This window comes from Eschrichtius robustus, chromosome X (assembly GCF_028021215.1).
Source record: "Eschrichtius robustus isolate mEscRob2 chromosome X, mEscRob2.pri, whole genome shotgun sequence".
NCBI classification, from domain to species: Eukaryota; Metazoa; Chordata; class Mammalia; order Artiodactyla; family Eschrichtiidae; genus Eschrichtius; species Eschrichtius robustus.
This window is the reverse complement of record NC_090845.1, coordinates 97,157,049-97,301,227: the sequence shown is the minus strand read 5'-3', so window position 1 is coordinate 97,301,227 and position 144,179 is coordinate 97,157,049. Positions and strand designations below refer to the sequence as shown.

The 144,179-nt window shown below is 41.1% G+C and overlaps 2 protein-coding genes across 4 annotated transcripts; one reads left to right on the top strand and one right to left on the bottom strand.

The window, feature by feature from the left end:
* Positions 1-10,118: 10,118 nt before the first annotated feature.
* NXT2 (nuclear transport factor 2 like export factor 2) lies at positions 10,119-16,500 on the bottom strand. 3 transcript variants are annotated; one of them, XM_068533869.1, is made up of 5 exons: positions 16,270-16,500; positions 16,063-16,147; positions 14,999-15,085; positions 13,246-13,390; positions 10,119-12,351 (listed from the first exon to the last, which is right to left on the bottom strand). In XM_068533869.1, the coding sequence occupies exons 2-5, from the start codon at positions 16,075-16,077 to the stop codon at positions 12,170-12,172; spliced, it is 429 nt and encodes a 142-aa protein (XP_068389970.1). In that variant the 5' UTR covers positions 16,078-16,147; positions 16,270-16,500; the 3' UTR covers positions 10,119-12,169. The 3 variants fall into 3 exon arrangements, with proteins under 3 accessions (XP_068389970.1, XP_068389971.1, XP_068389972.1); XM_068533870.1 differs by lacking the exons at positions 16,063-16,147; positions 16,270-16,500 and adding an exon at positions 15,814-15,891; XM_068533871.1 differs by lacking the exons at positions 16,063-16,147; positions 16,270-16,500 and adding an exon at positions 15,333-15,806.
* Positions 16,501-45,867: 29,367 nt separating this feature from the next.
* Positions 45,868-124,615, top strand: GUCY2F (guanylate cyclase 2F, retinal). The gene is made up of 19 exons (XM_068532670.1): positions 45,868-45,933; positions 46,115-46,865; positions 56,417-56,718; positions 68,459-68,813; positions 70,196-70,280; positions 74,105-74,201; positions 78,209-78,340; positions 83,607-83,696; positions 94,552-94,728; positions 97,051-97,207; positions 102,156-102,305; positions 105,759-105,892; positions 107,906-108,102; positions 108,911-109,103; positions 112,336-112,510; positions 115,876-115,974; positions 119,073-119,167; positions 124,350-124,438; positions 124,528-124,615. The coding sequence occupies exons 1-19, from the start codon at positions 45,868-45,870 to the stop codon at positions 124,613-124,615; spliced, it is 3,432 nt and encodes a 1,143-aa protein (XP_068388771.1).
* The last annotated feature ends 19,564 nt before the right edge of the window (positions 124,616-144,179 follow it).

The following is a 144,179-nucleotide window of genomic DNA, read 5'->3' as shown; positions in this document are numbered from 1 at the left end:
TGAAACGGGTCAGGCAAGAGATGGTGGCATGGTGGCTTGGTCTAGGGTGAAGGCTGTGGAAACTGAGTAAAGTACAGTTGATTCCCATTATTCATAATAGTTATGTTCTATAAAGTTGCTAGGAACACTGCATTAATAAAGATTGAACTCTTGCTCCTAAAGGAAATGCAGGGTTAGGTTCCGGCAAGCCTTTGGTCATAACATTTTTGTCAACTGATGAATACATAACTTTGTGTGTGTTTTGTTTAAAGAGACCTCGTTTAACATATATTATATTATTGGTTCATTCACATTGAACTCGTGGCCAACAGCACATGAGTTATAGCTCATGGCAGAACAAAGCTTACGTAACACTGTATTTTCTCTGAAAGGCACATCACAGCCTTCTTGCACTTAGCAACGCTAGAAAGCACTTCAGCACTACACTTGGGGGCCAGTTCAAACAGAAATTATCAGCAAAAAGCACAAAAGTGTGAAAATGTGGCACTAAAATTGACCATGAAAAGGACATTTGTCTACAGAATGAGAACTTAAAAAAGGAAGGCAGAGCATTGCCTTGTTTGACCTCAGCTGGGAATGTGCACATTGATTGAACTACAATTTCACCATTCTATGCTAGTATTTTTAAAAATATTTTATTTATTTTAGTTATTTATTTTTTTGGCTGCGTCGGATCTCAGTTGAGGCATGCAGGATCTTTCCTTGTGGCACACGCTCTTCGTTGTGGTGCGCGGGCTTCTCTCTAGTTGTGGCATGCAGGTTTTCTCTCTCTAGTTGTGGTGAATGGCTTCTGTAGTTTGTGGCACATGGGCTCTCTCGTTGAGGCACACGAGCTCAGTAGTTGTGGCGAGCGGGTTTAGTTGCCCTGCGGCATGTGAGGTCTTAGCTCCCTGACCAGGGATCGAACTCGTGTCCCCTGCATTGGAAGGCAGATTCTTTACTACTGGACCACCAGGGAAGTCCCCGTTCTATGCTAGTATTAAGTTGAGGGTTACAAATGCATTTTAGCAAGTAGGCAAATCCACAAATATGAAATCTGTGAATAGTGAGGATCAGCTACATATGTTTTTGAGATACATTCTATACAGCAGCGGTCCCCAACCTTTTTGGTTCCAGGGACCGGTTTTGTGGAAGACAATTTTTCCACAGACCGGAGGCGGGGGATGGTTTTGGAATTATTCAAGCACATTACATCTATTGTGCACTTTATTTCTATTATTATTACATTGTAATATATAATGAAATAATCATACTACTCACCATAATGCAGAATCAGTGGGAGCCCTGAGCTTGTTTTCCTGCAACTAGATGGTCCCATCTGGAGGTGATACGAGACAGTGAGACCTGAAGTGTGTTGCTTATGTCCACTCTGCTCTGTAAGATGCAGCTTAATTGTCACTTGCCACTCACTGATAGGGTTTTTGATATGAATCTGCAAACAACTGATTTATTATGGTCTCTGTGCAAACCTCTCTGCTAATGATAATCTGTATTTGCAGCCACTCCCCAGCGCTAGCATCACCGCCTCAGCTCCACCTCAGATCATCAGGCATTAGATTCTCATAAGGAGCACGGAACCTAGATCCCTCACATGTGCAGTTCACAGTAGGGTTCGCGCTCCTATGAGAATCTAATGCCGCCACTGATCTGACAGGAGGTGGAGCTCAGGTGGTAATGCGAGCGATGGGGAGCGGCTGTAAATACAGATGAAGCTTCGCTCACTCGCCCACCGCTCACCTCCTGCTGTGTGGCCCAGTTCCTAACAGGCCACGGACCGGTATCGGTCTGTGGCCCGGGGGTTGGGGATGCCTGTTATAGAGGGAAACTGATGGGACTTCATGGTGGATTGAATGTAGGAAGTGAGAGTGGTGTCAAGGTGGACTCCTAGGTTTCTGAATGAGCAACAAAGTCAACAGTGGTACCATGCACAGGGGAGGGGCAGGTTTGTAAGGAGATGGTGAGTTTAATTTTGAACATGATAAGTTAGATATGGTGATTATCCACCCAAGAAGGGATGCCAACCAGACAATTCAATATATGAGACTGGAGCTCAGAGGACAGGTGTAAGGGAAAGACAGGTACTTGGGAGTGGATAGCATATATTATGCTAATGAAACATCTGCCCTTCCTCTGTCCAGAGTTGTATTCCAAAGCTTTTCAGCGTCGTCGGAGAATGAAGGAAAACTGGTGCCTTTGCTTCCTAATCATTTGGTTTCTAACCTAACTTCAGAAAAAAGTGGTGGTGGGTGAAGATAGCTCACTTCTCCCCAGGGCAGAGATTGGCAGGAAGGTCCATTATGGGAATCATGAACTCAGTGTTTGCTGCCCAGTTATGTCTTTGATCCTTACATGCATTCTCCCAAAATAGGAATACAAAAATAGATCTCTACCTTACAGCATATACCTAGTGAAAACAGTTTTACAAAATCAGATGAATCTAAACTTTATAAAAGCCCAAGGAAAACAGATATCCCCAAACCTATATAAGCACTTGAAGAAAATATGGGAGGCTACATTTATAATTTGGGGGTAGGGAATATTGTCTTAAGTATGAACATCAGAAGTTAAAAAAGAAAAGAGGGGCTTCCCTGGTGGCGCAGTGGTTGAGAATCTGCCTGCCAATGCAGGGGACACGGGTTCGAGCCCTGGTCTGGGAAGATCCCACATGCCGCGGAGCAACTAGGCCCGTGCGCCACAACTGCTGAGCCTGCGCGTCTGGAGCCTGTGCTCCGCAACAGGAGAGGCCGCGATAGTGAGAGGCCCATGCACCGTGATGAAGAGTGGCCCCCACTTGCCGCAACTGGAGAAAGCCCTCGCACAGAAAAGGAGACCCAACACAGCCAAAAATAAGTAAATAAATAAATAAATAAATAAATAAATAAATAAATAAAAAGAAAAGAGTACCATGTTTGACCAGATAAAGAACATAAAACGTCCGCATGGCCAAAGGTATAAACAAAGTAAAAAGGTAAGTGACAGAAAGGAGAAAACATTTGTCACGCATGTAACAAAGGGTTAATATCCACTTTCTCTAAAGGACTCCTATAAAAATCAACAAGAAAAAGAAAAAAAAAAACTTCAGTGGAAAAACAGGCAAAGGACATGAAGTGGCAGTTCACAGATCAAGCACTATAAATCGTCATGCTCACTAATGCTTAACCTTGACTGTTCATTTATTGAACAACTGTTTAGTGAGAAGCTACTACATGCAAAGCACTGTAATAGCTTCTGGAGATTCAGCAGTGAACAAAATATACAAAGTCTCTGCCTTCTTGGAACTTACGTTCCAATGAGTGGAGTCAAAGAGTAAAAACTGAGATATGTAATGTATCAGTGGTGAAAAATGCCCTGAAACAAAATTAAGTGGTGAAGGGTGATAGAGAGTGATGTGGGAAGTGCTTTTTTAGAAAAGATGGTGTGATGGTTAATTTTATATGTCAACTTTACTAGGCCATGTGGTGCCCTTATATTTGGTCAAACATTATTCTGGGTGTGTATGTGAAGGTCTTTTGGATGAGATTAACATTTGAACTGGTAGACTAGTAGACCAGATTGCCCTCCCTAATGTAGGTGGGCATCAGCCAATCAGTTGAAGGCCTGAATAAGACAAAAACGTTGAGTAAGAGGGAACTCCTCCTGCCTGACTCTTTGAGCTGGACATTGGTCTTTTCCTGCATTTGAACTCAAACTGAAATGTTGGCTCTTCTAGGGTCTTGAGCCTGCTGGCCTTTGGACTGGAACTTATACCATGAGCTCTCCTGGTTCTCAGACTTTCTGATTTGGACTGGAACGATACCATTGGCTCTCCTGGGGCTCCAGCTTGCCTACTGCAGACCTTGGGACTTCTCAGCCTCCATAATTGTGTAAGCCAATTCCTTATGTTCTCTCGATAGATAAATAGATAAATGGATAGGTAGATAAATAGATGGATAGATAGATACTAACAATGCTATCTGGGCCATACACTCCCAATCCCCAGCCTTCTCCTCCCCACCCTCCATCTCCCTGCCTCTGCATTCTAGGCCTGGGCAGCCTAAGTATCTCCCCATCTCCTCTTCAACTCCAACCCTCACAAGGCCAAATGTGATTGGCCAGGACCCCAAGCCTTCTGCCCAAGTGGCTATGGAGCCTCTCCCACCACAGGCTGGGTGTGGGGCTTTACAATGAGTCCTCGTCTCCTTCTTTTTCCCCCTTGCCTGTGGAAGTTTCCATGGCAACGGCCAAGCAGGCTACTAGGATATTTGCCTGAGAAGCCACCAGACACGCACTCTCAAGATTGATCAGTGCTTCAGTTCGGCAAAGGAGAGGCAACAAAACTCCCTGGGTCAGATTGGGTTCTCTAAGAAGCAGATGCTGAGAGGGTGTTAGGAATAAAAGAGGTTTATTGGGGGGTTAACACTTGTGAAAGATAAAGAGGGAGGAAACAGCGTTGGGCAGGGAAGTCTCCAGACATTGATATGTATCTGACCCTCGTGAGAGGAAAGAAGGAAAAAAGCAGAGTTGGGCAGGCCTGTGATGTGGATCTGAAAGTCTCGGCCAATCTAGGGGAGAGCTGCAGAGGAAAGATAGTCCATTAGAGAAGTTCTGCAAAGGGTTGAAATGGCCAGGCTTTAGCAACCTTGCTGTGTTCGGTCATTGGCTAGAGGCTGCCCCAGAAGAGCATGGCCTCAGCTCAAATACTGCAGCAGATCCTGCAGGCACTGTAGCTGGGGCTCTGTCAGGTAACTGTCTTCCTCACAGCTGAAAGGCAAATTCTTTCTTTTTTTTAAAAATAAATTTATTTATTATTATTATTATTTTACTTTTGGCCGCGTTGGGTCTTCGTTGCTGCGCGTGGGCTTTCTCTAGTAGCAGCAAGCGGGGGCTACTCTTCGTTGCTGTGCGTGGGCTTCTCATTGCAGTGGCTTCTCTTGTTGCAGAGCACTGGCTCTAGGTGCGCGGGCTTCAGTAGTTGTGGCTCACGGGCTCTAGAGCGCAGGCTCAATAGTTGTGGCGCACAGGCTTAGTTGCTCCACAGCATGTGGGATCTTCCCGGACCAGGGCTCGAACCCACGTCCCCTGAATTGGCAGGCGGATTCTAAACCACTGCGCCACCAGGGAAATCCCGGGAAATTCTTTCTTGAAGGGTGAATTGAGACACGTCCCTAGCTGCCACAACCTCTAACCTTTTCTAACCACCAAGAAAACAGCCAGCATGGTCCTATCTAGGCAGATCAGCCTAGATAATTTGAGGTAACACCTTGTGACACTTCCAAGACAGGGCTTGCAACCTGGACTGGTTTCCTCTACCTTACAAGGAGTGGGGGTGAAAGGGGGGTCCCCTCTTGTACTGCTGTATTTTCCTCTCCAGGTATTAGCCCAAGCTTCACCCTCAATTGAGATATATATAGTGAATATGCTTCTCCATGTTTACCTTTGGCTCTAGGAGCCTTCCATCCAGGAGGTAAGGAATAAGATGTTGACAAGACGTATGATGAGTGGGCCATATATACACCGAGTGTATGGGCAGCTAAGTCTCCCTCAGGCTTGGCTCTAAGAATGTACAACACAGCAATTATAGCAATCGCTACCGTTGGTGAAGTGCCTGTAATTCTGATATCATGATGGTTAAGAATCATAAAGGCCTGGTTTTGAGTCTGTCTTTGCCACTGAGTGGCCTTGGACAAGTGACTCTCTCTCCAAGCTTCAATTTCCTCATTTGCGAAATGGTCATGACAATAATACTTATAAGGCTAATTTGAGGTCAAATGAGATAATAATGCATGTGAGGTGCTCAGCATAGCTGGACACATTTAAGTGCTTAATGATGGTCGGCTATATTATTACTGTGTACCAGGCACAATACAGCTGTATCTAATTCGGGTCTCACAATAATCTTGCAATGTAAGTATTATTATCTCCCTTTTATAGATGAGGAAGCGGAGGCTCTGGTGGAGGATTAGAAACTTGCTGAAGGATCACACAACTAGCAATTGGCAAGTCTGCAATTCACCTCCGGGTCTCTTTGACTCTAGAGTCCAGACCCATCAGCTCACACCAAACTACCTTCTAGAGTTTTCTTTGGCTACTGCCAAAGGGCCTCTGCAGTCTCATAAGCAGCATGGGGCAGAAATGGGGTTTGGGAGTGTTCTCAGCCCACTGACAACTAGGTGAGAGAGCAGTAGTGGAATGAAAACCATTTATCACAGTGAACAGGAGTCAAAAAAACATATAATCAGTAAGCTATTTGGGTGGCTGTACGCGGGGTTAATTTATATTCCATGATAAATGATATATATGAGTTCGGCTTCTGCAAAGTATAGTTTGAGGGGCACCAGAAGTCCCTCTGATCTTCAAATCAAACTTCTCCCATCCCTCACACACAAAATATATGTCTGAAGAGTCAAGATTAGTAAGCCATTCCTTTGAGTGATGGTATTGTTCCAGCTGCTTCCAGACAAAATACAACCCCCAGAGACAAAAGCCAAACATCTCCATGGTGAGTTTATGAGTTAACAAACTTAACTTGAAAGCGGAGGGTGGGGACTGCGAGAATGGTTCTTAGGGCAAGTAGTTTGGATGGGATGGGAAGGGGGATTTGAGGGGATGGCAGGATTGGGCCAGAGTTTGAAACTGCGGGGATCTTGGGAAGCATAACAACGTAGGGCCCCAGAAGATTGGGAGAAAGGGGCACATGGAAGAAGGAGGCCCCCCATTACTAGTTTTGCCACTGGTCTCCCAGGGATTTGTAAGTATATATGTGTGTGTGTGTGTGTGTGTGTGTGTGTGTGCGTGTGTGTGTGTGTGTGTGTGTATACACACACATATACATATGTATATATGTATATTTTAGCTGCAGTTCTCATTCTAAGATGTAAGGGCTTCCTTAACTGCCGTGCAGTGATTATAAATTTCCTATCCAAGGGAGGCTAAATTTTCTGGTTTCTCTCTCCCACTTCCTCCCCTTTTACTGTCAGTTGTTGTGGAAGGCAAAATTTATCCAACTGCCCCTCCGCCTCCCCCCAGCTAATTTCTCTTCTGGTCCCTTCTCCCGGGCTTGCCTTTTGCACAAGCCACATCCAGAGCCAATGAATGAGGTTGGACCTGGACCACTGGGAGTCTTGGGTGCCACTGATGGACAGATGAGCTTATTAGAGAAATCCTTCCCAAAGGCACTTTCAGAATTGACACAAAATGGTGGGGAAAAGAGCAGGCTGGCCACGTCAGGCAGCTCGGGGCTCCAAGGCGGACTGCAGCACCTGCACTTGGTAAATGTTGCAGATTCCTCTTGCTGATATCCTGCCCTTGAGTAAGAGAACTGGAATCAATAATGTTCAGGCCCATTTTTTTCCCTTTACAGAAAGACCTCTCAAAAATACATCTGTGAATTGCTATCCTTTTTTTTTTTTAATACCCTGAATCTCCTTTTACAGTTTTGTTTTTTTTATTAAAGCCATCTATATCTGTATCGATCTAATCTTAGGCTTTTGGTGGAGCCGGTTAAGTCCTGCAAAGGCAGTGGTGAGATTTAAAATGAGTGTCTGGTTGTGGACAGCAGTCTGGATCAATTGATTTTAACCTAAAAGAAACAGAATTTGGGGAGAGGGAGAAGCCAATCGCCCAGCAAAAAAAAAAAAAAAAAATAGAACCATTGTATTTGTGTAGCACTTAGCACTTTTCAAAATATTCTCCCATTTGTTGTCTTATTTGATCCTCACAACCTCCTGGTGGGCCAGATGGGGCAAATCTCCATTCAACAGCAGAAGACAGAGGCCCAGAGTGCGTGACTCACCTAGTAGGGTCACAAAGCAACATCAGGGACACAACAGCCTTAGAATACAGGTCTCCTTTGGGACCAGGACCAGGATTTACACCTTAGAGCCCACCGTAGCCTTTTTTTTTTTTTTTTTTTTTTTGGCCACGCTGTGCGGCTTGCTGAAGCTTGGTTCCCCGACCAGGGATTGAACCCATGCCCTCGGCAGTGAAAGCTCGGAGTCCTAACCACTGGACCGCCAGGGGATTCTCTACCGGGAGGGTTGAATACAGATGTTTGGGGTGTCCAAGGAGGGAGGGAAAGAGAAAAAAACATATGAAATTCACTTAAAATAGGCTAAAATACAGTGCACGTGGTATGAAACCATGTTCAAAAATGGTTCTGCTGGAATGCCTTCTCAGTTCTCTGCTTGCACATCTGAAAGAGGGCAGCCTCCTTCCTGTTTCAACTTCATTGCCACACATCCTATTCCCAGATTCTGCCTAAAGACTAGCCTAAACAGTTGCTTTCTTAGCTTTGAACTTCGGGTACAAGATAAGGAATGGGAGGAAAACAGGGCTGCCCTTCATGGTCCTCCACAAATACGACATGCCTGAGAGGAATTTTTTGATCTTTTCTAAGCCAAGGTGACATCACTGACACGACACTACTTTTTAGAAGCTGACCCTACCCGCCCCACCCACTAGAATGTGATGGTGAAAATATTATGCTTCCTCTATTTTCATGCTTTCCAAACTGCTGGTACAATCTATTAGGAAGTTGTAAAAATCAATTCAGCAGGCTATGAACAGCATTTTTAAAAATTAATAAAATGAAGTAGAAAATGGTAGAAACACATTGCAAGTAGTAAGCATGAGTTTTATTTTTGATATATGATTTTTATTAGTTTGTTATATGTACATGTATTTGTATACTGGGCTGCGACATTTTATGCTTCTTACTGTGGGTTAGAGCAAAACTTTGAAAACCACTGATCTAGAGGGTATGTATACTTCAACCCCAGATGTAGTCTGTATCCTAAGACCCTCCATCTGACACATTATTCCAACAATATTCTACAGTTTTTTAGTGCTTCTCTAGGAAGCAAGACTGATGTATAGAGCCCACTGATAGTCACCGAGCAATTTTTTGTACAGAAAGATGCATGTGACAAAGAAGGGCAAATATTTAACAGAATACAGCAGAGTTTGGTAGCAAGTGTTTTGATGAAATATTTTTATTGTAGAGACAACTGTTAAGTAAAAAAGCTAAACATGCCCTACCATCTCCCCCTAAATATGTAAGGTTATGTTAAAGCACATCCATGCTTATCTTTTCTATCCTATATTAAATCATATTATAACAAAAATCAGCAAATGAAGTCCTCTGCTAACAAATTTCCTACATTAGTAATTTCGGGCATGTCAATCCAGCAACATTCCAGAAAAAAGAACTCACGGTACCTTCTTGGCTTTTATTTGACTTCTTGCTCCTTTCCCAAACACTGCATTTACCCTTTAACCTCATTGGGAGTATCTTTTTAGACACACTACATACATTACTAGGGAATTTCCAAAAACTAGGAAAATGCTGATTCCAATTCACCAAAGCACTTACATGCTTAAATAAGGTCTGCAGCTCTTCCAGCCTTATGAGCTAGACATGAAATGCAAATAACTTGGGGACAGAGTTTGTCATGAGTCATTAGCCTCTTAAGCTTACAGTCTTTTACTTCCACTAATGCCTACACATTTACACGTAAGTAGATTCCTAACCATTTTTATCTAGGCAAAATTCATTACTGTATTTCATCAATCTAAGATGCCATCAATTGTTAAGACTCATCAGTATTTTACGTACCACTGAGAAAAGAAAAAAGGCCAATTAAAGTATGCTTTAGCATCAGTTTAAAATACACCAATTTCAGGGATATTAAATTGTGAAAAATACATGCCTCATTGAAGAGATGAAATACAGGAGCTGATTTTAAAGGCTGTTGCCTCTTCTCACTCCTCAAGTGTCTGTTGACATATTTTTAATGTAGAATTAAAGTTAATGGGACCATTTTTTTTTCTGAAAACGAACTTTTGGTTTCACTGCCTTCTGGATATAGTATTTTGGCTAGTTTTTCAAGGTTAAAATTTCCAACATTTTACCAAAAACGTCGCTGTTACTTCAAACAAGCAGGTGATCTCAGAAATGTGAATATTTGGTAGGAAAAGAGGAAGAACGAGGTAGACTAGAGAAGAGACAAAGTCCAAGTTGTCAACCATTGTTTTCAACATTCTAACTTAAAATTTTTCTTAAAACGTTATATTGTAAAAAGGAACAACCAACTGTTCTGGAGCCTTAAAACAATCAAGAGACCTTAAACCAGGCTTGAGAAAACTCTTACAGGGCAAACTTTATTTTAATTTTTTCAAGTTACAAAAATATGTCCATGTCAAAAATACAGTCTAGTCCATGTAACAGTAGTTCCAGCCATTTAAAAGTTATATAGAGTTTGGAAAAAGCAATTAATTTACAAGTCTTAAAACAGTGAATTCATTAACAGTATACAACCACTCAATTCAGTTATTGCTTGTTATACGCAGCTTTTACTTGAAACTGTTCCTCTTAAGGGAAAGGACAACATTTGGGCAATCTGACTGTTGCTGCTAAAGCTGTGGTCTTAAAAAGCCAATACAAAATTAGAATAAACTTACTCTGAGTAGAATATAATGTGTAAGTTTTAGTCAGTACTAAAAGAGGGTAGGAAGGTGTGGTCTAAATTTTAGTTTCATCCCCTTCTCCTACTTAATTCTATTTTGCTAATATATCAGAAATGTAATGTGTAGTTTGAGACAAGAGTAAATGAATCACCAATTTTCAAATTAAATGACAAGGAACATTAACTTTGAGTTGCAATGTAGAAACAAAGCTGGCACACCTAGTGTAAAAACACGAAAACGATAAATTCAAGAAGGGAGAAACATTTAAAGCTTAACCAAAAACCAAAGCTAGATTTCTTTCTCTTTAGATGTTGAGACATAAAATAAATCAACTGGTTCTTTTGAAGTTTATGGGCTTATGAAGATCTGCTGTTCTCTGTTTTCTCTAAAAAGACAAAGTGTTAAGACACATAACAGGAACGTGTTTTATAACAGATCTATCTGCTCAATGCCATATGAAAGAACAAATCATGAGATTAAATAATTTTAAGTAGTAAAAAGACCATGCAGTTGACAGTGTAAACACAGAGAACAAATCACTCACTTTGGGGGTGGGTAGTACATAGGAGACTTTTGGCCTGAAGTTCACATGGAAGACTTAGAAGTTAAGGGTCCCAAAGAGGGAGTGATGGCTTTGTTTCCAACTTTCCTGTCAGACCCTGTTGCAGGGTCAGGCTTATTGCTGACATTTTACCCCCATAAGTTCTTGAATAAACTGAGACATATACTAGTGATGAGTATGAGGTGAACTGGAAAAACCTTTAAAAATAATTCTTAGAACAAAAGTGGCCTTCATGACCATTTGGTTAGGATACTTATTACTTTAATGACTCAAATCCTAAAATTAGGCTACATTTTTAGGAGGTAGAAAACAAGTACCAAAAGTGTACCATTTGGCCACCCCGCCTTGCTTTTGGCCAACCTCGGATCTCTACACTTCTCACTACTCATTCTCCCATTAAAGCTCTTAGTACTACTACGATTCACTATCTAAAGTTACAGACCTGGAGCTGCCAAGAAAAAGCTTTCTTAAGAAGTTTTGCTTTTAAGCCACTGAGTGTTATCTAACACTCAGGTATCAATCGAGAACATTTTACGCCTCTCTAGTAGATTAATTCACTTAAGAAAACATGGCAACATAAAAAAAAAAAAAACACCTACATTACTTAACATAAAAAGACTACTGAACATCTCTACATGCCATTCTAGTATGTCAGAGTAGTTATGTAAACCTAAATTAGTAATGTGTTCACTGAACTGATTTGAAAAAGCCTCACATTTAAACTGCATTACCAGTGTTTACCAAAAATAGGTACATGCTGTACTACAAAATTAACCTAATAACAAAAAAAAAACACTCCACTTCCTCCCAGAGAGTTACATTGTGCTGATATCCCATAGACAGTACTATAAAAGGCGTTCATTTTTGCAATACACTGGGCTCACAGTGAGTATATTAGTACAGAGACCATGGGTTTAATGTTACTGTAAGAATGTCATTAGTGAAACGTATATAAGGCATGTAGAAAACTAACATTAAAGCTCTTAAGGGCAATGATCTAAACTGGCAGCTGCTAGAAAAGGTGCTGCTAGGAATAAAAAATATTAAAGAAATTTAGTTTCAGCACATACTAGTTTTTAGTGCTTCTACAATGCAATTAACTATTTCTTATAAGTTTCTACTGCTGGAACTAATGGACCAGAAGAGAATGGACTTTTGCCCCCTTTAACTACTAGCCCAATCTTGAAAACGGAAGCAGTCGCTTGCAATCTTCCACACGGTATTGTTAGGAGTAGACTGAGCGGTCAGCAGGAAGCTCTGGTTGAAGTAGTGTTGTCTGTTTCCATCAAACTTCACAGTTCCACTGGTCACCACGAGAACTGTAGTCTGGGCCTGAGTAGCTTGCTCTTCACCCACACAAAAAAAGAGAAGAGGTTGGATGCTCTCTCTAAGTAAGCAGATTTTCAGGTTTAAACTACACTGCCTAAAATTTAACACTAAAAAAAGTTTCATAAACTTTCTTTACTTTGCACATTATCTTGAGCATGTGCACCCAAAGCCAGAAAACTCAATAATCATTTCAAAGATACTAACATTATTTTCAGTCCAGAAAGATTTTGGGTGCTCTAAAGTTTAAAAATAAAAAGCTTATATCTAGAATAGGACCATCTGGTTGCTGTATTTATTAATATTTCATTGGGTTTCTAAAAGAGTTTTGTCGTATTTTGCTTCTTAAGCTTTCTTTTCAAGAACCATAAAGGAAAAAAATAGTCACACTCAACTACTACTTAAGATGCTTAGGACCCCACCTAGAGGTTAATCTTAGAAACTGCATCAATCTACTACCTTGAATCAAATTCTGTCTTGCCAAAAGTCATCCTTTCACATAACAGAGTGAATTTCTGTGAAATTTTAATAGGTTGTAAGATAATAAAACACATTAATCAGAGATAAGGTATAATTTTTCTCTGGAGACATTTCAAGGTACAGAAGGCAACAATTTACTTAGGGAAAATAGTCGTTCCTCTCCATTAACAAAAATCATATTAAGGCTCAATTTGTCACATGACTTTTACTAAGCCATAATCACCCAATCCACCAAAACCTACTAGTGGTCCTCTGGAGAGAGATACATCTAAAGGAAGACCAAAAGTTTGATTTGACAGCTAAATTCTTCATATTTAATTTGCTCAAAAAAGTAATTATTTCTACCACTGAAAGTCGCTAGCTGCTTTTGGTGTTAAAGTTCACTGCTCACTAAAGGAAAACAAAGGAAGTATCTTAAAAGACCATGATCTTACCATGAACTGGCTGGCAATCTAGCATGTTGACCTGAAACTCACTAGAAGGCAACGTGTCAAAAAAATTAGCTAGGGCTTCCAGCCCTGTTACAACATTTCCATTCCATATTAAAGTGGCCTTGTCCAGATACAGCCTGGTTAGTGCCTAAAAAGAAAGAAAAAAGAAAAAAAAAGGGAAAGTTTTTTGTTTCTGGGTAAGTATTTTATAGAAATGGCTTGAAAGGTTACAGGTAGTATCTAAACATTTTTATTGTTCTTCCTCCATCTCTCCTTCCCTTGCCCCCTCTCATGGGAAGACAGTGTCAACAAGGTATGTGCCTTATAACGTTGGCCTTAAATAGACATTATCCTCTTAATAAACTAGGCAGCTAGCTAAATACTTTTTTTTTCATATTTCACTTTAGCCACACTGAGAAAACTGTATCAAACTGGAAGAGAGTTTTTTTTTTTAAGTTTTGCTCTCTGTATTAAAATAAATTAAATGATCACAGGTTTCAAGCCCATGCAGCCCCGAACTAGCTTTAATCTCCCTCCCTTTTCTAATTCTGTGAATTAACAAACTTGTCAATCAGGCCCTACCTGTACACTTCAATCTTAGTGTTTATATACATGTGAGTTATTTAATGTTTGAACCATTTAATGTTGTATGTGTTAGGAAGCATTCGTTCCTTTTACCACTATGGAAACAGCATATTTAGTTCAAAAGAATCAGGAGTACTTGCTAAAGCAGAGTCTTGGATAAGTCAAGTAAGTTAAAGCTCAAATAAGGCAGAATTCAAGAGTTAATGTTTTAGTCCCAGGAGTCAGTCACAGGAATTTAGTGTGTCACAGGACACATTTGCTTAGCTCTAAAATTTAACTTGGATTAAAGGGCCAACACACATCTGGACTCTGGAAATGAACTATGTTTCCTTTTTTTTTGGGGGGGGGGGCTACTTTGTCTTTGAAGGCACCAAGGCACAATAAACGTCCATTGTTACATCGCTTGCCCCTGTCCCTTGTCATCAAACGTCAGTATCAAGAACTTTTTAATCTTCTACCTTAACAAAATAGTTTTTAGAGATACTAACTTCTGTACCTACAGCGTAGACAAAGTTCTCTAAAACATAGTCTTATTCCGATAAGAGACCTAGGCAAGACTCTCGAGCACATACTGAAATAGTTACTTAGAAGATATGGCTCAGGGATAAATCACAATGAAAAAAGCTGATGAAGTCAGAACTTGCTCTGCTGAAGACTAAAAGTATCCAAGCCATGCAGATTCTGTTTGTGAGCGCCAGCTACAGCTGTGTGCTTTAATTGAAAATTATCAATTAATATATGAATTTAAAGGGGCAAATCAGGGAACAGTCCCTGTAATGCAGACCCCCTTCACTAGCATTAATACTATTTTAACCATATTGGTTATACACTGGAAGGAAGAAAATGTAACATATTTCAGTAAATATACGTTGGGTCCCATGATAAGTGCAGTAGTTAAATTAATTCCCATTTACCACCCTAAAAATAAAATGAGGTTAAGAGAGGTTAGCAACTTGCCCAAGGTCACAGAGCTTGGCAAACACAAAGCTGGGGTATGATTCCAGAGTCCACATTTCCATAATGCCATACCAACCCTTCCTTAAGCAATGTGCTTTTAAAGAACACAGCAATCACTTATGCAAGTCAGATGAATGGCTGGCTCAGGAAAAAAAAAAAAAAGAAGAAAGAAAGAACTGGTATTTAATAAAGAGTAGTAGTCTATAACACTCACCCGTCTTCTTTTGTCCATTGTCTCATAGTAAATATTGACAAATTCCTCAGCAGCTTTGCATGCCTGATCTACATAAGTTTTAAAATCCTACAAGAAAAATTTCATTAAAGTGTACATTACCACCCCTCCAACCCCTCACAAACACAAAATCACCAACAAAAGCTGATGATTTATTTCAATCACTTTGTAGCTCCATACACAGTCCACATTCTTCCACATAAATTTGGACATTTTTAAGGTTAGGGCTCAAGTTTCCAATTTTCATTATTTTTAAGGGCGTTATCTTTAGAACATATTCATCCTTGATTAGTCAATTTCACTTTTTTTTTCTTACCTTAAATATAAATTTATAATCTTTGCTTGGCAACTGGTACTTTAGGCTTCCAGTATTTTACAAAACATTCACCTTAATAAAAATTATGCGGTCTTAACCTTAAAAAAAAAAAAAAAAAAAAGACGGGGCGGGGGGCGGGCGCGGATTGCCATTGAATAAATTAGGAAACAAGCGAGAAGTTATTCGAAAGTAGTTGAATGGGAAAAAAAGTTGGGTAAGTTCAATGAACTTGCTTGAAAAGCTAGGTACTTAGGAAACGTCCTCACATTACGTAAAAATTCACCGGCGTTTGTAAAGGATTTTAAAACCGAAGCAAAGAAATGCTGTTGCGGTTTTCTCCTTCAGGAAGATTAAGTACTTTCTTCCCCAGCCATTTACCAGCCCAGCCTATTACTTGAATTAAGAACTAGTTTCGTTTTCTGTCTCAGGCAACTGCAAGTTATTTAGATCGAGAAAAGATTACAAGCCATAAGCAACAGACCCCAACATTCCGGACTCTCGCTAGTTCCCATCTCAGGGTCCTCTCCAGGCTCGGAAAAGCGACGGCACGGCCCTGGAGGTGGGGGGTCGGGGGGATAGTAGGGGCTGCAGAGAGCGGGCCCCGCCCCCGGCGCCTGGCGGGCCGGACCCTGATTCGCCGCTTGCCCACGTGACCAGCAGCCAGCCCGCCCCAGAACCCCTCCCCTCAGCCGCCCGCGGCCGGGCACCCTGCCGCGGCCGGGGCACTCACCATGGGCATGGCCATCGGGCTGCAGAAAAAAGGCTTCTCCGGCACTGACGGCTTCTCTACGCTCTGTCGCGCCCTGCTCCCTCGGCTGCGGGATGATCAAATAGTTAGGAAGACAGAGAAACCCGCCAAACCCGCAGAATTCTCTGCCCGCCCATTCTCTCCCGGAAGCAACTCCGTCCGCTGTTAAAAGCACCCCGATGTACCAACCTTAAGTCCAATTCTCTTCAGTTCCGACCGTACCCTCCCATCCGCCTTACGTATTCACTCATTTGATATTCATTAACTTAGTTTGGAAGAAAAAAACACTCCGCTTTTGTAGCTGGACAATTTTAACAAAAGCATCCATTTCTCCAACGTGCCCAAGGACTGCAAAAAAAGACCTATTTAAGGCGTCCAATGGGGAGACTTCTTTGCTCCAGGAGGTGGGGCCAGCGAGGAACGCTAGGAGACCTGCCTGACCTGTAGCTAACCGGAAAAAAGGGTGGAGCTTGGGGAAAAGCGTGCAACCGTACTGCGCATGACTGGCAGACAAACGGCTTACAGTTCTGGAACCTTCTGGGAAAATCTTCACCGAATTAAACCCCAGCATCTCGGTAGTAGTCCTAAAATCATTCACTATTTTGATTTGGCACTATTCTGTGGAAAAGGTTCGTTTAGTTCTATCCTGAAAGGTCTTGCAGACCTCAAATGAAGATTAGTCTCTAGGGCCATTCACCACCTTCCACGACGCACCCTCGAAAAATATTTAAAATTTTACCGAGTGGTGACCGCAAGCAAGGTACTTTTCTAAGCATTTGAACCCCGTCCCGTATTCACTTCTTACAATAACGCTATGAGGTAATCACCTCTGTTATACAGTTAAGACGCGGAGTGATTAAGTAACCTGCTGAGGGTCACAAACTAACTGGGATTCAAGCTCAAGCAATTTAACTACCACTACAACCGGACGCCACTCCCCAGCGTCCTTCAAAACCGCTCATCTCAAAGTCCCCAACAAATCCGATATCTCGATGGCCTTACCACTCGTGGCTGGTGTGTGGCTCCTCAGAAACATGATCACTCCTTTCTTGGAGTCCTCCTCTGTCTTCTTGAGGCTGGTCCCTCCTGAATTTTCTCATACTTGAACCTGAATTTTCCCCGGCCTCTCCTCCGCTTCGTCCGGTTCTAACGGCCGCAACTTCCCAGCATGCCCTACGTGCCGCTCTGCGCCCCTTCTACTTGCGTCACTTCCGGTGGTGTCTCCCGCTTAAAACCTCACTCCTCTGAGGCGGTCTCAGTCGCTACTTGTTTGCTACTGAGTTTCAATACATCGCCGGCACCGCCCTCCACCTCTTCTCTGGGCTCCAATTCAAAGTACTGAATTTCCCTAAGCATGAACACCGGAACGCACTACAGGCTTCTGAAACTCGGGGAGTCCAAAATTTAAACGCATTATTTCCCCTGCACTTCCAATCTTCTGTATTCTTTCAGTCATCTATGCTTGAATTCTTGGAATATTTTTTTTTTGGTGTCTTCCCCCCACATCATCATAATTCATTCCTTCATTCAACAAATATTTATTGAAAGCATACTATGGGCCAGGCATTGTGCAAGGTTCTGGATATACAGTGGTGAGCAAAATAGACAGGATCTATACCCTCATGAAGCTCACAATGTAATTGGGAGTCAGAGACAATAAACAAAACAGTGAATTACAGAGGAGTTCCAAGTAACTTGCCCAATTCTGCCCATTCTTTAAAGAAATTCTCTCTCTCACTCTCCTCTTTCTCTCTCTCCTCTATACACAAACTTTGACTTTGATTGCTCTATTCTCATTTTTCCAAAATTCTCCTAATCTTCTAAATACCTATCTTGGTCTGGTCTCAGTTTACCCTTCCAGACTTCTCTCCCATTATTCACCAACACTGGCAAAGTTAATTGCTGTTAAACTACTGTTTACCAAAAGTGACTCATGTTTACTGCTTTATAGGTGATTGCCTTTCTTGATTGAGAGCTTAGAATGTGTCTGGATTTATTATGATTTCATTCAATCCTCACAGCCCCTGGAGAGGGAAATATTATCTACATTTTTAAGAATTTAAACTGAAGTTCACAGAGGTTAAGTAAGTTGGCCAAGATGACGCAGCTAGTGGAGCTGGGATTTTAACTCACAACTGTCTGATCCCAGAATCTTTGTTCTTAGACACTTTGCTATTCATGCATTTGCTTATACTATGCTTATTTTGGAATGTTTATTCCTTCCATTTACAACTGCCTTTCAGGGACCAGGGCAGGTACAGCCTCCTCCATGAAGCCTTCCCTCATTTCATGTCCCCAGAACCCCAGAAGATGTGACCTGTCCTTTGGCTATGAGGAGTGGCTATTGGTGTGGGGCAATAGTGCTGGGGACTAGAGGAGCGTTGGTAGTACTGAAAAGGGACAACTGAGCTAGAGGTAAAGGGAAGGCTTAGAGTTTTGCACTGAATGTTTGCACAGAATTTTGTGCACTTTTATCGATGTGCTACAAGGATGGGAGGTTGGGTAAACTGATAACGTGAAACCAAGCAGGACCCTGAGGGGCTTTCCTGGGGACAGAACATCCTATGTCTCCTGCCTCTTGTTTGTAGAAAAGCTTTAGCATCCTAGGCCTTCCCTGAGTTATTTTTAAAAAATATTTATTTATTTATTTATTTGGCTGCATCAGGTCTTAGTTGCGGCACGTGGGCTTCTCTCTAGTTGTGGCATGTAGGTTTTCTCACTCTAGTTGTGGTGTGCGGGCTCCAGGGCACGTGGGCTCTGTAGTTGTGGTACATGGGCTCCAGAGCGCATGGGCTCTGTAGTCTGCGGCAGGCAGGCTCTCTCGTTGAGGTGTGCGAGCTCACTCTTTGTGGCGCGTGGGCTTAGTTGCCCTGCAGCATGTGGGATCTTAGTTCCCCGACCAGGGATCGAATCTGCGTCCCCTGCATTGGAAGGCGGATTCTTTACCACTGGACCACCAGGGAAGTCCCCCTTCCCTGTGTTCTAAAGAGCAAATTTAATCAGAGAAGTAAAGAAACAAAGGAAAACAGTCAAGTAAGACAAAATAATAAGAATGTAGCCATAAAACAAAGTCAAAGACCTTTAGTTCCCCCTTAGGGGCTATAGATAATATCCTGAGTTGTTTTGCAGATACTAAAACCCCCATCAGGTAGAAGAAGTTAACTGCTGACCACCAACATGTAGACCCCAGCCCAGTTGGAACCAGAAGTTTGATGATGTTGGTGTTGACTTCCAAAATACCACCGAGTTACCTCACCACCAACCAATCAGAAGAACGTCCATGAGATGATCAGGCACCCTGAGACCCTCTCCCTGACCTTGCCTTTAAAAACCCTTCCCTGAAAGCTATCGGGCAGTTCAGGTCTTTTGAGCATGAGCTACCCATTCCTGCTTGACCCTGCAGTAAACACTGTACTTTCCTTCACCACAACCTGGTGTCAGTAGATTGACTTTGCTGCATGTCAGGCAAATGGACCCATGTTTGGTTTGGTAACAAACACAAAACGCACTGTTGGGCTCTGGTTGGTCAGAGCAATGAATTTAAACCATATGAAAACTATGTTTGGGGGGACAAATGGGAACCAGGTGAATAAGACACAGAATTGGTCTTCACTAAATAACTGCACATGTGCAAAAAGTGGGGAGAGTGATTAGGAAAGGTGTGAAAGGGCTTTTCTTGGAACATAGAATGGCATCTTGGTTAAGTAAATTGTTGTTGGCACCAGTTGGGTTTAGATCCTGGCCATGCCACTGAGCAGCTCTGTGACCTTGGCCAAATTACTTAACCTCAGTCTCCCAATCTATAAAATGGAAATAATAATATTAATACATATTTCATAACATTGTTGTGAGAATTAGATGAGTCAGTGCCTGGTGTACAGTCCCTGCTTGAGGAATATTATTTTCCTACCCACGGCAGAGATTATGCAGCCAGCCCCCTATTTGAGAGTACGGAGTTGGGACAGATTAGATACATTTTGGTGTGTTGAGAGGCATCAGTACAGTTCAGGAGATGGTTGGGGGGTCTGGAATAGCAGACCGTAGGAGCAATAAATTGGGTTGATTAGGATTGCTGTGGCTATTCTGTGCAGCCATTTCTCCTGGTCAAGCGTAGACCTAATGGAAATAAACCTCTTTGGAGTTACCAATATCCCTATCTCAACCTTCGCCTTGCTCTTGACTTGAGAAGGACTAGTCTAGACCAATCAGGGAAGTGATCTGAGCAGTCAGTCTCTTCTTGTCAGGTCTCTAACTGGCAACCAGACTGTTCACATTAAGTCTCCTGCTCTACCGACTAAGTTAGCCAGGTACCTTTGGCCTGTTCACATTAAATAGTGCTTTTAAAAACAACTTTATCGAGATACAATGCATATCGACCATTTAAGGTGTAGAATTTGGTGGTTTTTAGTATATTCACAGAATTGTACAAGCATTGCCATGAAATTTTAGAACATTTTCAATGCCCTGAAAAGAAATCACTTTCCCATTAGCAGTCATTTCCCATTCCTCTTTCACCCTAGCTCCTGGCACCACCAATGTACTTTTTACTTCAATAGATTTGCCTGTTCTGGACATTTCGTATAAATGGAATCATACAATATGTGGTTCTTTGTGTCTCAGCATAATGTTTTCAAAGTTCATCCATGTTGTAGCATGTATCAGTACTCTATTCCTTTTTTTTTTTTTTAAACATCTTTATTGGAGTATAATTGCTTTACAATGGTGTGTTAGTTTCTGCTTTATAACAAAGTGAATCAGTTATACATATACATATGTTCCCATATCTCTTCCCTCTTGCATCTCCCTCCCTCCCACCCTCCCTATCCCACCCCTCTAGGTGGTCACAAAGCACAAAGCTGATCTCCCTGTGCTATGCGGTTGCTTCTCACTAGCTATCTATTTTACGTTTGGTAGTGTATATCTGTCCACGCCATTCCTTTTAATTGCAGAATAATATTCCACTGTTTGGCTATAACACATTTTATTTATTCATTAATCCGTTAGTGGGCGTTTGGGTGGTTTCCATTTTTTGGATATTATGAATAATTCTTCCATAAACATTTTGTGTGGACATGTTTTCAATTCTCTTGGGTATATACCTAGGAGTGGACTTTCTGGATCATATTGTAATTTATATGTTAGAAAACTAAATTCAACTGAGTAAAATTTTGAAGATCTTGCTGTCTTTATTCAATTCATGAATTGTGCAGCATCCAATCTAGCAGATAGAAACAAATTCCGAAGAGCTATATGAAATGAAAGACTTTTATAGTCGGAAGGGAGCAGGAATAAGGAAGTTATACTAGGCCGAAAAACGAGTTGGTTATTGCAAGGTTACTTTCCTTTAGGGGATGGTAGAGGTCTATCAGGCAGATTACCTAACTAGTGATGATCAAGTGATTCTTGATTGATTGGTATAATATTCCATTTTGGGGAGAGCCCAAACTGTAATTAAGGCCTGGTCTGGTGACATGAGGCTTAACATAAGCAACTCCATTTTGGTCCTGTTGTCTCATTTTTAAACATATGTTTAACGTTTTAAGGAACTGCCAGATTGTTTTCCACAGTGGCTGAATCATTTTACAATCCCGCCAGCAACTCATGAGGGTTCCAATTTCTCCACATCCTCACCAACACTTGTTATTGTCTATCTTTTTAATTATAGACATCCTAGTGAGTTCGAAGTGGTATCTCACTGTGGTTTTGATTTGCATCTCCCTGACGCCTAATGATGTTGAGCATCTTTTCATGAGCTTATTGGTCATCAGTATATCTTCTTTGGAATCTGCACATTCAGATCCTTTGTCTATTTTAAAAATTAGGTTATTTGTCTTTTTATTATTGACTTTTAAATATCTTTATATATTCTAGATACAAGTCCCTGATCATATATACGATTTGCAAGTATTTTTTTCTCATTCTGTGGATTGTCTTTTCACTACTGTGGAGCTGTAGAGAGGGGTATGGGAATAGGTGAGTAGGTCAAGTTATAACACTACAAACCCTGCTGTCTTTATGGATGTTCAGCAGGTTTTCTTGAATAAGTATTCCTCAGATATTGCAAGTGTTTGCTTAATTTCTAGAGTTCTGAAAAATTAATTTTGACAATTTTTGCTAGTGTTTTTATTGCTTTTATGGAGGGGTGGACTTAGAGAGGTCTTCACTCTGCCATACCAGAAACCCTGCCTAGATAGCCCTTATGCGCATCTTTTTGAAGACATTAATAATAAATAATAAATAAATAAATAATAAAAAGTCTGCCTTTATTTATATATTTATATTCTTTACAAGATGTTAAGTTCCTGTGGCTAACCTTATGTGTTTTTCATACATTAAACACTCACTCAGGGCTTCCCTGGTGGCACAGTGGTTGAGAGTCTGCCTGCTAATGCAGAGGACGTGGGTTCGAGCCCTGGTCTGGGAAGATCCCACATGCCACGGAGCAACTAGGCCCGTGAGCCACAACTGCTGAGCCTGCGTGTCTGGAGCCTGTTCTCTGCAACAAGAGAGGCCGCGACAGTGAGAGGCCCACGCACCGCAATGAAGAGTGGCCCCCGCTTGCCACAACTAGAGAAAGCCCTCGCACAGAAACGAAGACCCAACACAGCCAAAATAAATAAATAAACAAATAAATAAATAAACCTTATTAAAAAAAAAAAAAACACTCACTCATACCACTGGTATTGAGTAAAAACCTTCCATGGAGTAGGTGGTAAAAAGTGAATGACCAAATGAAATTTCATCCTTTTTTATCCCCATTCTGAATCCATTCTGAAGGAAGTGAAGATGTGACCTAATTTCTTATAAAGGGAACTTTTTCTTCCTGTCATGATAGAAGTGAGAGAATAATCCATTTTCACCTCATTACTTTTCAGTTGCCTCCTTTATGGGATAGTCACAAGTCTTATCTTCAGGAGAGAACAAGTCTTTCAACTCTGCTGAAAACTTCTTTTTCTTCAAGTCATTATTTTCAGAAGCAAAACGTACAATAAGGCTTTTGTATTGGTTGAGCTCTCAGATTTTGGGAAGTCCCACTATCATTCTGGCTCAATCAGTCTGAAAATTTCTTAGAAAAATGTGAATTATCATTGTCAAGACATCATAATGTAAGCTTCAGACAGGGGCATACGTTTAATTAACAAGATGAGAAACTAAGATCTGCAAGTTTTCTTATCTTACTTGGCTCTATCTGAGAAGTCTCCTTCATACTAAACACCTATGTTTTTTTTCTTACCTTCTCCCTCCCATCTAGTTCCAACCTTTTTTCTGCTCCCATGTATTCAGTAAAAATAAACAAAACAAAAAGTTCTCCCCCTGCCGCAGAAAAAAGGAAAGGAAAGAAAATGTTGCTAGGGGCTTAATGTAGTCACTCAATTTTTCTCTATTCTTTTTACCTTTAAGTATATGCTTTCCTGATATCAACATAGATCTACAAAAATTTTTGTTAGTATTTGCTTGACAAAACTTTTTCTCATCATTTTCTTTTCAGCCTTTTGAGTCCTTATGTTGAGGTGTGTCTTTTGTAAATTGCATATAGCTGGATTTTTTTCTTTTGGCTTGATAATCTGTCTTTTAAAATGATGTATAGTTTACCTACAGTAATGTTCATGAAGTTTAAGTGTACCGCTTAATGGATTTTACAAAAGTATCCGCACATATAACTAACCACTAACTACATAAAAACAGAATATTTCCAGTGTCCCAGAAGGCTCCTTTCTGTCCCCTCTCAGTCAATATTCCCCAAAGGTAACCACTGTAATGACTTTCATGATTATAGATCATTTTTTCAGTTATTTAACTTCATATAAATTGATTTATATAGCATGTACTCTTTAACATCTGGCTTCTTTCACTCAACATTAATGTGAGAGCATCCAAGTTCTTGCATTTTAGCAGTAGTTCATTCGTTATTTATAACAACTTCAAAATGGAAACAACACAAATGTCAATCAAGGGGAGAATGGACAAGTAAACTGATCTGAGGGGAAAAGAGTTCAATATTTCATCATTAAATAATAGGTTAGCTTTTAAAAAATGCCCCTGATTTAGATAAGTCCCTTTCTATTCCTAGTTTGGTGTGTATGGTTTTTTTTCTTAAAATAATGATCAGGTGTTGAGTTTTATCAAATACCTGTCCTGCAAGTATTGGTAGCTTTCTCCTTTATTCAGTCAATATAATAAATTGCATTGGTTGACTTTCAAATACTTAAGCAAGATTCATTATTGAGATACACCTCACTTAGTCATGATTCATTTCATACATTGCTGGATGCCTTTTGTTAATATTTTGTTTAGGATTTTTGCATCTATCTTCATGACAGATATTGGCCTGCATTTTTCCTTTCTTGTTGTATCCTTGTTAGGTTTTGGTATCAGTGTTCTGCTGGCCTCATTAAATACAACTGCTTTGGCTTTCTCTTTTGGTGTTTGCATTGTATATATTCCCACCCTTTTTACTTTTAACTTTTCTTTATCTGTTATTTAATCTGAGTCTCTTTTAAGCAGCATGTAGTTGCATTTTTTCTATAAAAGAAAAAGCAGTCTGATAATCTTTGTATTTTAATTGAAGTGTTTAGTCTATTTACATTTAAAGTAATTATTGAAGATAGTTGGGCTTATAGCTACCATCATACTATTTGTTTTTTATTTGTCCTATCTATTCTTTTTTTTTTTAAATTTAATTTTATTTATTTATTTATTTTTGGCTGTGTTGGGTCTTCGTTGCTGTGCGAGGGCTTTCTCTAGTTGTGGCAAGTGGGGGCCGTTCCTCATCGTGGTGCACGGGCCTCTCACTGTCGCGGCCTCTCTTGTTGCGGAGCACAGGCTCCAGACGAGCAGGCTCAGCAGTTGTGGCTCACGGGCCCAGTTGCTCCGCGGCATGTGGGATCTTCCCAGACCAGGGCTCGAACCCATGTCCCCTGCACTGGCAGGCAGATTCTCAACCACTGTGCCACCAGGGAAGCCCCTGTTCTGTCTATTCTTTATTTAGTTTTTCTTTCTTGCCTTTTTATTATTAAAATATTTTTATTACCCTATTTTATCCTTTATTACTTTTTAGTTGTATATTCTTTTATAATTCCTTTCGTGGTTACCCTGCAGGTTATAATATGCATCCTTGACTTATTCCAGTCCATCTTAAATTAGTATTTTTACCGTCTGCTGAACATGTAAGAACCATATAACAGTTTCACTCCATTTATTGACCTCTCATCCTTTGTGCTATCTTTGTTATATATTTCATTTCTATGTATGTAAAAACCCTATGTGAGTTAATTTTTACGTTATGTATATTTTATCACAATACAAAACTCCCTACAGGACATTATTATCATTGTTTTAAACAGTTTGCGCTCTTTGCACCTTCCTGAAGTTTCATGCTTCCATCTGTGATCGTTTTCGTTCCACCTGAAGTGTCTCCTTTCATATTTCTTGTAGTGTGCATCTGCTGGCAAAAAATCAACTTTTATTTGAAAATCTCTCTTTTTTATTGAGGTGAAATTCTTTTAACATAAAATTAACCATTTAAAAGTGAGCAGTACGGTCACTAGTGTTAACAATACTGTATTATATTCTTAAAAGTTGCTATGAGAGGAGAGCTTTAATGTTTTCGCCACCAGCACCACCACAACAAAATACTAATTACATGAAGTAAAGGATGTGTTAGCTAACCTTATTGTGGTAAACATTTCACAATACACACCTGTATCGAGTCATCACATTGTACACTGTAAACTTATGCAATGTAATATGTCAATATATCTCAATAAAGCTGAGGGGAAAAGTGAACAATTCAGTGGCATTTAGTATATTCACGATGTTGTGCAACCACCACTTCTATCAGATTTCAAAACATTTTCATCACTCCCAAAAGAAACCTTGTACCCATTAAGTAGTTACTCCTAATTTCCCCCTGTTCCCAGCCCCAAGTAACCACCAATCTGCTTTCTGTCTCTATGGATTTACCTATTCTGGATATTTCATATAAATAAAATCATATAATATTATACAAGGCTTTTTGTGTCTGACTTCTTTCACTCAGTATAATGTTTCTGAGGTTCATCCATGTTGTAGCTCTGCTTTTGCTGCATCCCATAAGTTTTGGTATGTTTTGTTTCAACCATATGCGCATCCCGTATTTAAGGAGTGTAGCATATAAGGTCCTGCTTGTATTGTTTGCTTGTCAACATCTCCAAGCACTTTTAAAAATATGTATTTTGTGTAATTTTTATAATTATTTCCAGTGGGAAGGTTAGTCTGCTAAAAGCTACTCCCTTACTGCTGTAATTGGAAGTCATTTTTCCCACCCAGCTTTTGACTTCAACTGAAGAGGTTAGTCTATTATGTTCATTATGGCTACTGATATATTTGGATTTAATTATACATTCTAACCTCTTACCTTGATATTTCTCATTGTCCTGCTACTCTTGTTTCTCTTCCACTACCTTACTTCTTGCTTCCATTTGGATTGATATTTTAAAATGTGTCTGTTTATCTCAACTACTTTTTCTTTTTCTATTTGGAAGTTTTGTGCTATGTTTTTATTCTTTTAGTGGTTACCTAGAAATGTTAACAAGCATATTTAATAAAGTTTAAAGTAAATCAATGTATTTTCCATTCTCCCAAACAATGCAAGGACCACGGAACACTTTAACTCAGATTGCCCTGTTCTGACTTATAGGTATTTATTGACCAGAGTTTTTGTTCTATATTTTGACCCTATAAATTAGACATTATTATTGTTTCATGCATTCAATGTTTATTTTGGCTTACTCATATATTTACCACTTTCTAAATTTATTAGATCAAAGGGAAGGAAATGTAAGTTTGGTCAAGGCAAATACATTGACAGAGGTGTACTCTCCCAGGATTCAGGATTGAATGTGATGGGACTCAAGTACTTGAGACTGACACACAATGGGAGAAAGGAGGACTATTTTTGGAACCCAGATGATTCACTGAGTTTTTATTACACTCCTTTGCCCAATTATATTGGACAAATGGAAACTGAAGCAACCCAATAATATAGATAATACCATAACGAACTCATATCCTATAGACAAAAAGAACTTGGTTTTCCCATGAATTTAAGAACCTGGCCTAGCCTGGATGCTGGCAGAGGGAAAGGGGAATATAGAATGGGTGGTGGAAGAAGGCAGCTTTGATTATTACCTTAAGCAAACTACAAAAAACAGAGATTGCAGCTGCTATGTTTTATGTCACTTTTTTTAACCCTATTTTGATCCCCACTACCTTATGTGAAGAGCAGTAGTGGTGACCATTGTTTTAGGTTTCAGGTGGAAATTTGACTGGATTCACATCACCCTGTGGTCATACAGTAGCTGGTGGGACTTTGTCTGATCCTGTGCTTGTGAAACAAAATCTTCACCTAGATGAAGGATGATGAGTGGATACTGGGGGACATGAGGAGTGGACTATGTTGGATAGCTTCCACTTGCTCCTCCAGATCCACTCCTCTACTTTTCTTCACTCTGCTCTAATCCCTGGGAGGCTGACCTTTATGGATTTCATCAACAGGATCCCTGTCCTTTAGTTAATTTCTAGTTAGATATGTCCATTGGAAGTCCATGGCAGGATACCATAAAGCGATGGAGGAGTGAGGTTAGGCTATTTATTACTCCCAGCTCCTTCCTGTAGGATCACCTAGAGCTAGTTCTTTCAATCTACCAAAGGTCACAACTCTTTTCAGAGTGGTCCTTCTACATGAATCTTTTTGAATTCTGGTAATCACTTCCCTCATTCCTTCCAACCTAGGGGTTTTAACAGCTCCAACATATAATGTTATCTCTTGTGGTTTTGCTACACCCTTGCCTATATCTTTGTAAACAATCCCTTTATTAAACCCTCCTTGAATTTTCCTATTTTGAATGTGTCATCCATTTCGTATTGGGACCCTAATATGTCCCTTCTCCTTGTTTCCTCCCTCTCTCTGTCTTGTCCTTTCCTTCTCCAATTCCCTTAGTTGTAGGTATTTACTAGAATTTCAGCTATTTCCTGTAAGCAGATGACACCCAAATCTACAGCTCAGTGTCATCCAGGCCTCAATCTCAAAGTCATATCTGACTCACAACTCTGTCCCACTCCTACCTCCACTGCTACCAAATCAGTTGCTGTTACATCTATTTTACCTCTTAAATGTTTCTTCCATCCACTCTCCCCTCTCTAGTCTCCTGGCTATTATAGTGTGCAGCATGGTGACGAAGAGCATGGACATTGGCCTCAGTCAGACCTGGGTTTGAATTCTATATCTGCCACTTTCTTGGATGAGTTCATTCCCTCATTCAGTAAATATTTACTGAGCATCGACTTTGTGCCAGGTACTGTTCTAGACCCTAGGGATTCAGCAATGAACAAGACTAACTCCTGCTTTCCTGAAGCTTACATTCCATTGGGGGAGGCAGATTATAAATACGTGAACAAAACAATAAAAAAAAATAATTTCAGATTGTACCCTGATGAAAGCAAAACAGGGTAATGGAAAATAAGTGTCATAGGAGGAAGAAATCTTAGAGTCATAAGGGAAGTGTGGCTAGAAAAGAGAAGAGGCTCTTGGACTAAGCTCTGGGGCATGCCAAGATTTGGAGGTTTGCAAAAAGAAGAGCAAATGTGTTTATGGTCTTTACTAAATGCCAGGCATTGTCCTAAGTGCATTATGTACAGTAATCCATTCAATCCTTGCCAGAACCCTAGAGGGTATCATTTTGATCTCACCATCAATTTACTAAAAAGCAAACTGAGGCACAGAGAAGTTAAGTAACTTGCCCAAGGTCATATAGAAAGCAAATGGTAAAACTGATATTTGGACTTACTTACAGCAGGGGTAGGCTAATGTTTTATGTAAAAGGCCAGACAGTAAGTATTCTTAGGCTTTGTGGGCTATGCGTTCTCCATTGCCACTGCTTACCCCTGCCATCGTATAGTGAAAGCATTCATAGAAAGTACATAATACAATGTGCGTGGATGTGTTCCAATAAAACTTTACTTACAAAGCCAAGCCTGGGGAGGGCTCGATTTGGCCCACAGGCCAGAGTTTGTCAACCCTTGGCCTACAGAATTAATTTGGCATTCAGGTCCCTACCTGCCTCTTTCAACCTTGCCTCCCACTTGCTCTCAATTGTTGGTTCCCAGACTGACCCCTGTACACAGAGGGCAAAAAGACATCAAAAAAGCGGCAGAGCACTCCAGATTGGTAGGTGACAGATTTAATGAGCAAGGGAACTTACATACTAGGCTTATCTTTGTGTGTGTGTGTGGGGGGGGGGGTGGTCCGCAAGATGAGTAGATCTCTGCATCCATCCTCCAGAATCTTAAAAGTTTATATACAGGCCTTAACTGGGTTTAGTCACGTATACGCTCCAGATGGTCTCAACACATTACTATCTCAAGGCTGTGTCCTTGGGATAGCTTGTAGCGTGGGGAAAGCAAGCAGAATGCACATTCCAAGGATAGGGGCGGGGGTGAGGAGCCTCCAGTTGCCCGAGTCCAGCTTGCAGGTCAACTGGTGGTCACATCCTCTCCATGACCTCCTCCAACACCAATCACCCATTTAACACTCCAGCCAAACCAGATGATGCTCTGTTCTCTTTGTTTACACTAGTTCCTCTATCATCTTACTTGCCCCCCTCTTCAAGCTCTGTCTGTTAAAGCCCTATGTATCTGTATTGATTAGGGTCCTTTGCAAGCATTAGAACTAACTTTGGCTGTGGTATAGACTGCAGGTGCTCATCAATATCAGTGTTCTTTTCTTTCTGGATGCCCATCTAGATTACATTTCCCAGCCCACCTTGCAGTGAAGTGTGGCCATGTAACTGAGTTCTGGCCAACGGAATATGAACAGAATTGACATGTGCTATTTTCCATAAAAACCTCCCACATTTGATCCTGCCAGCTGAATGCAGAGGATGCCTATTTTAGTCAACTCAAGCTGCTATAACAAAATACCATAAACTGAGTGATGTAAACAACAGAAATTTATTTCGCACAGTTCTGGAGCTGGGAAGTCCAAGATCAAGGTGCTGGCTGATTTAGTTCTTGGTGAGGTCCCTCTTCCTGGTCTGCAGATGGCCACCTTCTTGCTGTATTCTCACATGGTGGAGAGAGATCATCTCTTTTGTGTCTCTTCTTATAAGGGCACTAACCCCATTCATGAGGGTTCTGCCTTCATGACCTAATTACCTCCCAAAGGCCCCAACTCCAAATACCATCACATTGAGGATTAGGGCTTCAACACATGATTTTTGGGGGAGACACAACAATTCAGTCATAGCAACTCCTAAGACCTAGAGGAGAGCAGAACCAAAGAGTGGAAGGAGCCTAGGTCCCTGAGTAGCATGGAGAATAGTCCTCCTGCTAACCCACTTTGGATTGGACATGAATAAGAAATAGACATTTTTTTAAGCCACAGAGATTTAGGAGTTTGTTTATTACTTACCCAAATGAATATACTGGCTAATCAAGGAATATACCTGGAAGGCAATGATTTAGCTCACAGAAGGAAAAAGTAAACAACCCGGTCTCAGAAACAAGGCATCTTGCAGGATCTAGATAGAGGGAACTAATGGACCACTTTTCTAGGCACCACTGGCACTATGAATCAGCTCCAACTCTTTCCCATCTTTACATTGCTCAGCTCAAAATTTAAATTCCTAGCAGGATCCAATTGATTTGGCTTGGACCTCATGCCCACCTCTTGACCAGAGAAGTGTAGGATATATTTGTTGGCCATCCTTCAAATGCTACACACAGTGGGGGAAGGGAGTCTTCCAAAGGGAGTAACATAGCTGGCGCTTGTAATGTCCTGAAAAGTAGCAGTAAACATTAGTCTTTATGTGGTCCATGGAGAATTCTTAATTTCATTTATTGTATTTTTCAATTTCAGATTTTTCATTTGATTATTTTTTTATAGATTCTAGCTTTCAGGTGAAATTCACTATGTTGTCATTTATTTTCTTGAGTATTTATAGTCCCTGTCATACAACTGCAATAACTGGATCACTATGAGTCTGTTTCTATTGCTTGGGGTTTTTTTTCTCTTCTTGGGCTCATTTCTTGGTATGTCAGTTAACTTTTTACTGACTGCAAGACTTTGTGCCTGCAAAGGTATACAGGCTCTAGATGATCGTGTGTCCCTCCAAAGAGGTTTCACCCCATTTTCTGCGAGGCAGCAGAAGGGCAAATTACCTTAATCCAATCAGCCACTGAAGTGACTTGAGGCTGTTTTACAGCGTTTGCTAGACTCAGCCTACCTCTAGTTTGCCCCATTCCAAGGATATAGCTCTTTAAGGGGTCCCAAGCGAGAGCCAGGGGGTGGATGTTTCCTAGGGACCTTCCTCTGTGAGAAGTCCTGGGCTCCGACCTTTATTTCCTCAGCTCTCTGAAACTTCCCCAAACTCCACTCTACTTTTTGGCCGCTCTGCTTGACTTCTAACTTTTTGCCCTGCGCAACTTAATCGGCAATTTCCTGAAAGGAAAAACCTGGGCTGAGTGTCACGCTCACTTTTCTGTGCTTCTCCTCCCTCCAGATTGTGGCCACTCAAATCCTAGTTGGCTTTGGCAGAACTTAAACTCCAATTTTTGTCGCTTCAGTCCTGTGATATTACCTAAAACTCTGGTGGCCTCTCTGCCTCTTCAGAGTCACCCTCTACCCCGTGTCTGGGCCAAGAATTGACAAATATCCTAAGGGAAAAAACAACATGTAGGAAGTTGGGCTTGCTTTGATGAGTTTCCCTTCTTTCTGGAATCTCCCTTCTCAAGTCCTGGTTCTCTGATATTTTCAAAAAGGATTTTGTTTTTTGGAATTTTACCTGATTTTTCTAGTTACTCTCAGCAACAACATTGGTCTGCTACAAGTTACTCCACCTTGAAGCAGAAGTCCCTTGTATGGTACAATATTTTAATAAGTATTGGGCCTCCAAGAAATTTCTTGTATATTTATCTCATTTATGTGGTCCATAACTGAATTGGAAACCAGATGTTTACAACACCTTAAATATGTAATGTTTAGTGATGGTGACAATGTTACAGTGTGTGTATCAGTCAGATTTTAGTGCAGGAAACAGAAGCCACTCTAAGAAGTTTAAGCAGGAAGAGATGTCCCTACCTCTTTATTACAAAAATAGAATTATACAACCTGTTTTATTAAATACATCATATATCATGACATACATACACATGGCAATACACACACAACATTTTTTTCAGTTTGCTCTAAAATATCTCATAGTGAGATGTACTGTATGAATTTAGCCATTCCCCTATTGATGGAAATTCAGGTTGTCACCAGGATTTTTTTTTTTTTGCCACTAAAAATAACACTGCAATAAATGTCTTTGTGGCAATGGACCCTGATGTTCTTACTTCTGTACAATAGAATTTTCCAAATAAGACTGCTGGGTCAAAGGGTACAAATATTTTAAAACTATAATAGATAGTTAGACTACATTCCAGAAAGTTCATAACAATTTACAGCAACGAATTTAAAACAGAGAATTGAGTACTTACAAAATTGCTGGAAGGTCTAAAGGAATGGGGTGTAGGCTGGATTTAAAAGAATAGTTCCAAAAAAATACTGAACTGAAACCTCAAGGGAGCTCTTACTTCTGATGTCACCTCTAGAGCCCTGCCAGAATCAAGGACCTGGCCATTGTCACCTCTGCAGCTGCTGCAGCTCTCTCTGAATACCCAGGGAGCTAGATGAAGAGCATCCATAACTGTGATCCAGTGATTAGAAACTACATCAAGAAACTGCTGTTGCTGCCTTTGCTGGGGGGTAACCCCTCTGTTCCTCTTGATACCCAGGAAGCTGGAGAAGAAACACTGCAGAAAATCATTTCTACAGGCAGGACTGCAATTTCTAGCTTGTCAGCCGATTTCCATCTGCCAGACTTTCACATAAGTGCATCTACTGGGTGATATCTAATTCACATGCAAAGCCCTAGCTGGATGGGACTCTGGGGTGGAATGCAAGTGGAGTAAACCAATGCATACTGGTAGCCACAGTCTGTAGTTATTATATAGCATTACTAATTACCCAATTCTGCATAATGCTGGGCAAGACACCAATTTGGGCTATTCTCTGTCTACCACTGGACCTTAGAAGTGGGGGAAGATACAAAGAGACACTTTACAAAACAGGAAATGCATATGACTTACAAAATTATGGCAAAAGAATGTTTAAACAACTCACCAGTAATCCAAAAATGCATATTAAAACTAGATTTTTTGTTTGGCTTGTGGAATTAACAAATATAAATTTTGAGACGAGCTGGAGCTGATGACAGAGCAGTAAAAAGGACACTTTTATTTTATTCACTGTTAGAAAGAGCATAAATTGGCCCAAATATTTTGGAAAATGAATACCATACATGTCAAAAATCATTACTGATATTCATATACTCTGACCCAGTAATTTCACTTCCGGGAATCTATTCTAAGGTAATAATCCTAATATACTGAAAAGAAGTTTATATTATAAGATATTCATTATAACATCACTTATAAATAATAGAAAAAAATTGGAAACAACGTAAATACACAATAATAGGGGAATGGTTGAGTGAATTTTGGATCGTACACAAAATTAAATATTCCACAGCCATAAAATAATGCGTAAGTGTAATGATAATAATGTTAGCCAGAAACTTTTATTTTAATCCATCAAGCACTATAGGCACAATGTCTAAGGTCTATGAACTTTTCTAAGACCTGCAAAGGTGTTTGACACGTGATGAATATTATTGGCTTCCAAATATGTAGGTAACTTCAAAATTAAAGTCAATAAATGTTTAAGTAAATGTCAAAAAATGTAACGCATCGATTTTATAAATTACTTCTTTTTGTATCCAGAAACATTTCAATACGTTGGAAAAATTGTTGGTTAGATTGCATCAGTTTGTAAGAGTTCCTGAGTATATATAATCTCTGCTAAGAAGTCATAACTAATAAATTTCAAAAGCAAAATTTAAAAATTTACTTCAATTTAGCAAAAAATATATTTAATGTAGGATGTGGGTACATGTTAAAGTATAAATGGAAAGATTTGGGTGAGGCCACCTAAAGCAAGAGTACACGGGGCTTAGCATGGTCTTAAAATGCTCTGCCTAAGAAATGCCATGTTTTGAGTACCTACTGTGTTCCGGACACTTTATATGCATCATCTTTAATCCCCACAGCAGTGCTGGGTTGTAGCTCTGTTTAATCATGGTTTCTTTCATAGGAGGAAACCTAGGCTTTAGGGAACTTATGCATGTAGCCCAAGGTCACATGGCTAGGAAAGTCAGAGCTGGAATTTGAAGACAGGTTGGCTTGAGTCCAAATCCTGAGCCCTTAAATATATGTATGTTATGGTATCAATTTTTTTTTTTAAAAAAAGGAGCTTACAAAATTGTGTATGTGGTTTGATTGTGATTTTTAGAAAAAAATACAGTATTCATTAAAACCAAAATTTTTCTGATTTTTACTGTTCTGCATTTTCTAAAATATGTTTACAAGTCATGCAACACTTTAATTAAAAAAAAAAAAAAATTGAGGAGTTTGAGAATACTTGTATAATAGTGACATCCTGTGGCTATGTGTGGGTTCATTACAGTCTCAGCTTTAATTTCAGTTTGGGACCTGGCTACTAGAGGGCAGCACTGGGCTTCCTTCTGGTCAAGATTTCTGGGCTGAATGTGGCCGAAAACTAGGTCAGGATTCTACCCTTCCTCTCAAAACTGGAGAAAAATAAACCCATTTATAATGTCATTTTTGGCAATTGTACTTAAATATAGTTTAATGTAATTTTATTATATTTAAAAATATTATTCTGGGAAGGGTCTGTAAGCTTCACAAAATTGCCAGGAGTCCACAGCAGGAAAAAGGTCACTAATGCCTTTATCTGGCATATTCCAGACAGGCCGCTGCACCAGCTGGGTCCTGGAGAGAAGACCACAAGAAGCGGAGCTGCCACTGACTCGTAAAGAAATAGATAGATGGATAAATAAATAGATAAATGAAACACCCTCTAATAGCTTCTCTGTATCTTGAAGCAATATAGCAAAGTTATTAAGCTCCCAGCCCTGGAGCCATGCTACCTGAATTTGAGGCCTGACTCCACCATTTCCTAGCTATGTGATCTTGGCCAAGTCACATAACTTCTCTGGACTTATCTTTTTCTCCATCTCTGAAGTGAGGATAAGAATTGTCTCCCACATCTTAGGGTTCTGAGAGAAATAAATGAAATAATACACTTATAGTGTTAGTTGGGGGGTGCTTAATAATTGGTAATTATTATATTGCCTGCTACCCAAAGCTAGCCTTCCTTTAAGATCCAATATGTATCTTGTTGAGCATCATAAGCAGAGAGAACTTTGTTATTGCTACTGAGTTCACAAAAGAACTTTCAGTGGGTTAGGGTTTATATGAAACATTTAAAGAGAGGTGGAAAATTGCACTTCAGAGCTTGCACTGGAATCAGGCAGATCTGACTTTGAATCTGGCTTAAGCCTGCAAGGTAGGTACTCTGGTGCTCTGTCTAAGCCTCATTTGTCAAAGATGGAGAAAATAATATTACATGCGTCATAGAGTTTTTGTGATGTTTGAAACGAGAGAGTGCCTTTCATGCTTGTAGCACAGTGACTGGCATGTAGAGCTCACAGCAACTGTTAAATTTTATTTTCCTCCTTATCTTCAGCAGGGTTATATGTGACATGGCAGCCCTTGTGGCAAAATGTGGACGTTTGTCTAACATCCTGTCTTGTAGTTTTCCTCTCCCACTCTCTGTCATCTTCCCCCACCTCCCTTGTTCCCTAGGTTCTCACGTGACTTCCTGACTGCAAGGAGCTACTTGTCCAAGCCTTGTTCTGGATGATTAACTAGGAACACACCATTCTGGACCTATTTTTATAGCCCAGGCCCCAGCCCCGCAGAATTATTCATCCTGTGCCTCAGTCTCAAAAAGAATACATAGATCCCAGGCTAATGTCATGGAAATCCTTTCCCACTTTCCCATGATGTATATAATTGGGGGTTTCCTGTAGTGTTTAGTAGTAAAAAAAAAAAAAAAAAAAATTAAATATTAAAGGGCTGTGTTTCTGTCTTTGCAGCTAAAGTTAAGAGGGAACCTGGACACATGTGTCTGGCTTCACAATCAGTCTTGTGGGGAGAGAGGGTGCCATTTTGGATCCTTGTTCCATGGCTCCTTAGGAAGTAAAGATCATCCAGAGATGCTTGAATTCTATAAATTGTTAGGCTTCGATATAGGGAACATAGAATGGGAACTGATATAAGTTTCAATAAAATCCAGTAGAATCCCACTAATATTCTCCAACAAGACCCCTGAGGGACAATATTTAACCAGACAGTGTAGCTGATGTTTCTGACACAGCGATTCTAAAAGGTCCATAGGAATGATCCCTAAGACTGTACTCATGAATGAACTTAAGGTTTTTGTAAATTTTTAGACTCACAAGGAACCCTAGTGGTTTTGAATCATTATCATTTATCATCTACACTGTCACTGAGGTCTAGAGATCCAATGAGTATTTTTGAGCCTATGGATAAATCCAATGGTCCCACCCTACAATTTCTTTTTTTTTTTAATTAATTAATTAATTTATTTTTGGCTGAGTTGGGTCTTCATTGCTGCGCGCGGGCCCTCTCTAGTTGTGGCGAGCGGGGGCCACTCCTCGCCGCGGGGCGCGGGCCTCTCACCGCGGTGGCCTCTCCTGCCGCAGAGCACGGACTCCAGGCACACAGGCTTCAGCAGTTGCAGCACTTGGGCCCAGTAGTTGTGGCTCGCGGGCTCTAGAGCACAGGCTTAGTAGTTGTGCATGGGCTTAGTTGCTCCGCAGCATGTGGGATCCTCCTGGAGCAGGGCTCGAACCCGTGTCCCCGGCATTGGCAGGTGGATTCTCAACCACTGCGCCACCAAGGAAGCCCTACAATTTCTTTTAAGAGGCAGTCGTTAAGGACCTTGACTCTAAAGCTAGACCATTTGTTTTCACAATCTGGCTCCACCACATACTAGTTGTGTATCCTTGGGCAAGTTACTTGACCTTTCTCTGCCTCCGTTTCCTCATCTATAAAATGTGGATGATAATAATACAAATCCTATAGGACTGCTGTGATGATTCAACGATTTAGTACATGTAAAGCCCATAGAGCAGTGACTAACACAGAGTGAACCTTCAATAACTGTTAGCTATAATTATTAACATAGAGAGAGACAAGTGTTTGTGGAACTCAATAAAAAAATATCACTTTAGAAGTTTTATTTATATGTTAATTTCCAGCTACTCCTACCTATAAATTTGGAATCTCATGTCTCTTCAGGATTTTGGAGCATTCCTTGAATGTGGCCCCTTGAGCATCTTAGCCCTTATCAGAACTCTCCTGTGAAGAATCTGCTGTCCCCATAGGTAGAGAAGGCTAGAGGACCCTCACTTGCATGAATATTTCTATCACGTCACCTAACATTCCACAACTGGAGATTGTTTCGTTTGGGTAGTCACCAGGATTTCCTGGACCCCCTGTTAAAATGCAAGCAGCCTTGGACGTATAGCACAAGAGAAACATTAGTGGAATGTGGCAAGGATAAGAATGGGCTTTGTTGGAGCCAAATGACCTTGGGTTTGAATTCTGACTCCACCACTTATTCAGAATCAGACTGTCTGGGCTTAAATTCTGGCTCCACTGATTAGTGGCTGTGTGACTTTGGGTCAGTCACTTTAACCTCTCTTTACTTCTGCAATTCAAACAGTATCCACCTTATGGGATCATTGTGCAGATTAAAGGAGATATAGGGATTCCAAGAATGCCTACCACATCATCAGTACTCAATAAATATTATTATTGCCTAACTTATCTGAGTCTTGGTATCCTCATTTACAAAATGGGGGGAATAATAGCTACTTTCATGGTTGTTGTGAATATAAAATGAGATAATGTACATGTAAAAATGCCTACCATACTAAAAAAAGGCAGCCAAATAATGACCATTGGAAAGAACAGGTGGAGAAACAAGAACTCTCGTATATTGATGGTGGGAATGTAAAATGGTACAGCCTCTTTGGAAAACAGTTTGACAATTCCTCAAAAAGCTAAACATAGAGTTATCACATGTCCCAGCAATTCCACGTTTAGGTATATACCCCAAAGAATTGAAAATGTATGTCCACACAAAAACTTGTACACAATGTCCATAGAAGCATTATTCATAATAGCTAAAAAGTGGAAATTACCCAAATGTCTATCCATTCATAAATGAGTGGACAAAATGTGATATATGCAATAAAGCAGAAAATTATTCAGCCATAAAAAGGAATGAAGTAGTGATGCATGCTACAAGATACATGACCTTTGAAAACATTGTGCTAAGTCACAGATGACTACGTATTGTACATGGGCATTTATATGAAATGTCCAGAATAGGCAAATCCATAGAGACAGAAAGTAGATTGGTGGATGACAAGGGCTGGGAGGAGGGGAAGAATAGGGAAATGACAGCTAAATGGATACAGGATTTCTTTGTGGCAGGTCATAAAAATGCTCTGGAATTGGATAGTAGCGATGGTTATACAACCTTGTGATTACATATATCAAAGCCCACCAAATTGTACACTTTAAAAGAGTGAATTTTATGGTATGTGAATTATGTCTCAATAAAGCTGTTAGCTTTTTAAATGTCTGCTATATGGTAGCCATAATTTAACAGAAATCATTTTTAGCCACCAACCCCTCAGCTCTCACCTTAGGAATACAGAACAGGTCCCTGAATGAATGACGCTCGCGACAAAGAGGATTGCTAAGGGGAAGGGGATAGATTTAAAGTATGGGCGTGTGTGCAGAGTTGGGGGGAGGGAGTTGGGGGTCTCTCTTGGAAGGAAAGGCAGTGAAGGCATTTAAGGAGAACAGAAGGAGACAAACTTCACCTACTTCGAATTTTGCAGGGAGTCAGCCTGGATCATCTTTCATATCCTGGACTGGAATCACAACTGGCGAATGTTCTGGCATTTAAAGCCGTCCTGGAAAAAGGGTGATGTGTGATTATTGGACAGAAGAGAAAAAGGAAGAACACGGAGGCAAAATCCGAGGGTATGTGAGTCCAACTTTGAAAGGTAGAAGTAGGCAGTAGTCCATGGAAGATGCATTTATCCAGAGGACTCTTGTTTGTTAATCTCTGGGTCAATGCATTTAGGTCAGCACTAACTCTGCTACAGGTGGGATCAATTTAAAGGATTAGAAGTGTCTCTCTAAATCCTAATCCTGGTCTTGGGCCGGGGATGCTGAAGAATGATTTAAAAAAAGGTTTACTCTCCCTCTCAATTATTTACCCCATTAATGGAATTTATCAACAGACTGGAGTCCTTGGCAGGATTATGAACGCATAGAAGATGCCCTGAAATGGACACACGGGGTAGCCATGCCAGAGATTTGCATGCGCAGACGGTAAATTGAAGACATTTGAGCGGTGAATTACACGGTGAGTAGTTGACAGCTCTTGTTTATTAGAAAGATTGTAGTGGGGAAAAAACATAGCCCACTTGGGAGCTCAATCTTCTGACTGAGATATATCAGTTTTACTACAATATGTGGCGGGAAAAAAAGAAACAAAATAAAAAATGAAAGAGAGAAAGAAAGAATGAGAGAAAGGGGGAAAAAAGAGCTTTCACGGCACTTTAAATAAAGATCTGGGCTCAAAGGCCCTCATCCAAGCTTTCATTTAGTTTCTCTCGTGATTCTTTTTTATTTCATCCTGATGTTGTCTTACACAAGCTGTTAACTTGATTCAGGCTGTAACTGCAAAGATCTATCATCCATAGAAGTCCTCAGCTTGACAAGCTAGGATAAGGAACCATTTTCCTCAGAGCTATTTGTCATAGTCTTTCTTTGTACATGTTTAAAGAACAGTCGTTTCCCTTGTGAAATCAGGCTTCGCATCACATTGTGAAAGCTACCTGAAATAAAATGATGCATCCCTATGCTTCTTTCCATGGAAGCCCGATTCCATGCAGGTGTTCAGACCTGAGTTACCTAGGCAAAGGCCCCAGAAGAGCTGTGGGTCAGTAGTATTCTATTTTCAAAATTTCATATCTTCAAACTTTTAGTTATGTCCACATTTCCCATTAATCCCAAAGAAGGCTTCAGCAGGCTTGTTGCGAAGACAGTGTCTTTTACACAAGAGCTTTATAATTTTGTTTTTAAACCCAAATCAGCAGGAAAAAAGAAGGCTTAGGGCATCCTCTCTCCCCCCTCCCTCCCTCCCTCCCTCCCTCCCTCCCTCTCCCTTCCTTTTTCCCTTCCTTCTTTCCTCCCTCCCTCCCTCCCTTCCTTCCTTCCTTCCTCCCTTCCTCCCTTCGTCTTCCTCTCTTCTCTGTCTCCTTACTTCTTTTTTCAGACTAAGTTTCCTTCTGCAAAATCCTGGGATCAGGAATCAAGACTACATTTTAGAGCAACACAGAACTTTCTGGTTCTCAAGGGAGTCCTAGCAGAGTTAGAAACACCACCCAATGCATGAAATAGAGCCCAGGAAGAATGGAGAGACAAATCTTCAGCTTGGGAGTTGTTTAACAAAGGGCAACAACAACCTAGACAAATAGCAAGAGGTACTCTCTGACATGTGGCTTGAGGAAGGACCCATGTTGTAATTGTGTAAACTTGAAAAATGCTACACAAAAGGAGCAAAATTTGAATTTGAGTTTTTTATTATGATAAGAACACTTAACATGAGATTTGCCCTCTTAACACATTTTTAAGTGCAAAATACAATATTGTTAACTATAGGCACTCTGTTGTACAGTAAATCTCTAGACCTTTTTCAGCTTGCTGAACTAAAACTCTATGCTCATTGAACTTGCCATTTCCCTCTCTCCATAGCCCTCAGCAGCCACTATTCTATTCTCTGCTTCAATGCATTTGACTACGTTAGACATCTCATATAAGCAGAATTACACAATATTTGTCCTGGCTTTTTCACTTAGCATAATATCCTCCAGGTTCATCCATGTAATTGCATATGGCAGGATTTTCTTCTTTTCAAAGGCTTAATAATATTCCATTTTATGTATATACCACATTTTCTTTGCCATTCATCCATCGATGGACATTTATGTTGTTTCTATATCTTGGCTATCGTGAATAATGCTGCAATGAACATGGGAGTGCAGATATCTCTTTGAGAGCCTGATTTCAATTCTTTTAGATATGTATATCCAGAAGTTGGATTACTAGATTATACGGTAGTTCTATTCTTAATGTTTCGAGGAATGTCCATACTGTTTTCCATAGCTGCTACACCATTTTACATTCCCGTTAACAGTGTGCAAGGCCTAAAACAAAAGCCTGTTCAAGAACATAGTAATAAAACCTTTCACCTGTGTTCCATGTCTCCTCTTCACTATTTATTCAACAAACACTTGCTGAGTACCTATTATGTTTCAGGCACTGTGCAGGGCCCTGGAGATACCATGGTGAGCAAAAGCAAGCAGGGAACTTACAAATTTGACTTTACATATGAGCCATGTAGGTGGATATTATTGCTCTCTTCCTCCTGATGTACATAGTTTCTTTTCCTGGTAAGATTTCTTGGCCAGGCCCTATAGTCCCCCACTTTTTATTTTGTAGCTACAGGCCTAGCACAGACCAGGTTCTCAATGTATCCTTGCTCATAATGATAAGATAGTGAATGGTTGTAGGAATCCAGATTTTCAGCATAGTATAACTACAGCATGGGGGTGGCACTTCACATTGTAGGTACTTGATAGAGGATTCTAGACCAAAACTTAAAATGATCAGGAACTGGATCTGCCACATGGAAGTAAGTGCAAACCACTCCAGCAAAATCTAATTAGAACAGCAGAGCCTAGGGAATGTTGAATGAATTCAGAAAGCAGTTTCATAGCACAGAGGTTTAGAAAAGTCACTGCTTGGAAGAAGTACAGAACCCCAGGATCAACGTACGTCAGAGAAGAAAGGGACTTGAAGATCCTCTAGTTCAGCTGAGGGAGAAAAAAGAGAGACCTAGAAGGGGGAACAATATCTTCAGTGTCACATGGTGAGTCAGTGGCAGATCTGGGTTCAAGATCCAGGCCTTCCCACTCCCAAAGCAGTCCTCTTTCCAAACAGCAAGGAAGAACTAGTATTTACTGAAGGACAACTGCGTGCTCAGCATTCTATCTTATTTAATCCCTTACCTCAAAAGCGTTAAATTAAATTTACCTCCATCTTGCAGATGAAGCAGTTAAGAAGCAGAACTAACATGCCAAAGGTCGTACTCCCAAGACTTCTGCTCTCAAAGACTAGGATTAGCTTCATATAGAGTACAATGTGATTGGAGGCCCGCACCCCCAGTTGTGCAATACTGCACCCTCAGTGAGGGGTCCCCAGGTTTGGCTGGAACACTGGTGGCAAATTTCTTCTAGTTGGATAATAAATTTCTGTTTGCTCCTCCTAGTTTACTCCATCCCTCCCCCTCGTTACTTAATTTATTATTTCATGGGGAACAAAGGGATTTTTGAAAAACCACCAATGAATCATTCAAGCTCTATCTGGGTAGCATAGAAGGTATAATAAGGATGGTCTCAGTGACTTCATAGATTAGGGGCTGTTGGCAGGCAGTGCTTGATTAACTGGGATACAAATCCCCATCCTGCTACTATGTGCCTTCAGGCAAATTACTTACCCTTTCTGAGCCTCAGTTTCATCATCTGTAAATGAGGGTAATAATAGTATCTACCTCAAAGGGCTGCGACGAGTCGATTTTATTTATTTATTTATATTTATTTATTTTACTTAGTTATTACTATCATTAGTTTCTTTTATTTTATTTTTTATTGAAATATAGTTGATTGACAGTGTTGTACCAATGTCTGCTGTACAGCAAAGTGACTCAGTTATACACATATAGATATTCTTTTTTTTATATTCTTTTCCATTATGGTTTGCCATAGGAGACTGAATATAGTTCCCTGTGCTATACAGTAGGACCTTGTTGTTTATCCATCCTATATATAATAGCTTTCATCTACTAATCCCAAACTCCCAGTCCTTCCCTCCCCCATCCCCCTCCCCCTCGGCAACCACAAGTCTGTTCTCTATGTCTGTGAGTCTGTTTCTGTTTTGCAGATAGGTTCATTGGTGCCATATTTTAGATTCCACATATAAGTGATATCATATGGTATTTGTCTTTTTCTTTCTGACTTACTTCGCTTAGTATGACAACCTCTAGTTGCATCCATGTTGCTGCAGATGGCATTATTTTGTTCTTTTTTTATGGCTGAGTAGTGCTCCATTTTAACCTGTGTACAAATGATGGGGCATACTATTGTGGTACGTCTGGAAGATCCAGCAGATGTGCCCCTGACTGGTTTCTTGAAGAGTCAGGCTTTCTCATCAAATTAGGGGTGAAAGTCAAGGTGATAACCAACAGACCCGGCCCAGACAGAATTATTGCTGGCAAGCCCAGTCACACAAGAGCCAATTATTAACCCTGAAGAGAGCCATGCCATTATTTTGATCTTTGGTTGGAATTAAAAATTCACTAAGAATTTTCCTCATTAATATCTCCCCCAAGCAGTTAATTCTTCTTATTATATCTAGTGAGGTTATTCTTGGCCTTGGAGCAACTTTAGTGTTTTATTAATTCATTTCACAAACATTTATCTGGTACCTACTACGTGTTGGCTAGGCATTAGTGTGATGAAGAAGATCCTTAGGAAATCCCAGTACAGTGGGCTCTGTTCCCCAAAGAGAGTTGCCCTCGTTACCTACCCCTTGTAGTTGAAAGTATGAGGTCCTGTAAATACAGAGATAGCAAACAGTTCGGTAGCTTTGTCATAACACAGACCAGAAATAGGGACAGTTTATAAATCAGAGGAATGCCTTTCCTAATGGGTATAAGTATGAGGCACAGGTGGAAAAACAATGAACTCAACCTGGGGGTGTTAATTAAGGCTGCACGGAGGAGGGAACACTTTATTTGGGTCTTGAAGGTAGAGTTCATCAGGAGAATCTGGAAGTGGAGTAGGGGAGGAAGGAGGAGGACATTCCAGGCAGAAGGAACGGCACTTTCCAAATCCTATGCTTGGCAGACTATGTGACATATGTCTATAGAACTGCAAAAAATTTACTATAGCATCAGATGAGAACAGGGAGATGGGGGATATAGAGAAAGACAAGGGCCAAGTGGAGAAAGGCTTTGCATGCATCATCTTGAAAGAGCCCTCCACATTTACTGACTCCACTTCATTCATCCCCATTCATTTTTGACTCATTGTGGGTCCTTCCACTTGCAGCCTTACTCTCTGAATCCAAATCTAATGGACAGAGACCTTTCTATATTTAGCTCACCTGACTTCTCAAAGGAGTGTGAGATGTGATAAACAATCTTCACCCTCAAAGTGTCATCTTCCTTGTGTTGTAAGATACCACTGTCTCCTGGATTTTGCTGTTTCTCTGGACTTTTCGTGGAAGTTTTCATTATTACCTCCTTTCTCTCTGCCTGACCTTTAATTGTTGTGGGTTTTCAGGATTTTGTCCTCTGACTTCTTTCTCTACTTTGCAACTCTCTTTTGTTGATCTTATACACTGCCATGTCTTCAATTACCCTCTATCAATTGATTACATTCAAATTTATATCTCTGGCTCAGCTTTCTGTTACAAGATCCAGTATGTCAAATTGTCAACTGGATCTTGCTACTTGGATATTCTACAGACATCATCAGTTCAACGTGTCTAATAGAATACATAATATTTCCCACCCCTTCCTTTAGTGGTCCCTATCTCAGAGACTTATATCATTTTCTAACCAGTTGCCTAGCCCAAAATCATCTTGGAGTCCTCCTTTTTCCCCCTTACCTTCTACATCTTGTCAGTCACTAAGTTATTATTGGCTTTACTTTCTTAATCTCTTTGATGTTTTTAATCTTGGTGGAATTCATCTCCATTCTTCTACGTCTTTACTACCACTCTCTTGGTCTGCCATCATTTCTCATATGGATTACTACAACAGCCTCCAAACTGGCCTCCCTGCCTCCAGTCTTGTCCCCTTTCAACCCATTCTCCACACTGCTACTTGAGTAATCTTTAGAAAATGAAAATCTTATTATATCATTTCTCTGCTTAAAACTATTATCTACAGGATTAAATCTAAAAACTTATGAATGGCATATAGGACTCTTGGTGACCTGGCCCCTGCCTTGGTTGACATCACAGACCCGAGCAAAACAAATGCCTTGGAACTGTGAGAATCTAATATATCCTTTTCCTTTTATAACCTCTGGGCCTTACTGTATATCGTTCCTTCTGCCTAGAAGGCTCTTAGCAACAACCCCCTTGCAACCCCATTCACCTGGCTAACTTTTCTTTCAATACTTAGCTCAGAGAGACGTCCCTCCTCCTCCCTCTTCTCCTCCCCTGAAATTTGGGTTTGGGTGATCCTCTCTGTTTTCCTCTGTCTGGGCTACTTCAATCATAGCACTTCTTACTCTGCTTTGCCATTATCTATTTACATCTGTGCCTGTCCCCAAGAGGGCAGTGTGGTGGAGAAAAATGGACATATTTGAAACTACAATAATGATAAAAATATCACAAATATAAAGTTAATGACCTGCCAAACCCTGTTAAAAGTGTTTGCTGTATGTTAATCCATGTAATCCTTACAACACTGTGAGATGAGCAACTATTACTGAAGTTGAATCAACAGTACTTGGTGATGGATTGAATGAGGGACAGAGAAGAAGGAAGAGTCTCAGCTGACTACCAGGTTTCTGACCAGAGCAAGTAGATGAAGGGTAGATGGAGGTGCCATCTCCTGAGATAAGGATTACAGGAAGTAGAGGAAGAGGAGAAGTTTTGGTCAGGGTAGGGGAGAGAAACTTTTAGTTAGGGACTGCCATTCCTTGGCCATTCTTTCATAACTGTTATTTCCAGAAGTTTCAGGAATAATGTGAGTAATATACCTTTTCTTCTGATTGACAGGCATTTGGAAACAACAGTATCCATCTCGGGACAGCTGCCTCACCTTCCGGTATTTCTTCATTAGCCTGCTGGAAGCAGGACGGCTCTGTTCTTGGGACCCTGGCCTTTCTCTCACCTTATGCTCTGGTTTTCGGCTCCCGGAAGACAGCGAGGGCACCATGGCCTTGCATCCTTCAAGCTCCTGTGGTGTTTGTGCCTCCTGGCCCTTACGTCCCTCCCACAGCAGGTATGGGCAACCCCCTACAAGATAGGGGTGGTGGGCCCTTGGACTTGTGATCCGTTGTTCTCAAAGGCCCTGCCAGAGGTTGCCGCTCGGTTAGCCACTGAGCGGATCAACAAGGACCCATCGTTTGACCTGGGTTACTCTTTTGAATACGTGATTCTCAATGAAGACTGCCAGGCTTCCAGGGCTCTATCCAGTTTCATTTCCCACCACCAGATGGCCTCAGGATTTATTGGACCGGCCAACCCTGGCTACTGTGAGGCAGCCTCACTCCTGGGAAACAGCTGGGACAAAGGGATTTTCTCTTGGGCCTGTGTGGATTATGAATTAGACAATAAAAATAGCCACCCGACCTTTTCTCGGACACTCCCTTCTCCCATCCGGGTGCTGGTAACCATCATGAAATATTTCCAGTGGGCTCAGGCTGGAGTCATTTCCTCAGATGAAGACATTTGGGTGCATACAGCCCATCGAGTTGCAAGTGCTCTTCGGAGCCGCGGCCTACCTGTAGGGGTCGTCCTGACCACAGGACAAGACAGCCAAAGCATCCAGAAAGCTCTACAGCGGATTCGCCAGGCAGACAGAATTCTCAGTGAGTGCCTTCTCCTGGCTCAGCTTTAAATGTGGCTTCAGTGAAAGGATATGACAATGTCCAAAATTTTCCTATCCTCACACCCTAGGATAGCACATCACTCTCCAGTTCTTCATGCATTTGCCCCCTTTCAATCACACTCGGGCCCCAAGACTATCCTGCTTCAGCAGAGCCTATTTTATGAACTGAATAAAAGTACAAAGACCTCTGTGGTTACAATGCCCTTGGGTGCCAGTGCTGGCTCTCAGCACCTGGGGTGGGGGGGAAGATTAGCATCAAGAGCAACTGTGGTCACACACCCTCCATGCCCTTAGGACGCCAGCAGTATCAGATCAGCCAAGAAGCGGTGTTCTTATAGCTCTATTTTTGTCTGGTCTAGTCACTGAAGGGAGATTTACCTTTGATTCCCTTCTGGGTACTTTCCCTCATAGATGCCCAGTGCCCTTGTGTCATCACATCTCACTAAGAACCTGTCTTCTCTGGACTCAGAAATGCACACCCACCCCTTCTCACTTTCCACTCCCTGAAAGCAGGGCTTCTCTCTCTGCAGCACACAACGAGCCGATATGGAGGGAGCTAGCCGATAAATAAAAGCATATTAAAATGAGAAGCCTGCCTAAATTGTAACCTTTCCCCTCCCAAGAGAAGTTTTATGTTCAAAGATGATTCTTGCAGAGACCATGAACCAAGTGTAAAGCAAAGGACTGACCCACTGACCCAGGGCGAGTTGGGTGCATTTTGGGAAAGGGGAGGGCTCTTCCTGGTCCTCTTAAATCAGATGGAAGTCTTTTACATATACATACTGCAAGCCTTTGTGACACTTGGTTTTGATTTTTTTTCTATTCTAATTTTTTAATCTCCACTTTACCTTTTTTCTGGAAAGTAGCAGTGATCTGTGGGAACACTGCTCATCCTCTATTGCAGTCACTCCATCGCTTTAGGACAGATAGCTCAGAAACTACTTGTCAAACTGATTACTTCCAGGATTAGACCTGGTCCCAGTCATTTCCTTAACATAACAATGGACTTGTTAGAGAATGGTCCAGCTTAGGGCTGGCCTATACCCAGAAGCCCATTTTAAGTTTCAAGTGTCTCCAGTATTGGACCTTAATTATGATCATTATGGGAGGATGAGGGCAAGAATTTTTAGTTCCAGGAACTATAGTAGTCTGCTTCCAGCTCCAGTCTACAAGATCCTATAAATGTTAAGCAATCAGTGTGGCTCTGATTACTTCATAATAGAGCTTGATACTTTCAAAGCAGAGCACAGAATTATTTTTAAAGATATAAAACCATTTCCAGGGAGGAATCATGCCAGAAACAGGCTAACATATTTAATATCATAACTTTATAATATGTTACAAATCTTCATGAAGCCCAATGCCTCCTGCAAGTTTACATTCCATGAGTGTTTCACATCCCACCCATTCTAAATAGTATACTCTTTGAAATGACGTTTTGGCCTCTACCATGAAATGTTAAATAAATCCAGGCCCCGAAGCTCTTTGGGTTGTCAGACTGAGAGAAGCTAGGATTGAGTGTTTACCACCCACAATTCTTTTGAGGCAGGGAGGTAGCAAATGTACATATTATCGCCGTACTATTAGAGATTCATTCCTTTAGGTCAATGGTTCTTACTCTGGCCGCACACTGGAAATACCTGGACATCTTTTCAAAATGATTGGGGCCAGAGTACCACCTCCAGACATTCTGATGGTCTGTGGTGAGGCCCCAGCAAAGGTATTTTAAAGAGCTTCCCAGGTGCTTGTAAAATGTAGCCAGAGTCAAGAACCACTGCTTCAAGTTCAAGAAAATGGAAATAAATGTTCCCTACTTTAAGTTACCAGACAATTTTTTGTCTTAATATGACTTTGTTTAATCAGATTGCTTTCTGTATAGCAGTGTGGATCAGCTCGCTAAGGGAATGAAAATTTTAAGATGGGGGTGAGGGGGTAGGAGCCTGGAAGCCTAGAGAGGGAGGTATGTGGTTATGCAGCAAAGAAAGACCCTGGGTAGGGAGAAAAGCAGCAGAAAGCGCAGTAGGGACTCAGAAAGGGAGATAAAAGGGAGTGAAGACAAAGCTCTGCTCTCCAAGATTTTGCCCCCGGTTTCTGACAAAACATAGCCAGACTCAGGTGAGGCGTGCTGGGACCTCAGCGTCATGAATCAGAACGTGGGTAGGTTGGGGCGGATGCAGGGAAACTGAGCCATTGGCTGAGCTGCGACCTGAGTAGGACCTCGGGCACCTGAGTGTGCACTGTCCAAAAGCGTGTGTGGTACCCACACTTGGCACAGCTAGTTTTTGGTATCTGAGGGCACTCCAAGTGATGGGTGGGATGTGACAGGAGGACTTGCAGAAGGGGAGTGAGTCTTAAAGCAAGGTAAGCCTGTTGTCCACTTGATCATCCATTGAGACTAGTGCCCCAGCCAATAGGAGCGTGAGAAGCAGGATCCAGAGTATGAATATAAATCGAGTATCAGGACTTCAGCCGCGAGGCCTAGTGTTCAGGGCACATCTCCAGTCCAATCAGAGAATGGGAGATCTGGTGAGAAACTGAGCTAGAAGTTAATGAGTATGGATTGGGCCAACTGAGCAGTGAGGACGGTTACAATACACCAGATCCAGCATCTACTCGATCAAATCTCTAGCTGATTTTCTAGCCCCTTTCAACTGGTAGGACTGAGCCTGTGAAAGTATTCCTAGCTGTTGACTATTGGGACTGAAAAAGCACTAAGGTTTTTGTGGTGACCTCAGCTGAGAAGGGCTGAGGCAGGCAGTGCCTGGCCTCTTCCTTATTTTGCTGGGTATGAGGCTACTTCTTAACACTGTGGACCCCCAAGTAAACCTTCAGAGAAGGACCTTTTATGATGTACAAAATATAGTGGAAAGGGATCCCTTCCTTTGGAGAGGACTGGCAATATTTGGAAGTAATGGAAGTAGCTGGAAGACTGGTTTTGTCTGACCTACTCACGACAACAGTGACCAAAGCCCCATGTGGCAGTGGCAGTGGTGGCGGCAGTGAGAGATAGTGGTGGGGAGGGAGGGTAGTGCTGCTATGCCACTTCTCTTCCTTGTAAATTTATGTTTCCAGTTATCACTGGCACATTACTGGAGTCAGAAGGAATGTCTTTCTCAGAAACTGGTCTAAATTTTGCTTACACAACAGCAAGACAATGATAAAATTTAATAGTAAAGATGATCATAACAATAATAATGGTTGTGGGCTCTTGGAAAGGGAAACAGCAGGGGTGTTACTAGAGGCTGCCATTGAGACAATGAAAGCAACCATAATACCACTTTACATGTGAACAGCTCTCTACAGTTTACAAGGTATTTGCATATAGATAATGTCATTTAATCCTCAGGGTTATCCAGGAGCAAGGTATTTTCTTCCAAGTTTTACAACAGCTGTGAATCTCACATAACAAGTAGGTAGGTGTATGCATTATTAACACCAAAGAATGGGGTAAATGAAGTCCCAGAGAAGGGGGGATTCAGGATTCAGCCTCTCCCAGATTGTCAGCTCACTTCCTTTAAGCTTCAGAGGCAACTACCAATTATCTTTGTTTCTGACAAAGTCATATAGGAGAGATATTAATCAAGGACAAAGGCCTCAGCTTACAGACAGGGCTGCTGTATGTGGTTTTCCCTGCCCAAGGGAATCTAGCTGAGTGGGCATGAGGGCCACAATTCAGTTCACTCTCTGCTCCTTAAACCATGAGTCCTGTTGGAGATTTGGATCCAATGGCACAAAAGAGCATCACTCACCAGGCAGAGCACCTGGGGGACTGCAATTTCGCAGAAGTTCTTTTGCTAATTCTCACAAAGACTAGCAGGAGGCCCCACTAAAAAGCTCTTTAGAGAACTTTTCAAATGGCTATTTCGAGCCCTCCTCCCTTCTCCTCACCTTTTTGCCTATCAATGCTTGGCTGATTGTGAAATCCTTTCAATTTGGGTTTACAAGGTTGTTGAACCATTTGGGGATTCCTTTAAATCCTTCCAAATTGGGAATGCTTCATTACAGTATGATGTTCGGTAACTAGGACACAGTCAGAATGTCCTTCTCTTGTTCTTCCAAAATCAGATACTTTATTACTACCTCGTTGTCAGAGACCTGGCTGGCCTCTTCCATCTATTGAAGATTCTTGACATAAAAAAACCCCAATAATAATAATAGCAATGATAATAGCTAATATTTATTGAGAATTTATTATATGCTAGTCAGTTTGCAAGGGTTTTATATGGACCATCTCATTCAATTCTTGCAACCTCCCTGTAAAGTAAGGCCAATTACTATTTAATGCACTTCACCAATGAGACTTTGGAGGCTGAGAGAGGTTAAATAACTTGCTTAAGGTCACACAGCTAGTGAGTGGGAAAACTAGGATATGTATTCAGGTTGATCTAAAGCAGTGCCTCTCAAACCTAAGCATGATCGGAATCCCCTGGGGGGCTTGCGTCCCTCCTCCAGAGTTTCTGACTCAGGAGGGCTGGGATAGGGTACCAGAATCTGCATTTCTAACCAGTTCAAGGTGGTGCTGATGTTGCTGGTCCAGGGACCATACTTTGAGCATCACTGGTTTAATGAAAGACTTATGCTCTCCTGCCTCCTGTCCACTTGAGGGACGCCCCTAAAGCATACTCACTTGACATCCTGTGTCCCATGGTGTATAATTTAGCCCTTTCATTTTTCCCTCTTAACTTTTGGGCCCACTGATGAAATTCTTTTAAGTGCCTCAAGGTAACAAGTATCGCCCCAGTTTTCCTACAGTAATAAGAATAGTGATACTGTAATACTATGGCCAAGAGCCTTAGTGCTGATAGGGAATTTGGTATACAGTTTGGTATAGATAAATGTAAGTAAATGTAAATGGTGAAAGGACAACTTGCTCTCTTGAATGGGTCCACTGTCAGTAATGATAGAATTATTGAAGACCCAGCCCAGGAGGAAATCTCTAAACTTCTAGGCTTCCTGCATTTAAGAGTCCTTACCTGCATAGCAGTTTAGGAAAAGCTGAAGAAAACATACGTTGCAAAGTATGGAGAAATATTAAAAACATAAGCTGGGCAGCAATAAAAGTACTTGTAATAACAGTTTTACCGGGTATGAAGAAACACGATCTGACGCAGACAGAATGGCCATTGAATGTAATATGTGTCTGACAGCATGCTGAGCTGCTTGGACCAGTTTGACACTGGTGGCAGGTAAGTAAGTGGTGGTCTCAGGACTTAAGGCCAAAAATGTGTGCAGTGTCCTCAGTCGATAGAAATAGCCACACATCGTGTACTACAGTGTTCTTAAAGTGTGGTTTGAGGGCCTCCTGTACTGAATCACACTTTGGGCGGTGGTTGGGAAACATGCAGATTCCAGAGCCTCCCACCCTCTTTTTATGTATCCATTTTATAGGGTGCATGGGGGAGAACTGAGGGGAGGAAGGCATGAATCTACTTGTTTCAGAGTGTGGCCAGATGGGGCTGAATCCTGGGGGAATGTGAGACCTGGGATAAATCACACTGTATGTTCCCCTCCTCCTCTGGCCTGCTTACTCTCCCATCTCTCAACACTTGTTAACACGAAATAGGTTAAAATGAAGGTTAGTGGTAGGAAATGTCACAAAAGGATTAAAATGAAAATTAAGGACAATAGAATGGAGGGTGTCTGTGGATTGGGAGCAGTATTGCGGGCTCACAACATGAATGTGACTTCTAAGAACTTCTTCAGCAATAGCTAGTGAAACCATTTTCATCTCACAAGGTGTGAAGCTGGGCTCAGGTTCCTCCACTATGTGCTCCATAGCCAGTAATCTGGGAGAAATAAAATTTGCTTTTGGAGAAACACAGTTCCTCTACCTCGAGGAAGTATTGGATAGAGTATTTCAATATAGGAAGAGAGGTAGGAATTGAGTGACTTGGGAATTGGCTTCTCCTAGAGTTAGACATTTCCTGCTGCTAGCATTGAGGGTGAAAGAGAGGGTGAAAGAGAGCAGCCTGCCATAGTGGGTACCACAGTATGAAGACGTAGCTACTAGACAACTCAAGTGGGGCTCAGGTGGCTCAGAGAAAGTGCTAATATCATATCCTAGTGAGATGGGATCTCAGGAGGATGTATCCCCTGGTCCTTGTTTAGGCTATAGAGTGGCTTGACTGTGAACAATCAGGATGGAAACTTACAAATTAATATTACTCAGTGATCACCTGTTGACCCAGGTCTTGTCAAGGATTTAAGGTTTCTGTCCGCTAATCCTTTCCTGACAACTTACAGGTAAAATCCCATTTTAATGAATGTCATTTTGAGATAATAAAGCTATTTAATAAAATAATCATGTAGAACAGATGCATCTACAAATCCCTATTGACAAAGCACTCAATCTATTAAATTAAGATGGTGCTGTTTGAATTCAGTATTTATGCTTTCTGTTTTAATCGTGTTCGATGGCAAAGTCTTACCTTGCAAAAAATAGAGTAGCTTGTGATCATTGCCTCTTGAGGCTTCCATTTCATCATCTGTAAAATAATGGGGGGAGTAAGACAGGCTAGATGGTCTCAAAGGGTCTTTCCAGTAATAAAAATTCTGACTCTGCCCAAAATGTCCTCTGTGTGGGCCAATGAAAGGAAAATTAAGGGGAGGGTAAGGTCTTGAGCACAGTTAATGACACTAAACATTAAACACAGGCATGTTATTATCTACTAAATACAGGTATGTTATTATCTACCTGCCCAGCAAATATCCCTTCGAATTGTTCCTCCATACTAACAATCCAAAATGCCCATGTCTCGCATCTCAAAGAACCCACAAAAGATATCCAGATACAAAACTTCTTTCTGAAATTGTTTCAAACATTCCTTGTTCATTGGGTATATAATATGTACCAGGATACAGAAATAAAATACCGTTTTTGACTTCAAGGAACTCATGCTTTCACAGTAGAGGCTGACATAAATAAATAAAGGCAATGAATCTTGTAACTTCCATGACAGAAGTCAGTTCAGGGTACAGTGGGGCTCTAAACCAGTGTCACAAGTTGGTACCCTAGTAAAAAGAATGGCAGATGGAGATCAGTGTGCAGGAAGCTTATTGGGGGAATGCTTTCAAGGACAACACCTGTGACGGAGAGGCAGCAGTAGGATTGGAAAAAGAGAAAAATTAAACTGTCATGCAGTCACAACAAAGGTCCCAGCCAGTCCCAGTGGGAGCTCTGGAGCTGGGGTGGCCCTTCAGTATTGTCCAGAATTAAGGAGTGTTGGCCTTTATGACTCCATATTGACCAGTCATTGGGTACAGGCAGATACAGAGAAAGGGGTGCAATGTGATAATAATTGTTTAATAGCCAGTTTATCGGGGGAGGAGGGGAAAGCCCTGATTTGTAGTATTTGCTAATTTCCATGGTGTTATAACACCCACCATGGCCAATTTCAAGCTACCAACATGACATTTACTAGTCCATAATACCCCTGAAAATTTAACCATAGTCTCTTGTGAACCGGCACAAGCCAGCTCCAACACACTACGGAGGGGATGCAACCTTGGGAGAGGTGGCTCTCCTCAGCTGAGGACAATTCCCTGAGAGGTATTGGCTATTATCTCCAAACATTCCCAGCAGCTAGGAGAATGAATGCTTCATTCCTGAGGGTTGCATCTGACTGGCACACCACAGCACCCAATACATGTAGTATATGTTAAAATATTTGCTGTATTTCAACCAACACAAAGCACTTAGTTCTATTTAATATTTTCCATCCAGGGAAGTAATTTTAATATTCCTTTAAGTTAATTAAATGAATTTTATCTCTGTTGGGTAACCTTGGTCTCATAATCTAATCTCTGTTTTTGTAGAAGATCCCAATACTGACTTGCTTGCCAAGGATACTGTTGGAAGAACTGACCAGCCACCCGAAGCACCTGACTAAACTCAGTGTTTCCCCTCAATGGACATGTTACTGAATTAATTTGACCAAAGTGATTCATGTTTAATGGTGTAGCCAAACTTAGGGAGTTAGGGGCCTTGGGTTCTAGTCTCTCTTTCTAAATCCAATCATTGCCTTGTTAGACCTCTCTGTCACTCCATTTTCCCATCATACAATGCGTGATTATGAACAAGGGAGGCTGAATTCCTCGTGTGGCTCAAGAACTAGCTCCAAAGATATCCCTAGAGTATTCAAAGGAATACTTTGTGCATCAGAATACATGTAGAGCCTCTCAGGGTAATTATATTGAAGGAGCTAATGGTCATTTAAAAATTCAAGTTATGGTGTGTGTGTGTGTGTGTGTGTGTGTTTGGTATCTAAATCAACTTCATAACTTACTAGGTACACCTTAAAAAATAAAGGGTACCAGCTCTGGCTCAAAGGGGAAATTTTCTGAGGGTATCTAACAAGTGCAAAGAAGGTTTTTGAAAATAGATGAAGCAATACGTAAATACCAAAGACCAGTCATTGAACGTAGTTTAAGCATACTCAGTTCCTGAGATTAAAGGTTCCATGTAAGCATGTATAATTAATATTTACCAAAGGCAGTAGGGTCTTTGCCTTTCTTCAAGGAGCTCAGAATACTTGCCAGGCATTATCTAATTAAACTACTCAATGTACCTGTGAAATGCATTGGAATCTACATTTTAAAGATGTGGGCACTGAAGCACAAGTGGGCTTAAACTAAACTCATTTAGCATGCCAAGGGCGAAATTGGATATAAGACTTTCACTCTCATGATCTAGCTGCCATTCTTCAACCGTGGCCTCCACTAATCCACTCTATTCTAGCATAGCCTTGCCAAGCAACATAGTTTCATAAGTCTAGGGAGAATTAAAGTGAGTGCAAAGTAATTCCAGTTATAGGGAAGTTGGATTTTTAAAAATTGAACATATCACCCGCAATATTAGTAGCATTTACAGCAGAGTGTGAGTTAGTGCCATTCATTGTCTATAATGGCTTTGGTAAGGGTGGGAACAGTTGGTCAACATCTGTTGGAATGTATGTCTGTAGGAGGTAGGCAATAAAAAGCAACAGTGGCTATGGGAATATCACTCATCTTCTCCCTCTAGCCTTTTTATTCTTAGGTATAATAATAGCTACCATTTATTGAGCGCTGTGTGCTAAGCCCATTGTATGTATTCCCCCTTCAGTCATCACTACCACCCCATGAAGTACATATTTACTATCTCCATTTTATGAATGAGGCAGAGAGAGGTTAAGTAATTTACCTAAGGGTATACAGCTAGTAACTGGTGATGTTAGGATATAAGCCTAGGTTTTCCAACTCCAAAGCCTCTTCATTACGCTACCTCCCACTTGCTATATTTGTTTATTCCAGTCTAGTACTAGGCTCTGCAGCCTGTAGACATGTCTGATTTTTCCCTATTGCCTAATCAGCGTCCCTGAAAATACGTCAGCCTCAACTCAGGGTTTCAACATCTTGTTCATCTTAAAGACATAAGATAGATATCATTTAAAAATTGGTTATAATACAATTATTTGTTTCTCCCAACCTGTAGTTTTTGGTACTATATTTTACTAACATATTGCCACCATAACCTCCCTGCTTTGTCGGTTTCAGTAATCATCATGTGTATGCATTCGACCTTGATTGGGGGAGAGACTCAGACGCATCTCTTGGAATGGGCTCACGATCTGAAAATGACTGATGGAACCTATGTCTTTGTTCCCTATGATGCCCTGCTCTACAGTTTACCTTATAAGCATACCCCCTACCAGGTTCTAAGGAACAATCCAAAACTCCGGGAAGCCTATGATGCTGTGTTGACCATTACAGTGGAGTCCCAAGAAAAGACCTTCTATCAAGCCTTTATGGAGGCAGCAGCTAGAGGTGAAATTCCTGAGAAGCTGGAGTCAGATCAAGTAAGTGCAGATTCACAAGTTAATCATGAACAGAAAACCTCAAAAATCAGGAAGGTAAATATTTTTCCTATCAAGTGCCTCTATTCCATAGGAAACTCAGTCAATAGCAGGCAACCACACACAAATTAAAAGCACCTTTTGTTTGCAGAAAACATTTATAAAACAAAGATACATTATTGGAGTTTTTTGTTTTTGTTTTTGTTTTTATCTTCAGGCAGCCTGCAATGATAACATATACAGCCATGAAGAAGAAATAAAATGTGTTTAAGAACAGGGAAACAAAACTTTAATATATACTAGTGCCATTCAAGGGGGCATAGTAAAAAGAAATCTTGTTTCTGACCCAAGTTTGGAACCAATTCAGCAATAAGAGAGCTGGTATATAGGAAGATATTACCATTATTATTGATAAAGCTGGTACTGGAGAATGCGGCTTCTGTCTATATGCATTTGAGTTTCCCAGTATTGAATCTGAGGGTTGATCAGACTTCTCCATCTAGTTACCAGCATTGCTGGACCCCTATATTTCTGCCCCGTGAGGGCATGCCTTTTGTAAAATGTACAGCCTGAAAGAGCATAGTGGAGCTTACTCCCGAGAGAAAGAAGTTAGGAGGGCTTGGGCTACATCTGTTTAGTTCTCCTTCCCAACTAACCAGTCAGATTAAGTCACTCCTTTGTGGGAAGGAATGAGTAAGGGGTTGAAGAGGTCAGGTGTTTTTTGCTAGTAGAGCTATCTCTATATGAAAGGAATCATTTGGAATGGGGAAGAATTCCTCCCTAATAATATACAAGAAATAATATTTATGTATGTATACATGAATATATGTATAAACATATTTCAGATCAAATCACAGCCATTTGAGGGCTAGTGGAAGGAAAAGCAGTGGGGACAGGATGAAAGCAAGGAAATGAATGGACAAAAATAAAATGGACCAAAAAATGGGCAAAAGACAAAAACAAAGAGGGAAAAATACAAAAGAGACAAGGAATATGAGAGGAAGGTGGGAAGGCCAAAGATAGTTAGATTAGAAAAAATACAGAGGGGGTTTTTATAAGTTAGAGGCCAGATGTAGAAGGCAGTCATTTTCAGAATGGCCCATCAATAAGTTTAAAAATTCTAGCACTTGCTAACATATTGTATTAGTTATAATGTTCTGTTATAACTAATACATTAGTTACAATGTATTAGTTATAATGCTCTGGCTGTAACTAAGAGACAGCTCAACACAAAATGGCCCAAGTAATTGTTTTTTTTTCCAAACTGGAAGATATGGGGGCTTTAGGGTCAGTTAATTCAGCTGCTCAGTGATGTTATCAGTGAACCAGGTTCTTTTCATCTTTCCACTTTACAATCATAGCATGCTAGATTGCCCTCATGATCTGGTTCTTCTCCTGGTCCCAAGATGACTGCCACAGTTCCAGACATCATGTCCAAGTGCAACTGTCTACAGACAAAAATGGGGAATGTCCCTCTCTTGTGTCTCTTTTTAAGAGTGAGGAAATCTTGCCCAAATGCTCCTCAAGCAGACTTCTCCCCACACTTTCCTGGTCACAATCGTGTCCCATACCCATACCCAAACTAATAATTTAGAAAGAGGAATGAGACCATCGTGACTGACCCTATGGCTGCTGGAAAAGTGTGCAAAAAATTGAGATTCCATTAGCAAGGAAGAAGGCTATCAGGTAGGCTGGTGGTTGTGCCTAACACTCACATTCTCCATGATCTTCTCCTTTTTGTATACTATTTATTCCTTTATCCGGTGCACTGCCTCTCTACCTGAATAAATGATTCAGATGAAACTTAGGTTTTCTTAATCTCTTTCTGTCCTGAGTATTGATAGCAAAGATTTTGCAGATTCTTGTTCTAATAAAAAAAAAGTGACCAGCAGAGATACTAACAGTGTTGGATTTAAACTTTATTGCCACAGATATGTTTGTAATAAATCTTTCTTTTAGGAGACACACACATGTTTAATTGAAAACAATTCATTGATTTGGTCAAGAAAGGCAAGAATCCCTCAAACTGCTAAGAATGATTGCTCAAACCAGTTGTTTGGTGTATTTATAGGCAAGCAATCATATGGTGAATTTTTGTACTTTTTATCCAATGATATGGCATCACATAGTTACAAGACTAAGTCATCTTTTTACTTTAATCACAGGATTGAGGGAAATATAAAGGTGTGTGTGTGTGTGTGTGTGTGTGTGTGTGTATCATACGTATGAGCAGATATTTTGATACAAAAAATTCAGACCTTCTACTCTTAATGTTTGATCCAATCTCTTTGAGCTTGTGGAAAACATAAGGTAATTAAGGTAAAAAAAGACGCCATTAGTGTGGTTGCTAGGCAGCCTGTACTCTACTTTGGACAAGGAAATAGAGAGAGTGAAAACAAAGACTCTAAAGCTTATTAAAAAAAAAAAAAGCTTTTTTGGATACATTTCCACCCCCACTTTGCAGGTGCCTTGGCTTTACTTTCATAACCAAAGAATGATAGAAGAGTGAGACAATTATTTTCACATCTCTGATAAACAAAACCCCCTTTTTTCCTAAATTACCTTGCTAAAAGGTATTTTTGAAGGCAGCTAGTATAGCAGAAAGAACGTATGATAAGAAGTTAGACAGGTTTAAATCTCAGCTCTCACTCTTACTAGCTGCGTGTCCTTGGGCACGTTACTTAGATTTTTGAGTCTCAATTTTACCATCTGTAAAGTGGGTTAGTGATCTACAGCTTCTAGGATTATTGTGAAGATTAAACAAAGTAATACGTGTGAAGTGACTAGCAGAGTGCCTGGCTTATAGCTACTTCCTTTCCACCTTTTCTTTTTGGGGTCAGGATGACCTTATTGGTTGATGGTGACCTAGCATCTAAGTTACAGTCTGACCTGAACTTCCTACTCTCTTGAAGTTTTATGATTACTGGCACAGAATCGTTCAATAGTTCCAGCTTTCAAAATTATCTCACTTTCAGAATTCCAAATGGTATTTTCTCAGATCAAATTATGTAGCTCAATGTTTGCTTATCCCTTGGCTCCTGTTGTTTTTTCCTATTCAGTCAACAGACCAACAACTATTTATTAAGCACCTGCCATGTGCCATGCACTATGCTGAACTTCAGATAGAACAGTAAACAAGACAGGATCTTTGTCAGTAGTGTGTTGGAGCCAGTTCATAAAAGCCAATTGTGTGCCTCTTTGCCAAACACTGTGTTCAGTGGCATCATGTTGGTAGCTTGAATCAGGCATTGAGAGTATTTACACCACAGAAATTGGTAAATGCTACAAATAAGAGTCTTTTTCCCTTCTCATAGAGCTGTTGCCAACATTTACTAGCATATCACTTGTTCCTGCTCTTATGGGGCTTAAATTCTAATGAAAGAGAGATTGTAAATGAGTAAACAAATGCATGAGAAAGATGGCTGTATTTCTCCCTTGCCCAATAACTTCCAGTGGCATTGAAATTTCTATATATAGGCTATATTGCTTATAGAAGTGGTTTGCATCCGCTTTTAGTTTATATACTTGCCTATTCAAAACCTATGAAAAACAAAAAACTATCAAAGTGATGCATGCACACGATTTTAAAAGTCAAGAAATGCTAAAACGTTTTGTATCAACAACAAAGCAGTTCCTAGGCCTTCTTCCCACTCTTCATCAGGAACAACCACTTTCATGTCTTTTAGTTCTTTATTGTGGTATTTATATTTCTAAATACCATACTGCTACTGGTTTCTTGATTACTCAGTTTTGGACATTATTTGTTGACTTCCCATTATAGTTGAGGATTGTTAGCACTTATGTACTTCCTTACCCTCCTTCAGACCCTCAATATAGTTATGTCACAATTTTTAGTTAAATTCGTATTTTGTGTTTTTAACATTATACCTGTCTAAATATCATTCATAGAGGATCCATGTGGTATACTATGGTAATAATTCATTTCAAGTATAACTTTTGATTTTTACTGGAGTTAATAATTACTTTATTTTTTAATTTGTTTACCTTAATTTGGATTTCTAAGTCTTTCTGTACTGTCTGTTAAAGCTGTAGAATCCTCTCAAAACAATTTTATACACAGTAAAATCTGTTAAATCCCTATCAATTTCATTTGTTTATCCTGAGGCTCTCTGTCCTCCTATTCCAATCTAAACTTGTTGTCTCCTAAGGCTGCTATACAGCTCTTATGGTAGGATCTCTCTTTTCATCACCCTGGAAATTCGCTTTCTCTTTCTTCTGTGCCGGATTCACTATTCATGACTCTCATGACTCCCATTTTCTTGTTTACGCTCTCATTTTCGTTGAGCGCATCCTTTAGTAGCTTCTGAAAAAGGTATACTGGAGGTAAACTTTTGAAATTTTGCACTGAGAGTCTTTATTCTAGCTTCATTATTGATTGATAGTTTTATTAAATATATAAATCTAGGTTAAAAATTATCTTCTGTTAGCACTTTGAAGACATGGCACATTGTCTTCTTATTTCCACCATAGGTGTTGAGAACTCCATCGTCATTCTTATTCCTGATCCTTTGAAGCAACCTGTTTTCACTCCTCCTTATCTCCCCTGGAAACTTTTAAGGTTAACTCTTTATTCCTGAAGTAATGAAATTTCATGATTATGTCTGGGTCTTTGACATGTATTATGCTGTATATTTGGTGGGACCTTTCAATCTAGAAGCTCATTCTGCCTAGAAAACTTTCTTATGTTATTTTTTTTGATAATTTCCTCAACAACATTGTCTTTGCTCTTTCTGAAAATATTATTAGTTGGATATAAGATTGCCTGGGTTGATTTTTTAATTGTATTATTAGTTCTCTTGTATCACCCATATCTTTGTTTTTAGCTTCTCTTCCTGGAAGAATTCCTCAATTTTGTGTTCTGACTCTTTTACTGATTAAAAAAAAATTTTTGCTATCATATTTTTAATTTCCAAGAATTGATTCTTATTGTTTGATTATTCTATTTTTATAGCATCCTGTTTTTGAATATGGTATTTTCTTATATTTCTCTGAAGATATTCATTATAATTTCTTTGAAGTTTTCTCCTGCTCTTTGTGTTTTCCTCAGTTCCTAATTTTTCATGCTTCTTTGTTTTGGTCTTTCTATTTAATCTTGGAAGTTTTCCTTAAATGTCTGATGATCCTGGCTATCTGTATGTTTTTGAGAGTGAAGCTTTAAAAGGAGGATTTGAAAGTGTATGTACATGGTGGTTACGTTGACCTGTAGGCTTCAGTATAGGGCAATTGGCTTGCGAGCTGTTGTTTTTTGTTTTTTGTTTTTTTTTTTTCCCAATACCTGTAGATCTTGCCTCTTGAGCTAGTCACTTTCTTCAGAGAAGAGTGTTTCAATCTCCTTCCTGGGAGTTGTAATCCTGGTTGTCACTATTCTAGGAGCCATGTTGGGGGAAGTAGGCTGGGATTCTCATCATTAAGTATGAAGACTTTAACTTCATCACTCTTTTTTTATGGCCCACCTCACTCTCACTGTCATTTGGGTCAAGTGTCCCAGCTCTGGAGCTGCTCTGAATCAGTTTAACGTGTTTCCTGCAGAGATCTGGTTCTCCTTCGTAGAAGTGGGATGGCAGAAGGCTAACTGCTCCTTACACAGACATTCAAAGCTATCCCTTTTTTCGTGCTCTGCCTAACCTCCACTTCTGTACATAGCGCCTCTAATTCCTAAGCCTTTCCAGGATTCACAGGGAGCAAATCTGCTTGTTGCTTACCAATATTCCCCTCTTCAGATACTTAGATTTAATCACCCTCCACTCTGCTAAATCAGTTACCACTCCTGTAGCAGCTTTCTATCTTCATATTCTGTGGTCAAGATTATACTTGTCTTCTAGTGCCGTTAGATATGGAGGTTTATTGTTTCTGTTTCTTGTTCTCCTTGTTGTTTGGGAGTGATGTTTGAGAGGAGGAAGAGGGTGAAGGAAAAAAATCTTGATTTTGCTATCTTTAATCGGGAAGTCATGAAAGGAAAAAAAGAAGTTACAAAAGGTATATATGATATTCTTTTATTGGTGGGTTTAATGACAGTCCATGAATTAACTTAGCATTTATTTATTAAGCTCAGATATAACATGGTAGTTAAGAGCATGGGCTCTGAAGACAGACTGCTGTAAATTTACTTAAGCTCTCTGTATCTTCTTTTCATTATTTTTAGGTTGGGAACAATAATAGTACCTACCTCATAGAGTTGTTGTGAGGATTAAATAAGTTAATACACATAAAGAGCTTGCCTGACACCTAATGATTCCTCAATAAATGTTTTTCATTATTATTGTTAATGTTGTTATTTTTATTATTAAGATGTCCTAAACACTCTGTTGGTGATATAATGGAAAACAAAATAGAAGCAAGATCTTTCCTCCAGTGAAGGGGAACAGTTTTACCATATCAGGGTGCTAAGGACACTGGGTCCAAAACTGGGACTCTATTACATATTTGTGACAAATTCAAGACTGAGACAAGGGTCTTGAACACTAACTTCCATGATGATATTACCAGAGCCCTGTGTTCCTCTTCTTAAATGCAAACAATAGCAGCTATCATGTAGTCAGTGATTATTCTGCACCAGATAGTTTACATAAGTGATTCCATTGAATCCTCAGACCAAGCCTACAAATTAGGTATTATCAACTCCATTTTATGGATGATGAAACTGAGGCTCAAGGTAACTTGTCCAAGGTCATACAGCTGGCAAGTGGCAGAGCTGGGATTCCAACCCAAGTCTACTACCTGGAGTAATATAACCTGACCATTTAACCACGCATTAGCCTTTTAAAAAAATTACCTCGTGTCCCATGTCTAGTGCTTTACTCAAAGTAACATTGCTAAGTGACTAATACTTTGATTTGGATGGGTATTTGATTTGAATGGGTATTTGATTTGAATGGATTGTTTTCCTCTGATATAGGAGGTGATAGGGCTTTATGAGGACCTGTGAAAAGAGAAAAATAAATCAGAATGGAGAGATTGGGGGGGTGGGACATCAGTGAAAAACTTCCTAATTTGGTCTCAGCATGATTGGGCAAGGATTATCACTTTGTACCTTTATATTTTGGCACAAAAAGACTTCTGAAATAAGGTTTTAGTTCCTGCATTCTTCTCTTTCATTGTGTTCCCAATGCTTGTTTTCAATGAAATTCTATTGGCTACAAATGCATATTGCTAGAACACACATTTTGGATATTTTTTCCAAATGTGGCCTTATTTGGCTAAGCAAAAGAAATCCTCTGGATTTCTCAGCCAGCCCGGGGGACCTTAAGCTCCTACACCTATTGTTTTCCATTACCATAAATATGGGTGCTCGGCAGGGGGATGCTAGGCCGAAGGCGATGTGGTTAGGACTGGAACATTCCAGGATGGGGCCCACTAGACAGGTTGTCAGAAAAGCTTGCCTGCAGCTCACGGTGGCTACAATTGTCTTTGTACTGCATTCTATATAAAATAAGAGTGTTATCTTCATGAGTATCATATCAAACAGATTAGGCTATTAGACATTTTTTGGCTAAGTCCAAGGGTTGAGATCATGCATTATTGGAGGTACCACCTTTAATAACAAGAATTCAATTACCCTTTGGCTTCTTGGTCTCTGTATGCACCTGGCTTTTTGTTCAAAGGTGATGTTGCCATTTTGTCCTTCAACTGGTGCTTTCCAAGCCCGGTGTTTTAATGTATACTTCTAAGGACAAAATTCTTTGGAAACCCGTTTTGTGTCTTTTAAGCACAGTAAATCGGAACTGATGACAGTCAACTTGACGACACCATGAACCATTAAACTGAACAAATTCAAATATCACTTGCTCCTGACCCAGACCTTGTTCTCTTGAATACAAGCTCCAAAAAAGCCTAGGGTAGAGCTAGCTAAAGTCACTGAGTAACAATGAAAGATAAGTTTCAATGATCATTCATTTATTCACAGTTCATTCATTCATTCAGGCTCAGGTCTATACAGCACTCCAAACCAATAGACTGAGTCATCAGTGGTTTCACCATTCTGGCCTGTGATAGAACAAGGCCATCTGCCTGACAGAAGGTCTTGCCAATCCTGTCTTGCTTCTTTAGAACTATAGTCAGAAGCCAAGATAGAGGGTTGTAAAGAGTGTCCTTACTTTCCTTGTCCCATCCCCTATCTCTTCTTTTTCTCATTATTTGCAGCAGTTGCAACTACAGAGCTTTTGTTACCAATGCTAACAGAGTATGCCTTTGGCTTATGGGAAGGGGCAATTACCATTGCTGAAAGGCGCAGCAGGTAAAACGGCAACACAAACCAGCTAGAACACAAATCTAAGGCCTCACAGCGAGAGTGGGGCATAGTGACAGCCCCTCTTTTGCAACCAAATGCTGTTGCTACAGCTATGTTCTTTCCTAGCTTCAAGTCCCCCTACCATACTTTTGTGGCTCTGCGTGTGTGTGTGTGTGTGTATGTGTGTGTGTGTACACATGCATGTGTGTGTATGTGTGTGGTATGTGGTAGAGGCTGGAGAATCCTGAAGAACAAGCTTCAGCTTTCGTTCATCTTGGGGAGTTGCTGTCAGTCAGCTCTAACAGGGGTCAATCCGAGAGCACCAAGGGCAGCATGGGCTGGTCAGCTGAAAACTCTGTGCGATGGGTCAGCTCAGAGGTGAGGATGATGTTTTTAAGAGTTTAAATCTTTGCTTTTGGTTGTAGGTTAGATGCAGTCCCTTTCCCAGAAGGCTCTGTGCCTTTCAAAACAGAATACTAGCGTTCTCCCTGCTCTCAGGGTCTTGCTGCCCTGTGGTATTTTACTCATTTGTTTTACTAGTATTGATTTTATACTCTACCTTCCGGCCTTCACTTATTGTCATAACTTACCAAAGCCCCAGAAAACAGGCAGACTCTTGCAGCAATCCTAAATACCATTAAATGGATCACCTGAGAATGTCAGGAGGGGGAGTTAGTAAAAACCCCTGAAGGGACCTCAGTGTGTGCTAGGAAACTAACTGTGGATGCCTTGGTGGCAGCACATGTCATCCATTCACCATGCCTGTATCTATAGTGTGTGTTAAAGCAGGGTGAAGGGAGATCATTGGAATAAAACTCAGGAGACTGAGATGTTGATTTCTGCTCTGCTATTAGATGCTCTGTTACTGGGGCAAGGTCTTTGGCCTGAACAACTGGAAGAATGGAGTAGCTTTTAACAAAAATGGGAAAGACTCATAAATGGAGCATGAAGGTTTGGGGTAAAGATCAGGAGTTTGAGTTTGGGTACACTGAAACTTAATATTTAAGTAGAGATACCAAGTAAGCAGTTGACTGTATGACTCTGGAATTTAGGAAACAGGTCTTAACTGGAAGTGTAAACCTGACATTTATGCCATAGAGTGGTACTTAAAGCCATGAGAGCAGAAGAGATCACCAAGGGAGTGAGTGTAGATAGAGAAGAGGACCAAGGACTGAGCTGTGCGGCATGCCAATGTTAAAAGATCAGAGAAATTAAGAAGAAACTATAAACAAGCCAAACAAAAAAGTCTGCAAGCTAAGTTTGCTCCCTGGACTAGATCAAGATTTGGGAAGTTTCACAGGAGCTTAGAACTAGAAGAGACCACAGAGAACATCTATTTCAATCAAGAATGCTAAAATAAACTAAGAACCAAGAGACTTGGGTTCTAGTCCTGATTTTATGCCTAGGTGAGTGACCATGACCATTGCAGGACATCTGATCCTGTCCCAAATATCCATAAGACATTTGGTCCACACCAAAAAGTCCTTGATATTTGGTCTTGACCAAAACGTCCATCAACATTTGGTCCATAAGACATTTGGTCCATGCCTAAAGGTCCTTGATATTTGGTCCTCTCCAAAACCATTTGGCATGGACCAAATATGCTCCTGGACATTTTGGGTAGGACCAAATTTCCAGGACCTTTTGGTGTGGACCAAATGTCTTATGGACATTTTGGATAGGACTAAATATGACCAAATCTCAAGGACATTTTGGCATGGACCAAAATCTTATGACTATCTTGGACAGGACCAAGTGTTTGCTAATCGACCTTGGCAAATCACTTAACTCCTCTGGGTCTCTCTTTCATATCTAGGAAGTAAGATAGCTAGACCAGATGACTCCCAAGGTTTAGACATTCATGATTCTATATCCTCATTTTAGAGAGTAAGAAACTGAAGTCCAGAGAGAGGGAATAAGTAACTCGCCCAACATACTGGCATTAGGAAAAGACCCCAGGCCAGTGTGTCTTCTTCTATACTGTTGGTCTTGAACCCTGTATGAATATTAGAATCCCTGGGGAGCTTTTCATAATACTGATTACTGGGTTCCTAACCTAAAGTGTCTCATTTTGCTGGCTGGGTTGTGTTTGGCATTAGTATTTTTGACATTCCTCAGGTAGTTCTAATGTGCAGCCAGGGTTGAAAACCCTCTGCTCTACATTTACAAGGCATGGCAGTGTTTTGCTAGCTGCTACACCACTCTGCATCTTGACTTGTATTTCTAGCACAAAAATGATTCACTCAATTTTAAACCCTTTTATTCAGATGCAGATTGTTACAGGAGGATAGCTTTCTAGACCTTGTGAAACTGAAGTAGCAAGTATCAGCTTTCCCTGAAGCTTAGTAAAATGGCATGACCATAGCTTTCTTGAACTCCATCCTAGAAGTGAAATGTTGTGAAAAGCCACGAAGCCATGGCCAGTGTGGGAGGAAGCATGGAGGGATCATTTGCTCTTCTTCCCCACCTTTTTGGAAAAAGGATACAAGGTTTGTTCCAAAAATAAACTTACAAGGTTAATGAGCAGGGTATCAGACACAGGACACAAATGCTGTTGCTTTTACCATATTTATATGAGAAGAAGAGTCATGCTGTCCATTGTAGCAGCCTTGTTGCTTTACAGTGGCTTCTCACCAAAGCTTTGCCACTTTGCACAGCAACAGATTATGGGATTCTTGATTAAAACCTACTTTCTCCATACACAAAAACATTTGGCTCTGTATTTGTGGGTGTGCGTGTCCGTGTGCATGTCTGCATGTGTATGAGTTGGGGTATATGTTTAAAACTGTTTTCTAGTGTTCACTTTCTCTGGGGAGCACGTGTCTAGGAGAATAGCCATTTTGAACTTGTTCACTTTCTCTGGGGAGCACGTGTCTAGGAGAATAGCCATTTTGAACTTGTTCACTTTCTCTGGGGAGCACGTGTCTAGGAGAATAGCCATTTTGAACTTGTTCACTTTCTCTGGGGAGCACGTGTCTAGGAGAATAGCCATTTTGAACTAAGTCGGGACACAGACCTGGACTGTGGAGACACATTATTTATAGTCTTACCACATACACCTACCACTCTAGTAGTGTCAAGCAAATGATTTTACCGTGCATAATGCACTAGTAATTAACCTGGTAAATTTCCTTTGCGTGCCTCTTGTCTATTTCATACTTTTTTTTTTTTTAGTGCCCTTTATAACTCTAAATCACTATCTTAGTTTAGGAGCATAAAAATATATTGTGTATGACTTGGTTTGCTCATAAAATTGTCATATTTGATGTATTTAAAGATGTGAAGGCCTGTGGGAGAAAAACAGAAAAATTCAGGGGAGAAACCAAGCAAGTCCTGAGAAACAATTGTTTTTTTTTTTTTTTTTTTTCCTCTGGGTCTTCATAGCTCACCTCCACTCAGACGTGCAGCCCTTAATAATGAACACAGGCTTGGAATACACTCTGAGATTGCTCTAGGGTGACTAGGGCTCAAGATAATTGTAATTTTTAAAAATAGGTTTCACCGTTGTTTGGAACCATCTACAATTCAATTTACTTTATCGCACAAGCCATGAATAATGCTATGAAAGAAAATGGACGGGCCAGTGCTGCCAGTCTGGTTCAGCATTCCAGAAACATGCAGTTCTATGGATTCAACCAGTTGATAAGGACAGATTCAAATGGAAATGGAATTTCAGACTATGTAATCCTGGACACCAACTGGAAAGAATGGGAACTCCACAGTACTTACACTGTGGACATGGAAACAGAGCTGCTACGATTCAGAGAGACCCCAATTCACTTCCCTGGTGGCAGGCCCCCTCAAGCAGATGCAAAATGCTGGTTTGCAGAAGGGAAGATCTGCCAAGGAGGTAAGGAATGGAAAATCAATGGTAGTCAATTTGGCTCAGCTTGGGTTACAGGGAACCTCTTAGGAGAAGGCATATTTTAATATTGGGACACTCATAGAATCAATCATTTGCATTTAGGTGACATAAACATCTTGGCACTCTACATAGTTAATTTAAAATAATAAGGACCATGATAGGTACTTTGTAGCCTTGAATAACCATCCACAATTTAAAAGCCCCCCCTACCTGTTTTTAAAAGGATCCCACTCCCAAAGAGGTTTTTCTAATAAGAGGAAGGCATGATGCTTTTTCTTGGTCTTTTGTAGGCTGTGATCTGTGACTGTTCCCTCTGCTAGAAAATTCACCTGTCCTTCCCTTGATGTATCCAAATCCTTTCAATCAGGTTCCACCACAGAAATACCATTTTCCACCCTCTCCTCTCTGAACTCCCGTTGAACTAAAAGTCTGTACCTCACAGCTTAGCACAAAATTGCTTTTCAGTTGTTTCTTGTGTATTGATTGTGTCTCTTCCTCCCAGATGGGCTGCTCCTTGAGGGCAGGGACCAGAGCTAATAATTCTTATACCCTCCAACCAACCAACACTGTTGGCATCCCATGAATACTTGCATTTGATTGACTGATGGAACCCCTCTAGTTTGTGGAGGAGGGGAAACTCCATCCAATCTCTGAGAGCCAGAGGGGAAATTTGGAAGGATCTATACTATTCCTATGCAAGTGTACCCCACACCCTTCTAAAACCAAATGCATCTATTTGAAATAGACTTCAACTTCTACTTTGTTTTAGCGTGACATACCCAGCTACCTCTTTACTTGCCTCATCATATATTTCCCTCTGAAATCTTAGTAATCTATCCAAATACGTAGATTTTACAGAGGACGATTTACATCCTAGTGAAAACACTAATTATCAAAACCAGACTGACCCCTGAAGGACAAGTGTTACGTTTTTCACCTATAACTCACGAGGTCTATGGGCTCAGGTGAATTAAAAAGGTCTTTTATTTTATGAAGCCAACATAATACCCTTCGCAGGTAAGATAACATATTTATTCTCAAGAACTCTATTGCTGTCCAACTTAAATTAAAGTACTCAAAGTTTTCCATTCGTGGACTTTTTTTCTCCAAGGAAACACCCAGGTCAGCCTTAATTCATGTGATTTGTTATTGTCAGAGTGGTGAGTGGTTTTGCTTCAGAACAGTGAAATTGCTTTCTGTGTCCATAAAGTCAACAAGACAGACTGTGCTGGAGAAAAATAGAATTAAGTTAGGTAGATGTAGCTTGATTTTAGAGTCACCAGAAAGCACGAGGAGTCGCTCAGTGGTGCCCTTTATTTACAGCCTCTTTCTGATGCCATTCTTCCCCCTCCTCTTCCTCTCTGCAGGCATCGACCCTGCCTTCGCTGTGATGGTCTGCCTTGCCTTGCTTATAGCCCTGCTGTCTATTAATGGATTTGCTTACTTTATAAGGTACATTTTTTTTCTTTTTGTATATAAAAACACAAGCCCATTATAGCCTTGTTAATATTGATTTCTGGGAAGTCATGTTTCAGTACAATTGCCTCATTACATGACCCACTGATTTTCTTTTTTCCGTAGTGATTTACCATCCCTAGCGGCCCCATTTAGAGGGAAGTGTTTTCATGATGCCAAGAATAACTTCCTCAGCTGTGTTGTCAGTGTTGTCGCCTGTGAGCAGATCTGGCTCTCAGCACTATCGTGAAATAAGAGAACTAGTACTTTAGGGCCTGCCTACTCCCTAGCTGTGCTCCCTTTTCCACTGGCAGAGTCTCCTATAACCACTTCCTTCCTCAAATGGTATGGAGTGGTAGGTATGGACTGGGATATTTTAACAAGTTCCAAGAGTTAGGCAGACTTTGGCTAGAACCTAAGATTTGGGAATAATGGTATTAATTCACAGGACCGTAGTGGGGATTAAATAAACTGAAGCAAGTATTGTACCTAGAACAATACCTGACTCACAGTAGGTGCTCAAGAAACAGTAAATCTCATCTCCTCCCCAAGCACGTGGGACTCTCCTGCTGATTGTTGGGAGCCCAGGATCCTCACTTTGACAGTAATCTCTTTTGCCCAGGGTATCGTATTCCAGGTTTTTACTGTCCTTCTTCCTTGGACAAAAGCTATCCTAGCTGATCATCAACATCATCAAGTCCTTGTTTTTCTCCCTCAGATCATTTAATACATGACCAGCTACTCTGATGAACTAATTCAGGATCAGGGATAAATGGCTGAAGATGGCTTAATATGACACCCCTTTCTTATAATCTTTGCATTTTAACAGTTGGATCCTCCCCACATTAGGATGATTTGGGAAAAATGAAAAATGAAATCAGCCATACCCCTCCCACTTTACCCTTTCCACCCTGCAAACCACACCTTTGTTATCTCTTTGTGGGTGGTCCTAACAACAATATGACAAGAACTTGGTAGGGAATGGAGTGGAGCTATTATGGAAAATTCCAAGAAAAAACATGTCTAGAGTGTATTAAGTAGCTGTGTAAATTTGGGCAAGACACTAAATCTCTCTTGGCCAGAATTTTCTCATTTGTAAAATGAAGGAATTGGATTAGATGATCTTTAAGAGCCCTTCCAGCTCTGATGTTCTAATGAGTCTGCAAAATCCTGGATTGAAACTATAACAGGTGTTACTCTTAGTGTTAGAATGTTAGCATCGCTGTGAAAAACCACTATTATCCATCTCCCCAGTATTAGAAACTTGATAAAGCCACACAAAACAGTAGGTAGCTTATGCATTGTTAAAGCACACTTGATAAAGACAATAGTGTAGTTCAAAGGAAGTTTTTCTTTCAATTTCTATGACTGTGACATATCTCTGCTCAGAACAGAAATTTAATGTCTTTAGCTGCTGCCAAAGAATAAAGTATTTAATTAACATCATGAGATACTTAGTGAAAATAAATGCCCTCCAATCAAAATCTTCCCCCTCTAGGGAGATTTGAAGAGTAATAGGCTCTGGCTCCCCAGTGCCAAAAGATGCCATGGCAAGGTGGAAAATGGAGTCACTTAGCTGTTTATTTGTCAATTCCCCCCCCCCCACTCTCCCCCAAATGACTGATCTCACTGGTCTTTCTCATGGAATTGACTGGTTTTTTGGGCTTAGAGTGAGCCCAACCTGCAATTCTCAGGAAGGGAAGGAAAAAAAGAAAACAAAGTCATGGGGGGGTGGGGTTTGTTTGGATCTTGTGGGCTGAAGGGCAAAGAAGACTGGAGAGGAAAATGATTGGAGAGGAAAATGAGTTTGAGACAATTGGTACTTCAAGTGGTCACAGAAAACTCAGAGATGGGAGAGAGGCACATCATTTCCCAGAGTCACTTGGGCCTTGGTTCTTCAGTTAACAAAGCACAAAAGATGCCCCCTCTCTGCTGCCTTCCTCCCTCTCTCTGCCCACCACGGCTGCAATCAGAAGAGCTGAGCGGCTGATGAGTTTCTGTAATAGATGGTGATTACTTGCAGGAGAGTGGCTCTCTGTTCCTTCCTTTTCTCTGTGTTTTGATTGTTTAAGTTTTTTTTTTTTCTTCCAAAAGAAAGACGTGCAAAGAACCCAACCACCCCAAGACAAAGGATTCTTTGAACTCCTCCTTTCTCCCTACTCTGAACCAGATTGCCTCGCCTTTCTATAAAGCTCTCCCGTGCTTTGTAATACTAATGATGATAATGAAAATAATGAGCTCTTATACTTTCATAGTGCTTCGCGCTTTTCGGAGCACTTTCACATATATTATCTCATTTGATTTTCAAAACAACTCTATAAAGCGAGTAATGCAAGGACTATTATCTGGCTAGATAGATGAGGACACTGGGGCATGAAGAGGTTAAATTATTTATCCAAGGTAATCTGGCTAATTAATGACAGAATCTGCACTACACCCCAGGTCTCTGGATTGAGAGTCCAGTTTTTTTTCTACTAGAGTGTATTCTGTAGCATGATTATTTTTACAGGTGTGCCTGTTTTAAGACAATTCACTGCACATATGAAATAGATAAGTTAGGGAGTGATGCTTTACTTTGCCAAAAGATTCATGTGCTCTACCCAAGAATTCACTACAGGACTCTTTTAATTTTCTCTGCAGGGCAGCAGCTCCCACAGTGATAAGGGACATATTTGTTGGCAGACAATTAGAAACACATTAATTGTTTGTTTACAAATCAGTAGAATCACTGAGAAAAACTGTCTGGGTTGCTGGTACTTAAAGCTACAGTGACACTGTAGACTTCTTAGAGCAACTTGACAAAGCATTTTCATTCAGTGGTTGTTTTCCCCATTCTGGCTGTCGGCTTTAATACATTCCACAGGGTGACCATTAAGGGGTTATGGAAAAAGTGAAGCCAAACTGTAGCTATCAGAGCCCCCAAGACAAAACAGAACAAAACAACCACACGGACTAATCCAAGGTTCCCTTCAGGTCCTCAGGTTGCTCAGTTAGCTCAACTGAGGACCCACCTGGCTGTGTGGGTAGACATCATAAACTCCTATGTGTCTAGTAATTGATTTGTAAGAAATAATTGCATTCACCGCAAATTAATGGGCATGTTTGGAGAGAATCAGGTTTAAACTGTGAGACAAGACTCTTTAAACAAGAGACCAATTCAGTCAAAGGAAAAAAACTCAGTCAGCCCACATGTTTGGAATCATGTAGACAAAGCAACCAACTGATTGAATTTTTCCACTTTTCAACCTGTTGCTTTGGCAACGTATAGATGCAACTTTGCAAGACAAGTGGTCTTGTGGGCAGAAATCTGGGCCCACAGCCAGACACCAGGGATTCAAGTCCCAGCTCTGCCTCAGGCTATGGGATCTCACATAATTTGCTTAATTTTGTTTTGTTTCTTTAATGTGTTTTTTGTATTTATAAAATGGAGATTAATGATTCTTGGCCTTGGTATTATCAGAATATATACTATGGCATATGACAAAAGGTGTTGAGTTCTTTAAAAGTATTCAGAGGTGTTGTTTTGAATGTACCCTTGATGTGGAATCACTGTTTTATTAGTCTGAGATACCATCCCCATGCAGCACTCTCCCTTTTGATACCTCTTTAATAGCATTTTCACTTTTCTCTTTGTAACATTGCAAGTTATGAGGACCAGGCTTGTTCTCTCTCTTTGCTGTGGATACTGTGGTAAACATCTATGTGTGGTTATTCTCTCAATTATCTTGTATATATTTTTAACTTCTATCATAGGGCAAATTTACCCCTGGTTTGCAAAACATCCCGCCCCCTGTGACCTTCTGATTGTATGCTTGTTTCAGACGTCGTGTAAATAAAATCCAGTTGATTAAAGGACCCAACAGAATTCTACTGACTTTGGAGGATGTGACGTTTATCAAACCCCACTTTGGCAGTAAGGTAAGGAACATCCCTTTCTCTTACTGCACGGCCCAAGCTGGTCTCCACACGCCACAAGTGACTATTGGGCACTTGGCATGTAGCTAGCCTGAACTGAGGTGTGCTGTAAGAGTAAAATACACGTTGGACTTAGAAGACAGTATAAATGTAAAATATCTCATTAAAATTTTAAAAAATGTTAATGACATGTCAAAATGATAATACTTTAGATATATTGGGTTAAATAAAGTATATTACTAAAATTAACCTCACCTGTTTCTTTTTAGGTTTTTTTTAATGTGACTACTAGAAAACTTAAAAGTACATATGTGGCTCATGTTACATTTCTATTGGATAGTGCTGTCTTAGTTTTGAGAAAGTGATGCAGTGCACTTTGAACAATAGTGTAGCTTTGACTTCATATAGCCCTTTTTTTGTACATTTGGACTCAACATGTGATTGCTAGTTCCTCAAGGGTGGAGGTACATCTTTTTTGTTTTAATGTTAGCCCATAGCACCTGATGTGGTGCTGATAGTGTAATAGGTGCTCTTAAAAGTGGTGAATGAATCAACTAGTGAAAGAAAGTTAAGTGTCACCAGGGGTTCTCTTCTGATTGTGATTGTGTTGTAATTGGCTATTTTCACTGAGTGCCTGCCACTACGTCCTGGCCTCGGGCTAGGCTTTGTAAGAGATGGCACGTAGTCCCTGCCTTCATGGAGATTACAGTCAAGTCAGAGAGACAAATCATACCATACGAGTCGGTAGATGCCATATTGCACAGAGGACACTAGAAATATGGTAGAACTTAAGAGGAGATAGATCAGTGGAGGAAGGCTTCTTAGAGACCCAGCACCGAATCTGGGTCTTAAAGAAGGCGGGAGAGGATTTGTCTAGGTCCCAGGTCACAAACTGGTAACCACTTTTGTCTGACCTTTATGGTTTTAAAAAATTGTAGCCAGAATTTTGGAATTGTGAGATTATACATAAAAACCTGGATTTCCGGATGTTCTTTATAGGTTGGAAGATCTATCAACTTTGGGCATCATTGTGGCAACTGGCTGAAACTCTTCAGTAGTCACCATTTTCGGAAGAATTTGCAAAAACGGTGTCTGCAGTTTGACACATTTCCCATCACTCTCTATTGTCTTATACTCAACTTATTTCATCAACTTATATTACCTGCCTCACCCCTATAGGCCTCCTAGGCAGAGAAAACAGCACAAACAAGAGCTTGGAAAAGAAAATGTGTAGGGAAGAGTTTTGTCCAATGCAGCTAGTAGTAGGAGACTGTGCCTCTTTGTGCCCAGTATATGTGGTCAAAATAAGACATTAGTCTTTGCAAATTCTAGTATGGTGGTGGCAGGGTGTAGGGAGAGGATTCCCACACCTCACATTGTTCTTATTTGCTATTTACTTTTGCTACACCAGCGTACCAGATCTGAGAATTAATTATCTCTGTGACAGAACTGATCGCTTGCCTAAATGTGACACTAAAAGGTATGCTTTAACTAGTTGGCTGGGTGAGAGTGGATTTACATGATAATACCCTGTGCATTTGGAATCAAATGAAAAGTTCAGCTGTTTGCTTTAAGTCTCAATTACAACCCTAACTCTTACTTGTTTAAATCACCAGATCCTTTTGTAAGGTTGATATCATGTTCCTGGAAATGTATTGCCGAATGCCAAAATGATCACTGTGGCTGAAAGCTACATTCTGCCCTTATGCCATCAAAACTTATTGATGTTAGTCTCTATTTTTGAAGCCACCAGAGGACACTGGAACTCAAGTGGTGGAATTTGTCTGGATTTGTCATATTCAATATAACTAGATGTTTTGGGTCTAAAGTGTCAAAACAATAAACATAGCTCAATTTTGGACTGAATTAGCCTCTCCTTTTTATAGGCCTTGCAGTAGTCCAGTAAATATAAAACCTCCTCCACCTATGCCTTCTCTCTTTCCTACTGAGACACAAAATATATTTGGGTTTCATACCAGTTCTCACAAAATCACCATAAATAACGGAATAGTGCTACCTTCAGATGAGCAAAGTGCCTAAGGTTTTAAAATCTTGTTCATGATAATAGATCTTTTCTTTCACTTGTGCATAAATTCTGACATAACGAGAGTTAAAAAATACAATCATCACCACTTCTCACCATATGAGTGATAAAAATGAATAGCAACAGGGACAGATAGCCTTACAGGGCTGCTTCTCCTTCTTCTCCTTCTTCTTCTTCTTCTTCTCCTTTTTTCTTTACTATATTGGCCCAGGTGGAAAGGGATGGCATTACCTAGAAGAACATAGCCGTTGGCCTCCAGATCCTTTTTGGCACTTGGCTTGTATCATGGGTTCTGATGGAAGAAGATAAGGGGAGCATACATTTTCCTTAACTGCTGTGTAGTCACAAACTTGCAGCTGGCTGTGTCTAATCAGTCAAGAAGCCAAGCCAAGAATTCCATCCAAATGGAATGTCTGAAAGTGTAAACTCTTGGTGAATAAAAAATTAATTCAGTCTAGAAAAATTGGCAGGTCAGTAGAAGTCAGGTCAGGAAAGGAAGTTTTTAGAAGAAAGTGAAGCTGAAGCCCAAGTATATGTGGATTTTGGCAGATTCTCTTGCTCTTTCCTTTGCCCTTCATGGAGAGGTTTATATCTCAATATACAGATCTAGGTGCTCCTGCTGAGATATGAAAATAAAGAATGAAAGGGAAGTGGATTCCTCTCTGGCCTTGCTCTGTTGAGGAGAGTTCAGGTTGATGCAAGGGTTATGTGAAGAGTCAAGTTTTCCATCTTGTCTGAATCTTGAGCTGTTGGGACTTCAACACATTAGGAGCTAAGTATAGTTTACTATTGCCTTGGAGCTTTGTGATAGTCTTGTCTTGGTAGAATGAACTGAACTCGGGGCTAAATCAACTGGTGATCTTCAGTTTATCAAAGATTGCTAAGGGCAGAGTGTGTGAAACTACTTAAGATTAATTTTTATTGGCAAGCAAGAGTGAAACAAAGCATGATGTGGTACAAAGAACACAAGACCGGAAATATAACATCTACATTCCTCTTCCAGTCCCTAAGTCCCTCTCTAGGTCTCTGTTTCTGCATTGTAAAATGAGAGTGTTGGAGTTGGTGGTGGGGAATGGACTAGACAATACCAAATGTAACTGCTAACTCTGAATTGCTATAATTTTAAGAAAGGCATATTTAGAGACGTGGAGAAGGATATGAGGAACTTGTTGACTTATTATTTCTTCATATGAAGTACGTCTGCTGGTTCAGTTGAAGATATTAAGTTCAGTTGAAGATGTTCAATTTTAAAAGTTAACACAGATTGGAGATAACCCTTCCTTTTGTCATTCAACTGTACACTTCCTAGCCCTCTCTTACCAGGCTTATGTGTACTAATTAACAAATAAAGAAATAAGAAATTTGGCCTATTTAAACATCAGACTTATAAATCATGGGCAGATGATCTTCTCACTCTCTACCATCTTATAGCTTTCTGAGATATCTTCTGCCATTACTCTTGCCTGCACAAAAAAGGATGCCATTCAAGATGGTATAACATAAAGAGCTAGGCCTAAGAGCCAGAACAGTGGGATTCTGTCCTAATTTTTCTATTGATTTTTTTCAAAATGTTAGATTCTCATCTGTGTCTCATTTTTGTCTATAAAATGAGGGTCCCAAATTAAATTATGACAGGCGTTCTTTCTTGTCCCCAAAAATCCACAGCTCTAATCTTCTCTAGGAGATGGAAATATCTGCAAAGCTTTGCCTTTCTTTTGTGGTATATGGAGGTGAATTGTGGTATACGGAGGTGAAGCACAGAACGAATCCTAGCATAAAAAAACTGCTGGGGATAAGAAAAATTAATCAATCTCATGTTTATAGAGCTCAACTCATAGAGTTACTCTCTTAGGAATTAAAGAAGAAAAAAATACCATGTAAGCACAGTGTCTATACCATAGCTCAATGCTCTGTCCTTAATCACGGTAATTTTGTTCATAAACTTTCTTTTCTAATCCTTTCACAGAGAGGAAGTCGTGCCAGTGTAAACTTCCAGATCACCTCGGAGGTCCAAAGTGGAAGGTCCCCAAGGCTCTCATTTTCTTCAGGGAGTCTAACTCCAGCTACCTATGAAAACTCCAACATAGCGATTTATGAGGTAGGATATCCAACAGCTATCTAATCTGCTGCCTTCTTGGGTTTTAAAATGAGGCAGTGACGTAGGACTTACTTAGTCTTTGTGCCAAAATATTGAGGCTTTTGGTAAGTCTTTCCTTTTGATAAGTTTTTTGGTCCATTATCCCCTTACAGACTTGTTTGGTTGACATTCTTGATGATGATTTTCCTCAGCAACTAATCTACTTACTTCCAACTTCATTGATCTTTCAACACCATGTATTTACTATGAATGCGGAAAAAAGTTTGTGAGGCCCAAACACTTAACCATGTCACTCATTCCAGAAGACATAGATATAATAATAGAAGAAATGACTTCCTGAGTGAACTGTTTGTGATGGGATGTCTAGAGACATGCTTATATAGAGTAAGGCTTGGGGCAAGCTCTTCCCTTCAAATACTGCTTGTTCTTCCTTTACCTGTTATTCTCTGATATTACTGAAATCTTTAAAAAATTACTCATTTCTTTCCTTTTCTCAGCCTGTACTTCCTCTTGCAGTAAAAGGTTACCTTCTGATGTCTAAAATAGAAATCCTTTTTATTTCACTTAAATTTCTGTCTTTCAAGCTTTAAGAGACCACCCCCAACCCCTTGTTCTAAGATACTGGAATTTGGCAACCAGAACAAATCTTGAATCAGTTGGAGAGACGAACTGTTTCTTCTCAGCAGGAAAGAGTTAAGCGGGGGGGGGGGGGTAAAAGGGAAACTAGACTGCCTTTCTGTCCCTCCTAAGTAAGGCCTTCCCAGTATGGTTTCCTTGTTTTGTTTGAAGATACTCCCAAAAGCAGCAAACACTCTCAACTTCAATAGTAACTACAAAGAAAGTCCAAAACAGGCCAGAATGAGTTTTTAGGTTGTCCACCATTGGATTTTCCAAGTGAATGCTCTCCTTCATTGGATAAATAATTTATAACTACATAAAAACGCCAAGATTAGCATGGCATATATTTTCTCAGTGTACCTGAAGTGTGTTGACTTAAATTTGGAGCAGGAAACCTCTGGATCTTGCCTTGAACTTAATTTAATCAAAGAGGAGATTTGATTCAAATGTAAACTTGAGGTATTGGGGAATTGACAGTTCTACTCTCTCAAAGACCAAAGGCAAGATAATCTCAAGATAATCTTCTGAATGTCAAATGGAATGGGGCTGATGGCTTTACAAATATATTGACATCTCTAAGATTCTGAAGTAAATCTCAATACCTAAGGCAGTCTCTTGGTTTTTCATCTGTAAATTGAGGGGTTGAACTAAATTCTTAATCTTGGCTGTTCATTAGAATCTCTGTGGGAAACGAAAAAATACCTATGCCCAGGCATAGTGACTCTGATTCATTTGGTATGGGGTGGGCCCAGGCATTGGTATTTCTTTTAAAAGTTCCCCTATATGTGCAGCCAGGGTTGAGAATTGCTGAACTAAGAGTAAGGCCTCTTCTGGCTCAGATATGCTATGATTCTCTGATTCTGCAGAAGAATTTATGTGTTTAATTGTGGTATGTTTTATTTGGTGGAGCTGGAAGGTGATAGTGTAGAATTAAGAAGGGAGAAAATAAACATCTGTATGTAATTGGCCTTTAAGAATTTGTCAGATATTTCCTCATTTTGGAAGGAAGCAGACAGTTGAGTTAGTTCCCATAATGACTGTTGTTGGTCAGTCAGATCATGGGTGTTTCTGAATTGTGTGGGCCAAAGGGGGACTTTATCCGCACAAAAGGGAGGTGTTAGTGAGAATAATATCACACCATGAGGTCAAGATTAGGCTGATGGCAGTGTGCAAAGGAAGACAGTTGAAGCTAGAAAACTGCCTAGCTAGAGCTAAAGAGGACTCCAGGAGAGAGCGGTAGTCAATCGAATCAACAGACCAAACAAAGAGGTCCAGTGTGCCTTCTGAAACAGCCCTCTATTAGGAGTGTTTTAAAGATTCATTATCTAGTTTCTGTTTAGAATAACCCGGATTTTCATAAGAATTTTTACTAGAAGGTGTGGAAGTTCCAGACAATGTGCCTGGAGGAGCAGATACCTAATAACAAAGGACAGGCTTCTTTAGGACATGCCATAACATTGTATACACTGACACAGATTCACACTTTGATGGGACACACAGATGCATAGCCTTCGGAACTGTACAGGAAAATCAGCCCTTATCTCAGAGATACTCTGTGAGATGTAAAAGGAAAGCCAGCTGAGCAGACTGCTGGGGAGAAAGAGCTATGACTGGCTGATGCAATGCGGATGTGTCAGGATCTGTTCTAATAGCCACAGTCTAGGGGAGAGGGGTGGGGTGGGCAGTAGTGCAACCCTGACACACTCAGAGAGAACCCACTGAACTGATCCTCCCTCTTTATTCTCTGACTCCTTCTGTCTCTCAACCTCTCCCTGTGCTTTTCTCTTTGTCTCATTTCTGTCTCTCCCCCCCACACCCTCCCCATTCATCTGTCTTTTCCAGAGCCTTTTTTTCTATCTTCCCACCTTCTATATCCCGTATAGCTCTCTCTCCACTCCTCTCCTTTGCACCAACCATCTTTTCTCTCTCATCACAGAATCGGATCATCAAAGCTGAAAAGGACCTTAGAAATCATCTAAGTCGTCCAGCTCTATCAGTGAGGAAACTGAGGCTCAGGCCAATGAGGTAGCTACCCTAAGACCACCCCTGAATTTGAGGCAAAGCCAGGTCTAGGACTTAATTCTCTTGACTCTTAGTTAATACAACATGGCCTTAGTGCAAAACTGATGGACTTTAAGTTACTTCTAAAAACTTTAGTGGATAGAGTTTGATGTTTCTTCCTCTTAATTAAAAAGGGAATGATGAGTGAAATATTTTATCATTCTTTCTCTTAAAAGAAAAAACAGAACAAACAGTGCATGCTCGGTAAAGATAAAACCTGCCCATATCCTCCCTTTTCCTCATTACTCATAAAGTAGGATACACACAGACTTAATAAACATTTGCTTATAAAGTTCATGAGAATTGTTTAAATCTTTAAACAAACACACACAAATCCCCCAAACCAAAGAAAGCCCATGGGAGGAAAGAGCAACAAAGTGGGAGATGGAAGACCTTGGTTCTGTTCCTACCTAACCTTCTGACCTTGGGCAAGTCATTTAATCTCTTCAGGCTTCAATTTCTTTAAATATGAAGCCCTCAAATTTGGTGATTTGGGAGGAAATAAAGCTCTGCTTAACTACTTGTAAAAGTTAATAAGCAAGAGAGAAAGCGGACCCATATCTGCAATAGGGCAGACTCCAGGAAGAAGGTATTAGGCACTGGCTATAGGCAAAGTCGGGGCTGCCAGTACTGATATTCAGGCTGTACACGGCACAAGGGAACCACTTCTAAGAGGGTACTATTCACATTGTAGACATATAGTAACTTATATGAGAGTGGTGCAGGAGTGAGCAAAGAGATTCTGGCCTCTCAGCCTAGTTCTGGAATGAGGTGACGGACCTGACAAAGAGGCCTTACCTGGCAGGCAGGGCTTGGTGGTCCGCAGAATACTGAAGCTGCTAGTGGAGTGTTTTCCCTGGTGTCTGGAGGATGTATGAGTCAACGAGAGCGTGGTACCTGCACAGATATACACAGCTGCCCAACATCACAGGGCTGCCACAGGCTGCAAAATAATATTCTCACATTATTTTTTTACTTGAGGGAAAGCACCCTTTGCTAATTAGCACAAAGGTGCCATAGAGGCTAGTGGTGACCGTGGTCCAAGTAATATAATTGCAAAGGTGCTGGGAAGGCTTTGCTATATACACATCAGCGTATAACCCACACGTGGGCTGACTTTGTAAATTCCCAGTTAGAGTTTATTCTTTCAGATTAAACCTCAGCCTTTGATCCCTCTAAAGGGCAAAATCCTTTAGATTTTGTGGGGCCTTACAATGGGCCTTTCTAACCAGTTCCTAAGTGACTATGATGTAACTGGTCTAGGGGCACACTCAGGGAATTGCTGGGCAAGAGACCAGGAAAGCTGCCTTTGGTACTTTGACCATTCTGCTACAGGCAGGCACTGGTCCTGGACTACCTTTCTGAATTTTGTGGGCGTGAGCCTGGCTGGCACAGTTTTGTTCAGCTGCTGAAGCCCTCTAGAAGCCATTTCCTAGTTAAAGGGTTTTGAGCTCCTTGGCCAGAAGATACCCTCTAACACCCATCTGAGCGAGTAACTCAGATGCCTGCAGCTCCCATTATTAGCCTTTGCCTCCGGCTGGTCTCCAGATGTAGTGCCACAGCTGGATATATTCCATAATAAGAGAGTGGCTACACTCTCTTATTCTCGGAATTTGACTGTACAGAGCTCTCTGCTTTATTATCTCTACTTGATGACAAATTGGTGCAGCCTGAAATGGAATCTCCAGGCTATAGGTAATAGACGTGAAAGCACTTTGAAGAGGAGAGAGCGCTGTGCAAATGTAAGGCATTATTATTATTATTACAGAGAAAAAGGAATCTATGTATTGCTTTTTTCAGATTTGGGTTGGACAGAAACTAAACAGGGCTTGGTGACTGATGAATCCTTGAGGCTATGCACGTAGAAGAAAATTATCTATCAGGCACTGGTGTTAAAGTGAAGACAGTAAAATAATTGTTGTTTTTGACTTGACAGCAGCCTTAGAAATAGCTGTTTTGTGCTTAAAAAGTCAGAAATAGACTTCTGAAAGAGTCTAGATTACTCCATTACTATGGTAGTACATTTGTACATCCAAATAAAAAATGGTTAATCGATGTTTAAGCCAATCAGATTATGATTAAAGCATAACAGGCCCCCAAAATGGCCTGTCCCACAGGAGAAAAATGGATCAAGGTAAATGCAGGAAACATTTGCTGCACTACATCTCCTGCCCTACATCTCTCGACATAGACGCCTCAAGGCAGTGAGAATTGCAACCACTAACCATCACCATTAATCGCAGGAAACCTGGTGCTACATCACTTAGCTATGAATGAGTGAAATGACCCAGCACTTTCTGCAGTTAGTTAAGGAAGTCGTTGCAGAGAGCAGTATCATTCCTTTTCTGGCATCTGCATCCCTGCAATTGTTTCCATGCTTTAGTTAATTGGAATTTTAAACTTTAACTTCTCTGTGTGACCTCCTTTTTAGCTCCGAATACAGAATGTCCATGGGGTGGAGGGTGAGAGAGGAGGAACAACGCTTGCTTAGGTTGATGGTCTAACTAAACTCTTCATGTGGAAGGGACATTGCTCTAAAGCTGCTGGCAACTAAGGCTCACCAACAACCTTTACCTTTTCTTTCTAGGGTGATTGGGTGTGGCTGAAAAAGTTCCCCTCTGGAGATTTTGGAGACATTAAATCCATCAAATCAACTGCAAGTGATATGTTTGAAACGGTATGAGAAACCCTCTCTTATATATATTCCCACCGAAACCACCAATCCTTTCTCCAAAGTAACTAATACCAGCTGTTAGGAAGATCCTTTAACAGATCAGTGCAGGGAAACTATAGGGTGGCTCCTGACTCATTATGACCGTATGATGCAATGGCAAAAGTATGGGCTCTGGAGTCAGAAAGACATGAAGGATTCACTTCTCAGCGCTACCACTTAAGAGATACCTTAACTTGGGAAAGTCACCTAAACTCCCTGAGCTTTACTCTCCTTATTTGTAAAAGGAGTATATTAATGTCTACCTCCCAGGGTTGAGATAATACATGTAAAGCATCTTGCACATTTCCTGACATATACCTTCTTTGTAAAATGGTAGGTATCTGAATATTATTAAGTACATATCCCATAATCATTCAAAATCTCCGTTTGCCAGGCCTGGAAAAGTCATCTGGTAATTTCTATTTACATAAGAAAAATGGTGATTTCCCAATCCCACCAATTATACTAAAAAAGTCCTTGGATAGTTTGTTTAAGGAAGCAGTCTGTACATAAGGCAGAGGTGATGATGTTTCCTCTCAAACCATTTAAAATTGGCTCCTCCTTGAACTTTGAGTTCATAAAAGATTTATGGAGACTGTCTCTGGTTCCTTCAGACTCATGAAAGTGGGATTTCTAGAAGATAATGATATATTTCTTCACATTTATGAATCAGGCAAGTTCAAATCAATCCAATAGGTTTGAATGAGACACCTGCTACATCCAGACTGCTGTACAAGTGAGAAAACAAGGGAAATGGGGAAATGGAAGAGGTGCAGCCCATGAGGGACCCAATGTGCCCCATGGATCAGAATGAGATGTTATGATTTGGTATTTTCCTTACATGTGGTTTTGATGCCTGGAGCTGAAGGGAAAATACTGAGAGATGAATCCAGAAGGGGGACTAAGGTCAGAGCTAGGATAAGCAGTTCCACACTGGTTTGATGATCTGGGATGCTAAACAGAGAGCTAGATCCAAAGTATGGAGCCAAACAAGGCCAAACCTGGGGGAGCTGATAAACTAGATGTATGGAAATAAGAAGACCCAAGGTAGAGTGTGTCCATGATACCTTTTTTTGGGTAATTTAAAATTTTGACGTAATTTCAAACTTGCAGCAAAGCTGCAAGGATAATTCAAGGAACTGCTGTATATCCTCCCCAGATTCAGCAATTGTTTACCTTTTGCCTAGTGCTTTTCATTCTCTATTTATAAATTTATGTACAGTCGGCCTTCAGAATCCATGTGTTCCGCACCCCTTGATTTAACCCACTTCAGATTGGTTGAATCCGCAGGTGCAGAACCCACGGATATGGAAGGCCCACTGTTCTATTTTATTTTATTTTTGTTTTTTTTTAAGTTGACAAGTATTTATTACATTGTTTGATAACAACCAATATTATGTGTTAACTATTATTTTTTTAAAGGATAAAATCATGATTCTCGCACAAATACAAAATGAATACATGTCAAAGGTTTTGTTTAAATCATTAAATATATAAGGGAATCAGGAAGATATTACAACCACTTCAAGGGAGAATTCAAGGGAAGTACTGCTGTATCATTTTATATAAGGGACTTCAGCGGCCATGGATTTTGGTATCCTCAGGGGTTTGGAATCAATCCCCAGTGGATACTGAGGGATGACTATATATCCTTTTTTTCTCAACCATTTGAGAGTAAGGTGTAGACATCATGCCATTTTACCTCTAAATACTTCAGTGTTTATTTCCTAAAAACAAAGACATTCTTGTATATAACTATGGTATAATCATCAAAATCAGAAAATTTAGCATTGATGCAGTAATATTATCTAAACTACTGCTCATATTTTAATTTTATCATTAGTCATAATACATTATAGCTAATTTTTCCCTGGGCCAGTTTCCAATGCAAGTTCACACATTGTAGTTGGTTGTCATGTCTTTTTAGTTGCCTTTAATCTGAAACAGAGCCTCAGCTTTTTGTTGTTGTTGTTTTTCTTTATCTTGATATTATTTGAAGAATTCAGGTGAGTTATTTTGTAGATGGTCCCTCAATTTGGGTTTTTTCCATGTTCTTCATGGTTAGATTTAGTTTATGCATCTTCAGCCAGAATGCTACAGAAGTGATGCAGTGTTCTTTTCAGTGCTTTGTATTAGGGAGCACATAATGTTGATTGTCCCATTTTTAGTGATATTAACTCTTATCGCTTGGTTTAGGTGGTGTCTACCAGATTTTGCCACTGTAGAGCTACTGTTATTTTTTCCTCATTGTAATTAATACATAATTTGTAGAGAGATACTTTGAGTCTGTATAAATATCCTGTTTTTCTAATCAAATTTTTACCTACTAATTTTAGCATCCATTGATGATTCTCTAACTCTAGCATTCTTTCTATGTTTATTTGTTGGCTCTGTATTTTAAGAAGGAGCCTTACCTTCTCTACTGTTTATTTATTTATTCATACATTTATACCAGTGGTTTTAATTTTATTCAATTATCTATCATTTATATCTATCTATCTATCTATCTATCATCCATCTAATACCTCCAATTGTAATTGAATACCACAGAGTTCATTCTATCCTTTCCCTTTCCATATTTGTAACTCCTTTCTCCAGCCAGTTAGAAAACTGGCTCCCATTATCCTCATGACATCTTTTTGTGTCCCCTTACTAACTTGTGTTACCATGTCAGGTGCAGATAGTAACTCAGTTCTAGGGTGAAGGACAATTTTCCAGAATTTACCATGTGAAAGGCCCTAATTCCTTTCTAGTACTTTTCTGAAGCAGGAAGTGGATCTGACGATGCTATCACTGTGAGTGCAGCACTGCTTTGACTCCTATGTGCCTTCATAATTTTAAAACTTTGGGACTGAGTATCAGGGGTCAGACTGGAAAACACGTCTTGGTGAGCCAGCTATAGAAGGGAGTCGTGCACAGTCAGATAGATATTCCTTAAAGGGAAACAGCTGGAGTCAGAAGGCCAAAGGACTGATGACTTCCAACATCTTTTAGGGTCCCAACTTCTGCAAAGGTGTATGCAGGAAAATCAGGCTGTATGTATCTCCCAGTCTCATGTTCTTTCCCATCATCTGGAACTGAGTGGCATACTGCCTGTACCTTCTAATACCTTGGCTATTTAGTTCCTTGCCATATAATCTCTAATCATCTTCTCTTCCATTTCACTTTGGCCATCCACTACTATCGTTATACCTTGGGGTTTGTCATTATCTATAATTGCTACTGAAAATGCTTCACGTCCAAAATCATAGATTCAAACATCACACTCTCTGACTATAGCCTTCTCTTCTTTCAACTGTGCCTATATTTTACATCGGGTCTTCCTGTCTACTGCCCTCTACTTTCTCCCATCCCACAAGCCCTTCTTTTATCTTCTTTCATGCCCACCTTAGATTTCATAATTGACCGTTTGAACACATTCTTATTTCTGTCTTTTTGGACACACTTATAAAAGTCATATTCAGGATGACCCTAACTCTTAACTTTCTTTGTGCCTGCATCTGAACAGCTGAGTATTATGGCAGAAAGTCGTGCAACAAGGTATATTGTTTCCATCTTAAACTGTCCCTTAAAATTGTCCTTTAAGTCCATTATAATACTTCATTAGTTAATTCACTTTCTACAACCTGTATTTCAGAGCTTCTCCATTTTCCTTAAAAGTCCAATGTTCTCTTCCTCTATTCTTACTGTTACCATCCTGGTCCAAGCCACCATCATCACCCACTAGAGCTACTGCAATTGTCCGTTTTTTTTTTTTTTTTTTAAAGAGACAGTTTAGTTTTTAGAGCAGTTTTAGGTTCACAGCAAAATTGAGCCTCCCCCATTATCAACATCCTGAACCAGAGTGGTACATTTGTTATAATCCACGAGCACACGTTGACACATCATTATCACCCAAAGTCCATAGCTTACATTAGGGTTCAGAGGGTAGTACATCCTATGCATTTTGACAAATGCATAATGATGTATCTACCATTATAGTAACATACAGAATAGTTTCAATGCCCTAAAAATCCTCTATGCTCTGCCTGTTCACACCTTCCTCCCCCTAAACCCTGGCAACAACTGGCAATTGTCTTTACACATATCCACTTTTACCACTGTCAAATCTTTTCTCCACATTGCAATCTGAATCAAAATCAAACCTGATCTTGTCAGTTCTCTGCTTGAATCTCTTTAATTAGATTCCTATTGTTCTTCTCTTTGTGTGGAGATTTAAAATTACAGGTCCAATTTCTTGAATAGATATTGGACTATTCAAACTTTCTATTTCTTCTTATACCTGTTTCAGTAAGTTATGACTTAAAAGGAAGTTGTCCATTCCATATATGTTGTTGAACTTACTGGCATAAAGTTGTACATAATATGCTCATGCAATCTTTTAAGTAGCCTTAGGATCTGTAGTGATGCTCCCATTTTCATTTCTGATATTGATAATTTCTGTTTTCTCTTTCTTGATCAGTTTTGCTGGAAGATTATCAATTTTATTAATCCTTTCCAGAAATCAACTTTTGGCTTTGTTGATTTTTCTCTATTGTATGTCTGCTTTCTATTTCATTGATTTGTATTCTGATTCTTTCTTTCCTTCTAATTTGTTGTTCTTTTTCTAGTTTTTTGAGCTGGAAGTTTTTATAGTTGATTTTAACCTTTCTTAGTTTCCAATACAGTCACTTAAAGCTAGAAAACTCCCTTTAAGTACTGCTTCAGCTACATCCTGGAAGCTTTTCTTTTCTTTTAAAAAACTTTTATTATGGAAAATAACAAACACATACAAAATAAACAGAATGATATAAACAAACTCCACATGCCTGTCACCCAACTTCAACAATTATCAACATTCTACCATTATTATTTCACCTCTACCTCCACCCACTTCTCACATCTCTAACTTGGTTATTATTGTTGTTGTTGTTATTTTGCAGTTCTGTATTTCTGAGGTACAATTACACGCATTGAAATGCTCATATCATAGATATATAATTTTGATGAAGAGATATGCCCATATAATCTAGACTTCTATTATGATATAGAATAGGGGTTGGCAAAGTTGTTACATCCTGGCCTGTTTTTTACATCCTGGGAGCTAAGAATGTTTTTTACATTTTTTAAGGGTTGTAAAAAAAGAAAACAAAGATTATGCAACAGAAACTATACATGATTGGCAAAGCCTAAAGTATTTACTATATGTACAGAAGAGGATTGCTGACCCCTGATATAAAACATTTCTTTCTCTCAAGAAAGTTCCCTTGTGTTCATTAGTAAATTATTGCGCCCCCCCCCCCGCTGCCCCCCACCAACCAAAGAAAACCACTGTTCTGGGTTTTTGGTCTATCTTGCATTAATTTTGCTTATCCTATAACCTCATACAAGTGGGATCATACAGCATACTGACTGATTCAGTCGTGTTATCGTGTGTATAAATAGCTTGTTCTTTTCATTGCTGAGTAGTAGTCAATTGCATGAATATAACACAATGTAGTTATCTATTTTCCTGCTGATGGGCATTTAGGCTGGTTCCAATTTTGGCTATTGTGAATAAAACTGATATGAATATGCTTTTTATGTCTTTTTATGGACACATATTTTAATTTCTCTTGGGTAAATACCTAAGAGTGGAATTTCTATGTTAAAATATAGTATATGTTTAACTTTATAAGACACTATCAAACCTTTCCTATTTTAATTTCCTACATGCAAATTATGAGAGCTCCCTTTACATCATCACCAATGATGTAGTCTTGTCAGTCTTTTTGGTTTTAGTATTCTAGTGGGTTTCTATGGGTATCTCATTGTGTTTTTTAAATTTTAAATTATGATAAAATGACAGAAGTTACCATCTCTAAGTGTTGAGTATATTCACATTTTTTGGCAACAGACTGTCACAGCTTTTCTCTTGCAAAGCTGAAACTCTGTACCCATTAAACAAAACTCTCCTTTTCCCCACTCACCCTCAATGCCTGATAACCACTATTCTATTTTCTGTTTCTATGAATTTGACTACTTTAGATACCTCTTTTTGTCACTGGCTTATTTCACTTAGTATAATGTCTCATTGTGTTTCGAAAAGACATTTTTTATTTATGTATAATTTGATGAATGAATTATCTGTTCAGTGAATTTTGATAATTGCATATATTGCATATATCTGTGTAACCACTCCCCGAAACAAGATACAGAATATGTCTGTTACTCCAGAAAGTTCTCTTGTTTCCCTTCTCAGTCATTTCTTTTATCCCAGAGGCAATCATTGTTCTGATATCTATCATCATGAATTAATATTTTTTCTGTTCTTGGATTTCATATAAGTGGAGTGATAGACTATATACTCTTTTGTGCCTGACTTTCTTCTCTCAACATAGTATTTTTAAGATTAAATCCACGTTTTTACAGGTATCAGTAGCAGTTCATTAAAAAAAATTTCTGAGTAGTATTTCATTTTATGAATATATCACAATTTGTTTATAATTTTCCTGTTGATGAACATTTGGCTGGGTTTCCTGTTTTTTGGCATTATGAATAAGACAACTATAAATATTTGTTTAATTATGAAAAAACACATAACATAAAATTTACCATCTTTATTTTTAAATGTACAATTCAGCAGTGTTAAATATACTTGCATTGTTGTTAAACACATCGCCAGAACTTTTTCAATTTGCAAATATAAAACTTTGTACCCATTAAATAGCAGCTCACTTTTTCCCCCTCCCCTTATTCTGGGTTAACCACCATTCTACCTTCTGTTTCCATGAATATAACTACTTTAGACACCTTATATAAATGGAATAATATAGTATTTGTCTTTTTGTGACTGGCATATTTCACTTAGCATAATGTCTTCAAGGTTCATCCATGTGGTAAAGTGTGAATAGATTTCTTTCCTTTTAAAGGCTGAGTAATATTCCATTTTATGTTATTCATTCATTTCTTGATGGACATTTGGGTTGCTATGTATATGGGTGTGCAAATATCTCTCTGAGATCCTGCTTTCAATTCTTTGGATATATACGCAGGAGTGGAACTTCTGGATCATATTGTAGTTCTATTTTTAATTTTTTGAGGAACCTCCATACTGTTTTCCATAGCAGTTGCATCATTTTACAATCCTACCAACAGAACACAAGAGTTCTAATTTCTCCACATCCTTGCCAACACTTGTTATTATCTGTTTTTTTTTTTAATTCATAGTAACCACCCTAATGGGTGGGAGATGATATCATATTGTAATTTTGATTTGCATTTCTCTGATGATTAGTATGTTGAGTATTTCTTCATAGGCAACTATAAACATTTTTGTCCAAGTATTGATATTTTTGTGAACATATATTTTCACTTCTCTTCGGTAAATGCTTAAGAATAGACAAACTGAGTCATAGAGTAGATGTACATATAACTTTATATGAAACATCCAAACAGGTCTCCAAATTGGTTACAATATTTTACACTCCTGTCAGAAATGTACAAACGTTCCAGTTGCTTTCAATTCTCAGCAACATTTGTCTTTTTGATATTTGCCTTTCTACGGTGTATAAAATGTTATCTTATTGTGGTTTTAATTTGCATTTTCTTGATGACTAATGTTATTGAGCATCTTTTCATGTGTTTATAATTCATTTGTATATCTTCTTTTGTGAATTGTCTGTTCACGTTTTTGCCCATTTAAAAAAATTGAGAGTTTTGCCTTTTAATTGTTGAAATGTAGACGTTCTTTATATAACCTTCCTTTGGTCAGATATATGTTTTCCAATATTTTTTCTCAGTCTGTGGCTTGTTTATTTAATGGTTTTGATGAGCAAAATTTTTAATTTTGAGGAAATCCAATTTATGATTTTATTTTGTGGCTCGAAAATCTTTGCCAATTCCAAGATTTTAGATTTAGGATTATGATCCATTTTGAATTAGTTTTTGTGTATGGACTGAGATAGTGGTCATGGTTAATTTTTTTTTCCATAGCGATATCCAGTGTTCCAGTAACAATTATTTTAAAAAGGCTTTCCTTTCTCCACTTAATTAACTTTTCGACTTGGTGAAAAATTAACTGGCTATATATGTGTGGGTATATTTTTAGACTCTCTACTCTATTTCACTAACTCATTAGTGTACCCTACTGCCAATATCACACTATCTTGATTATCACAGCCCCAGAGTAACTCCTATAGTTAAGTGGTGTAAGCTCCCGCAAATTGTTCTTTTTCAAGATTGTTTTGGATAGGGTAGTTCATTTTAATTTTCAATAAGTTCTTGAATAAACTTGTCCATTACTTCAATAAAGCCTTCTGGAATTTTTCATAGGGGGTTATATGAATTTATAAATCAATTTAGGGAAAATGGACATCTTAACAATACTGAATCTTCCAGTCCATTAATGTGGTATAGATCTTCATTTATTTAAGTTTTCTTTAACTTTTCTCATCAATGTTTTGATGCTATTATACAATATTGAGTAGAAATGGTGAAGGAAGACATCCTTGTCTTGCTCTTGACTCTAGAGGAAAAGAATTTAATGTTTTACTATTGGGTTTGATGTTACCTGAAGGTTTTTTCACACATGTCCCTTTGACTTCTGATTTTCTGTGCATTTTTTTTTTTAACCATGAAGAGGTTTTTGTATATTCTCTGACTGCCTGCAAAAGTTTATCTTTAGATTTTAGGAGTTTAATTATGATGTGTCTAGGTGTAGTTGTCTTCATCTTACCTGACCTCTCTAGTATTTATCACATTTTCCTGAAATTCCTTCTGGCATTTATCTCACGTCCCTGAAACTCTTCCTGTGGTGTTCATAATGTTGTTCTAAATAAGCCTTTCTCCACTTCTCTAGCCTCATTTCTAAGTCTTTACGCAGGATGTTCTTCCTTTCCCCATCTTTTAAATGTTGATATCCCCCCCCCCCTTTTCTTTTTATTTTATATGCTTCCCTTGGGTTATCTCATTCACTCCCATTAATTTCATCTACCATTTACATGTTTACAATTCCCAAGTCTATTTATCTAGAACACACTATCTCCTTGGAATAGTTCCACCTTGATGTTCCACAGGCACCTCATTCTTAATATGTCTCAAACTGAATTAATCAGCTGTTCCCATCACCCAAAATTTGTTTTCCCACTGTCTTAGGTCAGATTCTCTAAAAGCTGAGCCTGAGATGGAGATTCTTGTTCAAATTACTCATTGAGAGAACGCTCTCAAGAGAAAAGGAGTGAGGATGCAGGATAAGGCAGAAGTAAAAGCTCGGCAAGTATGTGATCTCAGCTTGAGACTAGCTTCAGTATGATTTTATGGGAGAAATACTGGAGCACAAGTTGTACCATGAGTTCCACTTTGAGGTGAGGGAGTTGAACTTTTGTACCTTTCCCAGTCAGTCAATCATTAGCTGAGGTCTGTGGGTGGGCCCTAACCTTTCAAGTAAGATAGCTCCCCTTTGGCTTAGCCTCTAGGACAATTTTCCAGAGAATGGAGCAACTGTGAGTTATCAGCCAACATTTACAGCAGCTACAGGATGCACTGTAAAGGGGATATGGGTGGGGCACCAACATATCCACTACTAAAACATCCCTGACTTTCTTATATTGATGTATATCACTGCCATCTACCCAGGAATCCAAGTAGAAATCTAGAAGCAATAATGGAGCCCTTTTCTCTCTCATCCCCCATTAAAAAGTAATAATAATAGATAACGATTATTGAGTGACCGTAATATTAATTTCAAATTCTATAGCACGGTTCTCAAAGCTGCACAGGATGTGACTCCTGTCTATCTCTCCAGCCTTTTATAAATTTATTTATTTATTTATTTATGGCTGCGTTGGGTCTTCATTGCTGCACACGGGCTTTCTTTAGTTGTGTCGAGCGGGGGCTACTCTTTGTTGTGGTGCACAGGCTTCTCACTGCGGTGGCTTCTCTTGTTCCAGAGCACAGGCTCTAGGTGCACGGGTTTCAGTAGTTGTGGCACGTGGGCTCAATAGTTGTGGCACATGGGCTCTAGAGCGCAGGCTTAGTAGTTGTGGCGCACAGGCTTAGTTGCTCCACAGCATGTGGAATCTTCCCGGACCAGGGCTCGAACCCGTGTCTCCTGCATTGGCAGGCGGATTCTTAACCACTGCGCCACCAGGGAAGCCTATCTCTCCAGACTTGTATCTCATATTCTTTCCTTTGCACTGTGTTCTGGCCACCCTAAACCTGTTGCAATTTCCTCAGCATAACATGCTCTCACTCCCAACCCCTCCCACCGTGTCACCTTCACATGGTCAGCTCTTACTTGCGCTTCATGATGGTCTAGACATTACCTCCTTAGGGAAGCCAGATCTCCCAGGCTGAATTAGGTACTTACCATCTGAACTCTACCAGCATCCCGTTCTCCCATAAGAAACCATTTCACAGGGAAATACAGCTGTCAGTTTGTCTATCACCCTTCTTTGAATGTGAGCTCTTTCAAGATATTGATTTCATTTTATTTATCTCTATATCACTAGCATGCAGTCCAATGCCTTGGACATTGTTGAGACACACTAAATGCTTCTCACATTAGTGGAAAAAATGAATGGATACAAAGGTAAAATGTAGTCAAAATTCGAAGTGTTTCTTCTGAAACAAATTTTGTAAGCTTTGGCCTGATGTTTATGTAAGCTATTTATTTTAATAGATGCTGCATAGATGAATATTCACGGAAAGACAATCTATTCCACCTCTTACTGTACTAACCTCTTTAGTATTCCTGGGTCACTGAGCTCCACTCCACAGTGTCCCTAAAGAATCAGGAAGAAGGCCCCAGCTCCAGTTGAGACAGAACAGCTGTGACTCTCTCGTCTCTCTCTGTTTCCAGATGAAGGACCTACATCATGAGAATATTAACCCTTTAGTGGGCTTCTTCCATGATTCGGGGATGTTTGCCATTGTGACAGAATTCTGTTCCCGAAGGAGCCTGGAAGACATACTGACAAATCAGGATGTGAAACTAGATTGGATGTTTAAATCATCGCTCCTGCTGGATCTCATCAAGGTTAATGGAAAGACTGAAAATCCAAGGTTTTCCCTGTAGATTAGAACTTCAATATTTTGGGAAGTTTCACTTTCCTTGGGTCACTGTGATGCTCTCACTCCTCCACCTTCCTTCCCTGTGTCTGCCCTCACTTCTTCTCATAGCCCCTTTGTCCATATGTTATAAGGTCCTGATACAGAAAGAATTTGCTTGCTCCTCACCTGCCCCCCCCACCCCATTTGAGGGCCAGATTTATCTTTACTTCCTATAGCTATTGAGCACTCTTCTGCCTTAAGCAATCTTTTCTTCCATCCCATTTCTCTGCCTTCTGGTTGTGGGAAAGTGCTCATTCCCAGGCTCTTAGGTTCTGCTTAGCCCCATCTCCTGGCTTTCACGTTCTAAAAGGTGGTTCAGTCTAGAACTAGGTGATGGGTCTTTGCATAGGTCTATACCATAGGTATAGATGTGGAACTCAGCATGACCAGAAAGCCAAAAGACCATCGGTTCTATTCAGGCAGCACCGCCATTCTCAGAGGCAAGGACTATTAACAGCCAACGGGGTTCACGGATGGGTCCTTGGATGGGCTTCAGTGGAGTCCATGAGCTCCCTAGAGTGATATGAAAATTGTGTCTATGTGCACTTGTAGTGGGCTGATTTGGATAGCAAATAGTCATTGAGCTTCCTGTATATTAATCACAGTCTTGACCCTCGTATTGTGGCCTAACTCTTTTCAAGGTAGCTTTATAGACATTATCTCATTCCAATTTTCCATAAAAGAAGTGTGATTATCCTCCTTTTACAAAGGCTCAGAGAAACTAAATGAGGTTTTTGTTATATAGTGTCTACCACACATAGTAGATACTCAATAAACATTTACCAGCTGGCTATTAAGTGGCAGAGCTAATAATAGACTCTAAATCTCCTAATTCCTATTCTAATACTCTTTCCACTCACTCTGGAAGCGAAGTCCCATGAGTTAAGAGAGAGTCCTCTAAATGAGTCCTCTCAGACCCATGATGAATGAAACCCAAGCATTAGACAGCTAGGGAGAAATCTCCCCCACTATAGACTCTGCTTGGAAGTACTGGGGACTACAGAATTTCCTAGGGTGCAAGATGTAAAGCATACAAATACAAAGGGGTGTCAGGCTGCAGAATAGAGCCAGATACTTAAAAGGACTCAGCATAAACAGTCCCGAGATGACTGCACTAGAAAATGGATGTATTTATATGTGAATGATTAAACCCATCTGGTAAAGTCCTGGTAGATCACATTTGAATGTCATATAAGGTTGCCAAGCAAACTGTAGCAGTCAGTATCAGCTTTCTTGCTTTCAGCTTTCTTCTTTATTGTCTATTTTTAATTAAAAATATATAAAAAATAAATTGTATATATTTTATATAATTTTAATATAGTTTATATAAATTATAAAAATAAGACACTTCTAATTATAAAAATAATGCATTCAGTTAAATTTAGAAATCAAGTGATATAAATATATTGGGAAAATACTGACAATTACTCAATCCTCCTTCATATCTTCCCCCCAAATTAATCACTGTTAACAATTTGGTGATTAGCCTTGCAATTCATTTTTTGTGTATTTACATACATTATAGATTTTGTTTGTTGTTTAAAATACATACTGTCACATAGTTCTGCAACTCACTCCTTTTCACTTACCTTATGGCTTAGATATGGTTCCCTATCAGTACATACAAATCGATCTTATTATTTTTAATTGTTGTAGAATATTCCATAGGTTGGATGTACCACAATTTGGACGTCCCTTCTTGATAGATATTTATTATACATCCAATTATATAATACAAAGCAGAGCTGCAAGGAGCATTCTTGTGTATGTGCATATGTTCAAACATCTCTTTGGAGAAGTAGAATCCCTAGGTCACAGGGTACGCATACTTTACATTTTGATAGCTATTTCCAAATTACCCGCCCAAAAGGCTGTACCAATTTCCATTCCTGCCAGTAGTAGATGAGAGTTTGGCTAGACCTTTTGGGGGAAAACCAGAATCTTCAAATTCTTGGCAATTTTATGTGTATAGATCTGTCCTGTGTTTGAAATGTCAATAAATCTTCCAATAACACACAGTTCTTTATGCCCACAAGATATGATTCTTCATCAAAACGTAAAATTTTAGCGCTAGAAGGGACCTGGAAACGATTCTTGTTGTCAAAGTTTTGCTTTGCCTGTGTGTAAGAGAAAAAGGCTGAATTCTAGATCATAATAGCTCATGCCATTAACAATCTCAGAAAGTGGCTCTAAAAGCACAAAATAGTTAAATAAGTTGCTAAATAAATCCTGTTTGTATCATCTGCAGGGCATGAAGTACTTACATCACAGAGAGTTTGCTCATGGGAGGCTGAAGTCTCGGAACTGTGTGGTAGATGGGCGTTTTGTACTCAAAGTGACAGATTATGGCTTTAATGACATCTTGGAAACGCTAAGACTCTCCCAAGAGGAACCTTCTGCGGAAGGTAAGCGATGTATTGTACCCTTCTGATGCACACAAGGTAACTCCAAAGTTCAAATGAGAACATGCCCTGAATTAAAGCCTCAGGCTGATTCAACTCCCCACTTTTGTTGAAAAGCAGCCTCATTTCCAAGCCAAAGGAGTTGAATGAAGTCTGCAGGCTGTAATCTCAGCGCAGCCAAGCCTTCTGAACAAAGCCAGTGCAATAATGTTGAGTTCCTGCTGTGGCAGGATTAGGTTATATTGTGTGGAGACCCCAGGTGTCCCTGGAGGAACTTGCTGAGCGCTAGGCACACAGTAGGTGCTCAATAAATACTTGTCAGATTGAATGGAAGGTAATTTGGTAGCTGGACTCCCACAAAGCCCATTCTGGAATGGGATGTCACTAGAGCCTACCCTCACTGTCTCTGTCAGAGAGAAAGAAGCAAGGAGGGGGGCGGGGTCGCCAGCAAGTAAATGCTCTGTGGGTTGTGTGGGATGGCTTCAGACCGAACTATGGCCTTCTAGTAAATCAGTAGGCATGCCTGTAATGTCCACTTTGTGTTTTTGTCTTCTATTTAGTGCACCCGTGGCAACACCAAACAATGCCTGTAGAGGTCATAACAGATCAAAGAAATAGAAATCTGAGATGGGGCTTGGGAGTGGGTGACTGAGAACTATGAGGGAATGAATTGATGGAAGGGAGGGAGGAAGAAAGAGAAAGAGTAAGAAGGAGAGAAAATGAATAAGGTTAAATACATATAGGAAATTTGCACATTAAAAATTTTAACCGGTGTTGCAAGGGGGAAGAAGAGAAATGACACAAAAACACAGAGAAACAGACAACCCGGAAGAGACACAGAGAGGGAGAGATGCAAAATGACAACATATACTGATATTCTTAAAATGATCTTTGGTGTAATAAGTTTAAAATTGCTGACTTTATAGGAGAAATGAAGAGTGGAGGACACAGAGAGACACATGCACGGATAGAGACACAGTCCAGTCATCAGTGGCATCATCTTTGAGCTTTACAAAGCTAGTGGAATACGAAATTTTAGGGAGTCATCTGGTCCAACTTGCTCATTTAACAGATGAGACACCTGAGTCTCAAGATTTGCCCAAATCGTGCAGCTACATAGCAGCAAGCAGTTCCAGGAATTCAGTTCAGATCTTCTGAAGACTAGCTCCTACACCCAGCTAAATTAAAACATTTAATGACAATTTCCTCTTTCTCTGCCCATCCATGCTTTGAAGGACTTGAAGCTCCCGGTAATCACAATAGAAACATGTGCTATTGTCTTCCTCTGTGTCTCTGTTTCTCTGTCTCTCTCTCTCTGTCTCTGTCTCTCTCTTCCTCTATTTCTCTCTGTGGACCTGTTCTTGTTGACGACTTAGTCGTATGGTTATTATTTGGCTAATCCCAATTTGAAAGCTTGGAGTAGTTGCCTGGTGTTAGCGCTAGGATGTTGGGACGACAGCTGTAGAGTGGGAAGTACTTAGCTTCCTGTCAAAATTACTCATCTATCAAAGATAAAACACAATGTCCAGCTTCCCAGAATTCCATTGAATTCACAGGTTGGCTACTTTCAAACTGAAGAAACGCTGGTTTTAGAGTGAGGAAAGGATAGCTGCAGTGGGTGTTTTTTATTTTTATGTTATGTTATTTTATTTTTTGGTGGACTGTGTCTGTCTCTTTCCCTGTTTCTCCCTCTTCACGTTTCATTCCATTCTCCAAATTGCAAGGGCAATCTGGATGCTCAATCCATTCTTTGCACACTGCAGCCAGAGGGAGTTTCCTAAACTGCAAATCTGATCATGTTACAACTGTGCCAAAATTCATTGAATGGCTTCCCATTGCTCTTAGGATAAAGTTCAAACTCTCTTACGTGGCTTACAAGCCCTTCATGGTCTGGGCCGTGAGGACCTCTTGTGCTTAATCACTCCCTCCTCTGTCTCTATGCTCCAGCAATGCTGACTGCCTTCCACTTGTTTATTTGCACCAGGCTCTCTCTTACGTCCAGAACTTCACACATGCTGTGCCCATTGCTTGGGACCCTCTTCCCTTCCTACTCTGTTACCCACTCATCTGAGTCTGGCTAAATTCTCCTCCTCCCACAGGGCTCAACTTAAATACCACTGATTCAAGAGACCTTCCATGACCCCTTAGGCTTGGCTAAATTCTCCTCTTTATGATCCTTTAAGGCTTTGAACTTTGTTGTAATACCACATTTTGTTGGTATTACATGTTTAATTAGCTGTCTTCTCTCCCTCCCCAAACTGTAAGTTTTGTGAAGGTGAGAAACAGGTTTGCCTCCCTCGGTGCCTTTCACAATACTTGGTGGAGTAAATGTTTGTTGAATCAATGAATGGATGAAATAAAATAAAATAAAATAAACAAATTTGCTGCTCCCTACCTTAGATGACAGGGCTAATAGAATCTTATAATTGGAAGGCCCTTGGGGATCATCTGGCTCAATTTCCATTTTACGGATGGGGAAACTGAGGTTCAGAAAGGTGAGCTGATTAGTGACCGAGTTGAGATTGTGAATCCAGGTCTCCTGACTTCCACCCTGTGTTCTCTTTTACCACACCACACTGGCTCTCCAAGGTTGATTTGATCACCATAGCAGGGCTCAAGAGTTAGTAGTAGCTCCAGCAAACACAAAACAAGCCAAAGTGATTTTTCTAGGTTTTTTTTTTTTTTTTTTTTCCCTGAGAGTTCAAGTCTAATGGTAGGTAGTGGCTCTTACTTGGCTCTGGAGTGGGAATGGGAAATGGGGGCAGGTTGTAAGTGTATTCATTACTGCCCACTCCCAATTACATAAGTATAGTGCAGATAAAGCCTCATTTTAGCCATTAACAACATACATGTAAGTGCTCTCTGAAAATACTATTTGGTAGTGATTGTATTTAATAACCCAGCTTTTTACCAGAGAGTCATGTCCTCTTTTCCCTTCTTGTGCTTTTTTTTTTCCTTCTTGTGCTTTTAAATGTGCAGGGAGAGAGGACGCCAGGAAGAAGCAGCTGCATACCATTTTCCCTCCCCCCAAAACCGTATGCCTGAAATCCCATGGTCAGAAATGTATTCCTTTGACTAAAGTATTATTCAATCTTTTTGGCTTTATTTGCAAATATCAGTTCTCCTAGGCGAGGAGATAGAAGGGCAAAACCACTATAGTGAGTGTATCAGAGACTCTCACAGGGGTGGTGGGGCAGGCGAGTTGGGGGACCAAAGGCTGGGGATACCCTCACTCTCTCAGGAGGCACTCTTTTCCAGCCTCCCTATCTGGACATCAACCTGCTGTTTACTCCACCTCTCTCCCCTTGGAAGAGCATATCGAGCCTATCCCCAGCCCTGCCCCTTCCCTGTCCATTGTAGCCTACCTATGTATCTCGTTCCCCATCCTGCTGCTGTCGCCCCTGCCCCCGTTCAGGCCCCTTTCACCTCGCCTCTGGCTCTTACTGTAATAACTTCCTAGCCGGTCTCCCTGCTTCCAGCCTCTCTCCTTCTTCAATCCAGTTTGTGCAGGTTGCCAGATTAATCTTCCCAAACACGGCTTTCATCAAATCCCTCTCCAGCTCCAGCACCCCTACTGCCTTTTGTATTCGCTCCAAATGCCTTCATTTGGCTCTCAGGGCCTCTCACCTTCTGCCCTCATTCTTCCAGCCACCCTCCCTCCCCCACTTCATCAACCCCATTTCTCATTTCTCATTATTCCTTAACAGAGCCCTTCTCTTCAGCCAAGCTAATCTGCTTACCAGCACCCCCATCCGCAATTTGCTCCTTTCTACCTCTTGTTCTTTTGCACATACTGTTCTTTCTCCCTGCAAAGCCCTTACCCTGTCGTCGGCTCTAGGAAACTGCATCCTTGACCTTCTTAACAAACTCCTTTAAGATTTAACTTTTCCGGGAAGCCTTCCTGGATTAATTTGATCAGCTCAGTGTTTTTGTTAGCTTGAACCTCATGGAATTGCCAATATTGAACCATTTTTGATCTACAGAAATGGAATTTCATATGGTTCAATATGAAGCATTCCCTCCAACTTTTGACTACTCAATTTATATTATTAACTGGTATTTCTTTATATATTGCTTAAGGGGCCCTCGCCCCAAATTTCTCAGTCTCTGCCATAACTCTCTGAAAGCAGAGATAATATCTTTTTTTCCCTGTTGGGGTCTGAAATGCAGCAGAGCACACAGTGGGTGCTCAATATTGGCTTTTAATAGATTCATTTCCTTACACTATATAGTGGCCCTCATCACTATCTCTGTTGTATTGCAGTTAGGGGTACACGTGTGTGTCTTGCCCACTGGTCTGTGAACTCTGCAAGGGCAAAGGCAAGGTCTAATTCATCTCTGACACTGCCCCTGTCCCTAGCACGGTGCCTGGTACATAGTAAATCCTCAATAAATATTTGCAGAACTGAGTTGAGGGAATTGCTGCACCCTTTTGCTCTGCAAGGAACAGAGGAGACTTGGGGATCCTCTAATCCTCTTAGATAAGACCTGGAGAAAGCAACTTGCGACCCCTCGAGCCCCAGCACAGTCAAATTATCAGACACATATAGATCTCAGCACACAGCAAATCCATGGCAACCAGTCGGGCAGTGCACTCGCCTTTCCCTGGAAGCCTGCCAACTGCTACTTGCAGGCTCAAGAGAGCAAGAAAGTCAGCACCTGATAGTTTTTTTATTTCGAGCTTCTCTGCCCTTCCCCACACCTCCGCTCTGTCTGCCTGCGTGGTCCTGGTGTGGGGAAAGTAGTATGCTTTCTCTGAGAGTAATTCCTTAGATTCATAAATCCAGACTCCAGGGGTGGTGGGGGGGGGGCGCGGAGGCACTAGCATGCCAGTCTGTCTTAATAAAAATATAAAGCAGTCAATGAAACAGCACCCTTGGAGCCCCCGAGGGCATTGCAAATGCTGTCAGTTAATCCTCCCTGTATTCATTACACAATGCTTTCTTTTCAGAGTTGCTGTGGATGGCCCCTGAACTGTTGAGAGCCCCGAGGGGCAGCAGGTTACGTTCTTTTGCAGGAGACGTCTATAGCTTTGCCATCATCATGCAAGAAGTGATGGTCCGGGGCACCCCATTCTGCATGATGGATCTGCCTGCCAAAGGTAAGCGGGAGGTGAGGAAAGGGTACCAGGAGCCCACCATGACCCAGATCATCAGGCCAACCCAGGCTGCTGCGATTTGCCAGAAGAGTGAACACGATTCCGTGTTTGTGCTAATTGCCGGCTGGTCTGCAAGCAGCCCTTGTTGTGTGCAGGTGGGACTTGGAGCCAGACAGCTTTAGGCATTTGGAAGAAATAACCCTCACCCAAGAAGCTGGTCCTTTTCCAAACTGTGACATAAGCCAAGGGCCTACAGGACTTATGTTAGTCCTTTTTTTTAGCAGCCCCCTACTACTCCTTTGAGACACCCCCTGCCAGATATTTCAGTGCCCCCTCAATGATACTCCTGGATGTCAAAGTCCTCCCATTCTTTCCCTGTGACACGCCATAGTCTTTCATCCTTATCTCCCATCAGAACCTTTGGTGACCAGGCAAAATTTGAGGGGAAGCAGGATGTTTACATATTCTAAAAGTATGAAATCACTAGATATTTACTAATTACAAATGGAAAAAGAGTGAGTTTATTAGTGGAGGATCCTGCAGACACCACCTTAACCAAGTGATCAAGGTACATCAGCATCATGTACCCCTGCCATGATGCACTGAGAAGGTCTCAATACCACCCTGGTGGTATCTTGCCCCAAAATGCATAACCTCAATCTAACCATGAGAAAACATCAGACACACCCCAGCTGAGAGGCATTCTGCAAAATAACTGGCCAGTACTCATCAGAAGTGTCAAAGTCCTGAAAGACGGAGAAGGAATGAGGAACCATCACAGACTGGAGGAGACTGAGACATAACAATTAAGTACGATATGGGATCTTGAATTGGATTGTGAAACAGAAAAAGGACATTAGGGGGAAATTGATGAAATTCAAATAAAGACTCTAGGTTAGTAATAGTATTGTACCAATATTAACCTCCTTTGTACTGCAGTTTTATAAGTTGCTAACATTCGGGGACATCCCTGGTGGTCCAGTGGTTAAGACTCCGTGCTTCCACTGCAAGGGGGCGCGGGTTCAGTCCCTGGTCGGGGAATTAAGATTCCACATGCCGCATGGCATGGCCAAAAAAGAAAAAAAATAATAAGTTGCTAACATTAGGGGGAAACCGAGTGAAGGATATATAGGCAATTATTGTACTATTTTTACAACTTTTCTGGAAGTCTAAATTTATTTCGAAATAAAAGATTTTAAAAATGCAAAATCAAACCAAATCAAACCTAAAATACTTAGTTGTCTTTTGCCCCACTCGGAGTTTTAGTTCACTCCTCTACTTAAAACCCCCCAACAATTCCTCATCACAAGTTAAATGAAGCCCAGTCTCCTCACATGAGGTACAAGGCCCTTCACAATCTGGTCCCTAGCCACCTCTCTAGGCTTATCTTCTGTCACTCCCCATACTCCAGCTAAGCCATGTGACTGGCAGTGCCCTGAAATCACCACAGTCTCTCCCACCTCTGTGCCTCCACACGTGTTGCCCCTGCCTTCTCCCCACCTTGCCTCATCCAACTCATGTCACCTCCACTGGGAAACCTTCTCTGACCTTTTCAGCGTGGGTCAGGTGTCCCCTCTGTGCTCTCCTGTGCATATATCTGCTAGAGCACTTATATTGCTGGTCATTGTTTATCTTCCCAATTGAACTGTGAGCTCCTCGAGGACATAAGTCATGCTGGGCCTAAGCAGAGAGGTGACCAATGTCACTCGTTGATATTCTGAGAAAGGGACTTCCTCTACCAGAGAGTTGGATGGGGCAGTTGCACTCCAAGGGGTCGACTTCCATGGAATCTATTGCACTGGGGGCAGGGTGAGAGATGTGATGGAGAAACCATTACTGGTATGGGCCAACCTGGGTTAACAGAGCAGAAGGTGTGGTGTCACAAGGAGCTGAGAAGTCGGAGGCAACAACTGAAATTCTTTCACGGAGGCAAGGGGACACTTATAATGGTATAAAGCAGTACTGTTGGAGTGTTACAGCCAAGGCAGGGGTGGGAAAGGCACACTGGTGGTGCAAGCAAGGTTTGGTTCATGATGAGGATATTAAAGTCAAGGGTGTGGAGAGGGGGCTAGGGATAAGAAATGAGCTGAAGCAACTATACACCAGTAAAAAATTGATAAATAATAAAGCTATTCTGAGAATTGTGGAACATTAAATTTGAAAATGGAAGCTCCAACTTCCATATGCAGTAAAATCTTTCTTCAACCAAAAAAAAAAAAAAAAAAAAAGAAAAAGAAATAAGCTGAAGAGATAGTCGGGGCTTGGATTTTATCCTGTGGGTAATAAAAATCCATGAAGGGATTTTAAGCAAAAAAGTGACATGGCCAAATCCATGTTTTCAGAATGGTTTGTTGAAGGCGAGGCTGGAAGCAGAGAGACCATGCAAAGTGCTCAGCCCATAGTCTGCTACACAGTTAATGTTCCACTGAAAGTGGGGTTCAAGTACCAGCAGCCAGAAGGATCCCAATGAGGCCCTGAACTATTTACTGGAGTTTTTTTTTTTTTTTAAATTTATTTATTTTTGGCTATGCTTGGTCCTCGTTGTTGTGCGCGGGTTTTCTCTAGTTGCGGCGAGCGGGGGCTACTCTTCGTTGCGGTGCGCAGGCTTCTCATTGCAGTGGCTTCTCTTGTTGCGGAGCGCGGGCTCTAGGCGTGCGGGCTTCAGTAGTTGTGGTTCGTGGGCTCTAGAGTGCAGGCTCAGTAGTTGTGGAGCACGGGCTTAGTTGCTCCACGGCATGTGGGATCTTCCCAGACCAGGGATCGAACCCATGTGCCCTGTGTTGGCAGGTGGATTCTTAACCACTGCACCACCAGGGAAGTCCCTTTACCGGAGTTCTTAATTCCCTTACCTTAGGGGCCAGGCAGGACCCATAGCCTGGAACTGGGCTGGGCCTGGGCCTTCAGCGGGGGCTAATTGGGTCTACTGTAGGGATTGAGAGGCTTAGATGATTTGGGGGTGGGTGAAAGGAGCCAGATCATTGAAACAATGGATAAACAACAAGGTCCTAATATATAGCACAGGGAACTATATTAAATATCCTGTAATAAACCATAATTAAAAAGAATATGAAAAAGAATATATATATGTATATATATAGATACATATATATATATATATAAACTGAATCATTTTGCCATACACCAGAAATTAACACATTGTAAATCAACTATACTTCAATGAAAACATAAATAATAGCTAGCAGAAGCAGAATAAAGGTGTGGTTAAATGATACCAATAGCTCAATTGATTAGTTTCTCAGTCCTTCCTCAATTGATTGATGTAGCTTTTGTTCAGATACAGTTTATATTCAGGCCACCTAAGGAGAAAGCAAGAGACGTGGCCTTTTTGTAATTTCTCCTGACCAACGCTATTCTTGGCTAAAACTCAATTATCTTTGCCAAATCTTGGTGCTTTCCCCACAGTCTGTAGACCTTTTTCTTCTTGTTTCTGGACAGAAATCATAGGAAGACTTAAGAAGCCTCCTCCTGTCTACAGACCAGTGGTTCCTCCTGAGCACGCCCCTCCAGAATGTCTCCAGCTGATGAAGCAGTGCTGGGCTGAGGCTGCAGAACAGCGACCAACTTTCGATGTCTGTTCCAGACCATCCACAATCCGATCTAACTAACCTTTCAAAGATGGAGTTGAACCACTAGGCACTTGCAAGACAATGGCATTGAGGCCATTAGAAGATGGAATAGATGGATCCTGGACTAGATGGGGATCCTCGTAGAGCCCCCTTCGCTTTGGAAATTCCAGAGAACTCTGATGAGTATCCCATTTAAGTGAAGCCAGATTGTTTTTGGAGGGTCAGGGAAAATACGGGGTGTTTGAAACGGTGTTCCAGATGGAAGGAAGTGCAAATGCGGAGTACAAAAGCAGGGGATTCCTTAGGTTTCTAGGGAACGACTTGAGGCAATGGAGTGCACGAAAAGTGATAAGCTCTCTCCTCAAGATACTGAGTTTCTTCTAAAGAGGTTGACGCTTTCCCTAGAGTTGGGGATTAAAAGGGGAAAATGAGGAGCAGACAGAGAGAGCCCTGCTAAGGGAGCCCTGCTAGGGTGTGGTTCCTCTGTTGGAGCATGCTGTTGAGGGATTTGTTCAAACTACAGGATACCGAAGCTCAGGGTGCTCTCTGGGAGAGCCAGTGCTGTGTCAGCTCTGGCGGAGAGGCTTTTGAGCCTGGCTAGGGTACAGCACTGAGATGCTTTGTGAGTGGCAGGTATCTGAGGCGGAAAAAAGAAAGACTTGGACTGAAAGCCTGAGGGGCCCTGAATATGAAGTCATCCGTGTCCCCAGGTAACAATGCCTCCATTAGCCCGGCTGAGTTTTTTGAGGACACTCAAACAGGTATTCAAGAGTATGGAAAAGGCAAAGGACCATGAAGGTCAAATTTCTGAAAACTTACCATGAGGCAGGAGAAAAAGCATTTGCCCTGGTGTTGATGCTAGAGATGTTATTTCAGAAGGCAGCGGAGAAGCCGGTGATAGATAGAAGGAGTGCACATCATACGACCTTCAAACAAGATTGCTTGGAGCTGCCCTCACTGAAATGCTTCAGTGGAAGTTTGGACTGTCTGAAAGACAAGGGTAGCCTCCCAACTCCCTGCAGCTAATAAAACTGAAATGGGAAGAGGAAGAGAGGGAGGCTCCCTGGGTTAGGCAAGAGGGGGAGCCCAAAGCATCTGAGCTGGCTACTGAGATTACCTGTAGGACCTTGGTGGACACGTAGATGTGGACCAGGCTCAGAAGGAAACTCCTAGTGTTAGCCTTGGGGCATTGAGTGCTACATAGAGCACGTGTGGCTCAGCTGTATAAAAGGGTTCATTGGGACAGATTCCTAGGCATGTGCTGAGCAAAATTACCACCAGTCTTCCCTTGTTGTCAACCCAGCATTTTGCATGCTGAATACAGCCATAAGGAGGGGTTACCCCTCGTGATTGCAACGCTATGCCAAGCTCCTTGTCTCTGCAAATGAACAGGGTCCCAGGAGGACTTATTGAAAATCTGTGGCATGCAGCCACCTCTAAAGGACCAGGGGCAAGACCAGGTGAATTTTTACATGACCCTGACTGACATGAAGGCCAAGCGCTAGGAGACACCATTATTCTTGGACCCCATGGTAAGAAATAGGGGTAGATCTTACCATGTCGATCTTGGGTCATATTTAAGAGGTCAAAGAACCTCCCACTGTCCAAGAACTGGCAACATGGTAGCGTCAGAAGATAAGGATGATTTTATAGGTTGATGATCTAGAAGAGTAACAGAGCACTCCCTGCCCTCTTCCCCTGACCCCACTCACAACTGGCCTGAGCTCAAGACCAAATCCTGCTGCCTTTGAAGTGGCTAACTATTCATGTGCTAGCATCTCAGAACTGAAGGATCCTGCCTGGAGAGCACCTTTGCTTAGACTTGAAAGAACCAGAAGGGTAGGGGAAGAACTACTCAGGGAAAAAGAGCCCTGTGAGTGGGCCAGGGTGACAGTAAGGGTGGGTAGTGACTTTTCCTATTTATACTTGGGTTCACCTCTCCTGCCTTTTCATTTTAGAGGAAGGGATTTATGATAAGGGGGTCCTGTTCCATCATCTCTAAGTTTAAGAAGTAAGAATTCCCTGGCTCCTCTTTCTGTTTACTTCCAGTTTAAAACTTTCAATAAAGGGAAGAAGACTAATATTATTGACTCTATGCTTCGGATGCTGGAGCAATATTCTAGCAACCTGGAAGATTTGATCCGGGAGCGGGCTGAAGAGCTGGAAATTGAAAAACAGAAAACGGAAAAGCTTCTAACACAGATGCTACCACCGTATGTGTGAACACCTGAGGAGTGTGAACGCTTGTAACAATGTGTTCTATTAAAAACAGAAAAAAATTACCCATCAACTAACTGCTCCCTCCCCCTGTCCTGTACACTCTCTACTCCCAGTAGGTTTGAGTCACACCTTCAAATCAAAGAAGAATTGGAAAGCCAAGGGAGCAGACAGAGCACACTTCCTAATTTTCCACTGCTTGTGGGTCATGCTAGTCATTTAAGTTTTTGATGCCTCGGTTTTTCTATGTGTCACTTCATGACCTTACCTGGAAGTTGACCAATTAAAAGGAGGCAGTTTTTTTTAGCTCCGAGAGGAAAGTAGCAGGGTTGTTTTTCTACGCTTTTCCTTCCTTAGGTGAAAGCCTTATGTGTTGCTACAATTTCCAAAATTTCCAAGGCACCTTATCATGTTGTAACATGATCTTCTAGGAGATAATTGGGGAAGCTAGTCTCATGCAAAGGCAGCTGCCTGGGAACATTTCCCCCTCAGGTGGGGTAGAGTTGGTGGGGGGTGGGGGGTACTGAGGAAGGATAGAGAGTTGAAAAAAACTCCACAGTGGTACAGATCAGGGCTCTCTGCTCAATGCTGCATTCCAGCACCTGGCACAGTGCCTGGCACATTGTAAGCACTCAATATCTATTTGTAAAATAAATGAAAGAATGAGTGTTTGCATCCAGGTGACATTTTCTTCCTTATCACTTACTTGGTAGTGATTTTTGGAGAAGTTGTGTTCTAGCAGATGTTTTGTGTGGCCTGGAGGGAGACCTGTGTCCTCTGAGGAATAGCTGTGTCTGTTTTCAGATCAGTTGCTGAATCCCTCAAGAAGGGCTGCACGGTTGAACCTGAGGGCTTTGACTTGGTCACCTTGTACTTCAGCGACATTGTGGGCTTCACCACCATCTCAGCCATGAGTGAGCCCATCGAGGTGGTGGATCTTCTCAATGACCTGTACACACTCTTTGATGCCATCATTGGCAGTCATGATGTCTACAAGGTACGCTACTTAGCAGAGCAATATATTCCAGAGAGAAATTTTGATTTGAGGCTCACCTATGTGTACTCCAAAATGGAAGGAAGGATGCAATTGTACTGAATGCTGTTATTTAGGAATTAAAATGTAAATAGTACACTACTTCCGTTGGTCTCCCATTGGAAATGAAGGCCAAATAGAATGCATAGAATTTCACACTTTCCAAAACAACAATCTCAACCTGGCAAGAGATTGCTGGTCAGATTTCTTTTGAGCTATTTTCTAGAACTGGGGCTAAGAAGAGGTTGGGGCCAAAAAGCATTATTGCACTTCAGTTTCCAAGTACCCACAGTGCAGACACGGAAGGGGATACAGAAAGTACTGGTGTCTGGCCCATAGTTGATAACTATGACAGAGTTCATCCTGGTAAAGTTTGTGTACATCTAGTACATGCTGTTAAAACTTGGTTTCCTCCTTTAGGTACCATTTTTATACAGGAGGGAACTCTGGCATTATACATGTCAAAGAGCTATTGGACCTGAGGCTCTCTGGGATTGCTATAGGGTAACCTAAAGCCCACCTAGTGGTCTGAGGTCTTGGGAAGTGATTAACTGTGAGGTTGCAACCCACTGCTTCCACTTCCCCCCACCCCTCCAGCCTGTCAATTTCCACTCTTCCTTTCAAAGGTTGCAGAAGATGAGTACAGAACAGATGACTACATTCACTCATTTCGGGGCCATGCTTCTTTACCCTTGATTGTATGTGTCGTCCTGTCTCTAGGCAGAAAATGACTAAAAATCTCATAGCTACACAGGAACATTTCCACGTCTGCAACATGGTTACTTGTTTTATTGATGGAGAAAGATGCCCCAGGCATCCCACGCTTTAGACAGCTCCTCTGTCCCAGGAACCCAGGTAGAGCTGGAGAATGAGTAGCTCCATTCATTGGATCCTTCACAGTAGTCTGAAATGTTCCAACTCTCAAATCACACACAGGGCAGTGTGTTTATCTCAGATTAGACAGGGCCCTTTCAGGTCAAGTAGAGAGCCTCGGGGCTAGGCCAAGCTGCCTAAATAGGGCTCAGAAACAGACATCATACCTGTCAATCAGCAGGAGCTGCAAACTAATCAAGAAGCACACATGGAAACCACGGTGGAGGAAAAATCCATGGAATCAGGCTACCTGTCTTAACTTGTTGAACTCGAGCAGCCTGAAGAGAAAAACAAATCACTGAAAGCTAATTCAGTTGAAACTAAAATCAAAGATGACTCGGTGTGGCAGTAACACAGCCTCTGGTTTAATCAATCCAGCTGATACTGTTCAGACAATTGTTGGGGGTCTTGGGAATGAGGTTGTTAGGTATTTTGATACTTCACGGCTGCAGTAAGAAGCTAGTGGGCTGTTTTCAGGACAGAGCAGGGCTATATAAATCCAAAAATGGAATCTAAGTTTTCAGTCATTTTTAATAAAAACAACACAGTGCAAAGGAAATAAAAATTGAACCAGCAGCGAGTTAGCAAAACCGTTTGTGTTTTCATTTTCCTTACCTGTAAAATTGGAATCACCTCCCCTGGCACTTGATAATCTGAAATGGAAGTAAGAAGGCTGCTACAAAATTATGAAGTTAGTGATTGGTTTTCAGTTTCAGTTCTCCTACTACCACTCCATCTCGGCCAGACCCCTTTCTATACCTCCTCTTCCCTTTCTGTGTCCTTATGCTGGTTTATACAACCCACAGTTCCCCACAGCAGTCTCACACCAAGGCCAAGCAGTGGCCGTGCTCTGTGCCTTTCTAACTTTCTCGTCCATATTCCTGGGGGCTCCTGGATGACCGACTCATTAAAGCTGAAGCGTCAACCACCAGTCAATGATAACGGCCAGCCAGCGAGTTTCTCCCTCCCATATAGTATTTGCATCGTACTGTTGCCTTCCTCCGTGCAGGTAGGCATGCTTATCTGAGAGCAGGGATCCTTTTCTCAAATTGCACCAGGTATAGGAGGCCCTGAATGGAAGCATCCTGAGGTACAAAGTACCACAGGTGCAAAGGATCACTGTTATTGGCTACATAGGAAGTCATGATGAGGGGCCTATTGCCAATTACGCAATTTTCTCTGGAGCTAAGTCATAGGCACAATCCTATGACTTGTTTCAAGAGACGTCAGTTTGACGATGATGATGTGGTGATAACGATGGCGGTGGTGCTAATGGCTTGCGCTTATTATCCACCAGACAGGTTTTAAGTGCTTTGACGTACATTATTTAGTACTTAGAAAATCCTAGGAGGTAGGTGCTGTCATTATCCCTATTTTACAGGTAAGGATACTGAAGCACAGAGAGGTTAAATTACGTGACTATAGCCACACAGTTTGTAAATGGTGCATCTGCAATTCTAAACGAGGCTGTATGACTTCAGAATTTCATGCTCTTAACTATGGCACTCTGTGAGTTCAGTTCTTTAGGAGAACATAGATTTTAACTGGATCCAAACTTGTACTAGCAGAGTCTGACAGGCACATTTCATAGAAGTCCCCTCAGCTTACTTATCTTTTGGATTTACTTGAAAAGTTTCACCTTACTAATCACCTAAAAGAGTGAGTACACTTCTGTGGGGAAGATGAGGAGCACAGATTCATTCGCCTTTATTTACAGGTGTCCAGCTCTAACCGCCCCTGAGGGCTAGTTGAGGGCTAGTATTGCTGCATCTTTGAGAGGTAGCACTAGGACAGGAGGAGGGAGCTGGTGGGAAAAGACTGAGTTCTCACACGCAAGGAGACTGCAAAACTAACTCCATCATATTAGCGAGGCAAAGCAGAAGGAACAGAATCTTTCACCTCCTTCCTTTCCTTTTCCCTATACTTTCCTTAAGGCTGTTCTAGCTTATTGACCCGAAATCACCTAGAGGAATGCTTGCTGGGAAAGCACCTTCTCCTAGGATGAATTACGTGGAGCCTGATAATTCTCTAGGGTCAGACAGGAACCTGAGAAGTAGCTGCAGAATCTACAGGTATGGGACCGGGACATCAGTATTTTTTTAAGTGACGCTCCTTAAGTGATTCTAATGCACAGGCAGGCCTGTGAAGCACTGACAGCCTCTCTCTGGCTTCCTCACTTTACAAGAAGAACACTTGGCCTCCATCATACCCTTTAAGCTCTGTGAAAACACACACACACACACACACACACACACACACACACACACACACTCACACACACACACGTTATTTACTTGCTAATTCTATTTCCCCTGATTTCCAGGTAGAGACCATTGGAGACGCTTACATGGTGGCCTCAGGCCTCCCAAAGAGGAATGGCATGAGGCATGCAGCCGAGATTGCAAACATGTCCCTAGATATCCTCAGCTCAGTGGGTACCTTCAAGATGCGGCACATGCCAGAGGTGCCAGTCCGGATTCGAATAGGCCTGCACTCAGGTAACAACCAGCAGCTAAAGCAAGAGAAGACATTCCCATGAACCTCAAGGGAAGGCTAGAAACGGGAGGAAGAGGGTAGCTCTCCCCTGATTATTGGCAGCTGGATTATCCAGGTGTCTAGTGCTACATCATTCCTTTATGTCCCCCCAAGTTTACGCTCTTCCCAGCACCTGCCCTACCCCAGTGGGCAGCAGCCCTTGTCCTAGGTACCAAACCCTTCCAGTCTACCTTTCTTGTTAGAGCCAACAGTTCCATGTTTGACTATGATACAAGACCAACCTGCACATGTGGTATTTAGGATAGTTCCTTTAATTCGTTAAAATCTCAACTCCTGGAGTATTTTTCTCCCACACGCCTCTTCACTTGCTTGAACGTCTTCAGGACTCCCCTTCATTGTACCCTTTCCACCTATCTTCACATTCACAGGTATCTTCACAGGTCTCTCACCTACTAGCCTCTTGCTCCCCTCTTTACTCCCCTCCTCTTTATCTTTGCTTTGTTCTTCTAGGTTCCTTTTCTTCTCCCATCATTTTCATCCCTTTCCTACCAAATGTTGTAGAAGAATGATTGACATTTATCATGCCATTTCTTCACTATCCATTGCCTCTTTAGCCCCTTTGCAATCTGGCTTTAGCCCTTACCACTTTTCCCAGTCCTAGTCTGCCCTTATCTCTGCAGCATTTGATATTCTTGACGATTCTCCCTCAGTTGGCTTTTATGACCTGCTCGTCACTCTCTGAATTCTTCTTCTCCATTTCATTTACTGGCTCTCTTAGCAATCCCTGCTCTCTAACTGCTCCCACATTTTCTGCAAAGCTCTGAGCTGTGATCTCCTTGCTCTCTGTATGTCCTGACCTCGAATTCATTTCTCAACCCACTCCAACCTGGCTTCCATTTCTACCATTGTCTGATAATCTCTTCTGTCTTTATCTGTCCCTTAAATATTGATATGCCTCAGGTTTCTGTCTTTCATCCACTGTTTCTCTCCCCTTATATGCTCTTCTGCGTCGTCTCATCCATGTCTATGGTTTAACTACCACTTGTGTGCTGATGACTTCCAACTCTACAACTTCAGCACCGGTCTTCTCCCTTAAGCTTCAGCCCTATATATCAGACTTGCTACTGACATTTCCACTTGAATATTCCACACAGACCTCAGACTCAACAGATCCAAAACAGAGTGATTTTCTTCCCACATAATCAGCTTCCTCTTCCTGTACTTATTTTCTATTTCAGTTGGTGTCACCACCATTCACCTAGTTATTCCAGTTAGTCTTGAGTGTCACCCTCCTTGACTCCTCCCTCACCCTGACCTTCACCATTCAACCAATTACTAAGTCTTAAACATTTTACCTTTTCAGTATTTCTTGATTCTGTCTTTCTCTTCTTGACTCTCACTACTTAAGTCTAGGCCACCAGCATCTCTTGCCTGGATCACTGCAATAGCATCTTCTTGCTTCCACTCTTGCTCCTTTCTATCCATCCTTCTCATAGTCATCACCGTATCTGTGTTTGCTTGCCTGTCCTTCCATTAGACTGTAAGCTCCTTGATGGCAGGAACCAGATCTTACTCATTTTTGTATCCTGAATGCTTAGCACATAGCAGGTTTTCAGTATTTTTCTTTTAAAGAAAAGCCTTCCTCTCCCATTTGTGCTTCAGTTTCACATCAGCAACCCCCCTTAGCACATCTCTTCCTGGATGATTCACCATTACTTCAAATTCTGCATATCTAAAGCTTCAAGTCATCTTTTCCCACAAACCAGCGTAAGCTCATAAGCCCATGCCAATTTCCTCATGGTTGTCAATCAGACAGTCAACACTTCTCCTTTGATAATGTCTCTCTTTTATCACTCCTTTTTGCCCTCCGTCCATCATCACCTCCTTTCCAGTACTTACAACCTTGTGCTTGAATTACTGCTATTACACTTAACAGTTTTCCCTGGTTTTACTTTCTCCCCTTTCGATGCGTTCTATACACTGACCTGAGAAAAAAAAAAGAAAAAGGATTTTCATCATGTAATTCCCTGCTCAAAATTCTCTAATGATTCAAGGTCCGCCATCTTGTACAACTCAATAGCCAACCTTGTCTCTAGTTTCTCCTTAGGCACCTGAACTAAGCAGACTGCTTTCTCTAAGAGCTTCCCAAAATTCCATGCTCAGTCCCAACCACAGAGCTTTGATTTATGTCCCTTTTCTCCTACTCAAATCCTACCCCCCATCAAGATCCAAATCAAATCTTACCTTCTCCATTGGGCCATTTTTGACTGAACCAGGTCTTAATAAGCAACCCCTCCCCCATTTTCTAAGCTATTAGAGCACTTCTGTCTGTGCCATTTATCTTGCCTCAGCCATACATTGTCTTGGATTGTTGCTTAATTCCTTCCAGTTTGGTAGTCTCTTCTCTTCAATTAGATTATAAACTCCTGGAGAACTGAGACCATGTGCTACACTTTTTATTCCCCTTGGTGCCTAGCTCAGGGCTTAATGAATGCCTCTTAATGGGTGAGAAATGAATTAAAATGAGAAACATAACCTTTATTTACTTTTATTCTTAAAAATTAATGTTCAGAAAGAACTTTTTGAAGCAAAAACACTTAATTATTTTCTCTAATTCAGGAAACAGCAAAAAGATAATGCTGAACACTTTTCACATAGACACAGAACAGAGACCAGAAAGGTGAAGGTGGAGAAATGTCTAGATCATCTTGAACTAGGTTTTCAGTATGGTTGCTGAGATTTTTTCAAGTAATGTTCACTCTCTGAACACTTAACATGATCGTATTAAAATGTAAGAACAAAAACCATTCTAAGGGCAAATAGAAAATATTCTCAGATTATCTTTATATACTACTCTTCCATGCACCTAACACAAATGATTGAATGTCAACTCTACTTCTTTTCAGATTTTCCAACTGTCTTAGCAATAATTCTCTTTATAGACACAATTTGGGAGACAGCCCTATGAGATCCCTCCTTCCAACCCTAAGGCACAAGAAAGAGTCGCATTTTTTCCCTTGCAACAAACATGTTTGGATCCTGAATCCCTGCCCAGGCTTTTCTGATTGGGTTTAATGCTTATTTGTCCCTGTTGACAGATATAAGCATCTTGGGTGTAACTGTTACTTGGAACAAAGGTATAAATCAGAAGGGTAATCATTTCTTCATCGTTATAAATTTGCTTTCTGGTAGGGCAAAGAGTTCATTACTCACTGTAAGACTTCCTTCAGATGCCCAGAGCTATTTAGTGGCACCTTTATTCTTTTATGCAGCTGCATTCCTTCCCTTGGCAGTGTTCCTCTATTAGCATTGGATGCATACTACTATTGGATGTTGACTCTACTTCCAATTGCCTGCTACTCTATAGGGCCGGTTGCTGCTGGAGTGGTGGGCCTCACCATGCCCAGATACTGCTTATTTGGAGACACTGTGAACACAGCTTCTCGGATGGAATCAACAGGGTTACGTGAGTACTTCTAGAGGGATGGATGGGATGGTAACCTCCTGTTACTGACAAAGTGATTCTTCCTCAAGAGAGGGGGAAGAGGAACTTCCCTGGTGGTCCAGTGATTAAGACTCTGCGCTCCCAATGCAGGGGGCCCGGATTCGATCCCTGGTCAGGGAACTAGACCCCACATGCCGCAACTAAAGATCCCACGTGCCGCAACTAAAAACCACCCAAGCCACAACTAAGACCCGGCACAGCCAAATAAAATAAATAAATAAATAAATAAATATTTTCTTAAAAAAGAGAGGGGAAAGAGAGCAGAGAGATGTTTTAATGTTTCAAAGAAAAATCAAAGATAACTTGAGAAGATGAAGATTTAACACACATTATTTTGGTCTCTAATGGCAAACCAGCAGGGGGTGATGTTGGATTGAACATGATGTTGTTCTAGACGTGAAGCTGTAGCTAGGTGACGCTGAAACAGCCAGACAATTTGATCAAAACAACTCAAAAAAATCCTTTGGGTAAAGGAACAAATTGGCCAACCCGGTGGTTTTGGGAGCGTCATATTGAAAAAGGAAATAGGTAAGGGACTGACATTTTTCAGTTTTTCAGCTAGTTTCTGGAGACACACCCAGACCCAGCTGTCTCCCAGCCAGCTGCTGTTTGCTGCTCTAGTCCTCTTTTTGAACTCATTACGACCCCAGGAGTTCTGGCTTCATCAAATAGCGCCCTCAGGTTTAGCTAGCAATAATCCTTCAATCTAAGGAGCTTGGAATTCTGAAATAATTAATTTCAACTTGCCTGTATATAAAACTCTTAGCTTCTACCAAAACAGGCATGGTATCAAAGATACCATTTCTCCCTACTTCTTTGAGAAGAAAACTGTACAAACCATTATGTCATTTGTGCACTGCTGGCAACTCTTCCTTGGTTATTTCCTGCTACTATTAAGGCAATGTCAGAATCAAAATGTGCTGTACCTATATTATGGTTGAGCAAAGCGATTCGTTCAAGCTAGTATAAAAAAAGCATCAAGAACCACAATAGATTCTATATATAGTTTTCATGGATTTTACATTTAAAAAAAAACACTTAAGCCCTTAGCAGCCCTGGCTCTGGCAGCTACTACGCAAGACAAGCTCTTCCCAAACTTCAGCAATATACGTAAACAAGTCCCTGATGATGGTGGCCTATATCACAGTAGGTGGTGCCCTGTCTGACCCCCCTCCTCATCACTCATGTGTGGAAACAGCCTTGCACAATGGCTCCAGTCTTAGTCAATCTAGCCTGTGCAGCCATGATTAAGGAGGCAGCATGGAACTTCTTAGAAGCTGTTGTCAGAATAAATTTTCTGACATCTGGGAAAGTCTTCGAACTCCACAGATATGGCAGAGGCCATGGAAGGAGTCATCCAGGAACTGCTGCACGCGTATAACTTTGCTCTGGAAGTGCAACCCAAGATGAAGTGAAATTGATCATGGAAACGCAATGCAGATTTGGCACCGTACTCTGGACTGCTGTAAGCTTGTAGAACACTGAAGTCATATTCTGGTCTTCACCGGGGAAACCCACTCCACACATGTCACGTTGGAAATACAGAGTTGAGAGCAGAAAGTGAAGGAGAAAATGGAGTGAATCATGCACAGCAGTATATATTAAGCACTGACTATGCAAGGAAGGCATTGTGAGGGATACAAAGAAGCATACATATGTGGTCACTGCACTACAGGAACTGGTTAGAGAGCTTTTCTGGAAGCTAATGATTGTGACTGAAACACGACATTAAGCGCCACTCCTGAGTGAAGATCTGTAAAGAGGTAGACTAACTTCATGTTGGATGTGAGACTAGGACGTGTCATAGGTCTATTTTTTTAAAAAATCAATTTCATCAATACCTCCTCTATGCTCAGTTGAATCTACTGATTCTGGGGCGGAAGTGACTAGTAACCCAGCCCTGGAGTGACCTTCCTTGCCACACAACTGGACGGTGGTTGGAATGAGCCATCTCTCCGTATTGAGCTGTGCGTTCCCCATCAGTAGGATTATTCTACTGAAATGTTCCCTCACAACAAGATGCTAGTGGAATGTCACACATAGGGCTGGCTAGGGACACACTAGGTGAATTTTAAGGATGGGACAAGCTTTTTGGAGCAGAGGTTTTGGGTGACCATGAGGTAGTGAGGAAGATACAAACAATACTGAGCTGTCAAGAGAAGGAAGGTCATTGTAGAACACAGCAGAAATTTCTTGCAGTTCTTTTCAGCCATGACTTGCTACTCAGACTCTGAAAGAGTTACTTTCTCAAGTGTGTTGTGTGAGACTGTCTTGGACTTTTATTGAACACAACTTGAACAAGGTCTTACTTCATAGGATGACAGTTTTCAGGACAGCTAAGGACCCTACCTCAGTTAAATGATTGCTCTTCACCAAAGAATTACACTTAATTTCTAAAAAGAAGTTTTAGTCATAGTTCCTCATATAAAGCTCTCATCCCAAGTTGGGATTATTAGTTGGAAAATAATCCATTCATGTGTGTACACAGCTAGAGGCACCCACCCAAAGGACAGCTATAGATGTAGTCACCACAGAGTGTTGGCAGAGGTCTTGGGACATTTCTCACTGATGTTTTAAGTTCAGCAATATTGAAAGACAGTTGGATGGATGTATATGGAAGAGACACCCTTTTGCCTCTTAAGTAGGATGTGCAAACCTTGGGGGTTCAGTCCCGGCAGCAGCCTGTGAGAGTGGCTGCTGAAGCTTAACTTCCCTCAGAGGAGGTCACGCTTCAGCTGAGAGCAAAGTAGGGGTTGCTTTTTCCTTCATCTCAAACCTCAAGTTGAATGAACACCTTTCTACTGCATGGTCTTTCATCTGAGATAGTGTCTAGGAGGCTGATAGGTGCTACAGCTAATGTTTTATTTGGTGTTTGGCCTGGTGAGGAAGGCCATCCATCTCCCTCCCCTCCTCCTGTGAAACTCTAACTAACTCTCTCTCTCTCAGGGACTTTGTTTAGGGTCTAGTTCATTTAGAAGTGGGGGCATTTATTACATGAATATTTTTCTCACTGATTTTACCTGAAAAGATCCAAAGTCATGCCTCTCTTGCTTTTACAGCTTATCGCATTCACGTCAGTCACAGCACGGTGACAATTCTTCGAACCCTGAGTGAAGGCTATGAAGTGGAGCTTCGAGGAAGGACAGAGCTCAAGGTATAATGTCCTTTTGTTTTTTGAGTCAAACCACTTGGACACACCTGCTCCTGGAGAGGTCATGGTCTGCTGAAAGAGTTTACCTGGGTGTCTGACTATAATTTGGGCAGAATTTCCAGCTCCATTTCTGGTTCCCAAAAGATTGTTCCTTTTTTCCTCACTTTTCATTCCTTTAAAATATGGCTACAGTGAGAAGGATCGTTAAAATCCCTCTGCATTTTTCTGACTAGGAGTTGCATTTTTCTCTCTTAAAAAATTGCCCAGAATTTGGCGTTTCAGTGAGCGGCACTATTATTTACATTTTCTAACTTCCATTTCATTTAGTATGTGGCAGTGCTACAGTATTGGGGAGTTTGGGTTTTCTGTCCATCTGCTTGGTGGCTCTCCTTTCTGATTTTTCATCCACAACACTGACCCCCTGTTTACAGAGAGGCTTTATGTCTTTCCCCAAGGACCAGTCAGTTCTGATGAAAGACAAACATTTTATAGTGCCTTTTCTCTGTTAAGACTATCACTTGATCTGGGATTCAGGATTATAGTAATATTCCTTTTTCTTTTTTCACCATTTCCACTGGATTCTTTTCATCTTCCTCTGGGTACCCCAGGGCCCCTGGTTGTCCCAGCTGTAAGAGACTCTAGAGATTGGATAATTTAACTCCATTTTCAGATGAAGAGCCAAGGCCCAAAAAGGTGAAGTAATTTGATCAGGGTCATATAGTCAGTTGATAGCAGAGTCAAGCCATAACCCAGGAAGCCTGACTTCCCATTCAGTAGTCTTTCTATGATACCATTGTCCATGAAAATTATTTCCTCAGTGATTATTCCTGGGCAAAGCAAAATCCGGGCACTGAATGATGCACAATTTGTTTCTGTCATTTGCATGCCTACCCCAAATAGTGGCAATTTACATATAAAAGGATTTCAGAAGTCAAAGGTTGGAAGGCCTGGTTCTAGTTGATCAATTAATTCCCTTTATGGCTAGTCCTAGTTTGTCCCTTCCAATAGATCCTTAATATCTTCTAGCAGGGGAGATGGGTCACTTATTAGGGGACAGAGGTTTCTTTCCCACCTCTGCAGAGAACGCAAAGATAGGATGTGGGTGACGATATTACTTAGGCAATGAATCAAATCACCCAAGGCATTTGTGATCCCTCTATATATTTGGTCATTTCTCAGCAGAAGAGGACAAAGGTGGCTTGGTTTCCTGAAGCACTTGCCTGCCTGTATTACTAGACACAGATTCCCTCATTTAAGAGAGAATTTAAGAGCTGAAGAGGTGCCACTTTTGAAACTGAAAAGGAAAAATATACCCCCATCCCCATGGTTTTTATTACCCCCCAAATACCAGCCAGGAGCAATCACATCTTTGGGTGGTTCCCATACAAAAGCAGGACTACTTCAAAAGGGCCCTCTGCAACGTCACAGTTTCCCCTACCCCAGGGAATTTGGGGGAAGAGGCTGGGAGAGGCTTCCCCTAAGGCCATGTCAGGCCTTGGTTATTGGGGTGGCAGGGGCCTCCTGAGGAAGAGAGATTGAGAGGGAGATACTGAGAGAGAAGAACAGAGGGTGCCCCAGGGGAAAGGAAGGGCCAATGAAAAGAAGGATAAGGATAGGAAGTAAGACCCACAGAAAGGAAGGGAGAGGAGGGGAGATCTTTTCTGTCTCTGTACCTCTACCTCCCCGCCAGAGGCAGGTGTTGGCTATTACCTAGTAGGGACTTGGGGACAGAAGATTCCTTGTCCCTTGAGGGCATGCAATATAGCCCCAATAAGACCACATCAGCAGCACACTTTAGAAATTCTGATTCAACATTTCCATCACCACCCACCCCCCCTCCCCCATCCACACTGTGCTGCTGGAAAGCAAGAATCGCTCTAGTGCCTGGGTCAGAAGGACTACATTTGGTGGCCAGCCAGGTGTGATTTCAAAGCTGATGGCCAAAAACATCCTCTCCTTCCAGCTGGCTGAGGCTTAAAATTCCTCCATCAGAGCCTCTTCTCTTCAGCTCAAGGCTTGGATCCAGTAACAACAACACTCTTCCCCCCTCTACCCCCCATCCCATTTCCTTCACTGGAGTGATGACGCTTTAAGTTGTTTCTTTTAGTGGGATCAAAGATGTGGATTGGATTGGCTGAGAGAGGAGAACACAGAGAAGTTGAGTAATTGGGTGGGAGGGGGGTACAAAGAAAGAGACCAAAATGAGGAAGCTTAGAGGGGGACACATTTGGAGACAAGAAGCTCATACTCTCTGGGAAGCTGTTCCCCTGCCCACTCCAACCTCCTCTTGTACTATACTGGCACAGAATCATCAGTGCTTAACTGGCCATTTCTGCTTTTTTCAATATTTTTCTCCTAATGGCCTGGCGATAAGTCGTCTCATTACCTCTTCTCTTACATGAATGAGTCTTGTTTCAGTGACTGTTTTCCTAAGAAGTTTGAAGCTCCTTGCTGAGACTTTGTATATATCTAGGCTTATCACATATATCAGGGCCTTTTAGGTAGGTTGACATTGTGAAAAGATTTTCCCAAATGGTTGTTCTTAGCTGGTTTCTGTTGTCTTTGCCAGAGGTGGACATTTACACACCAGCAACTGAGCTAAGAAGTAATGAGTTGGATTGACAGAGTCATGAAGGTCAGAAGGTCTGGTCTGTAATTCTTGTCCCATCAATGACTCAATGTGTGACATTGGACAAGTAACTTCATCTTCTCTGTGCTTCCATTTCTCAACATGGAGGCCTCTTCTGACCGGTGATTATCAGGAAGATCATTAATCACAAGCTTTAAAATTCCCTGCAGTTGCTTTTTGGCCTCTAGACCTGCCCCTTGACTCCAGTGTGTTGGAAAAGCTATATGGTGTAGAGGGAAGAACACTTAAAATTTGGAGTCTAAGATGTTAACTAGACTTCTTGTTGTGATCATTTCACAATATATACAAATATCGAATCATTATGTTGTACACATGAAACTAATATAATGTTGTATGTCAATTCTACCTCGATAAAATATAGCAAAGTCATAGTAAAAAATAAATAAATAAAATTTGTAGTCTAGTAGGGTTGGGTTCAAGTCCCAGCTATGCCTGCTTATTGACAAGTCATTTTATCACCATAAACCTCAGGGACCCCGTTTACAGAATGAGGTTAGTAATAAACCTACTTTCCACAGTTTTTGTGAGGATTAAATAAGACAGGAGGCGCCAAAGTATCTTAAAAGTGTCAGGCCAAAGTAAGGTGCTATTATTTGGGAGGTCTCTGGGACTGCCTAGGGATTGATACTGAGTCAGAGAGTTCGCTTTAGGCTTCAGTTGTTGCATACTTGTTCCCCTCCCCCCCCCCTTCAGCAGACTTTTGAAAGTAGGGTGGGTAAACAGAGAGCTAGGATTCTAAGAATTCTCCTGGATGGGCTCCAAAACCTCAGAGAGCCCCTGGAGCTCCCCAGTGTACTCTTTGATTTGGAAGCTTGCCTGAGTCCATAACACTTCCATCCTATTTTGCAACCATTAGTTTTGGCATGCCAGTATGTCCCAGGACTCACCCAAAGATCTAGACAATCCTGGCATCTGCAAATCTCCCTTGGGGATTGGCATGCTGTCCTGATAGCCCCTAGAGCTCAAGAGAAACAGTCAACTATGGCTGGGGGTTGGGGTCAAGTTTTGAGAGTATGTTTCACCAAAGTGAGGTCCAACGACACCTTGAGTATTCCAAGTACTCAAGGAATGAGAGTGCCAGTTAATGGAACAGTCTATTTACTGAGCACCTGTTCTGTACGAGACACTGTACTAGGTTCTGTAAGGAAAACAAAGAGCTGAGGAGGCAGAAAGGTTGGGCTTCTGTTTAGGGCCCAAGACATGGCCTGATAATTGTTTTTATTTAATTACACTGTGAGCTCCTTAAGGACAGAGCCGTCTCTGTATTCCCAGCCCTGACACAACAAGGGTGGAATAAATGTAAGAATGAGTGATGGGAGCATATTTTCAAGTTGCTCACTTCTTCTGAAAACAGAGTGGCCCCAAACAGTCCAATTATTTGAGGTTTAGGTTTACGGTGGGTTGGTTGCCTGTTCATGGAGGTTGGGCTGTTGTGGTATTCTCCAATTAAATGTGCTAATTATTACTATGGTTGTTGTCGTGATTGTTAAGGGATGGATATATGTGATGTAAAATAGAGAATAATGGATTTGATATTTAAAGGGGGCAAACCTAATTGGAATTTCTAGGTTAAACTATTTAGAACTGTTCCAAATGAGATCTGCCGAGAGTGAGACCATATTTCAGATTAATGAGTTGGAAACACATCCCATTACTTTTCTCAGTCTTAGTAAACACATTTTTTCCTTACGGATTGGGGAAAATGAGAGGACAGAGAAAAGAGAATTGAAAGGAGGAGAGAGAACCACATTGTTGAGGAGGGTTGATTGGAAAGAGGGGAGGACAGGGCAGAGGCAGAAAATTTGGCTCTTCTGAGGTCATCACTCAGGCTCTGGGGCAATGAACTTGAGTTTACATTCCCTTCTTCTTCTCAGACCTGTGGTTCTTGACAGTCAACTAATGGGGCTGTAGGTGCAGGCCTCCCTGGGGTGTCTCTCTGTAAGACTCCCTTGGCAGGAAGAAAGGAACATTGCAGAAATGCAGACTTCTCAAAGCAGCCAGGATGCCCTGGGCTTAAGATCAAAGTTGCATGGCGTGCTTTCCATTTCTATTCCCTTTTTGGGTTTTGTGAGGGCCATTGGATGGTGGAGTGTTGGGGATGGGGGTGGACTCTGAACGTATGTACTCTAGATACAAAAGACAATGGGTTGCCTAATTCCAAAAGATCATGGCAAAAATGACAAACGGAATCTTTGATTGAACGTACAGATGTTTGGTTGCTATGAAGCGAAACATCCACGTATTCCCAAATATGGAGCTGCGTGGCAGCGGGTAGACAAAACATCTGGATGACAGCTTGAAATGCTGTTTGCTCTTCATCTGGCCGCTGTGGCAGCTTATGGAGCTTGTCTGAGCCTTAGGTATATATATGGCAAAGAAGCCTTGTAGGAAGGAAGACTCTAGGGAGTGGTGATAAGGGGAAAGCAGAGGCAGTTTCTGAGCCAAACGGAATGTTTGCACCCTACTGACCAGAAGGACTTCTTTAGGAAAATTGGTTATAGCACGTTTAAGATTTTCCGTATTTTCTATAATAAGGGCAAAGGCACAGAAGAGACCTTCTGGCTGGTTGGAAAAAAAGGCTTCACGAAGCCCCTTCCCGTGCCTCCACCAGTGGGCAAAGATGGGTAAGTGGTGATCACACTTAGCATCTTCCCATGCCCCTCTCTGCCACACTCTCTTCGTTAACTATTTTTGTGTCTCTCCTGCCCCGCAGGCAAGTGGGCCATGGCCTGCAACCAGTGGAGATCGCAGCCTTCCAAAGAAGAAAAGCAGAAAAGCAGCTGGTGAGAAACAAGCCGTAAGGTAATGGCCAGCAGGAAAACAGAGCCCAGGAACTGGCCAAATATTCAAAGCTGGGGCTCCCTTTGGCATGGGTGCCAGTCTCAGCCTACACTCTGTTGGCAGAGTGTGATGGAGTTGGTGAATTTCCAAGCTCCACTGAGTTGTGCAAAAACCTTGTGGGGAGGCCTATTGCAGAACAAGCTGCATCTGAGGGAGGTCAGCTGCCCCGGCCTTAGAGAGATCTTCGCCTCCTCACTGACAACATATTTGAATGTTAGTGAGGCTGGCCTTGTTATCCAGTTATCAGGCAGGTGCACCCATCTGTCTCATTGTCGAGCACTTGGGCCTCACGGTGAGCCACCTCTGGTCTTTAGAGACTCACCTCTATTTAAGCCACACAGCAATATTGCAACGACCCCCTTTTCCCAGGATCTATTGGCAAGATCATCTTCGAGGGGATGCTTATGTCATTTCCTCTGCAGGCCCCGCCCAATTGCTTCTGAGGTTGGTATTGCCAACCAAAGTAAGACTGGCAACTCCTTGACTGCCTGGCTTGAATTCAGGACAATTTCCCTCATCTCTCCTCCCCTACTAGAAGGGTATCATTCCGAAGCAGCAACAACAGACTAATTATCAAGAATTCTCCCCATGTATTTATTTATTTAATTAATTTATTTATTTATTTATTTATTTATGGCTGTGTTGGGTCTTCGTTTCTGTGCGAGGGCTTTCTCTAGTTGCGGCAAGTGTGGGCCACTCTTCATCGCGGTGCGCGGGCCTCTCACTATCGCGGCCTCTCTTGTTGTGGAGCACAGGCTCCAGACGCGCAGGCTCAGCAATTGTGGCTCACGGGCCTAGTCGCTCCGCGGCATGTGGGATCTTCCCAGACCAGGGCTCGAACCCGTGTCCCCTGCATTGGCAGGCAGATTCTCAACCACTGCGCCACCAGGGAAGCCCCCCATGTACTTATCTCTGAGGAATCCGTTGCTTTATTGGGCTCCTGTCGGTATCTCTTCTCTTCTTTATCTTGCTTTCTTATTCTCTCTTTCATGGAGACACTGACCCTCAGACCCTTTGCTCTCTCCACATATCCTTGGAAATCACACGATTCTAAAGTAAACATTAGGGCATCTCCACACACTCCTGCTCCCTTGTCTTTTTAACATGTTCCAGAATAATCACAATTCCAACAGCAGCTACCAAAGGCATCCACATTCTTCCTATATTTCCACTAGCCTTTGTTGACTTTGTCAGCTCTCGATGACTGCTTTTCTCCTAAGAAAACCCAATGCATCCTCATTTCTGTGACTATCACAGGTACCCTCTATGTGTCATAACATTATGCTTCAGAAAGCTTCTGTACTGAGCATGTGGCCCCCTGCACCACCCTCTGCCACCCTGCCACCTGGGACCCGGCTCTGTTCTTTCCTCCTAACCAATACAAGCAGATAATCAACTGGGACACACATTCATCCAATCTCCAAGACATTCTTTCCTGTGGGGAAGGAAACACCCAAGACACACAGCACACAGTCAGTCTCGGTCTCTGCCTCTGCCTCTGTCTCTCTCTCATAGCAGGGAAGGGTTTGGAAGCTCTTGAAGTGTTTTCCCTCTGGCAGGGTGGCACAGGCACTGGAGGTACCTCACAAGAACCTATCCATTCCTAAGAATGTGTTGGAGTTTGCAGCAGAAAACACTGCAGCTGACTCGCCGTCATTGGCTGTGTGCTTGGTAGCGCTTTCCCAGCACTGGAGATGGATATAGCTGAGGCCATTTACACTCACTCTTCTGGATCCCCTTGATAGAGGACAAGATTCCATGGGCTGTGCATCTGTGAAACAGATTGAAGCCAATTGGCCCCAAAGTGGATTTGACCTCTGATCCTGGCCTCATCAGCACTTGTGCTTTAACCAGCATGTTAATTGACCACAATGGCCTTGGCAGGCTGTACAAATCACAAAAGTCCTCAAAAAGAGCCCCCTTAACAAATTTCAGAAGGCTTGACCTAAATCCAAGAGCTCCCAGACATCTCACTTACCTTTAAGTGTCCTACGTTGGTGCCACCGACTAACACCACCTATTCCAGACTGTTTCCCACTTTCTATGAATTTTCAGGCTGACTCTTAGTGAGATAGACTCAACTTCTAAAATACCCACAAGATATAGGAATGCCTCACACGCACTGCCGCTACCATGGGAGCCATTGAGGAGACACTTGAAACCTTGAGAGAACATTGTGGTGTCAGACAGGGAGGAAGGAAAGATGCTGTGAAAGGGGGTATAGCTTTGGCGAAGTGACTGCAGGGCTTGCCTTTCAGGCTGCACCCTGCTGTCTACCTAGTAACTCCTTCCTCCTGTCCTCCAGTATCTACCGCTCCCTAAAACTGCCTAGAGGTTGTTACTTTCCCTTAAATTTCACCAACTGGGGTTCATTTGGGGTTGACAAGCCTCCTCTTCCAACCACAGGTATACATTTTGGAGGGTAAGGGGCAATTCATCACTAATATCATAATGAAGGTGAACTGAGCTAGATGCTCAGGAAGACTGGGAAGTTTCATTTTCACCAGGACTAGGAGAAATGAAGAAGTTGGCTGTTTTGAAGAACGAAGGATTATAGTGGAAGGCTTGGGACAAGACACGAGCAATGGATCCCTAGGAGATGTGTGAAGGGTGAAACAAGTATGAGGGTGGAAAAGTCAGTTTAGATTCCTCTACTTTAAAACTTTTGCTTTGGGTTTTCCTTGGACCCAAAGAATGGGAAGAAAGAATGCTTTTCCTTGTGCTCTCAGGACCTAGGACCTCAGCCAGAGCGCTAATATAACTCTGCTTCATGTGGGTTAAATCAGCCTTTGCGTACTGGCCTAGAAACCTGACCACTGCATATGTAACACAGTTTCTCTGCAGCAAGGCATTCCAAACTCCAAGTCATTGACTTATAAATGTTTAGGACACATCTCATTAGTAAGTTGAGAATTACCTATGTATTAATGTGCCTCCTCTTTTTTTGTTAAATCTGTAAAAACCTTGTAAGTAACAACATTATGCAATTGTAAGTATGGAATCCTGACAAATGTAATAATGTTTATTTGTTCAACGACCCAGGAAAGTTTAGCAATTTGCAAACTGCTGGTGGAGTAGCATGATGTTGCAGGGCTTGGAATCATTCATATTGAAATCCTGTGAAAGGCCTAGGATGGAGAAGGTATACTTACTGTTTTCTCTTTCTCCCACCCAGGAACAAAGGGCTCCAAGACTGACATCTTCTCTTGGTGAGGCAATGGAAAAGCTCACTCCTGTTCAACAAATTGTTCTGCCTGGGCAAGAAATTAGCGAATGACTATACCTCTGAGGATGATGACCAGTGTCTAGGGTTATTCAAGCCTAATTCCACTGTAAGGGGGCCCCTGGGAAGTAACTTTAATAAGCTTCGCTCACTACACAGCTATCACCAAAAGGCCATTTGAATGTATCCTACCATGGATGTGAACCCTAAGGAAGGGCAGAGAACCACCTCCAAGTTTAGTCATTCTAAAAGAGCAGACCCTATTTGGACTAAGATAAGAAGCTCTCTATTTTCACAGGAAAAAAAAGTAGGAGGCACTTTGTTTTCTTTTTCATTTCGTTTGAATCTCTAGAAAGTATTTAATGAGCACAATTTATAACTCAGATACTGTGAGATTAGTGCCAGGAAAAAACATCTTCCAGCAAACATACATCTGAATCCCAGTGCACTGTGACCTCGGTTGGCTGGAATGCATAGGGAAGAGGAAGGGGGAGAAGAGTCTGGTTAACTGTGTTGTTTGGATAACTGAGGGCTAAGAAGAAGTTCCTTTGTTTTCTGATTGATTGCTTATTACTCAGAAGCTTTCCAAAATTGTCGTGGTCTCTTTTCTTGTCTGAGTAAGGAGAATCCAGGCAACACAATTGAATTGTCCTTGCTAGGTGAGTACCTCACTGGGCCTCAGGGTCACATTCTGAACATGACGGAAGAGATGTAAGAGATATTGTTAGGGTAAAAGATATAGCGGTCGTAGATTGACTCGAGCAATTCCCTTACAGTTTGGTACTTTACCTCCCTTCCCCTGTCCACCCTGCCTTTCAAGCCCCTACCCCTGCCCTTAAACTAAATCCCTTTGAACATTTGCTTTTACTTTATTCTTTTAGTTTTCCTACTTTCAAGGGGTTATTGGCAGTGGATTGCCACAGTCACATGGACCGAAGCAATAAGGCTTAAGTCACAGGCATGTTTAAAATAGTTAAGCAAGCTTTTCCTCTCTTTTATTATAAAAAATAATCTCTTTATTAAAACAGCTGAACCCAAACATATCAGCCAGTAAAGCAGTTAATTCTTTTAGAACAAGCCTTTTTAAAGAAAGAAATGCCTAAGGTATAATTTGATACCTTTCTCACTAATATTTAATTTTTCCATTATCAGCTCACCCTGAATCTGAGCTTAGAGTCACAAGCTCTTCCCAGCACTTTTCCCTCAATTTTCAGTCAAAGCGCCCTTGGACTATTCTCTTCACAGAAGCTCACTTCTCTCAGCCTCAGGGTGGTCTATTTACTATACTAAAGCTGTTCAAGAGGATGCAGAAAAGGCTCAAGTTGCCTTTCAATCTCCTCGAACTGAGTTTCTAATCCCTTTTTCTAGACATGGCAGTGGAGGAGGAGACATGAAATATCATCTTCTACTGGTGGCCAGGTTCAGTCAAAAGCTGAACTTTTAAGACTTCTAGAAAGAGGCAAAGCCTGAGGGATGTTTCAAAGAAAGGTACCAACTTAAAACATGACTTTACTTCTCCTAGAGGAGGTGGTACTGTCCTCTTATATGAATATGGAAGGATTTTGGGGGGGCAAGGTAGGGGGAATGAGGCTGCAGCTGTAGGTGCCATGGATCAGGATTCTCCCAGACATCGTGTAGTGCTTTAGCCCCAGGGACTGTCTAGCCCCTGGGCTGGCCCTGTAAAGTGAGCACTGACCAGCCAAAGTCTTTTAGTGAGCCGTAAGATCCACTGAGTGTGATCGCTAGCTCTGTATCGAATCCTGCCCCCTAGTTCCCTCTTTGGTATTTCTCTAGTCTAGCATGCCAACCAAGCCTACCTTGTCTGGCCTGCTAGTCCTGTCTTGGTCATGATCACATCTTCCTTTGCTTGATTCTATCATGAACCTCTATCTAAAATCATCCATCCTTTCTTGGATTCTTTTCCATTAAGGCCTTCTGCGTTGACCAAAACTAAGCTTTCTTCAATTTGCCTTAGTGTTTTAATTATTTATGGAGAAGAAAAACACTCTCTACTTTCATGTACCATTTGATTTATTTAGTGGAGTATAGCCTGATTCTTATATTTCTCTACTCATCTGTCACTAATAACACAGGAGCTTGAGTTGGTGGTTAAGAGGGACCAAAATGATTTTTTCAAAATGATGTTTTCCTAAGTAAACTATATTCTTTGTGCAAAACAAAATATTTAGAAAACAATTTAAACAAGGTTTTCAAATAGCTATTTAAATCAGTTTCACCACATCCCTTATATCTGCTTGTTTTCTTGTGATTTGCCTCTACTCAAAATGGATTATTGGAAAAAGAAAGCCAAATGCTGATGAACTTCAAGTTGGGTTCTGCTTACTTGAGGTTTGACTGTACTCCACAAATGTAATGTAACAGAATGGTCATCCCATGGGGGATTATTTAAATCTCTTTAGATTTTTTTTCCTTACTGATCTCAACAGCAATACATGTTCATTGTAGAAAATTCAGAAAACACAGAAAGGCACAAAGGAAATTGAAATTGCTCAAAATCCCTTTAGATCATTTATTCTATTTTATCCTTCCTGTTTGGGCTCACTTCATAGATTATTGCATGTTATTATAACATCCATCCAGCCAAAGAATACCTGAAGTCAGCCTGATTCTCAAATTAGTCAACTTTACTTTTATTTTATTTTATTGCTGGCAGTGTTACTCATATTTCTGGTGGCGGAGGCTGAATCTGTTCATATTGTGGGCAGCTTTCAGCGATCCACTTATTCCTTATTTCACTCGATGTAGCTAAGCAGGAGGAGATAGTAGATGGCTATCTACCTCATCTGTAACTTGGTTTACTACACAAAACTACTCTACCAAAAAGTGTTGTTCCAAGGACTCCCATTCTGCCTACCTTGTCTTAGACTTAGTATAAACAACTTTATTACCAAGCTACTCATCTCATCACATTCTTGTCTTTAAGCCAAGTGGAATCAACTTGCAAGGAGTGGGAGGTGGCAAACGGCCAAATGGTAATACTTCGTACACTGGGTGGTCACATCTATGTGACATCAAACAATCGGATGTAACTTGAAAACTCAGTTGAATCAAGTAAGCATTAATTAGACAAAAGGCCACAATGGATTGGCCCTTTTATTTTAGCCTCCTCTTCAGCCAAAGCTAGCCGACTTAATCAAGCACATTTCCCACCTGGCTGGTTACTCCTAGCCCATTAAAATAATGGAATCTGTGCAATACGATTCTCTCTTACCCCTTCTCTGGTCCATGCCGTCTTCTCAGCTCAAGATGACTGATAGGTAGACTACAGACATAGACACAAGGTACCTTTTAAAAACCTACAATACATCTGTTATTTGTATGTTGTTTGGGTTTCTCTGGCGTGGTTTGTAAAGGCTGTGCTATCTTACCTCCTTTCCAGTTTGGATTTGCTGCAGGACAAGCAATAGTGGATCTCTTTCAAAGAGGCACTGAGAGCAGAGGTGACTATTAATCTATATGCTAACTTTGGCTCACTGCAAATTAGAGTGGCTCCCGATGCCACTAAAGATTTTTCAAAGGTGACCTAATTCCAAGCAAATGAATGTGTGCACATAGAGTTATAGACCTGGCAGGGCCCTGGAGACCATCAACCGTGTTGAAATGTGGAAAAGTATATTAGGGTCCAGAGAGGAGAAGCCATCTTCCTAAAGTCACCATCTAGTTAGTAAAAGAGGAACTGCTCTTACCAAGTCAAAAAGAGATCTGAGTTACCAAGGACAACCCTTGACCCTTAGGAACACTCCTTAGAGATCCTGGGGAAAGACCCCTAAGTGTACGTATGGGCATAAGCTTGGCAGGAATACTTTGGTTTGGGGTGTTTTGAGCTAGGTGACTGTATTGACATCACAGTCCAGAGAGAGAGAGAGAAAAAAATGCAGATTCCTTGGTCATTACATCACCTTTATCATGCAGACAGGATCTCATCCAGAGCCATACATGTTCCTAAGTTGATTTGGCCCAAGTGGATGGAAAACAAACCTCGAATTCTGCCCAGCCTTATGGATTCATTTGTGAGTTGAAAGCACATGGTCTTAGTCCTATTTATAGAACTAAAGTCTCAGAAATACCTGAGAAGAGGCCTGACTTCAGAGGACATCTTAGGAACATTTTCACTGTGCCCATCATCCAAATAAGAGCTCCGGTATATGGGGAGGGAAGTCAGAGGAGAACCAAGCCTGCAAACTTCAAAGCGAGACAAGAACCAGTTCTGATTACTATTGTTGACAACCCCTTTCTCCTCCAGGGCCATGAAATCTGAGTTGTGGGTACAGTTCTGTACCCAGTGGGAATAGTCTGGCCAGGGAGGGACTTTGCCCCTGCACTCACTGGCTCCAGCTACTTCAGGGTGATTGAGCCCAGCATGGGAAGTAGTCCCAGGTGAATTTCTCATGACCATGTTTTTCTGGAAAGAGAGATCAAAGGAAAAGCAATTGCTCCAAGCAAATGCTTAGAACCCTCTAGGGGACTAGCTGATGGAGGTAGGTTCTTTATAAGTGGCAGTATATTAACTTAATTGGGACATATTTGATGTGACTAAGAAGCAAGACCTGCTTGTTCTTTTGGGTATCCCTTGGTCCAGGAGCAATCTAGGGTCAGATTAAATTCACTGGGATGGTTGTGAGTCTGCAGAACCTGTCTCATAGGTCAGACTTGGGTTGACTTGGTCTCTTGTCCCCAAGGGACAAATATTAACATGAAATATCCTTATTTATGCCTATAAAGTGCAACACTACTTTAATGGTTTGTAGTGACAGTGTTCCAAAAGGGTGTCAAAAGATGGTTATGTTACTCCAGAGAAGTAAATTTTTTCCCTCTCTGTGTATATCTCTATCTATATTTCAGTGTACCTTTCTGGGATTAAAGCTCAGATCTTATAATCTTCTCTATCCTCTTTCTACAGTTTATGCTCTAGCCCAAACCTAGTGCTTGCTCTTTCCCCTGACCTTTTCTGATTCCATGCCTTTATTCATGCTTTTCCCTCTACCTGAAATTCCCTCAGAATACCACCATAGGAGGCCAATCCTTCAAAGTCTAGTCAAATATCACTTTCTCCAAAAAGCCTTCCTTGTTCCCACTAGTGATATGTCCCTATTTCTGAAGTCCTGTAATAATTGTACCTATACTTCTTTAATGGTTATATAATATTAACTTGTTTTCTAGCTATTTGTATATTTGTCTTGTTGTCTCTACTATACTTCATTCTACAGAGAAAAAAAAAAACAAATGTTACAAGCTTCTTTATGGCAGGAACCATGTTCAATTCATCTTTGTACTCTGCACAGTGTCTGACATATATAAAAGGCACTCAATAAATATTTGGTGAATGAATAAATGAATGTTTCTATGCCTCTCTGTATATCTTTCCTCTGTGCATTTTCATCTCTTTTCCTTTTTTATTTAATGTTTTTCTGGTGTTTCCATCCATCTGTCTATCTCTCACCACCCTTCTCTATCTGTATCTCTATATAAATTTATACATATATATATATATAATTTAATTAACCATTATAAAAAAATATATTTTGTATTTGTTGTGTTTATTAAGTTGAGGTTAAATATCTTGCTTTTCATTTGAAAAGCAGTAGTGTTTTTATATTCCCCTCATAAAATTTCCAAGAGGTAAATTAAGTCACATTTCTATTATGCCATTGTTGCTTAACCTTTTTTTATCTTGATAGCCACTGTCTTTTGATAGCAAAAATGGTCTCCATTCATGCATTGAAAAGAATCCAATTATTGTTTACTATGGTTTTCTCTTAAGGCATTGAGAGGAGCCAATTTTAGGAATTATAATACTTAGCCAAGAAAAGTGGAGACTAAAGAACTAAGTGGGGGACATGATAGCTGTCTTGATATATGTGAAAGGCTACAATGAAGAGCAGGATTTCACTTTGTTTTATGTGGTCTCAGGAGACAGGATCTGAATCAAATGATGGAAGCTAGAGACATAAGGTCAATATAAGGAAGAATTTCCTAGAAATCAGAGCAGTCCAAAAATGAATGTTTGGGTCTCAAAGACAGTGAGTTCTCTGTTATTAGGGGTATTCAGATAGAGGCTGAATGGCCATGTGGTGGGGAGAGAGTAGATGATATTTCTAGGATTGTAGGGGGGTTGCAATAAATGATCTTTTAAGATCTCTTTCTACTTTGAGAGTCTCTTGGTCTATGATTCTCTAACATGCCTACTTAAAATAGACTTAGGCAGTTTTCAAATTTTAAGAACATATAAAAACAGATCAATTCAAATTAAAAACAGAAGAAAAAATTACAGGAAATAGAACTAGAAAGTTCAGACAGCCCTATGATAAATCACTGTCTTTGACCACTAAGTTTTACTCTGAGTTTCTTGGCAGTTAAGGTAAAAATGGAAGAAAACAACAAAATTGAGTCACATGGTTCTCTGTTGAGAAAAAAAAAAAAAAAAAAAAAAGCCTGTGAGTTCATCTGCCCAGATTTTTTTTCCTGCCACTGAATTCTGAGAGGAATTTATCATGTAATTCCTTGTATAATAGGTAGTGTTTATTATAATGGACAATGTGGTTTTACAAGAGATACAGACATAATCTTCAAATGGAAATGTCTTTTCTTCCCCTTCGAAAAAAGGGGATGTGTGTAAGCTGTGAAATCTTAAGCCGGTAAGAGCCTTTTTCTGTTGGAACACTAAGGTATTATGGTTAAGGTAAGTTGCTTTCTGTTGATCTGCCTCAATATGGAGACCCAGAACAGAGAACCTAGAAGAATGGACAGTTGACACGATCCTTATCTGTTCTCAAGTGTCTCCTGTATCAAGTGATCCTTTGGATCACAGACAATTCATTGTTGAATTCTCTGAGGGGTCTCTCAAGGAGGATTGAGATTAGGAGCCTAAAGATTTGTGGTCTTTGCCAATTACTTGCTGGCAAAGGACAATAGAGATATGCATCCTGGTCCTACCTACCCAGTAGGGATGCCGTGAGGATGAAAGAGGAGAAAATTGATGTCAAAGCACTGGGGAAAGTTACAATATCTAACCAAATGTCAGGGATGAGGGATAGTGCTATTGCCACCAGACTGCATCTCACCAGGGCCTAGGCCTCTGGCAGGGCTTTGGTAGTTAGCTACTGGGAAAAGCCAATTTGTGAGATCTGCTATGAAATGTCATTGCATATCGACAGGGGCAAGGCATTCAACCTCACAGAAAGATGATTCTGTGAACTTTACGACGCTTTGATAGAGTAAGGACCCTCGTTGTCCAGTATCAGAGTAGGTCTTATTCAAAGACATAGTCTAGCAACCAAAAGTAATTTCAAAACAATTCAAATTCTTGTGCTAATCAAAAACCATGAAGGAGATTCAGAACAACTCGTTAAATTCCCCTTTCTCTCCTGTGTTTTTTGGTTTTTTTTTTTTTTTTTGCATCATATTCCACAGGTCTCCAGTGTCTCTCTCTTCAATTTATCCACCCCACTCCCAACTTTCCCTGGACCTCCAGGCAGAGCAATTCTCTTTTCTCAATATTTTCCTCTCTCCAAGCACTTTATTATGTATATTGGTTTAGAAATGCAGCCTAAATCCTTTCCCCCTGCCTCTCATGTATTCTTGCTCTCTCTTCTTGATTGTGTATAACAAAAGGCCAAAGATCAATTTTGCTAAACATAGGAGGGAGAGGTTGGAATAGCGAGAATCCGAGAAAATAAAACTCAACTTCTCCTTGATGCACTGGGAGAGGGAGAAGATTGTTAACATATACACATGAATAATTTTTCACTCCATGACATGGAAATTTAGTCAGTTCTTCATTATGGACAGATGGATCATCAGAATAACTCACTTTAACTCTTTTTTGTTGTTAACCCAATTTCTCTTGTTTTTCACTCCAACTTATAGAATAGATTTTCCCACAAGAGTTGGAAACAAAGACCTTTGGAAACAATAGTTGATTATCGCAAAACCTTCTTGTGGATGAGGTGAGAAAAGGTAGCAAGCCTGGTGGAAAGGCTGGGGTTCCTCTTGGACTGGTTGTATACGTCATTCTAAGAGATGTCATCTTCAGCATGTAGAAGGAGAAAGGAGGAGTTGGCTAAACTTCCCAATGCTTCCTATGTCTTCCCTTTGTAGTGCAGCTTCAATATTTGACTTGTGGTATGAAATCCCCAAGCACTAGGAACACCTCTTCAAACAAAAATCCAACCCCAAATTCTAAAGCCAAATGTAAATATTTTGGTAACTGATTGCACCAGTCATACTTCCCTATTGGCAAAGATTCTGGCTAAGAGAAAGAAAATCGAGTTGAAAGCACCGTAAAGGTGTGGAGAAAACATCTTCATCCTCTCATTTATGGCTCTAAAACACTGGCTACAGAGTTAAAGAAATGCCAGCTTCTGTACATTTTAGAAAGGTAAAGAAGTATACACTATGTATAGATTTCTTCAAGATTCTTCCCAGATTAACAATGTAGGGGCTTCCCTGGTGGCGCAGTGGTTGAGAATCTGCCTGCCAATGCAGGGGACACGGGTTCGAGCCCTGGTCTGGGAAGATCCCACATGCCGCGGAGCAACTAGGCCCGTGAGCCACAACTGCTGAGCCTGCGCGTCTGGAGCCTGTGCTCCGCAACAAGAGAGGCCGCGATAGTGAGAGGCCCGCGCACCGCGATGAAGAGTGGCCCCCACTTGCCGTAACTAGAGAAAAGCCCTCGCACAGAAACGAAGACCCAGCACAGCCAAAAATAAATAAATAAATAAAAGTGCTTTTCCTTAAAAAAAACAAAAAAACAAAAAAACAATGTAAATCACTTTAGTAGTCACTCTAACCTTGCTATTTCATGTAAGTCATGGGATGCTGATACCAGATGGGATATGCATTCTGACTTCATACCAGTATTGGCACAATGTCTAAAGCACTTAGCAAAGGCTCTGGCATGTATTAATGAAAAAGCAGGTCAAGCTTAACGGTGATGAAAATGATATCTATCCTTAATCATCTACCCAAATATCTCGCCTACAGACTCCCCAATATTCAGTTTTCATACCTTGTTTTTTTTTTTTTCATGGTGCCAATAAATAGATTCATGTAACTTCAGAGGAGGAAGGGACCTCAAAGATCATTTAGTTCAACTTCTTATTTCACAGACTGGTAAACTATTCCCAGAGAAGAAAGTACCCTCTCTTAGTTTGCACAGCTGGTTAGTGGCAGAGCTGGGACTAGTACTTCCTTTCTCCTTGTTTCAGGTGCATAGTTACTGTTAAATTCAAACACTAGCTGTCGGCAAAATATCCACTATTGAAAAGGCACCAAGTGTCCTCAATAACTTCTGCACTTCACTTCAATATATTCTGACCCCTTTCCATTATGAAGCAGACGAATCATTAGTGATTAATTAGGTCTTCATATGGCACTATCATTTCTAGCCTGCTCCATGATCTTGCATTTTCTCCCTTCGTCTTTGGCACCGATTGAAAAAGCTACACAAACTATTTTTTGGACGAGCTCAGTTGGTTAGTTATATCACATCAGTAGAAAGGAAAGGCCTCAACTTTTGATTATTTAGTCTACACTCTTAAGAATTTCCTGACTTATACTTTCTAAATGGACTTAGTCTTTAGACCTTACAAGGAAGTAAATCATACTTATGTGAATAATGTATTTATTCAGTGTTCTCCTCCCCCATGGGAGAGAGGCTTGAATTTGCCAATCTATGGATCAGTTTAGGATCACATATCAACCAATTAGTTTCCAAATCCACTAACCCAAATCTTCTGACTGTGAAAGGTTACAACTAGAACAAGAATCTGCTAAGAGCTGCCAGATCTCCCACATAACAGTTTTTCAGACTAACTTGTTAAAATAATGCCTTCATGATATTAGGTTACCTGATTTTGAAATTCCACCTTGTATTTATGCCAGTGAGTTCTAATTCACTTAATTATGACACTCACCAGAGTGGGAAAGAGAGAATTGAATGTATTCAAAGTCAGTTGTAGGCAGTGGCGACAGTAACTTCAATGGAACTGCAGTTCTGACCTGTCCTTCTTTTCCCTTATAAATATAAACTTAACTTCCAGAAGCATGATTTAATATATTGAATATTAACCAGTAAACAGGCTATTGCCCAGAGGTCTAATATACCATTCGCTTACCTGACTGCAATAGAACAATTTGGAATAGGCAGTTGTCTAGATTCTGTCCGAGGCGTTACTCGTTAAAGTAAAACTCATTGGTTAATCTGCATCCTGTGAGATCAGCTGGATATTCATACAGCCTGGTGACCCTGAGAATGTGCTTGGAAGTTTCTCCAGTCGTTATTTTCTTTTATCATAGTGTCAAAGAGGTACTGGCAAATGGGCAATAGTTGGAGTTTCTTTTCCGCTTCTTTTCCAACCCCATCTCTGAGCCAAGGAATCAATGCAAGGATGACACATATGGCAAAGAGATCTGGGAAAATACTCTGTTCATCAGAAACAGCCAAACCAGATAAATCGTTTCCAAAGTGGATTTTTGTTTGTGGTACGGGTGCTGAAGTGACCTGGATTGTCAGTTTATGAGCAATCAAGTGACGGTGGAATTTCCAAAGCGTATTTCCGCTTTAGCTCATCAACCTTGGAGTAAACATCAACTGTGGCTATTAAGTCCAGGCATCATTAGCTTTCTGAAGAGCCAGATAACCTGTCATTTGCAGATCAGGAAATTGCTAATCTATTCCTTTTAGCAGAAAATCTCATCATAATCAAATCAGCACTATCACTGTGTACCTACTATGTGACAGAAACTGTACATACGTGATCTCTCCCGATCCTCACAACAGTCCTGGGAGGCAGGTGCTATTATTAACTCCAACGTTCAAATGAAGAAACAGGCTCAGAGGGGGTAAACAAATGCCCAAGGCCACAAAGGTGGTAAGTGGCAAGTGGAATCAAAACCAGATTCACATTCTACTGTACTCAAATGAGGCAAAATTATCCAAGGAGACCAAAATAACATTTTCACTGCAGACTTTGCAAGGCAGTGGACTATTTGGAATTCTGAATTCTAGGAATTTATTTCCCACTTGAGGGAACAGTTTCCTAGCTTTGAGGCGTGGTTCGACAGATACTTGATGGATGAGGCAGCTACTGGAGAACACATAAGGGTGGGGGGCAAGCATATTCAGCAAGCAGAGGTAGAGTGTGTGCTCCCTGTGTTTTGCCTGGCTGGGTAGGTAGAAATGAGTTCCTTCAGAATGTGAAACAAAATAAGCAAACACAAACCATTAAACCACATTGCTCTTAACTGAAATTTCAGCCTGTTAGAGAGGTTTTGTTTTAAAGCATTAGTCAGAAGAAAAACAATCTACTGAATCAAAATTTTTAAAAAGTTTTATATCACTAAAACCATCAATGCTTCAAGACGGTCTACCTTTGCTTACAGAAGGGGCCTCTGATGGATACTGAATACTGGAATTTGGATGAAACCAAACCAGGAACCAAATGCCAGGACTAGCCACACTCATTTGCTAAGCCGTACTTCACCAACTGGAGCCAAATATTCTCCCTGAACTGTGACCTGAACCAAAGTTTGTTGTTATTGTTTTTCTTTCCTTAACAAACAGTGTATTTATTCAAACTGGAACCAATGCTGCATATTTTCTGAAGTGACTGAACCCAAACTAACACCGAACTACAAAGTACATAATCTTAATAGTAAACCTGAATTTAATTGATATACATGTTAGTCCAGTCAGTTTCAGTCCCTGACTGATGATGCCACTGAGATCCTAGAGTTAGAGCCCTACTCTGTGTTTAGAGAGCTCAGCTCTGCTTTGACTGAGCAACACGGTCAAGACCCCTGTGTCACATTACCCCTAAACTCACCCACGTTCTGACAGAGTATGAGCAATAGAATAAGTTGGAATTGTCTCCTTTCAAATACAATAGGATGCATGTGAATGTCACTATAAGATATGAACACACAGGGCTGTTTCTTAAACACACCGTGTATACTCTTGCCTGGGTCTTTGCACATGCTGTTCCCTGTGCCTGGAAGACTTTACCTCCACATACTTTGCTCTCTCCTTTTTTTCAGATCTCTACTCAAATGTGACCTTAATGGAGAACGCTTTCTACGATTACCTCATCAAAAATAGCACCCATCATACTTTTCTTCTTCATCTTTTTTTTTATAGCATCCAACACCACTTGAAAAATTATACTTTTTTTTTAAACATCTTTATTGGAGTATAATTGCTTTACAATGGTGTGTTAGTTTCTGCTCTATAACCAAGTGAATCAGTCATACATATACATATGTTCCCACATCTCCTCCCTCCTGCATCTCCTTCCCTCCCACCCTCCCCATCCCACCCCCTCTAGGCGGTCACAAAGCACAGAGCTGATCTCCCTGCGCTATGCGGTTGCTTCCCACTAGTTATCTATTTTACGTTTGGTAGTGTATATATGTCCATGCCACTCTCTCACTTTGTCACATCTTACCCTTCCCCCTCCCCATATCCTCAAGTCCATTATCTAGTAGGTCTGTGTCTTTATTCCCGTCCTGCCACTAGGTTCTTCATGACCTTTTTTTTTTTTTTTTTTTTTTTTTTTTTAATCCCTTAGATTCCATACATATGTGTTAGCATACGGTATTGGTTTTTCTCTTTCTGACAATTCATTCTGTATGACAGACTCTGTGTCCATCCACCTCACTACAAATAACTCCATTTCATTTCTTTTTATGGCTGAGTAATATTCCATTGTATATATGTGCCACATCTTCTTTATCCATTCATCTGATGATGGACATTTAGGTTGCTTCCATGTCCTGGCTATTGTAAATAGAGCTGCAATGAACATTTTGGTACATGACTCTTTTTGAATTATGGCTTTCTCAGGGTATATGCCCAGTAGTGGGATTGCTGGGTCGTATGGTAGTTCTATTTTTAGTTGAAAAATTATACTTTTATTTTTAGTTGTTTATTCTCTCCCACCACTAGAATGTAAGCTCCATGAGAACAAAGACTCTTTTGTTCACTGCCCTATCCCCAGTTCTTTGAATAGTGCCTAGAAGGTGGTAGGTGTTCAATAAACATTTGGGGAAAAAAGAAAAATATGACATAAGATAATATGGCATAGTCCAATGAACATAACTCTGGGAGTCAGAAGACCTCAGATATAGTCCAAGCTCTGTCATTAACTTGTGGTCTGGGACAAATCATGTTTCCTCTCTGGTGGAGTGGGACTATTTGATTCTTCTTTACCTAGTTCATGGGGATGTTGCGAGATTCAAAAGAAATGATATAGATGGAAGTCCTTGGAAAAGCAGAGGGTACTAGACTTGTGTATGTTTGCTTCCCTTCAGACTGTTGAGGTCAGGTCTTCTGCAAGAAGCCATTTTCACTTGTTTAACCTCTGGCAATTGTCATGTTGTCTTCTTATATTCCTAAACTAAGGTAAGTTCCAGGGGACAGAAAACAAATAAGCTACTAGTCAGTGGGCCTGGCCAGCCTTACTCCTTGGCAGAGTGTGCCTAAAGGCCAAAAGGCCAGTCTAACTGAAGCCAGAATCCAAACTGATTCTCTTTGCCAAAACTTGCACTGGTCCTGGGAATGAGCGGCACATTTGACACAGGGACTTAGAGCAATGACCTATTTGGTTCAGCCACCTCATGTGCCAGGCTGGAGGCCCCTTAATCCTTCAGGATTTGGTCAATCATCAGTCTTTCAAACGGCCTAGGACAACCAGGCGCAAGGAAGTAAGCAGTTGACTTCTTTCCTGGCATCCCGTTCTGCCCTCCTCTGGCTTGCCATGGACATACACTGAACAAGTCATCAGAAGTCACCAGATATCTTGGTGTCCTGGCAGGTATTCACCGGCTCCAAGCCCAAATCCAATACAGCTAAACAACAAGCTGTTGATGAAGTCTCTGAATTAAATTTATGTGAAAGGTGCTATAGTCTGTACATACAAAGATTCTTATTCATTTTCCATCCATCACCTGGGCATGCCTTTAGGGATCGCAGGCTGGCATGGTTACTTTGATGAAGTACGAAAACAAATCTGCTTTTCCCCAAAGTTTCAAATGAATCGACTGCACAGCCATTAGCTAATACCCCAAATGAGACTTACTATTTCATGCTGCAAGAGATTTTGAAGGCGGTGGAGTGGACAGAGTGGGTAAAAGCTGAGGTTGCCTTGTGAATAAAAGAGAAAAAGGAACATCTAAAGAGTTTTCTGATCCCTAAGGCCTCTGAGTCTAAGATAACTTAAGGGTAGGTTCTGAGATAGGGGGAAGGGGACAGGAAATAAACTTCCTTATTTTCCCTGCTCACAACCCACCCCATTCCAGCTCTGCCTCAGCCACTCATCCCTTTGGTCTTTTGTTTCTGGGGGTGGTGGGAGTAGGGTGGTGATGATGAAACAAGTCCATTAGTGCCCCTCAACTGCAACTCCTAGCCCCTGCCCAGCCTGGGAGGGGCCCTCATTGCTTTGCTTCCAGCTGACCACACCCATCCCTGGCTCAGGGATCTAAGTACTCTTGGCACGTCTCCCTCGCAGGTGTCTTATGGCCTAAGCCTGCCCTCCTTCTTCAACCAGTTTAAATTGGCACCAAAATTACATTCACAGATTAAGTTACTTTAAATATTTTAAATCACAAGAGACAAACATACTTGTTGACAAATTTTCAACCAATACCAACGTGTATAAACTAGAATGGGAAAGATCCCCTTTAATCCCCCAATCTCCACCCCAGGGGTAAATGCCATAAGTGGCTTGGTACGTTTAGTTCCAGACAATTTTCTATGTACTCTATGTTCAGGCAATTCAAGCAGATCATTAAAATTTCCAGGGAAATTCAATTCTGAATTCTGGTAATGCCAGATGCTACAGACCACAGGATAATTAGGGAAGGTGGAAAAGTCCTGGGTAGCATGGCATGGCTCTTTGAGACCCCTGCTGGTGGGTGGCAATGCATGTGTTGGATAACTAGTTGGCTGTCCACTAATGAGGTGCTTGCTGAGACATACGTGGGACACCTATACCTCAGGAAGCTGTACTGAAGCAGCCTAGAACCTAGGCTGAGCATTCTTAGCTTACCCGGCAAACTCTGGGTTGTGGTTGAAGTCAAACATCCATGCCAGCCTGAGAGATAAGATGTCTTCTTGGTGAAGGTGAAATATTGATGAAATATGGATTTTTTAAATGGGTGCCTCTTACACTGCTGCTTGCTCTGCTCTGGCCCCTCTCCCAGAAACAAAAAGCTTTAGTCAACTTAGTCAACTTAGTCAATGGAAAGCTCTTAGTAGAAGAGCCTCAGACGCAACCAAGAAAAGTGACATACATACATGATGGGTTCATGGTTAGGGGTTAACCAAGCCAGTTTACCGTGGAAGGGATGAAGATGTGTGCGTCAGAGATGTTCGGAATGTCTAAGATCTTTACATTTAGTCCTTCATTCAGAGCACCCTCCAATCTTTCACCGTTAAGCACTTTTCCCTGCCACCTCCTCACAGCCTCACAGATGTCATAAGCTGTTGTCCTCTTTGGGTCACCAGTGAAGAAGCAGGGAAAGGGTGGAGGTCAGGTACTTAACCTGTGATAAGGACTACAGAAACCCCAGCAATGGGAGAAAGAACTACTGGAAGCCTAGAGTTGCACACCCTGATGTCTGCTTCTCAGAACTGTGTTCAGTAGAGTCAGATTTTTAGCCTGCTTGTAAGTGTTCACTCGTTCACTCGTTCACTTCATTTCACCAAGGACCTGAGGAAGTTAAGAATCTCAACTGTTCTATTTTACATTCAAAGTGCTGCACAGTGGGAAGTGACGCCTCGTTCTCCAATGTGGATAGCCACCAAGCAGCCCGGTAGGGTTGGGCTTAGGGTCTGTAAAGCTCAGGAGGTTAGAAAACTCACTGTTTTAAGAAATATGTTGCCTTGTTCAGGTAGGTCCTAGTCTAATCAGAAGGTCTAAAGCTCACTGCAGTTTGCAGCTGATAATGTATAGATCCACAGAACGGCAGAGCTGGAAGGGGCCAAACATAACATAATCTCCCTAATTTTATCCTAGACCTGGGAACACCAAGGCACACCAAGGCACATGGTCTCATCAGACCACAGGCATGTCATCCATCCCCTCCTGTGGCTACCACTGGCCTATCAGAGATCAGAGGGCTTTGAGTCATTAGAAAGGGTCCTTCTCTTGCCTTGCAGCTTTCAGGTTTCCATTCCTCTAGGAGCTTTGTATTTGTCTTCCTTCCCAGCTCTATCATGAGAAGAAATTACTTTTATTCAGACTAGAACATTGAGGTGGGAGGATGATAATGGTCGTAAAAAC

Bases quoted from the DNA above. Each gene is read 5' to 3' on its own strand.
- NXT2 (XM_068533869.1), bottom strand. The intron at 13,391-14,998 runs GTGAGTGTTATA...CTTTCTTTTTAG, and splicing joins CAATGGACAAAAGAAGACGG to GCACTAACCAGGCTGTATCT. The intron at 12,352-13,245 runs GTAAGATCATGG...GTGTGGGTGAAG, and splicing joins AGATTGCCAGCCAGTTCATG to AGCAAGCTACTCAGGCCCAG.
- GUCY2F (XM_068532670.1), top strand. From the start codon at position 45,868: ATGGAGGTGCCATCTCCTGAGATAAGGATTACAGGAAGTAGAGGAAGA. The intron at 74,202-78,208 runs GTAAGGAACATC...ATCCTTTCACAG, and splicing joins AACCCCACTTTGGCAGTAAG to AGAGGAAGTCGTGCCAGTGT. The intron at 119,168-124,349 runs GTATAATGTCCT...TTCTATAATAAG, and splicing joins GAGGAAGGACAGAGCTCAAG to GGCAAAGGCACAGAAGAGAC.